The sequence below is a fragment of the Vulpes vulpes genome, chromosome 6, assembly GCF_048418805.1.
Source record: "Vulpes vulpes isolate BD-2025 chromosome 6, VulVul3, whole genome shotgun sequence".
In the NCBI taxonomy this organism is placed as follows: domain Eukaryota; kingdom Metazoa; phylum Chordata; class Mammalia; order Carnivora; family Canidae; genus Vulpes; species Vulpes vulpes.
In genome coordinates this window covers 103687646-103830357 of record NC_132785.1, presented here as the reverse complement: position 1 = coordinate 103830357, position 142712 = coordinate 103687646, and the positions used below count along the sequence as shown (strand labels likewise).

At 44.7% G+C, this 142712-nt stretch overlaps 4 protein-coding genes and 1 long non-coding RNA gene across 11 annotated transcripts in view; 3 read left to right on the top strand and 2 right to left on the bottom strand.

Annotated features, from left to right (window-relative positions):
* Window positions 1-7693, top strand: part of CCDC177 (coiled-coil domain containing 177) — a 9596-nt gene extending 1903 nt beyond the window's left edge. The window contains exon 2 of the mRNA XM_072761817.1: window positions 1-7693. This exon is cut by the window's left edge and continues 605 nt beyond it. Within this exon, the coding sequence (XP_072617918.1) occupies window positions 1-1541 (1541 nt within the window). The 3' untranslated portion in view covers window positions 1542-7693.
* A 20612-nt stretch (window positions 7694-28305) lies between these two features.
* On the bottom strand, window positions 28306-57212 carry PLEKHD1 (pleckstrin homology and coiled-coil domain containing D1). 4 transcript variants are annotated; one of them, XM_072761819.1, is made up of 13 exons: window positions 56750-57212; window positions 45627-45720; window positions 45195-45284; window positions 44889-44965; window positions 43939-44030; window positions 42841-42893; window positions 35155-35249; window positions 33627-33720; window positions 32184-32362; window positions 31515-31647; window positions 31025-31169; window positions 30557-30706; window positions 28306-30340 (listed from the first exon to the last, which is right to left on the bottom strand). In XM_072761819.1, exons 1-13 carry the CDS (start codon window positions 56896-56898, stop codon window positions 30171-30173), a joined length of 1521 nt encoding a protein of 506 aa, XP_072617920.1. In that variant the 5' UTR covers window positions 56899-57212; the 3' UTR covers window positions 28306-30170. The 4 variants fall into 4 exon arrangements, with proteins under 4 accessions (XP_072617920.1, XP_072617923.1, XP_072617919.1 ...); XM_072761822.1 differs by having other exon boundaries at window positions 44889-44993; window positions 56728-56978; XM_072761818.1 differs by having other exon boundaries at window positions 44889-45007; window positions 56750-56974.
* A 256-nt stretch (window positions 57213-57468) lies between these two features.
* Window positions 57469-67633, top strand: LOC140599390 (uncharacterized). Of its 2 annotated transcripts, XR_012002216.1 has the most exons (4): window positions 57469-57696; window positions 59815-59903; window positions 60001-60112; window positions 66328-67633. It is a non-coding gene; the product is annotated as an uncharacterized lncRNA (long non-coding RNA). The 2 variants fall into 2 exon arrangements; XR_012002215.1 differs by lacking the exon at window positions 57469-57696 and having other exon boundaries at window positions 57836-59903.
* A 336-nt stretch (window positions 67634-67969) lies between these two features.
* SLC39A9 (solute carrier family 39 member 9) lies at window positions 67970-121808 on the bottom strand. Of its 3 annotated transcripts, XM_072761815.1 has the most exons (10): window positions 121355-121771; window positions 121005-121152; window positions 101363-101471; window positions 83343-83540; window positions 75457-75525; window positions 74327-74412; window positions 73651-73785; window positions 71820-71921; window positions 70910-71033; window positions 67970-70523 (listed from the first exon to the last, which is right to left on the bottom strand). In XM_072761815.1, exons 2-10 carry the CDS (start codon window positions 121098-121100, stop codon window positions 70504-70506), a joined length of 939 nt encoding a protein of 312 aa, XP_072617916.1. In that variant the 5' UTR covers window positions 121101-121152; window positions 121355-121771; the 3' UTR covers window positions 67970-70503. The 3 variants fall into 3 exon arrangements, with proteins under 3 accessions (XP_072617916.1, XP_025864256.1, XP_025864255.1); XM_026008471.2 differs by having other exon boundaries at window positions 121005-121808; XM_026008470.2 differs by having other exon boundaries at window positions 67970-71033; window positions 121005-121808.
* A 350-nt stretch (window positions 121809-122158) lies between these two features.
* Window positions 122159-135279, top strand: ERH (ERH mRNA splicing and mitosis factor). Its single transcript, XM_072761816.1, has 4 exons — window positions 122159-122261; window positions 124822-124909; window positions 131032-131152; window positions 134780-135279. The coding sequence occupies exons 1-4, from the start codon at window positions 122259-122261 to the stop codon at window positions 134880-134882; spliced, it is 315 nt and encodes a 104-aa protein (XP_072617917.1). The 5' UTR covers window positions 122159-122258; the 3' UTR covers window positions 134883-135279.
* The last annotated feature ends 7433 nt before the right edge of the window (window positions 135280-142712 follow it).

Here is a 142712-nt window from a genome sequence, read left to right as displayed (position 1 = left end):
GTCTCCCGGCCTCGCCCGCGCCGCGTGCCACCCGCAAGGCATCCTCCAGCCCGTCCCCCGCCCGGACGCAACCTCCGCCCGCCGCTCCGCGGGCCGGCAGGAAGAGCCACTCGCTGGACTCGCTGTCCCGCCGGCGCGAGGGCGCCCTCAGCTCCGAGTCCGGCGCGTCGTCCTCGTCCTTCAGCGGGGAGAGCCTGCGGGAGCTGCGCTGGCCTCCGCGGGCCTTGGCCCGGAACAGCTGCCCTGCGGGCTCCGCGTCCTCCGCCCCCAACCCGCTGGGCCGCCCTTCCGCCCTGGCCCTGGCGCCGCTCACGGGCCGCAGCTTCAGCCTGGGCGACCTGAGCCACTCCCCGCAGACCGCCCAGCACGTGGAGCGCATCGTGCGCCAAGTGCGCGCCGAGCGAGGCCTGCGTGGGGTGCCGGACCGCGACCGAAAGATCGCGGCGCTGATGCTGGCGCGCCACCAGGAGGAGCGCCTGCTGCTGGAGCAGCGCGCCGCCGCCCACGGCCAGTGGGAGCAGCAGCGCGTGCGGGCGGAGCAGCGGCGGGAGCGCGAGGAGCGGGAGAAGCAGCGCGCGCTGGAGCAGGGCCGCCGGGCCTGGGCCGCGCAGGTGGAGGAGCGGCGCGGCCGCCGGGGCCGCGAAGAGCGCGAAGAGGCGCGGCGGCGACAGCGGCAGTGCGAGCGCAGCGAGGAGCGGCGGCGGGAGCTGGCCGAACGCCAGGGCCTGCTGCGGCGGGAACGCGTGGAGCGCGCGGCCCGGGAGGATCGGCTGCGCAAGCTGCAGCAGGAGCAGAACCTGAAGCAGCGGGAGGAGGGCCTGCAGGAGGGGCGCGAGCGCGCCGAGCTGGCCCGCAGGGAGCGCGCCCAGCGCGCGGCCCGCACCAAGCAGCGGCAGGAGGGCCAGCTGCAGCGGGAGAAGCGGGAGCTGAGCCGGGCGGAGCGGGCGCGCCACGAGGCTCTGCTGCAAGGCCGGGCTCGGCAGGAGCGCGCGGAGCGCGAGGGCTTGCGGAGCTCCCTGGAGGCCAGCTTGGGCCGCGCGCAGGAGAACTACGAGCAGTTGGTGGAGCAGCGCGCCCGCGAGCTGCGGGAGCGGGCCCGGCGGGAGGAGCTGCAGGGCCGGCGGGCCAAGGAGGTGGCCGAGCGCAGAGAGCGCGAACACCAGGCGCACCTGGAGGCGCTGGCCCGCGCGGGGGAGCGGCGGCTGCAGCACGCCATGCAGGCTGCCGAGGAAGCGGTGCAGCAGAAGGCGCGGCGCGTGGGCCAGAGCAGGCTGGAGAAGGAACGGGCCCAGCGCGCCAATAAGGAGAAGGTGGAGAGGGACGAAGACTGCCGCCGGCGGGAGCTGCTGCAGGCCATCGGGCGCAAGCTGGAGCGCAGCGAGCAGCTGTCCCGGGAGCGACGGAGCGCGCTGGAGAGCGCCCGGTCCACGGCCCGGGCCTCCTTCCACGTGCGCGAGAAGGTTCGCGAGGAGACCAACACGCGCTCCTTCGACCGCATGGTGCGGGACGCCCAGCTGCACGCCAGCCTCGACCGCAAATGACCGCCGCCCAGAGCTGGCCAGGCTGCCACCCTCAGCCCTTCGGGGCCTCCCTTGGCCTTTTTGACCAGACTGTGGAAGTCTCTAGTGGAGGCCCAGCCCCGCGGCCTCGCCAGGCTCCCTACCAATGAGGCAATGAGGGGACAGATTTGAGACCTGCCAGCTCACCGCCTTTTTAAAAACTCACTTCATTTGGAAATGACATAGCACAATCTCTGACCACATCCATCCTCCGTGGCTCCCGCAGCGGCCCTCACCAAGGGTTGGAATAGAAAAAGAGCTGGGAGAGGGGAGCTGAGTCGGGACTGGGGGAGGACCCCTGTAGGAGAAGGTGCAGAGGTGGCGGCTCCCTTGGGCAGCAGTCAGCCCAGGCACCTGTCGCCTATTGGTGTCTGGGGTGACATTGGTTACTGCAGCTGAGGCGGTGTCTCCTTGGCTCACCTCCATCCTTTTAAATAATGGCAAGTTGCACAAAGCTTGGCGGCCTCGCAGAAAAGCACAGCTGTTCCAAGGTGTTAGGCCACACCAAGTGACCCCAAAAGCGATTGATTTTTGTATGCTTGAAGTTTAATCTGCCACTTGAGCAAATTCTGGGCTTAGTTCTGATACTTTTTTGGTTGATTCCCCTAGGCTTTCCAGTTAGACAATCATCCTGCAAATAATGATCAATTTGTGTCTTTTTCCCCTCTCTCTCCTTATTCTCCCAAGTGACACAAGAAATCGGCTGGTGTACTGATGCTGTTCACTTTAGTGGAAGCCCCTAGCCCCTGGGGAGATGAGTTCCCTAGGCAGCAGTGTTCCGCCCGATTCTGCTTTCTTGCAGGGTAGCTTCAGGGGAGGCAGTGTCTGATGCCCACCTCCCAGTGTGGAGCCCACTCCTCGAAAGACAGCAGCCATGCCTTAAGAAGCAGAGCTACCTTATGTGCCTGCCCAGGCCAATCCTGCCTAAATCTCCAGCCCTGGATGCAGTCCCAAGGGTGGTGGGCCCAGTGAGCCTGGAGCTAGGATTCCCTTTGTGAAGGATCCATCCTGGCTGCTCTGAGGGTAATTTCCTGTGATGGCAAGCATTGCCACTTTGCTGTTGTGAGTTGTGGTCGCTACTGTTGGTAGTATATCTTCCCCTCCTCCACCCTCTGCTCCCCACCCCCGTCGCCCCCCCATGAGGAAAAAAGAATGTCCCCCTTAAGTTCCTGGTTCCCTCTCACCTTTGCCAAAAGTGTTGAATCTGTCTCTCCATTGCCTCACTTTTCCTACTGGCCAAATGGGGCCATCAGTACTCTTCTGGTACCTCAAGGTCTTCTGGATCCAAAGCACCGCCTCAGTATTATTTGTTGGTCTTATTTGTGCCTTTCTTGACTTGGAGTTGGGAGGCAGGAAGGCTGCTATTGGCCTAGTTTGTTTCTGGGAATATGGATTCCTGGCGTTGGAAGGGGCAGTGCGTCACACCAGATGATCATTCAGCTTCTGGGGGGGGCGGGGTGGAGTACTCGCAAGACCAGGCCAGTTGTCCTCAGGCAACTTTAATACTTCCTTCCCATGAAGCCTAAATCAGCCCCCAGCCATATCCACCCACTGACTCCGCCTTCATCACAGAAAACATTACATTTTACATTAAATCAGGAGCAGGAAATAAAAGTTACCAAAAAATAAAATAAAAAAAGAATCAGGGTAGAGAACTACTGTATTAGACATGTTTCATGTGTATTCTTCGGGGCAGAATTGTCCCCAAAATGTCTGGTATTACACACACACACACACACACACACACACACACACACACACATATATACACACTCCCATCTGTACCCCCTTCCCCAATTGCATGCCAGCAGGTACAAAAGCATTGTGTAGAAGGGACCAATACTTAGGTGTTACACAGGAGCTGTGCCAAGGTTCATTTCTTGAATGGGTGAATTGTTCCCTCTAATTTTCTTCTTGTCGGTATCCTGGTAATCAGTGAGCTAGCTGTAATAATTGGTATTGTCTGAGTCAGGGGCATCTAACTAAAAGGTTAATTTGGGACTTACTGGTTCTTACTTTGTGGCTCCTGGTTTCCTAGAGAACTTTTGAGACCTTAATAGAAAACACATAAAACTACTTTCTTCCAAAGTACATGCATTCATTTGAGAAGGATGCAATCAGGTTTTCTTTTTTTTTTTTTTTAAGATGTTATTTATTTATTCATGAGAGACACACACAGAGAGAGGCAGAGACATAGGCAGAGGGAGAAGCAGGCTCCATGCAGGGAGCCCGATGTGGGACTTGATCCCAAGACTCCAGGATCACACCCTGAGCCGAAGGCAGAGCCTTAACCGCTGAGCCACCCAGGCGTCCCACAATCAGGTTTTCTGGATAAGGCACTGAAAGGTACACAGGTGATCTTACCTTGCCCTTTGTTCAGTTTTTTTTCTGACTTACTGAGTGACTTTGGGTAGATCACCTCTCTGTGCTTTGGTTTCCCCACCTGTGGAATGGGGATGGTGACTTTGGCCCTCCTCTACATTGTGAAGATGAATCAGAATCAAAATGGTTTCTCAGTTCTATGACTTTAGAACTGCAGGTGCAATTGCCATAAACAGAAAGGATCATGTGACTGTACTATGCCCAGAGAGTAGTAATGTACTGTCTTGATCTAGTGCAGAAAGCAATGGTCTGAAAAAGCACATTGCAGCTAATTAGACTTAAATAAAAGTTAAAAAAAAAAAAAAAAGAGTCCTCCAAGGGGGGAAAAAACATATTGCAGATCATAGCGTCACATGTGATGCAAAGGCCCAGGTCTGAGTCTGAATGTCACCAAATTAGAGGTTTGCACTTAGAGAAAAGCATTAAGTGCAAACATACCACAACGCAGTTTGTAAAGGAAAAGATTTTGGATTCTAAAAAAAGAAAAGAGAAGAAATCCATATAGCTAAGTAAAATTAAAGCAAAAACAGAAGTCAAACCTAGTAATCATAAAGAATGGTTCTAAATTTCAGACCATCCTCTAGAATAGAGACCTAACTCTATATCCTAGGATAAATGGCCACGTTGCCCTTTGAGGAGGTGCAATTTCCAGAATCCTTTGTTAGGCCTTTCCTTTGTATTCTTCTCTTTGAAGTGATACCAGAGAGAAGTGGTTCTTATTCTGAACAGCAAGGGACAATAAAAGGGTTGGGGGCAGTGGGGATGGTAGGTGGAGAGAGGCGAACTTCTGCTATAAGCATTCTAGCATGGGCCTTAGAGCACCTTGCTGGAAGTTTTCTTACCATCCAGGAAATTGCAGCGCTGAAGTGGCCTCAGAACTTCCCATTTGCCCTCTTGGAGCATCCCCTGGCTCCAAAAAGAGAGAACATGAAGTGAAGTAAGGAAAGGTGGGAAGGGTTGGAAGAAGCTTTGATTCATTACCAAGGAAACAAGCAGGATGAAACTGTTTCAAATGAAGTCCTCAGTAGAGGTAGCCTTGCACCCAGCATCCTGCTCAGGTAATGACCCATGCCTACACCACGCCTGGACAGGAAGATGGACGTTTCCCTTCAGAAGCACCCGGGCTGAATCATCAAGGGATTTGCCAAAGGTGAAGAGTGGATGGAGTAATGAAGGCATACCAGCATGCAGTTTGTGTTCAGGCTACTCTGTAAAGTCCACCAGTTATCATTTCTTCTCCTTTAAAAGTCCAATGAAACGGAGGGGTGCCTGACTTTGCATACAGGGTTATATATTGTTTACTCTCAAATCCCTTATAGCTCATGGTTTAGCACCTCACGGTAGGCACGTAAATTCTAGATGGAGGGAAGGGTAAGGTAGAGAGTGGACAGATAATGGACAAATGAGGTGATCTGAGGAAATCTGTGAAGAATAGATGGGATGGGCAGGCCTCCATTCATTTGACAAATTTGTATTGAATATCTGCTGTGTGCCAGGCACTGCTTTTGATGCTGAGAAGACAAAGTCTGATCACTGACCCTGGGAACCACTTATGCTTCATTGTCATGAGCAGATATCTGTATGTCCCCACTGGGCTTAACTACCTTCCCACCCTGGTATCCATCCACAGGCAGGCCTGATGGTCCTTCAGGCACAAACTTCAAGCCTTTTCCGTTTCCTGGGGACACACCATCTGCCAACCAGCTATCACACAGTCTCTGTTGTTCTTTTTCCCTTGGTTAACCAGGAGCCATGATTAATCAGGTCAAATTCATAAGGTCATGTACTTAATCAGCTTTAAATTACAGTAAAAGAGAGAGAGTGATCTTAATCACCTTCAAGAATGTTATTTGTCACGACATTAACAAAAACAGCACAATGATCATCCAAAAAGAAAAAAAAAAAGTAATGATCATCAACCTAGAGAATGAGCCTCAGGCCATGCAGAGTCCCAGATCACTAAAACAGGGAGGGTACTAGTTTCATCATCCAACTGTTCTTGCGCTGAGACAAGGAACTTAACATTTCAGAAGCATTTCCAGTTTAAAAGTTCCGACAAAAAGAGACTTCTGATCAATACTACATTGATGAGGAAGGTTAGTGAAGCAAATATTCTTAAGGCGTCCAGGTGATTGAGGTTGCCCCGTAGGTTACCATGTAGATTTGCCTTTTCTCTACCATATGACTGCCATCTCCACCCTGCGTGTCCCAGGGAAGCATTTGGCAGATGAATACAAGGAAACCTGGCATTTCTTGACATGACCTGGAAAGCGGCTTTCAGGGACCAAGTAGATAACTTTCAGTTCTAGAATGTTGCTTAGGCCTTATATGTGATATGTGATACATTTGGCTTCGGCCATCTGATGCAGCACAGTTTTGCTGTATTATGATCAATCACATGCTTTGATTACATGACTGTATAGAAGAACACCTGGTCTGCTCACCTATGTATGCTATACCATGGAGCTCTGGTGCTTTCTCTATATGCATCTCCTCCCAGCCCCAACCATCCCTTCACATGTCCCGTCAGACTGGGCCCTGGTGCTGTTTTGGCTTCCCATAAGTCAAGGTGGGGACAGAGAGTGGACTTTGTAGCAGATGTTAGGATATAGAAGGGGAGGGTGTTTTCCATTTGAGGAACAGGGTGATCGTTGTTTGCACTGTTGTTACTTCCTAATATATCAAAGGTTGTCATGTCCCACATGAGTGTAGACTTAGTCCAAAGTGATTTTTAAATTAGCTTCCATTTTGAAGTGTTCATGCCTTTCTTCCTCTCCATTAGTACAGTATTGGTGGCATGTTTTTGTGTCAGAAACTTGCACAATTCATAAGACTGTCAAGAAGACAGTAAATCCACATCTACTCCTGTGTTTGAATATATGTGTGAGCACACACATACACACACACACCTACCAATTCCAGCATCAGTGTTCTTTCAGAGGGAGGGAAATTGCAGTTGTATTCCTCCAGGGAAGGGTAAGCTCTGGGGAAACTGAGCTGCCACTCGGGATGGGTCCATTGATTCCACCTACCTCCAGCTCCAGAGCTGCTTCAGGCTCTGGCCCGTAAGCCTAGTGTCCATATTTCACAAACCCAGCAATGAGCCATGTGGGTGACAGAGGGTTTTCATACTGCCACTATGCTTCTCCTTTCCCCTACTTAGTGTGACAGACTGGCTGGGAAATGGAATTTGGATGCCAAAATGTTGACATTCGGAACATCTCAGCATGATGGAATGACTAATATCTACAAAGTTCTGAACATCCAGTCCATGTGGCAGCCATACCTTCAAGGCAAAGAGTTTGGCAAAGAAGCAAGTGTCTTGATTTATTCAGACTATTACCTGCTATTCCACGGGCCCTTCTTGTCATCTATGAAAGGAAGGCAATAGATCCTACATGGTAGGGAGTTGTTAAATGAGTTAATGCTTGGAAAGCAACATAGCCCCCCTGGGAAATAGCACTCAATTCATGGATATTGTTATTCTGAACTTGGGCAGAAAAGGAAGGAATGAGGTAGGTTGAATGTCAGCCAGCTGGTCCTGGTGGACACCAGGCTTTGATGGTAGCCCTTTGTGCTTGTCTGGATCCCCTGCTGTGCAGCAATTCCCCCAACCAATCCAAAGGAAGGGACTCTGGAATAATGCTCCCCCACCCCAGTAATGTGCTGTAACCTGGGGTTGGGGAAGGAGGGATTACCTTGTTTACCAAATTTTTGGCAATAAAATTGACATCTGGTGACTTTTCTCAAAATTTTATTTTAAGACTTCCTAAATGATGGCTAAGATGAAGGAATGTTTTAAAATATGTACACCTTTCTTGGGGAAAAGGATGTTTCAGCCGTGGTGCCAAATTCTACAGTAGTATCTTTAGCAGAACCACGGAGAAGAGGTTATGGGAGGCACACTAGTACTGCAGGATGTGATACCTGGCAGAAAATTCTGGGGTATACTGCTGTCTCTGCTATGGCCACACGGAAATGAGAAACAGGGTCTGGGGCTAGCTCAGCCTGGGAAAGTGCTGATGGCTCATTGTAGGAACAGATGTGGGAGCAGACGGAGGGAGGTGGGTGTGTATTAGCATTGCCTCATCCCCAACAAATGACTTTTCCTAAGAAGGCTCAGAAAATGCTATCCTTTCCTGCCCCACTGGCCCTGCAGACAGCTGCCTAGAGGACGGCTGCAGAACTGGGCTTGTTGAAGTTGAGTCCTCATTCTGGATGTATAAAAGTGCATGGCCGAGTGCCCAATGGCAGCTCTCACTTGCACTTGAGGAGGTGAAGTGCCCTCCTGCTGCGTTACCTTCCTTCTGCCCTTGGACACCCTAGAGGGAGGCCCCCACTGGACCTTAGAGGCCTCCTGAGCCCTCAGCAAAATAGTAGAGTAGGTGAGACATGACTCCCAGGAACATCTGCTTTTTGAAGAGAACCTGCAGGGTGAGCAAAACGCATAGCCAAAGTGAACAGTTTGTAGACACTGGGATTGTGGGTAATGATAACTAACGCATATATTGAGTACTTACTCTGTGCAGCTGTTTTAAACACCTAATCCTCACTAGGTCTCTATGAGGTAGATGATATTATTATTATTATTCCAATTTTACAGATGAGAAAACCGAGGCACTAAGTTTAGGTGACTTGCCCAAAGTCACATGACTTGTAATGAGCATAATTGGGCTTGGACTTAGTTAATCTGGCTGTATAGCAAGTGCTTGTAACTAGTATGTTCTGTGACTTCTTGGGAATCAGTGAGAAATATATTGTTTAAAAGTGGGCCCTCCTGGAGCTTTCCAATGCCAGCCATTTGAATCACCATCCACCATGCCCATGCATAAGGCCTGCAAGGAGAAAGCTCAGGCCTCATCTGGACCTGGCGGGTTGTGCTGGCACTTAAGGTGATATTGAGGCTCACTGCCTGGAGAAAAGATGAAAGACTCTCATGCTGACCTTGAAGCTTACCACAGCTGGGATGGTACATGTTCTAGAGCAGAGATTCTCAAGGGTTGTCCTAGGCCAGCAGGATTGGCATCAGCTCTTCTGGGGGTGGGGGGGACCTTGCAGTCTGTGTTTTAACAAGCCTTGGAATGATTCCAATGTGCGCCTATGTTTGAGAACCACTGCTCTGAGACCTGTGCTTTCCAATTCAGGAGTCACTAACCACATCTGCCTGTTTCAATTTAAATTAGTCAAATTTAAATGAAACTAAAATTCAGCTTCTCAATCACACTAGGTACCTTTCAAGTGTTCAGTAGCCACATGTGCCTGATAGCCACCCTCTTGGACAGCATAGGTATAGAATATGTCCATCATTGCAGTAAGTTCCATTGGGCTGCACTGCTCTAGAACCTTGCTGCTACTCCAGACCATGGTCCACAGACTGTCAGCATTGGCATCACCTAGGAGTTGGTTAGAAATGAAGGGCTCCATCCCAGATCTTCTGATTCAGAGTCTGCTTTTTTGCAAGATCCCCAGTTAATTTGTGCTGCTCTTTAAAATTTGAAAGTCACTACTCTGGAAGTCAAGCCCAAATCAAGTTCATTTTGCATGTGTGATTAACTCCCATTGGTAAATTCTTCCTACTACCTTGCCTCCTTGTTTCTAGGCAACTCTTTCCTTCTTGACAAACTTGTGTCAATTTGGGCTAGGCTTCTACTTCCTGGGCCACTAGATCATATTTCAAAACTCAAAGGGAAATTAGACACCATCCATCCCTCTCTCCATTTGAATGATATGAATCAGTCCCCTGCCCTGGCCAGACATTATGCTGGGGGTTCCCAGCATAATCTCTGGGCTGCCAGCTGCATATCTTACTTTCTGGGTGTTGCCTCTACCGAGTAGTCCCAGTTATAATTGGCTACACCTTCACGCAGAGGCAAGTGCTTGTTTTTACTATCTCACAAAGCCAGGTGTTTGAGTGCTAAAGTCCAGTGGTTTACCTGCCTCCTTCCTGCAAACGGGAACCCAGTAGAGTGAGCTTCATCTCACCTGATACATCAATTATCATTAATCAGACCAGCCCTTCCTGCGTCTTGAGATTCACAACAAAAGGATATTAGGAGTGAAGCCATTTCATTATTTGGTATGGGCCCAGCCAAAATCTGGCCTTACTTTTCATGGTGTGCCTCCGTTGCCATCTGGGGGTCGAGAATTCTGCATAGGCTCCTGTTTCCTGCAGCCACTAAAAGAAACAAAAACAAGTAACAAGGAAGGAAGAGAGTGAGCTGCTTTGGAAGGGGAAAAGGCTGATATAGGAAAGATTATTAAAATCAGTAAAAGCATCACTCTGTTCAAGAAAGGAGAACATGCAGTGGGAGCACAGCAATAAAAGACAGGGACAAAAAGAAGGGAGGAGAGGCTGAAATACATGAGGTTGAAGCCATAGATAGAAAAATGCAGGCGGATATCTATCTTGTGACTCTGAGCATGGCTAAATAAGTCAATGTTTCAATAGAGGGGTAAGAAACCCCTCACCAGCACCATCTTAAGGCAGCAGAAATAAGACCCAGGGAGGAGAAGGGAGAGAACAGGTGCCTTAGACAGTGATGGTTTGCTGTTTGGGTCCCAATTCAAAACGTGTTAATAGTTCATACATGTCAGGTCTACATAGATAACGGTAGGCAAGCGGACCCTAAAGGGTTTTCCAAAAGTCGCCGAAACTCCTAGTGAAAAGGCTGTACAAGTAATGAAAACATGTATAGTTTCTTCTGCCAGTGATCAAAGCAGTTAAAAGATCCTTGGAATCCAATCAAAGGTACTTTTGGAATCTTTTCTCTAGTTGGCATTAGAATGGATCTAGTTTCTACCTCAAGGAGCAGAAGAAAAAGTATACAGAGCCCAAGGGAAAGCCAGTATGCCTTGTAACTTTGAGGGCATGTTTGCTAGCAGGTGCATCATTTGGAAGGTGAAGACTTGAGATGCACACAAAATGCTAGAATTTAGAATGATTTAGAAAGTAATAGATTGTATTTTGGGGGCAAGAGAAAATCTACTACTGATTTTTTTTACCGTCCTTATTGTCTAATCCTGACAACAGGGACCAGATTGCCCTGAAGCTTTTCAATTTGGCTAAATGATAAGAAATTGCTGATACACAACTGTTTTTTTTTTTTTTTTTTTTTTTTGACCTACAAAGCAGCAAACAGCAAGGTGACTGGTGCCCTTAATGAGCTTTCAGAAGCCCCTCAGGAACTGGGTGTGGAGGTAGGAGGGAGATGCCCAGATGGCTGGGCTGTCCAGGTCTCATGCAAAAAATAGATGGCCCTAAAGGAGCTGTCCCAGACAGGCCAAGGGCAGCCTGCTGGTGTGCACAGCTTCTCTGCCTGCACGAAGTAGAAATTCACATCGGTGTGTCTAAACGGGAGCTCACTCCGCCTCCCCCACTGCAACAGTGGACTGCACAGCAGTTCATTTTCTTAGAATCTGCAAACTTTTCTGCAGAGTCTGTGGCCTTCTGTTTGATGCGCGCTCCCAGGAGTCCTGTAGAAGCAAGTTGAGCAGCATGCACCGCCTGCCCGGAATACCAAACAGCGAACAGCAGCGCAGGCCCCTGTCCCTCGGCCACAGCCAGCTACACCGGCTCCAGCTCCGCCCCCCAAGAGCCCCCCTCCCTCCCTCCCTGCACTGTGGCTCTTCTACAAACCCACTTGTTTCCAGGTGGCAGAAATACGCCCGCAATCCAACAATATGTTTCTAAAACCTTCTCCATGACAACGCAGGGCCACAAGCAGGCTGCCAGCTTAGAGCCAGCCAGAGAAAGGCCCTAGGGGCAGATGGCATAGAGACAGCACGGGGCAGCGGAGGGGGGGAAGGGTGCCAAAAGTCCGCCTGAGCAGCACTGCATTCTGGGAGTTAATGCCCCAAACTCTGGGAAAGGGGTTTGGGGAAGTAGTGAGCAAATGTCTCTGGATGCCCAGCAATGATCATTCATAAACCTTGACTTTAGCACCGAAGCCAAATAGTTCAGGGTAGCTTGGACTTCCTCCCTGTTACAGCTAAACGAGAGGAAAGAAATTGTGAAAATCTGGCAAAGAAGGACCTGTTGTTTATTTAATTTTTTTTAAAACATTTTTTAAAAGATTTTATTTATTTATTCATGAGAGACAGAGAGAGAGAGAGGCAGAGAGACACAGGCAGAGGGAGAAGCAGGCTCCATGCAAGGAGCCTGATGTGGGACTCGATCCCAGGTCTCCAGGATCACACCCTGGGCTGCAGGTGGCACTAAACCACTGCGCCACCAGGGCTGCCCGGACCTGTTGTTTAAAATGGGCTGCCAGTGCTTGTGATTAGACAAATTCTTTATGAATCTCAAGTGTTGTCCAAATGGTGTGTCTCACAGATGTTGCCTCCCCCAACTGGCCCATTCACCCTTACCCCCCGCCAATGGCATGGTGGCCAGAGCCTAAGAACCAGGATCTCCGCTTCCCCTCCCTAATATTTAATGAGAGCATTAACCTTAGGGCAGGATGCTGGGCACAGCAAGGATGGCTTCTCAAGACCCAGCATCTACAGAGAAGCTTTCTAGGAAGCAAGCTTAATGTTGGCAATGTGTAGGGGCATCTAGAAAAATCATAAACAAGTGAGAAAGCCAAATGAGCAAGGTGGGGGTGTATCTGTGAGCTGGAAACAGGGGTGAAGACAGGAGCTAAACCAGATGGCCTCAATTCCCCTTCTCAACTCTGCCCTTCAGTTTTGGCTTCACTATGACTAAGCCAGAGGCAGGGCTTCAGGACCTCTAGACACCCTTTGGCAGGGAGCCAGTTACTGCCCCCACCATGTGCCTACTACACTCCACCCCAGCCTCACCCCACCTGTTTAAACAGAGCCTTTCCAATGGTGTGGTTGTTCAGTGGCTGGGCTTCAAAACAGGAGGTACCAAAGGCTCCCAACTCCAACTGGAAATCAGAAGGACATATTCATGTCAGAAGCATTAAAATCAGACCACTTGTCATCAGTCAAGGAGGGCATCAGACAAACCCAAACTCAAGGAACCCAGAGCTCTCTTTCCCCATTCTCCTGGGATTTTCAAATAGGCTCAGGGGTCCCTCTCTCTCAATTCCCTTCTACTCTTCTGATGGGGTCAGCGCTGAGCTCCTGTTCTGCCATCAACACCAGCTCTTTTTTTTTTTTTTAAGATTATTTATTTATTTATTTATTTATTCATGAGAGACACACAGAGAGAGGCAGAAGAGACATAAGCAGAGGGAGAAGCAGGCTCTCTGTGGGGAGCCTGACGCAGGACTCAATCCAAGGACCCCGGGATCACAATCTGAGTCAAAAGCGGACACTCAACCACTGAGCCACCCAGGTGCCACTCAACACCAGCTCTTGCTACACGGTGGAGGAGTGGACATTTCCTTTGTGTGGCTTCCTGTGGTCACTTACTCGCCACACAAAGAGGGAATTGACAAAGGAGTATCGAAGGCATGCCAGCTTTGGCTACGGGGCAGTTCATGGCCACATCTACTTGATGTCAAAATACATCTCTTTTATCTCCTGGATGACAGGGCTGGCTGCATAACTTACACTGCCCAGGGCAAAGTGAAAATGTATACCTCTCATTTAAATATTATCAACAGAGATCCCCGAGTGGCTCAGTGGGCTTAGTGCCTGCCTTCGGCCTGGGGCATGATCCGGGAGTCCCAGGATCAAGTCCTGTGTCAGGCTCCCTGCATGGAGCCTGCTTCTCCCTCTGCCTGTGTTTCTGCCTCTCTCACTCTCTCTCTCTCTGTGTCTCTCATAAATAAATAAAATCTTTTTAAAAATGTTATCAACAATTTTAAGATAGCTACAGTAGAGCACTGAACCCCGCACAAGCCTCTTGTGACCACATGAGTTGTGACCACATGAGTTGCACCCCCATGATACTGGCTCTGTCAAATTGTTATACCTTACAGAAGAGGCTGTAACCAAACACTAGGAGATAAAATTTCTGAAGTCTTTAACTTTGAGGGATTTAGAACGTTTAGAGTTGCAAAACCAGACTTGTGTTAGACAAAAGACAGAAATTCAGACACCTTATTTTGTTGTCTTTTTAAATTTAATTCCCGTTCAGATCCTTCCCTACAATGGAGTGCAAGGATCAGGAGTGTTTTTCTAGGACCATCAGATGTGGGGGTAGCACATAGCCTTTCCCATAGTGGAAGAACCTGATTTCTGCTCATATCATTGAGAACCAGCCCTCTTACAAAATTGTGTAATGATTAAAACTGTAGAGTCAGGCCTTTGGATCACCTTAGGCAAATTATACCATTTCTCTGAGCCTCAGTTTCTTTGTCTGTAAAGTGGGGACAATAATGATAAGTACCTCACAGTTTGTCCTGAAAATGAGATAAAGTATGAAGAAAAAATAGCATCATGCTTGGCATGTAGCATGAGCTCAATAGATAGCTTTTATTGTTAATCTCATCATTTTTTAAAAAATCGGTGCTTCTAAAAAAAGCACTGTTGGCTGTATGATTTCTCTTAACTTCACCCGGAGAAAACGTGCTGGGAGGCATGCAGAGAGGCTGGCTGGAGGTGCCCATGCTCCATCCAAATCACAGACCCTAACAGTCAGTTAGGGTGGGGCCACTGACCCTCAACTGAGCTCCTGAGGTTACCCCCACCAAAGCCGAATAAAGGCAGTTTTTGTCCCAATTCATAGACAAAATTAAGTCAAAATATAGAACTGTCTTAATTTTAGATTAGCCCCAGTGATGTTTTTCTTAAGACCTTGGTGCATGCTTCTGGATATCTACATGAGAATGTAGTATAAATGAGTGACTATTTAAAACCAACACATATTGAGTATTTTAAAGCTTAAGATTGCAAAGATCCATGACTTCCACATTTTATGACACCTGAACACGTTTAAGTAAGGTGAACACAAACTTTGGGATGGTGACCTTGTATTAACTAATGTGAACCCATGAGGGGTGTGCCCAGGGCATTAATGATGCCAGAGGACTCCCTTCTTTGATGGCTTTTTTGAGGGTGGCCTCCCCTCTGCCCCCACTTCACCCCATGCTCCACTAGGGAAGAAATGTGAATACAATCCATCAGAGTCTGTGCCCTAGGGAGCTCAGCCTTTTATATCTCTCCACAAATGTGTGGGATTCTAGCTCAAATGCTTGGGAGTAAACCACTATAATCTCCTTGTCATGGTAAAGGACATGCCTGAAGCAGATGTGGGGTCTGATGCCCCCTTCTGAGGCGCTCTCCTTCTCAGAAGTACCATTCTTATTCCTTTTTGGCTCAAGGATACATTCCTCTGCTCTGGGGCAAATTCAATCCCTAACAACCTGCTCATACCCCAGGCTGAAGGTCACTAGACCCACTGAGCCCTTGGAAAACTGACACTATTTCTGAGCCTTCTGGGCAGCAGAATCACAAGTGTGCATATTTGAAGATTTGTTTGGGAATGTGATGATATTGTGCATTTGGTCCCCAAAACTGAGGTTGATGGGGGGTGAGGCAGGCAGACTGTGCTCTTCTGAACCCTCAGGTCACAATGAAGGTTGCTGTCTGTACAAAGAACTCCAAAGAATGGTTTGAGGAAGGAAGGAAGGAAGGAAGGAAGGAAGGAAGGAAGGAAGAGAGAGAGGGAGAGAGGGATGGAGAGGGAGGGAGGGAGGGAAGAAAAGAAGGAAGGCAGGCAAGCATTAATAAAAACAGCAGCATCTTAGTGTTGCCAAGGTCAATGCTCTTGGGAAGTATCTTCAAGGAAAGGCTGGCTGGAGGCCAGAGGCCCATCTTTCAGAGCAGCTGCCAAAGCCTTGGGATGTTGGATAGTGTGTGGTTCCATCTACATAGTGACCAGAGAAATATACCAGGGCTGCCCCACCCCAGATTTGTAAATAGACCTTCATAGTTGTAGGTAAACTGAAAACAAATCATAAAAGAATCTGCACACCTTTTCCAATTAAATGTGATGCATAGATTTCCACCACACCCACCCCTTTTACCCAGGTTTTCAAGGCAAAGATAATCAAGGAAGGGTAACTCCTGCTATACCTCACGGACCTGATCAAAACACCACCAGGCCTTACATTTGGGTGAAGCTCATCTGATAACAGAAGTCACAGACTGGGGTCTAGCACTGAGCTGCACTTTGGCCATAGTCAACTATCACCCTTGGGAAGCACTCCTTCATGGGGCCTGGCCTAGCTGACTGGACATGGAAGAAAGTCCTGGGTGTGTTTGTAGGAAGACAGAGAAGAATGGAAATTGGTCTTTAGTTTTTGCTTGGGGTTAAGCATGAGGAAGTGCTTAAAATCCCTGTAGGTGAGAACCAAGGCACAATGCAGATGTATGGCACTACCATTGATCTAGTCAACATTTAGTAAGTGCCTGTAGCCTGAGAAAAAGGAGCAGGTAAGATTGTGGTCCCTGCCTCAAAGCATTCCCAGGCTGGGCCAGGTACAGTGTGTGTGTGCATGTGTGTATGTGTGTGTGTGTGTGTGTTGCAAACATGCCAACAAGTCTTTATAGGATTCTCTGATGTGCGCTCCAGTGAAGGCATAGGTGAAAGCTCCCAGGAAGTGCTGGTCCAGGGAAGGTCAAAGAGAGCTTCCTAGGAAAGTGATACCTAAGCCAAAGCTTTAGGAATGAGTACAAGACTGAGAAGAGGCTTATTTTTCTCTTATGTTCTAGTGCATGGGCAAGCAAGTGGTCCAGGATGGGTAGACGGTCCCATGGTACTAGTTGTCCAGGGCCTAGCTTCCTTCTATCTCACTTTGTCATCTTCTAGGGTGTTTTCTTCATTTGTGTGATCAAAGTTAACTCACCAGCACCACCTCCACGTTCCAGGAAAAAAGAAGACATAGCAGGCAAACAATTTCCTCCCATAGATGTTGCTTATGTCACTTTTGCTTCTACCTCACTGGCCACTTCGTCATATGGCCACTCCTGACTGCAAGGGAAGCTGGACAATATAGGCTCTGACTAAGTAGTCATCTCTCAAGCTAAAACTAAGAGGAAAAAGAAGAGAATGGACCACTGGTGGACAATCAGAAGTTTCTGTCACACCAGGGAGAGAATGGTCTATGTATATACCACAGTCAGGGCAAGAGGCAAAAGAGGATATGGTACAATGGACTTGGGATGAGCTTGGGGAAGGCTGTGCTATGTTGGGCGTGGTCAACAATCCTTTCACACGGAGGCACAGAGCTTCAACCTTGAATAAAAGTCACTCTGAAATCTGCAGTAGATTTAGTCTATGAATAATTCAGCATGGCTTTCAACTAGGGAAGTATTTGTTTTCTGATGCTTTTTAACCTACAGGAGACAATAGATCGTATGCTTCAGGGATGCATCTGCTTAAATTTGAGTGAGGAGATGGGAGGAGAGAGGGAGGGAAGGAAGGATAAAAGGAAGGTGGACAGGGACGGAGGGGGAAGGAAAGTTAGGTATAGAACAAATTGCCTCCTTCAAGCAATCTCAGAACGAGGACTTTAGCTCATACCAGTATCAGGCTCTGGAGAAAGAACCAAAAGCTGCGGGAGCTCTCTGGGTGACGTGCACCCTGCTTCCCAGGGCACCTGCAGGAATGTGATGACTGAATGTGGAGCTCATCCATCATGGACTGGTGACCCCAGCAGGAACCCAGAACCAATGTGCACAGCTCCTCCTGGAATGCCCAAGGCTGCTGGACCATTTGGCTTGGCATTGTCTCAAGACTAGAAGGGGTAGAAGGGAAGAGATGGGGACTTGGCTCCAAAGGCTGAGCTCCAGCTCAGTTCTACCTTTCATAGCAGTGGGACCTTGGGCAGATCTCTAGTGTGTGATGTGACAGAATAACAGGATCTAGCCAGAGACTTCACATCCTCCAGCCCTACCCCATCCGGAGACAGATGAAACGCAAGCTCTTTATTACTGATGTGTATCTGCCCTGGTAGATGAGGCTGCCCTATAAAAGACCCCTAAATGTAGGCTGAAGGCTCATGTAGGGAGTCAGTTTTTTGTTTCTCCTGAATCCCAGAATGACTTAACACTCCTATAGTAAAGAAAGGTGCATCCCACAAAAAGCATGCCGAGGAAAAGTGAGCAAGAATTTTTGTCCAAGATTTATGCAAAGCAGGTTCATTCTATATCCTTCATGCTTACTCAGGGAGGGAAGTCCCTGGACATGAGAAAGAGTCCAAGGGGAACCCTTCCCATCACAGAGGCCTAGAGCATTGCCCCCTGCCCCAGGTACTCAATCAGGCCTGGCCTCATCCTATCCCTTAGGGATGGGAGAGGAGGGTGGACAGGGCTAGGCAGAGTGGGGTTTCAAGTTTCTCTTGAGGCCAGGATTCTCTGACCACTGTTTCTTCATCTTTCAAATGAAAATTGTAAAAGCACCAGCCCTGTTTCCTCCTAGGATGACCGGAGGGAAAGCTGAACCAATGGAGATAAAAGCCAAAGGCCAGGAGCCTCACCATGTAGGTGACCTTTGTTGGGGCGGCCAGTGTCCACTTCAGCAAGCCCTGGCTGGACTGGAGGCGGAACAGTAGGCTCGCTGGAGGGGCATGTTGTGTATGAAAGCAGTCCCTGCCTGTGAGCTGCCTAAGTGTTTGTTGGGAACAAAGCATGCTCTTGTGATACCTTGAGGAACAATACTCCATGGTAGACAATAGGGCACAGGTTCAGGTAGGTGGTTGCATGCGGTTCCCACGATTGCTTTAGAAGAGTCCTGTGGCCACCTCCTTCATCTCAGGGAGGGAAACTCAAACTGGACTCCATCTGTACCATCGCCAACCGCTCAACGCAGACTGAAATGACCCAAGAAGCTGGGCTTTGTCTTCCTTTGGCTCTTAGCAAGAGACAGGCTCATTTATAGGCAAATACTCAAAACATTCCAGCTTCAGTCTTTTCCTTAAGATCCTCCCATCAAGGCTGTTGCCATGACAACTGTTGCTGACCCGCCTCCAAGAAGCCGCTAGAGCCCAGGGAGGATGTGATCCTGCTGCTGCTGCTGCTGCTGCTCCTCAACATTGCTCACCCCCCCACCCCCCCGTGATGCCACAGTCTTGACAGGTCGCACCACATACACATGTACGCACGCGTGTGTGCACACGCGCCGCCGCAACTACCCTCTGCCTATATTCTTCCCATCCCTCTCTGTAGGGTGGATTGCCTGGGGAAGTCCAGAGGCTTTCTCCTCACCTACACCAGTGATTCAACTAAGCCGTGGGCACATGACCTGAGCCATGGGTCCTGTCCCTTCCCTGGGGTGAATATAGGCAGCCTCAAGGAAAGGGTTCGTTTTTTTCCCCTGGCCAAGCTGGGGCTGCAAGCGGCTAGGTCTTCTCCCAGATGTTTGCAGTGAGGGAGAGCAAGATCAACACACAAAGAGAAGCAAAGAGGAGCAGAGAGAGAACCTAAGATCCTGGTGTCAGGGTCTCCAGTTCTAAGTCCTGAGGCCTGGTCCCTGTGGCTAATACTTTGATTCAGAGACATTTCCAGCCTCATGAGCCAATATGTTCTGTCATGGCAACCACAAGTATCCTGATGGGCCCTCCCTCTTCCCAAGTGAATTCTTCTCAGTTGCCTCTTCTCCTCCTCTCCCACCCCATCTGAACAAATTCCTTTCCCTCTCTGTCTCGATTTGTATAGCTCTATAGTGGAGAGAATGCATCTTGTTTCCAACCTCTGTTCACCTAGGAAATGTTAGAGAAGCAAGAGGAGCCAGTGCAGCTTAAAAGGCCTAGGAACAGCAAGACATCTGGGCTATTTCCCTGGTTTGGTTATTGTGGACACTGCTGCTATAAACATTGAGGTGCTGGTGCCCCTTCAGATCACTATGTTTGTATCTTTGGAGTAAAGACCCAAAGACTACTGACCCAGTAGTACAATTGCTGGGTCATAGTGTAGCTCTATTTTCAACTTTTTGAGGAACCTGTATACTTTCCAGAGTGGCTGTACCAGTTTGCATTCCCAACAGTGTAACAGGTTTCCCCTTTTTCCACATCCCTGCCAACATCTGTCCTTTCCTGACTTGCTAATTTTAGCCATTATGACCAGAGTGAGGTGGTGGTATATCATTGTGGTTTTAATTTGTTTCCCTGTTGCCGAGTGATGTTGAGCATTTTCTCATGTTTCTATTGGCCATTTGTATATCTTCTTGGAGAAATGTCTGTTCATGCCTTCTACCCATCTCTTGATTAGATTATTTGTTCTTGGGCAGCCCGGGTGGCTCAGCGGTTTAGTGCCGCCTACAGCTCAGGGCGTGATCCTGGAGACCCGGGATCGAGTCCCACGTCGGGCTCCCTGCGTGGAGCCTGCTTCTCCCTCTGCCTCTCTCTCTCTCCTCTCTGTGTATTCTCATGAATAAATAAATAAATAATCTTAAAAAAAAGATTATTTGTTCTTTGGGTGTTGAATTTAGTAAGTTTTTTATAGATTTTTGGACACTAGCCCTTTATCTGACATGTCATTTGCAAATATCTACTCTCATTTGCAACAACGTGGATGTAACTATGCTAAGTGAAATAAGTCAATCAGAGAAAGATAATTATCATATGATCTCACTCATACGTGGAATTTAAGAAACAAAACAGAGGATCATAGGGGAAGAGAGGGAAAAAATAAAAAAGATGAAATCAGAAAGGGAGAAAAACATATTAAACTCTTAATGAAAGGAAACAAACTGGGAATTGCCGGAGGGGTGGGGGTGGGGAGGATGGGGTAACTGGGTGATGGGCATTAGGAGGACACATGATATAATGAGCACTGGGTGTTATATAAGACTGATGAGTCACTGACCTCTACCTCTGAAACCAATAATACATTGTATGTTAACTAATGGAATTTAAATGAAAAAAAAAAAAAAAAAACCCTCTAAAAAAAAAAGAAAGGCCCAGGAACTCAAGAATACGTCACAGAACTCAGAGAATGACAGAAACGGTTCACACTGAAGAAAGGTAGAGAGATAGAAAGGAGCCAGAAATTCCTTTCCCTCTCTCTTGATTTGTATAGTTCTAAAGTGGAGAGAATGGTTCTTGCTTCCAACCTCTGTTCATCTAGGAAATGTTAGAGGAGCAAGAGGAGCCAGTGCAGCTTAAAAGGCCTAGGAACAGCGAGACATCTGGGCTCTTTCCCTGGTTTGGCTATTGTGGACATTGCTGGCCAGAGAGGGGAGACAAAGTTGTGTGCTGTGCCAAACTGGGCATATGGGCTCCTCCTGGTACTCACAGCAACCCCAGGCTGCTGCCAACGAAAAATGTGTTCAGTTCCCACTCAGGTGAGAGGCAGCCATGGCCCCAGCTTCCCTCCGTTTCCTGAGGATTTCCCACTAATATTAGGCCTCAGTTCCTCAGCCCTGACTTATAGGCTTTACCCTGAATACCAAATAGAACAAGCTCTGTGTGTGTGTGTGTGTGTGTGTGTGTGTGTGTGTCTAGAAGGAGAAGGAGAGGCTTTTCAACCAAGTGGCTTAGAAATGTCCCATCAGACAGATGGAGTATGAGCAAGACCACCATCACTCAAGGAAATTTCACACAGTGCAGACCTGCACTCTCTTTGTCAACATAATATAGTGTTTGCATGAAGCTTTACAATTCACAGAGCTCTCTCCCTACCCCAGCTCTCTGGATCCTCTCAACAACCTGTGAAGTGGTAAGGGCAGGCATTGCTGCAACATTTACACTTGAGGACTACACCTTTACAGCTGAGAGATCCAATGCCCAGAAACGTTAACTAATTTGCCCAAGTCACACAGCATGTAATTGGTGAAACCTGAACTCCTCTGCACCAGTGCTCTGTTCTGTACCCTGAAGGCTGGAGCCCTGTGTTCCTAGTCACCAGCACATAGTCTATTGAGCAAATAAGCCAGTCCCCACCAGCCCCCCTGAACAGGCAGAGAGGCGGAATTGGCAGTGCTAAGTGATGGGACTTTACAGGCATTCCTGAAAAATCTCTTCTGCCCAAAAATATCTCAAGTAGAAATTCATGGTTTAGGATAAGCACCACAAACTCCTTTAATCCTCTTAGCCCCCATGGGTAACCAAGGCTATCAAAAACTGGTTACCAATGGGGCTAATATTCTGAGTCACGAACATCTATTCAGTGATGTGCCTGATGTTCAGATCAGCAGCCACCAAGACACAACGGCAGGACAGGCAAGTTGGTGTTTTTGTTTTCTTCAGGGAGGCTCTGGGCTGCTGGGACGCTCCTCCATTTCCACAGTGTTGCTTATAGTGTACAGCAAGACTGCTGGCTGCTCGTTAGCATCCGTAGTCACCATTTACCTTGGGTGCTAGGCCAGACCACATTTTCCAGACTCTCCTGCAGGGGATGAGGCCATGTGACTGAGTTCCCATCAATTAAATGAGAACAGAGGTGCTCTAGGCTACTTCAAGGCACAATGGAAAAGGGCAACCTTGGAAGCGAGAGTTGATGAATGAAAAGTGGTTGTCGTACAGGTCCCTGAGTGACATCTAAAGGACTCTCCGAAACCAAGCTGAACAAACAACCAGGCTTTTGATTCTTGTTCACTCCCTGGCACCAGGACAGAGCTTGGCACAAAGAATAACATTATCTAATTTAAGACATCCTTGAGTATGAGGCATAGCATTATTTTACATACTACTGAGAGACTTAAAATGCTGACAATTAAACTATGACACTCTGACACTATGCGTGCACTCAGAATTTTTATTTTATAATTACTGAAAGAGTTCTTTTAGATTTGATGAGTCATAGATTTTCATCGTAAATCACTCTTGTGCATAATAATACAGGAAATAGAGGTGAAATAATGGACTAAGGTATTTCTAGAACTCCTCATTCCAAATCTGATTCCTCTCTCTTTGACTGAGATTCACAATGTCCATCTTCTTTTCACATGCTGGCATCCTCTGAGGCATCAAGAGTCTTGATGATACAGCACTTCTCAAAAGAATCCATAAAAGAAGTTAAGTGTCATATGTGCTGGGCTCTGCAGCCAGCTTTACGATTCTGTGGATCTAGATGTATCATATTGCAAGTGAGCCCAGAAATGTCTGATTCACCACCTCCTCAGCAACCATGTGACTCTTATGAAGAGCATGCTCTGTGAGTATTTTAGGATTTTTTTTCGCCAAACTATTGACAGTCTACACATTTTGACGTTAGGATGCTGATGTCTGCAAAGGCAATGACAACCTCACTGATATTGCCATGTTTGCTTGATTTCAGCTCAGGCCATGATCTTGGGGTCCTGGGATAGAGTCCAACATGGGGCTCTGTGCTCAGCATGGAGCCTGGAGAGATTTTTCTCTCCATCTCCCTTTGCTCCTCACCCCCCAGGTTGTGCGCCCTCTCTCTAAAATAAATAAATTAATTTAAAAAAAAAAACACTTAAGATATATCCTGATTTTAGAGATTTTGAGTTGTGAGGGGTGTATGTCTAGAATTTTTTAAAATATGATTTGGGGCTCTCAATAGATATTTGTTGACTGAATGAGTAGATGAATTCTAGTTCCCATCCTATAACTGAAAATGTTGTGATTTCCTTAGGACAAGGTCTCTCAGTCTTTGGGGTTCACACAACAACTCTGAAAAAGCTAAGGTGACTATCAATTGGGCAACTCTTCTTTGAAAAGAAGAGAAAAAAGCAATCAAAAAGGCCTCCACAATATGGAAAGATCAATCAGATCCCATAACAAGTAGTCCTGAGATAGGGCAGATCTAGTACTGCAGAACTTTGTGACAGATCAGTAAGGACCAAGTCTCCTTGTCATGTTTTCAGACACAGCTGCTGTCATGGTCACAAGTTGGCTACCTTCTTTCTAGGTGTCATATCCAGACATGCAGTGTCCAGTGGGCAAAAAAGGGATCATATCTTCCCTATGACTCTAAAGGTGAAAAGCCTGTATCAGAAGTCCTCCAGCAAACTTCTCATCTCTCAATTTTTTTTTTAAAGATTTTATTTATTTACTCATGAGAGACACACAGAGAGAGAGAGAGGCAGAGACACAGGCAGAGGGAAAAGCAGGCTCCACGTAGGGAGCCTGACATGGGACTTGATCAGGATCACACCCTGGGCTGAAGGCGGCGCTAAACCGCTGAGCCACCTGCGCTGCCCACAAACTTCGAATCTCATGGGCCATCATGGTCCCATGCCCACCCCTCAGGCAATCCCCAGTAGAGAAGTGTGATGACCAGAATTACTCAAGGTTTTGAAACCATCTAAATCCATACCCTCATTGTACAAAGGGGAGATGGAATGGCTTGCCACTCTCTCAGGATCAATCACTGGCTCTATAGGACCACCCAGACCTCTTAGATTCCCATCAGGTGCTGCCCATTGGCTACCTCCTCCTAGAGAGGATGCTTCTGTTCCAGAGGACACTGACTGGGAAGTTTTGGGGAGGGTAGATGAGGGAGAAGTGGAAGAGACCGCCAGCCTCAAAGTGGTTGGAGGCAGCAAGAAGAGGCCTGGTTGCTTTACAAAGTTCTTAGGATGAGAAGCTCTGACCCTCAGGGCCTGCTATGCTAGACTAGCCAGACTCTTTAGAATGGAAGAATTCTTGGAAAACTCTTAGTTACCAAGCAACTGAGTCAATCCCTTAAGAACCCATAGTAGGTGGGACACCTGGGTGGCTCAGTGGCTGAGCATCTACTTGTGGCTCAGGTCGTGATCCCGGGGTCCTGGGATTGAGTCCAGCATCAGGCTTCCCGCAGGGAGCCTGCTTCTCCTTCTGCCTATGTCTCTCTACCCCTCTCTCTGTGTCTCTTGTGAATAAATAAACAAATCTTAAAAAAAAAAAAAAGAACCCATAATAGAAAAGATCTGAGCACAGACTCTGGTGCCTAGAACATAGAGGAACTCAATATCTTTTTATTTGCTGGAGGTAAGAAGGCAGGAAGAAAGAAATGAAGGGAAGAAGGGAGAAAGAAAAGAAACCCACTAAAAAATTTTTACACAGGCAGCCCGGGTGGCTCAGCGGTTTAGTGCTGCCTTCAGCCCAGGGTGTGATCCTGGAAACCGGGGATCGAGTCCCATGTCAGGCTCCTCGCATGGAGCCTGCTTCTTCCTCTGCCTCTCTCTCTCTCAGTGTCTCTCATGAATAAATAAAATCTTTTAAAAAAATTTCACATGGAATTATTTACATATAATATTTTACATATGCTGGTAGGAACACTGGCCTTGAACTCAAATATCTGAACCTCCACTTAGAAGCTGTGTGACCTTGGGCAAAGCTTCCTTAACCTCTGTGGCTTCAAGGGGAGGGAATCTTGTAAGGATAAAAAGAAGAAATTGGTGTGAAAGCACATGATGTATAACAGACTTAATAGATGATGGCTGAAGCGGAGACTTTTGTTTCATATCTGAAAGGGGAGAACAACTGGGCGATTCTTCCCCAATAATGCAGAACCTGAGCAGAGTCCCAAAGCCCTCCCCCTTCTCCCTCCGGGAGCCTTAGCTCACTTTGCCACCAGATTTTGCAGACCCGGTGCAGAGCATGCTGCCATCTGCCGGGAAGAGGGAGGAAGTGAACTCCAAAGCATCCCTTCACACCAGGCCATTATGAGGAGCAACCTGGAAAAAAGAGAAGCATCTGGGCCCAATTTCCCTTCCTCTCTGCTGTGATTCTCTTATCCCTTAAGACAGGAAGGGCTCTCATCATTGGTCAACAACTTATGGCAAAATAAGATTTAAGTTTTTCTTTTTGAAAGGGGTATGATATTATTCAGCCTTAAAAAGGAAGAACATTCTGACACATGTTACAATGTGAACGAAACTTGAGGACAGTTCACTTAACGTTAAATGAGGTAAGCCAGTCACAAAAAGACACATACCATATGATGCCATTTTTACGAGGTATCTAAAGGAGTCAAATTCATAGAAATAGAAAGTAGAATGGTAGTTGGCAGGGGCTGGGGAGGAGGAACCAGGGAGTTGTTTAATGCATAGCATTCCAGTTTTGCCAGATGAAAAAGTTCTGGAGGAGACACCTGGGTGGCTCAGCAGTTGAGCGCCTGCCTTCAGCTCAGGGCATGATCCTAGGGTCTGGGATTGAATCCTGCATCCTTCTCCCTGTGAGGAGCCCGGAACTCTTCCTATGTCTCTGATTCTCTCTGTGTCTCTCATAAATAAACTAAATAAAATATTTTAGAAAATCCCTAAAAGTTCTGGAGATGGTTGCACAACTAGATCCTAGGATCGAGCCCTGAATTGGGCTCCCTGCTCCGTGGGGAGTCTGCTTCTCTTCTTCTCAAATAAATAAATAAAACCTTTTGAAAAATGGTCAAAATGGTGACTTTTTATGTTAGGTATATTTTACCACAGTGAAAAAAATAACAGTAAGTGATAGAGATAATAAGCACATGGTAGGCACTTGACTTCGTGCAATGGAATCCCAATAAACATTTGTGGATGAAGATGGAAAGAAGTGATGCTGACAGACGGTCTCAGACATCAGGGTGAACACGAGAATGGACATCTTTCCTTCCCCCCAGGATGGCCTTCCAAGCAGTGAAATTAGTCACAACTGCCTTCTCTTTGAGGTGATAAATTAGTTTTCCTGTTCTCATCTAAACACTAAAATTTGGGATCCCTGGGTGGCACAGCAATTTGGCGCCTGCCTTTGGCCCAGGGTGTGATCCTGGAGACCCGGGATCGAATCCCACATCGGGCTCCCGGTGCATGGAGCCTGCTTCTCCCTCTGCCTGTGTCTCTGCCTCTCTCTCTCTCTCTCTCTCTCTCTGTGACTACCATAAAAAATAAAAAAATAATAAAATAAAATTCAGAAAAAAAATAATAAAAATAAACACTAAAATTTATAAATAAATAAATACACACTAAAATTTTCTGGCAATAGCATGGCCTCAAGTTCAACCTGAGCCAGAGCATCCTTCCTCCCTGAGAACTGTATTTCTGTGATCAGCGCTGGCAGTGGCGGCCACGTTTTGTTCATCCCAGGGCTGGAGGGTCCCATTTTATAGAACTTGAGAACTATAAAGGCACTGAGCAGCCTCATGAGATTTAAGAGATTTATCTCCTACCTAATAAAAATACATACATATAAAAAATATTTTAAATAGTGACTTATTAAAAGTTGCAGAGCTGAGACCTGAACTTTCACCATCAGAGACACTCCCACCTCACCCTCACAGCAGCAAGCAGCATGTGGGACAAGTTCCTTCCCTTTTCTCGTGACAGGGTTACTGCTCTGCTAGAGAAAAGGTTCTCCTGTGGTCAGTGACATCCCAAGGCCCATGAGCCACAGTTTTTGCTTGGGTAACAGGACAGGTTGAGTCTGTTCTAGGCAGGACCCTCAGCCTAGAGGCAGGGATCAGATCCTGCAGGAGAAGCAAGTCAGGGTGCAGCAGGTGAGCCCCCAAATGCACTGTCAGCTAGCTCTGGCTTTGCAATCTCCTGGAGCCCCTGAGGTGGGGCCTCCTGACTTTGAACAGCCCTGTCTCAACCCAACTTCTCTGCCTGGTCAGAGTCTCACCCAGAAGCAAAGCCAGAACACTCCTTGCTCACCAGGGGTATGTGAAGTAAAAGAAGTAACTGCCTCCCAAGTCCAAGCCATAAGGTTTCTAGCTTTGGAAAGTCCTTGCAGCAGCCTTGGAGTCGGAGCATCACCATCCTGGCTCCTCACAGAAGCACCAGATTCCCCAGGGGCTGCTGGCCTTTATCTGAGGGCTTCGGAGCAGCCCCTTTTGTCTGGTGGTTTTAATGACTACCTTCCATTTAGACCAACTCTGACACAGACTGCTTCTCTGTGACTCAAGCAAGTCTCTGCTGCTCCACCATCATCATTCACTGGGGGCTCCAAATTTTACTCAGATGGTACTTGACCACCCGCAGGCCGCTGCGTGGGATAGGATGGGGGAAGGGGGTGGCAGTGACATCCCTCCAGAGATAAATACAGTCAGTGGATCCTTCCCAGGAGCTGGCAGCTGGGCAGTGGGTCAGCTCCTGAGTGTTTTACGGATCTCTGACCTCACCCATTAACATACTGTTGGGGAACAGCATTACAACCATCCGGTCATTACCATTTCTTACTCTCTCTTATGGGATTACAAAACAAAAAGCATACACTTCTCCTCAGCAGAGAAGGCATGCTGTCAACTTCCAGTGGGAATACTGAAGCCAGCCAGCCATAAAACTAGATGTCCTTTGCTTCCCTGAGGCTATTCCCACTCATGAAGTCTGCTCCCTTTGGTCAGTGCTCAAATCAGAATAAAATCAAGCTGATAGTGCTGTTACATGGGGCTGACCAGGATCTCAGGGTGGGAACACAGACGTTTTGGTTAATTATTAGGAAGCCTCTCCCAGGAGTTGCAGCAACCAGAGTATTTCTTCACACTTAGAGAAACACACCTGCTTATTAAGACCACATGCAAGTGATTGTACAATTCCACATTTGGCCTGCAGGGGGAAACATCTCTCTAGCAATGATCACACCGCCAGCGGTACTGCAGGAAACCCATTTAATTGGCCAAGGAGTATGGGTTCTGGTTTTTGTTTTTTTTTTTTTAAATCAGATCAATACATTTCCAATAAGTAATTTCCAGTGTGATATACTTTCATATAGAGATATTGCTCTTTTACTATTTACAGTGTTAGGTACATAGTGAGCTTTCAACAAATAAATACTTATGGACTGATCAGTTGTTTGGAAATAACCCAGACTTGCCCGAGGCATAGAAAGTAGGGGGGAAATGGGAGGAAAGGAACTAGGGATTGGTGAATGTTCACGGAAAAGCACTTCTTTTCAGGTTAATAGCTTGTCTGGGGGAAAAAATGCATTTGAAAATTTCCAAAAGACCTTTCTCCAAGAACAAACCATTATCAACCTAATTCTTTAAAAACAAAACCAAAAAATGGTAATCTTGATTTTATACATCTTTCTCCTAATTTCAAAGTCCATCCTATATACATGTTAGATAAGTGAGTTCCAAGTTTATGCAGGTTTCTCCGTGTTTAAAGTTTTTACATTTAGACTTATCTTTTTTCAAATGTATCGATTCTAAATGCCTCTGCCCTGGACCACCCCCCCCACTTCCCAATCGGAGCCCACCCAGGACTCTAGCTGAGGCCCCCTTAGCTTCACCAGGCAGCCCTGAGCACAGAGCAGGGCACCACAAGCCTGGCCTGGGCTAGCTGTCCAGTAGACATGCATGTGTTTTGAGGGGAGGCCAGCACCTTGCTGGGGCTTGCCCTGCAGTCATCTGTGTGCCGCTCAGACTGGGCTCCTGGCTCTGTTTGCCAAGCAGCAGAGGATCAGCACCTTTAATACCACCAGTGACCATGAGCAGCCTGATCCCAGGCAGATCCAACGTTCAGGCCCTGCATCTTCCAGGATCACATTGCTTCACTGGGTAAAGCCTCCGCAGTGAGAGGAGACAGCAAGGTGACCAAGCAGGGGCAGCTCAGAGGGAGACCTCTGCGATCCCACAGACCCACAGCACCACCACTGCCAGAAGCAGCTGCCTCCCTACTCAACCAGGAGTAAACAGTGCAGGAGGCAGGGCCTCCTTGTTCCACTTCTTAGGCTTACTACCGTCCTCTGGGAGAGCGCTCAGCATCACTGCTGGCCCCAGATGTCAGCCAGGGTGCTGGGCCCTCAGTACACAGTAGGAAGAATGTGGGGGTTAAGGGGCAGGGTCACATTCCCTCCAAGCCAGCTGAAGCTACAGGTGGATGATCTCACCTGAGGATGGAAGTGAGTGGGTAGCCTCTCAGCCAGGGCCCAACCTCAGGAAAGGAGGCACCATAGCATGTGTGGTATGCCACAAACCCAAAAGTCACTGTGTTAGGTCCCTCTCTTCCCTTCCCTACAATGTGGTAAAAGTGAGGGGCCTTGGCTGAGGGATGTGTATGGGCCTCAGAAGCAAAGAAAGGGTTAGAAACCTGGGGTGGGGGTGGGGGGGAAGCAGGTGTCAAGGTGGGGAGGGGTGGCCTTTATACATGAAGACAAGGAAGCAGCATCACAGAGAGATGGGCACAACGGCTCTGGGCCCTGCCCACCCCATTCCCCAACCAAAATGTCTCCAAGCGCAGCCAGGCCCCTCCTGACCTCACCAGGTGAGCACCAGGTGAGCACCAGGTAACAACCAGGCAGCACCCAGCTTGGGCCTGATGGGCCCCGATATAAACCCAAGGATAGGGGCCGGGGTGGAGGTGAGGGAAGTGCCACCCCTGTCCTTTGAGGGTGAGGTGCAGCTCTGGCCCAGAGGGGAGCAGAGGGGTGCCAGGGGGAGTTAGATCCCCCCCTGGCACCCCTTCCCCCACCCAGCCACTAAGGAAAGACCTGGGGGGCAGGGGAGGAGCACCCATCACTTTCCACCCCGGGGAACCACGGAGGGGGCTCCTGGCTGGTTTGCCATGATGTGGTAGATGGATTCTCGGAAGCGCTGGTCCCGGCTGAGCCTCTTGGCCACCTCCTTCAGCTCCTCCATGTTGTTGGCATCCAGCTGGGAGGTCATGAAAGACTGGGACGGCTTCACTGGGGAGAGGGTGGCCGTGAGCGGCCCCTGGCTCACCAAGGCTCGGCCGGTCCCCACGCCACGGGCTGCCGGGCTGCCGCAGCCAGTCCCAGGCCGCCCCGCCCAGCCTCGGCGCTGGATCCGCGCGCCCCGCGCCCCGCGCCCCCCGCCCCGGCCCCGCCTGGGCGCCCCCTCGGGCCGGGCGCGCCGCCAGCCGCAGCCGCAGCCGCACTCACTGTCGTTCCAGGAGGTGCTGGACCGGCGCCGGTGGAAGCGGCAGCTCTTGATGCGGCGAGTGGCCGCCTTGTGGATGTACACGGAGTTCTTCATGATGACCGGCATCTTGGCCTCCAGCTCGGCGTTCCGGATGCACTCCTCGAAGAACCCTGCGGCCGCAGGTGCGCGCTCTGCTCCCGCCGGCCGCGCGCCCCGCCCCGCCCCGCCCCGCCCCGCGCCCCGCGCCCCGCGGAGCAGCCCCGAGGGGCTCCAGCAGGGAGCGCGCCCACCCGCCCTGCAGGTTCCAGTTCGAGAGCCGGGAGGAAGCCGCGCCCCGGCCGCGCCCGCCGCGGGAGCCCCGAGGGGAACCTCCCCGCGCAGCGCGGCCCACCTGCTGCGCACCCCGCCCCGGGCCGGGCGCTCGGGGGCTGGCCTCGGGCGGGGGCGGGGGCTGGCCCCCGGGCGGGGGGGCGGGGGGCAGGGCTTACTTTTCAGATGGCTCACGTCAGCGCGCATCCTCTCCTCCTTCTCCTTGTTCCGCACCTTGGAGTTGAGCCCTTGTTCCAGGCTTCTCAAGGCCCCCTCTGCCTCCCGCAGACGCCTCTCCAGGTCCATGCGGACCTTCACCTCGGCCTGAGGGCACCGGGAAGAGCCGCGAGTGGGCTCCTGGGGCGCCGTTGCCGTCTCCCCCCGAAGCCTTCCCTGATGGTGCCCCGCCTCAGGCCGGCTGGCTCGCCTCTGGGCTTGGATGGAAGTTACCACATCCTGCCTCGGTCCCCGCCCCCGACCACACGGCCTGGACTCAGCCCCTGCGTCTGGCAGGGGGCTCCCAATGCTGCCCCGCCCAAGCAGCACCCTCACTGCTTCCCCAAGCGGCGGCTCCATCAGGCTGGCAGCGGTAATTCAGGTAGTTGCAGGTAAGGAATGTGAGGGAAGGTTCCCGAACACAGGCCGCTGCCAGCAGGCCCAAGCCAGCACCTTGAGCTCCCGCTCGGCCTGCTGCTTCTCTGCGGTCAGCTCCTGCAGCGAGTTCTGCAAGGCCTGGGACTGGCTGGAGTAGAACTCCCGCTCTTCCTCCAGGGCCCGGGAGCGCTCCTCGTTCTCCTTCATCCTGCCGGGTGGGCGTGGAAGAGGTGTGCTCACTCACCCAGGGGGCTTTCCAGTGGGAGGCAGCCCCTCCTAGACACCCGGCTGGAGAAACCCTGAGACCCAGGCTTCTTGAGCCTCAGAACTTTCTGGGTTCTGTCACCCAGGGGATGAGAGGGGGTGCTGTGGTCCGAAGTTAGAAGACTGGAGTCTTGGGTCCAGGTCTTCCTAGTTCTGTGACCTTAGGAAGGTCCTATCAACCCTCTGAGGTTGATTCCTCCTTTGTACAAAGGAGCTATGAGGTCCTGCCCAGCCTGCCACAAAGCATCATTAGATGGACCTACTGCCTGTCCGTATGGTTCACACCAGTGCAAGGAGATAATGATCAAGTCAGCTACGGGTAGTGCAAGTTTTCTTCCCATTTGCCCCATGGAGAAACTGAGTCCCAGGCAAAAGGAAGTAAGTGATCTATCTGGTCAATGCCAGCTAGAGCCTAAGAATCCGGGTATGCAGTTCAAGGAAAGTTATCAAACTAGATTCAGGGGTTGAAGGGCCTCTCACCGCTTCTCAGCCAGGAGCTTCTCTTCCAAGAGCTGCTGCATCTTCTCCTCTATCTGCCTCAAGTTGCTATGGAGACCCCCACTGGGAGGGGGCTGCTCACTCTGATTGGCCAGTGTCTGCAACTGGTTCTCATTCTCCTCCAGCATTGCCAGGGTTTTCTTCTTCTCTATGGAGAGTTCCTGGCATGGAAGGACAGAAGGAAGAGAAAGAACCTAATTTAGATTCTCTAACATGGCTGCCCTCACCTGCCTTTCAATTTCAGGAAAGGGTGCCCTCCTTACTCAATGTTCTAGAGACACCCGAAATATCTTCCTTCTTCCCTGAAGGTAAAAGGACAACCAAGATCTCCTTCTTTACAAAGAGGCAAGGTTACTCCTCCATTGAGGAACTTTGGGAGGCACCCAGTGCAGCTTACAGTGGAGGTAGCACCTACTTCAACTGGGGCACAAGGGCTCCATGACCTTTGGGGGTCTTTGTTCCTCCAGGGGTGAGTGACGGAGTGTGTTGGGCTCATATGAAAAACATCCAAGAGGAGCAAGCCCTAGAATAGATTTAGACATCCTCCCCTTTATCAGGCTGGGGTCTTGTGCTACCCCAAAATTCTGGAGTTGAAACGCTCCATGAGAACCATCTCTCATGGTGTGAAAATGAAAGATAAACAAATAAAAGCACCACAAAGCCCCACTCAGTGGAGAGAGAATAGAAACCCTGCAGCCTTAGGGTCCTAAAGCTCAGGGCAAACCCTTGCCTGGAAGAGTCAGGGAAGCTTGGCTGTGTTGATGTTGGGGTTGAGTCTTAGAAGGATGGATGAGTCCTCAAGGCAGAGAAGAAGAGGAAGGACATTCTGTGTGAAAGGAACAGCATGGGGAAAGGTGTGGAGTCTGAAAGAGCTTGGCTTCCTCAGGGCACATGAGCTCAGTGGTTTGGAGTAAGGGTCAGAGTGTCTTTGTGCAGGGTGTGGAGGGGCAACCAAGGGAGAGTTGGGGAGGAGGGGCTGTGGATAGTTTGCACTTGGTCCTTGACACCTACCACCTCCTCCCTCCCTTTTACAGCTTCTGTGTATCAAATGGAGGTAACATGGCAGTTAATTTCCCTTCTTGCTCAGTTTCACCCAGGAGCAGCTAAGTCAATGAGCCACAAGAAGGAAGAAATGGGGAGTCCCACCACCCACCTAAATCAATCCTCCATCTGGTATAAAAATAGAAACACCAAAGAAGGTGTCACAGTCAGAGCAGGACAAACTTGAGTTTGCCCCTCTGGATCCTGCTTCTGGCCTCCCATGCTCACTGGCTCACCTGGTGAGGTCAGTCCACAGAGAAGAGACCCTTGAGATCAACTCCATCCTGCCCTGTTCTCCTTGCAGAGAACCCTCTGGGGAAATGCTGTATCATATGGCCCAAACAACCTGCTTCTGGGTCAGCCAGCCCACCAGGGGCCCCTCACCTCCAGCGTCTGCTGCAAGGACTCCGTGAGGTGCCTCAGCTCCTTCTTCTCTTGCTCCACACCCTTGAGACACCTTGCAGTTAGCTCTAGCTCCCTGCAGGGACAGAGGGCTGGGTATGGCAGTGCCCACCCCTCCCAATCCCCTCTGCACACAGAAATGCTTCGGCTTCACCTCCCCGATATGGCTCAGAGGGGTCCTTGCAAGGCCAGCCCCTCTCTGTGTGGCAGGGTCCTGATAGCAGCTGTAGGGACCTGGGGCTGAAAGAAGGAGATCCCAGCCAAGTGGGGTGGAAGTCACTTGCTCCAGGTACGTATGCATCTGTCAGATGAACACAGGACCACCCCACAGGTAGAGAAACACTAGAGAAACCAAGGGGGTCCTGGCCCCACCTCCTATCTTTCCCAGACAGAGCCTGCTAGAACCCCTACTCACTCTGACTTGGGATATGGCTGAGGCCCTTCTCTGGCATGCCAATCCCCTTGCTGCTTTCTTAACAAGCCTGGTTCCCCTCACACGTTTACCTTTCTCCTCCTTGAAATGCCTTTATCTTTCCTCCTGCCCAATTTCCTAAATACTACCCATTCTTCAAGGCCCAGCTCAATCAAACCTCTCTTAGTGCCCACAAGGATCACACATATGCCTTAATTCCTATGACCCAGGGAGTCTGCACTATGCCGGATTATATGAGTGTGCTGATGTTTTCTGGGTGTGAGAATGGTTTTCCCAAACAGACTGTAAGATCCTGCATTGTAAGATAAGAGGGCTTATCTTCTATTCCAGTATCTGGTGCAATTCTGGGGATAAGCAGATGCTTGGCCATTTACTTGGTCAGATCCTCTGAGCTTCTCCCTCCTCAAAGTACTTGTCTAACTGACTTTGTTTTATAAGGTTGTTGCAAGAAAAGCCTTTCTGGGCTAACACTGATTATCAGTAGTGATGAGGAGGAGGAGAAGGGGGAGGAGGAAGACAGCGACAATCACCACCACCAACAGTACCCAGAGCCTTAGTCTCCAAATTCCTGGATAGGCTGACTCAGAGTGACCTGGAAAGCTTTTGTAAAATATAGATCTCTGGGCTCTACCTTCTAGAGATTCTCATTCTGGTCTATGGTCATAGTGTGCAACTGGGTTTGCAAACCATACACAGATTAAAGATCCCAAGGGTCATCATTAGCCAGAATGTGAAGGGACAGTGCAGGGCATGTTGGGGGTCTTGACTAGAGACCTCTAGGCTGGCTCTTTCCTGTCCACCTCTTGGTACAGAAGGCTTGACAGGGGCAAGAGGGCCTCGTTGCTTGGGGGATGCTTGTTTGCACCTGCCCGTGCCTTGTGTCCAGTTTGTGTGGGGTCTACAGCTCCTTCTGGGCTGCCCCGAGGCCCGAAGCACTGGGAAGACAGACCCAAACCAAGTAATCAAGTGGTGAGGCTCTCCTGGGAGGCATCTCCCCAGGCCTGATGGGAGACCTGGATTCTAATGCCCTGCCCACGGCGCACCTTCCTCCCACCCTCTCCTGGGCACCACCACCACCTTTTGATCTGCTCCTGTTCCATTTTCAGCTCCTGCACCACTTCCTCAAACTGCTGCTTCTCGGCCTCCAGCACCTGGTTAAGGCGTTCAAGCTCCTGAAGAAAACCAGAGGGGAAGAGAAGAGTCATGGGCAGCCAAGTGCCCCTGAGGTCAGGAACCAGAACTCTAGTCCAGGGGCCACTCTCGGATTGCAGTACGGGGCTGGGGCATATGCAGGGGCAGACTCGGGGTTAAGACCTGGGGAGCCCTTGTCCCACCCAGCAACACTGTTTCAACAGACCCAAAATCCATGATGGGCCTGGCCTTATCAAACACACCAAGCATGCTGCAGCTAGGCTTTAGAAAGAATCCCAGCATTGTTCCCTGTGAGTGGAGGTGATGATAATTCTAGATGTCTACTCTACATCCTCAGGCATGTTGGCTGGCTCTCAAGCCCTGGAGAGAAAAGTGGTGAGTGTATATTTCCATTAAAGATCCCTGGAGTGACATCCATTAAGGGTGGCAAAGAAAAGTCATTCCCAACCCGAAAGTCAGAAAATCAGGACTCTTCTTTTTCCCCTCAAGATATCTAGGAAGTAACCAGCCCAGGTGGCTGCAGCTTTTCCTGCGCTTGGCCAGAAGGGAACAGGAGAGCCAGAAAGCGCAGGGCAGGCCCCCAGGGCCAGACTAGGCCTGTCAGGAATGCCAGCAAGCACTCACTGTATTTTTTCAGCAAGTATGTGCCCTTCAAGAGTCCCGTTTTCCTGGGCTTTACTGGCAGGTGGGGCTGCAGGGTACACTTCAAGTGAAGCTTAGCTGGAAGCAGTTTCGTGACAACTGCTTTGTCCTTCACATTTCACCCCGAGGGAGGATATTATTTCTAGCACCTCAGAGGCCAGCAGGCCCTTGCTAGGCCTCCAAGAACCAGAGAGCGAAACAGATGCTCCTGAAGATAACAGGGCAGAGCAATCATTTGATTTTTCTTACCCCTCCTTCCTGCGTTGGTCCCAGGCCTATGTGAGAAAATGCTTTTCCCCTCTAAGTCAATAACCGTGGGCCCAGGCCATACTTAGCGCTGTGCGACAGTCAGAGAAATGGGCCCTCATGAAGCAGAGCCCGTTATGGTCAAAGGCACTTGAAAGGCGCTTCGGTCTTCATCAGATACTAGAATCCGGGGATCAGTTTTCCAGCCAAGAGATGGCCTGGGCTCTGCTTGAATGGCTCTCGTGACAGGGAAGTCAGTCCCTCTTAAGACAGCTTATTTCACCCCAGAATGACCTGCTCAAAGCTCTTCCTTCTGGATTCAACCTCAGCAGGGGCCCTGCCTGAAAGCTACAAAATCAGAAGCACTGAGGAAGGACCAAAGACTTTGCTGAAAGTTTTGAGGGGCTCACATGAGAGGGCTGAATGTCATTTATGGAGCGAAACTGCCCTCCAACCCCCTCGCCAGCCACCGCTGTCCTTTGACTAGACTCCCCCGTCAGCAGCGGCCTCCCTGCCAGGGAACCTGCCGCCCTCAGCTACTGGCTCCCCTGTAGCCCTCCTTCTCAGCCATGAGGCCTGAATATGCCAGCCAGCAAAGGAAGAGCCAGTGAGCAGCTCTTTAGCCAAACAGAAGACTGACAGAGCCCAAGACATATCCAACTTCCGGACACCCTGAGTCCCTCAGGGACATACCTAAGAGAGGGGGCAGCCAGTTTCATCCCCCAGTTCCATCTGAGCCCAAATCTGCCTCCTCATAACTTCCAGCAGTGGGTCCGCCTTCTCCCCTTGGAGCCATAGAACAAGACTGATCCATTTTCCCTTTAAGTGTTGGGGACAACTATTCTGTCCCCAAGTCTCCTCTCTTCCAAGCCAAATAATCCCTGTTCACCATGCTTCACTGCATTATTTCTAAATCCCCCATAAAAGTAATTATGCTTTTGAAAAGAATGCAGGTCCCTGATTGGGAAGATTACAATAAAGGTTCTTCCCAGTTAATTGACAGGCTCAGTGCAATTCCAGTAAAAATCCCAATGAGATTTTTTTTTTTATAGGTTCATTCATTCATGCCACACATATTTATTGAGTGCTTAATATGTGCCAAGCATCTGGCAGACTCTGCATTGAGGATGTGAAGATGAGCAAACCCAGACATGCCTCAGTTCTCACAGAGCTTACAGTTCAGTGCATGAATCAGAAGCTAATAAAATAAGTATTGATGTGAGAATATGGTTACAAACCAAGGCACGTGATGTGCAGGACAGGGACATAGTTCTATGTAAAGCTGCCTTGGACAAGGAGGAGGGAATGATTGATGGGGTGGGGGGGAGCAGGAGATTCTTGAGCCAATAGGTGGCAGGTGGATAAATAAGAGGAAAGAGCATTCCGGGAGGATCAGTATGGGCAAAGGCCCTTCGGAAACCTGCTGCCCATAGCAAACTGCTGCCCTGAAAGAACCAAGATAGGTCCATACAGCTGGGCCCAGAATGAGAGTGAACAGGGTGCAAAGGAGGCTAGACTGCACAGGGCCTTGGGCTATGCTGGGGATTTTGGTCTTTTTTACCTAAACAAAAACAAGCAATGAGGGTTTTGAGCAGGGAATAGGGGAAGAAGGTGGGCAACATAACCCGATTTCCACTGTAAACAATGACTCTGGCTACAGCATGGAGGAAAGGGATGAAGAGGGACCCAAAAGAACCCAGGTGGGAGGCCACTGCATTAGTCCGTCAAGACCTAACTAATACTGTGAACCAGAGCAGGGCAGTGAGATGGAAAGAAGTGGCTAGGCAGGTTCTAGAGCATGTGGGGGCAGTGCCATCAGAACTCAGGGGTAGAGTGGGATAGGGGATGGATGGGGAGGACAGGGTGAGGCATGACTCCTGAGTCTCCAGTCTGCACAAAAAGGGATGGTGGTGAATTCCCTGAGATAGAGAGCACTAGAAGAGGAGCACTAGCTGTGCTGGAGAAGATCATGAATGGTCTCGGAAACGCTGAGTTTGCAGTATTTTTGAGAACTCTGGCTGGAGATGTGACATCAAGAGTTGGATATTAAAGAGCTGTAGCTCAGCAGAGAAAAAGGATTGCATCTGTCAGTGGGGAGTCATTTGCACACACACAGTAAATGAAGCCGGAGTTGTGGTCTAGATTGCCTTTAGATCTAGTGCAGAGAGAAGAGAGGAGGGTATTCTCTGAGATGGGCAGTACTACTTTGTAGTTTTCATGGGAGGATAACGTGAGCTAATCCATGCAAATTGTCTGCAACACAGTGCTTAATAAATGACAGATAGTATTATAAACTGAAACTGTGGTATCTGTTCAAGGATGGACAGCAATTTAAAGGAATGGAAAAGAGAATTCTGAAACAGATCTTGTATATGATAATGACAATGATGGATAACATTCTCTGTGAGCTTACTCTTCTCAGTACTATACATGTATTAACTCATTTAATCCTCATAACAACTCTGAAAGCAGACAATATTTTTATCCTCAGCTTACAAATGAGAAAAGCAGAGGTACATAAAAGTCAAGTAACTTGTTCAAAGTCACGCATCTCTTCGTCCCTTTCCCCACACTACAGCCAGTCAATGTTGAAGGAAGGACTCAAATGTGGGCAGTAGGGTAGAGCAAGATGGAACTGTCCATACACTGCTGGTGAGAGTGAAAACTGGTACAAACTTTCTAGAAAGCAATTTGTCAATATGCATCAGGAGTCTTAAAAGTTCTTGCCCAGACTCAGTGATTTCACCCGTTGGAATCTCTCCTCAATGACTAGACAGTAGACCAAGATTTATGTGTACAGAAATGTTCACAATTTATAATAGTGAAAACAGGCTAGATGTCCAAAAACAGAAGAATGGTTAAAGGGAACATCACATAGGATGAATCAGTACATGGTCATTAAAACTGATGTTTGCAAGGAATGCAAAATGACATTAAAAATTGCTAAAGGTATAGTGGTCATGAAGGTATAATGAAAAAGTGGGCCATAAAACTGAATATCTGCTATGATCCTATTACATTGAAAAATATATAAGAATAATAAGAATTATATACACGTTAATATGTATATGATGATATACATATTTTTAAAATATTTTATTTATTTTGAGAGAGAGTGTGTGTGCACACAGGCAGGGGGAGGGCAGAGTAGAGGGAGAGAATGAATCTCAACTATGCTCCATGCTAAGTGCAGAGCCCGACATGGGGCTCGATCTCATGACTCTGAGATCATGACCTGGGCTGAAACCACAAGTTGGACGCTTAACTAACAAAGCCACCCAGGTGCCTCTAGAATAATGTATATTTTTTTTAAAGACTGAAGAAAAATAATAAAATGTTGGCAGCAGTTGTCTGTCAACTGTGGGATTGAGGACAAAGTTTGTTCTACAAAGAGTATGATTTCTACTGTTAATAAAAAAGCTACATATTAATAAGGACAAAGAAAGAGAATCTTCTTTCTGGTTGCTCACTTCTTTTCCTTTCATTTCACCTGTGTGACTCTTAAACTGATGTCCAGGTGTAGCCTGAGACCAATGACAGCAGAATGTATCAACCTGGAACAGCTAGAACCTTCTGTTCCTGCAGGCAAGATGATCTGAGCGTTTGTAGCAACCCTGCCACATAGGTTGAGGTCAGCTGAGACCTGCTGCAGCTAAAGACTCTGTCCACTACCTAGTGCGTGTTCTTCTGATTCCTGGGCCTGGTTAAGTTGTAGGAGTACAAGGTTAGAAAGAAGTCACCTGAAGGCAAATTCTAGCTCAATAAAAGGAAGAGATTTCAAACCACAGAGAAATAAGGCCAAGAATAGCTCCAGAGGCTGTGAGCTGCCCATCATAGGATCAGGATATCATCCATCAGGGAGGTGAGCAAAGAGCCTCATCTTGAAGTGGGAGGTTCTTTCCAACACCCAGAGTCTGTGTTCTAACCAGAAGCAGCCTGGGTGGCCAGATGCCTGCCTACTGGGCCCTGGACATTTCTAATTTCCCAGGCCAATGCTGAGCTCTCAGAGTTGGAAAGCCAGAAAAGGAAAGGTAGGCAGGCTGCCCTCCTCCAGGGGATGAGAGAGATGAGATCACAGGGAGCCAGGGACATTTGAGGAACCTGCGCCCAAAGAAGGGCATGGCTTTCCGGCCACAGGGCATTCTCTGCTCACGTGTCAAGAGTCCCAGGCCCTCTCTTCCACGTGGAGGATGTTGTGGCCACACCACCATACAGCTCACATCGGCGTGGGCCTTGCACTCTGTTGCCTTCTATGTCGTTGGGCCTCACAGCAACCCGAGAGCTAGGTGGGCATAGCCACTAACTCTTACCAGAGCATCACAGATAGAGAAACTGAGGCCCGGAGAGGTTAACTTGCCCAAGGCCACACAAACTCCAACCTCAGTCTCCTAGTTCCAGACCCTGAGCCTGCCTTTAGGCCAGGCTGCCCCTTAAAAACCAGAGAATCTTCGTCATATCACTAGGCTCTCCTGCCCGATGCTTCCCTAAGTGGCCCAAGGCACGCCCAGACAACCTGTGCCTTGCAGTGGAGATGGGAGAGGCAGGGGACAGGTAGACCAATGGCATGGATGAGCAAGTTAGGGCAGGCCTGATTCTCTTCCTGCTCCAGAGCGCAGCTGACAGGGGCATCCGAACCTGGCCACAGAGCTTTCCCTCGCGCCTGCCCACAGCAGCCTTCACCGTGGGAATCAGCTGGGCCCATGCGCGTCTCATTCACATCCTGAAACACACAATCAGCGAGTTTACAGCTGACAGGCCTTGCTCCTCCGACATGCTATGGCTTTAAGTGAGGCCTGTGAGTGGTGGGTCTCTGCTGTCCTCATTCTCTGGCTAAAGACCTAGATAGAGTGTCTAAATTTTCCTCCGGCTGACTGCTGCCCCAGATTTAGCCTCTCTGATGGATAAGGCTGTCTCTCTCCCTGCTGCTGGCCGTGTCCGTCACTCCATCCCTTCCTCTGGCTTCCTCAATTATCTGCCTTTAGGTTGCTGACCACGCACCGAAAGTCTCACTTCTCAAAATGACAGAACTATGTGAAGTAAACGCCGAGGCACTCAGGCAGGACCTGGATGACAGTATGGAGACAAGGAGGCCCAAACACCGCTGGGTGGGAGAAGGCTCGGTGCTGTCATGAAGCCAATCCTCAAATCCATGCAATCCTAATACAAATCCTCAATGGCTTTTGGGTTTTGTTTTTTTTTGTTTGTTTGGTTTGGTTTGGTTTTTCCTATTGTTGTTAATGATGGACAAAATGAATAAGTGGGCAAGAATATCAGATAAGATTTTGGAAGAAGAAAAATGAGGATAAATTGTCCTACTGGATGAAAATCAAGATGGGAAATTACAAGAATTGGAAATATTCATTCATGGAGTCATCCTACATTTATCAAGCACTCATCCTAGGCCATGTGCTGTGCCGGGCCACCCCATGTTTGGGGTGCTATAGGGACATGATACTTCTTGACCAGAGGACCTGTCTCAGAGCCCAGTGAGGGGTGGTTGGGAAAGGTGGTTAGACAAAAGTCACAGAGGTGGGCTTTGAGCCAAGGCTGATGGGCCCAGCCTTATAAGGACAAGGAAAAGCAACTGGGAAAAGAGAAATGGACTGAATCAGGTTCTCCTGTGGGCAAGCCACTTTGCAGCTTCAGATCTCAGGCAGCTCACGTGCAGGATGGGCCCATAATTAATAGTAACCTGATCATGATACTAACAAACATTCAGCACATCCTATGTGCCAAGCACTTTATTTTTTAAGATCTTACTTATTTCAGAGAGAGCAAGTACATGAGCAGGGGGGAAGGGCAGAGGGAGAGTGGAAAGCAGACTCCCCGCTGAGCAGTGGGGCTCTACCCCAGGACCCCAGGATCATGACCTGAGCTGAAGGCAGATTCTTAACTAACCGATCCACCCAGGCATCCCTGCCAAGTACTTTATATGTAACATCTCACTTAATCTTCACAGCATCCTATTAAGATGGGTTCCATTATCTCTATTTTTCATGTAAGAATATTGATGTTCAGAGAGTTTAGGTAACTTGTCCAAGGTTACACAGCTAGAAGTGGTGAAGGTCAAACACAAACATAGGCAGCCTGGCTCCAAGTCTCTGTACTGCTATCACTACCTGACTCTGCCCTTCAGGGGTGCTGATGTCCCTTCAGGACAGGCAAGGACCAATGTCACACAGAGATTCCAAATGAGGCAGACCTCAGTGGCTCACTATCCTCAAATGAAGCAAGAGTCTGCTTTTCCCTACAGGCTGCCCCAGGCTAATGCTTGGCCTTTTCAGAACTTACATTGTGTCACTTAGAGGATGAAGGAACCCCTGCAAGCATCCAACTTACTCACCCCAATAGTGCAGAAGCCCCTCTCTAGGTAACAGAAGATCACCAGTGACAAGCAGCTCATTACCTACTGATGTATACAATTTGGGGATTGCTTTCTCTAGAACTTGGTTACCTACACTTTTTACTTGCGTCCCTGGGGACTGGCAAGAAGAAATCCACTTCTGACAAGAAGCCAGAACAAGTCCTAAGCACTGTCACCTCGTGGCTTCACCTGTCTGATGCCACCTGTGTGATTTTTCAGTGAGTTCTCTGGGTGTCTTGCTCCCCTACATGCTTCTTGAATCCCAGAAACACAGATCAGTACACCTTGGCTGTTAAGGGGCACCCCCAAGTGGGAGACGGGGGATCGGCAGCAGTTCCTAGTACCCTCCGTGTGCCTACCTCTCTCTGCTCCCTCTGAAGACAGAGTTCTTCGGTTTCCTCCATCAGTTTGTCTGCAAAGCAAGCATGCACCCTCACAGAGAGTTCACTCCAGCGCTGGCCTGGAGGGGGCCAGTGCCTTCCAGTGACCTCCCTCACTCCCAGGATCGCCCAGGAAAACGGTCAGCCTTGCCATGCCCAGGCCACTGGAGGGCAGAGCCAGCTCCAGGGGATAGAAGCTGCTGCACTGCCCTCAGCTGCTACCCTTTCTGGTCACTGTCCCTGCTTTGTGTGCTCACAGGACAAGGACGGCCTCATCTTCAGAAGTTCAGGTGGGTGTCTGCAGCCCCCTAGAAGTGCTCTTCTTTGTGCTGCCCCCCAGACCACCTCCCCTCTGCACTAGTGTCTGGCGGGTAGGGGAGGGTAGGTCCTGGGGGAGGCAGGGGTGTCTGCCCCAGGCAGAGGGGAATCAGTACTGAAGCCCCAAGTGTCTAAGAAAGGGGCAGGGGAGAGGATCCCAGGCAAAGCATTAAACCCCCAGTCTTCACCTTCTTTTTTCCCAAACAGAGCATGCTTGCCAGCCAGTTAGGGGCACAGGGGCCTGGAACCCTGTGGTCAGGTTTAAAGTGGGCTGGCAGGTGGGAGTTATTAGGGGCAGATCCAGAAACCTGGGGACCCCAGGCAGGATAACATCAACTCCATTTATGGGGCCCCTCCTGTGTGCCTGATGCAAGTGCTGACAGCCATGTTCTCATTTCCCCTGACCACCCCGCCCCCACCACCTCTAAAGCGAGGGACTATTCTTGTCTACATTTTAAAGATGAGGACATTGAGGCTTACAGAGGCTACACTGCCACAGCTAACAGACAACTGGCAAAGCTGGTCCAGAGCCCAAGCTCCTGGCCACCAGGTTCTCCTGCCTCCTGTCACGCCAGCCAAAAGGACACAGGTTACACGGTGAAAGCCTCTAGGCTCCGGGCTGGCCCGTGGCTCCCTGTAGCCTGCTAAGCCCTGCCCCAGATTCCCCTTCCTGGGTCCTCCACCAAGCCCCGGCTATCCCCCTCGTCCCTGAAGAGCTGCCTAGGGAGCCTCAGCTTCCGGTCCTTCCCTCTAGCCAACCTAAATACTCCTGCTTCTCCTTGGCCAACTGCAGCCCCTGAGCTTCCAGGCTTTTGATCATGGCTTCTCCCAGCTGGGCATTCTTCCAAGTCCTGGGGAGGGAGGGCAGATGGGACAGAGGAGAGAAGAAGAAGAGACACAAAATCGTTACAACAGAAGGCTAGAGAAGGAGACTGGGCATGGTTTGTACCCGCCCATCCTGTCTCCTCCAGAATCCCAGCCCCATTCACTCCTGGCACCCGTGGCTCTGGGCATGCCACCAGCATCGATCAGTTACAGTCCCTGGGGGCTGGCCGAGGCTGCAAAGTGGGCCACCGTGGGCCAGGCCAGCAGCACTTTCAGAGCAGGGAAGAGATTGCTTCCTGGGCTGCTCTCTCCACCATCGCATGCCACTACCTGGCACAAGGCCTGGCATGGGGCACACTCAGGGTTATTTGTTGGACTAAAAGCATGCCCCAGCTCGAATAGGCAGGTGCCAGGACAGGGGTCTACATGCAAATGAACCGTGTTGGGCTGGAGGTTTCTATGATCTGGACTCTGATTCACAAAGCACTAGGTCCAGTCTGTGCTAAGATTCACGGTGGGCCTGGGGAGGTGAGATGGGTGTCAGGAGGCAGCCAAATCCTCCTAGTGATGCTGGATGCTCCCAAGAATTGGAGACAAGTGGTGTCCACCTGTGACTCCAGACAAGCAAAGCTCACTGTGCTCAAAGCCCACTCAGCAGACCCCTCACAGATGCTCTAACCCTGGCCTGTCCTTTCTTCCCCCAAACTAACCAACTTTCACAGCCCTGTTTGCAAGGAGGCCCAGACAGTTTTTCACCCCACTCTACTCTTTTCAGGGGTCCTCAGTGGCCCCCAGGATCCCAGCAGAGAGGCAAGGAGATCAGGGTAAATCTAGCCCATAATCGTTCCATTTCTGGACCTGCTCCCCTGCCTATGGGCACTTACACCTTCCCGGACTCCTGTAGCATCTCCAGCCACTGGGTCTGCTCAAACTCGGACTCAGCAGCCAGCAAGATGTTCCCCTGCCAGGAAGAGGAGCCACAGGTGTACCTGAGAGGAGGCCACTGCCAGGATGTCAGAGGCTGCCCACAGGGCTCCACAGGCCCTGCTCTGCCCCTCCATCATACACCCCTAGGACACTGACACTCTCCCAGACCAGGCCACTGGAGGGGTTCCCCCAGGAGGTCTGGAGGTCCCCAGAGAAGCTGGTCTGTCCTGCTGAGTCCAGGCTGAGGGGAGAGCTTTACTCACATGGAAGTCCTGGTGCGAGATTTTCATGGCATAGGGCATGCTGGGTTCTTCCTTGGCCTCCACCAGGCAGCCTCCCAGGGGGATGACACCCTGGGAAAGAACCAGAACAGGGAACCCCCACCCGCCCATGTCACTCAAGGCCTCTTGGAGCTCTCAGCCAAAGCCAGGTCCTACCAAGGGCCCTAGGCTGGGAGCTAGACCAGAACTAACTCTCAGAAGGAAGAGGAAGGGTGGGAGTGGGCTCTGGGGCACAGGAGGGTTGGGGGGCAGCCCAGGAGAGGGAGGGAGTCTTGGGCCCCAAGAAGGATTTGTTCTCCAGACTCTGCTAGACTACAGTGAGAAAAGAGCCGGTCTTCTGCCCTCATGGGATGCCCTCCCCCCATTGCCTCTCGGGGCCCCTCCCCACTGTGGCCCTGTGGGGGGGTGCCTCACCTTAGGATGTATATTGAAGTATTTATTGGTTTCAAAGTTCTTTTTTTCGCTCTCAGAGTAGTAAAGAAGAAAGCTCTCTTTGATGATGAAGAACCTAGAGTGGGTAGTGGGGAAGAAGGGGCAACCAGGAGGGAAGGGGTGAGGTTTCTTGGGGCAGTAAGAAGGCCTTGGAGGTACTGCACGCACATGGAGAGCCTCTGGGGGCACCAGCTCCGACTCACCCTCACTGACTCATTTTCCCCATCTGGGCAAAGGCTTCAGCTGGCCAGCTGCCCGGCACCATAGGCAGCCTGGCCCTTGCACAGGTGAGCCGCTGACGTGGGGAGCCCACAGCTGGCCTCCAGGTCTGGCCACCTCCATCCCGCCCCACTAGCACCCTTGGCACAGGGGGGCTCCTATGGTCCTTCCTCTCTGCTATCTTCAACCCCTTGAGTCATTATTTCCAGTCCCTTAGGGTCTACCACAGGAGAAGGGGGAGGAGGGAAAGAAGAAAACTTTCCCACCATTTCTGCCTTTCAGCCTCTCTGCTCTAGGAGAACACAGAGCCTGGTGAGGCCTCCCTCCTCACTAAGACATTGTACAAGATTCCAAGATGGGTCCTCTGACAAGTAATCATGAAACCGGCCATTGAACAGAACGTTGGTACCAGGCTGGCCAGGCCAGGCCTGCCATCTACATGAGACCCTTGCATCCTCTTCTGTCTGAGTGCTCCATGGCCTCCTTTGGGACTCATGTCTAACTTAGGGTTTCTGGGACCTTGGTGCTTTCTGATTGTCATAGAGGCAACTGCCTGAGGCCAACATGTGGAGCACTTAGACCCACCCTGTGGACTCTCTAGGACTAATGACTGGAGCTGACCACAATAAGACACCAAGTACCCTCTGAGACAAGATCCAACCAGGCCTCAAAGCCCCGAGGCTCAGGGACATCCAGAGTGGCTGGCTTCTTGCTCTCAGGGCCCCTGGGAATGTCACTGGCATGGTGGCAGGATCAGAGGAGCTAGAAGCAGAGGGTGCTGGAGCCAGCTCAGATAGGCTGAGGACAGCTGGCCCTGTGACTCTCCCCCTGCCCCCCACCCCGCCCCTGCTCTGCATTCAGTAAGATGGTGTGGGTAGCTGGGTATTAGTCACAGTGGGAGCACTTACACCATGAAAACCATCAAATGCTACAAATGGGGCTCCACCCAGCGCCTCCAACCCCCCCCCACCTCCCACCACTGAGAGAGCCCCTTGTTAGCCATTTACCAGCACACTACTCGTTGGAAATCCCCTGTTGTGAAGGGTCCAAAAAATTGCCGGGGGCATCACAAAGTCAGTGAGTCTCTGAAGGGCCACCAGCCATGTGATCTTTCCTGAGGCCACAGCTGCTGGGGGAGTGTCCCCGGAACTGCCCACAGCTGCCACCTCACCTCCTCCAGGAAAGAAACTCAGCTTTGTCCTTGGGTGTGAGCCTCACGCCAACCCTTGTTATTTATTTGCAGTGACCCCCTTGTTCCCGCCAGATGCCAAATGGAGCTGCAGACATCTCGCTGATGCCCTCCTCCCCCCAGGCCTCTCTGCCCCTGCGGGAGAAAGGACACATAAACGCCACCCTCTGCCGAGGTGCAGGGACCCCCAGCACCTGACCCCCACCTGTCCTCAGCTTTCCTGCCGCTTCTGCCCTGCAGCCCCTCTGTTCTGGGCCCACACTGAGCTCACCACCGCCCACATCACTACATTTTGCACCATCCTATAAAGGGGATTGTGCCGAACTCCCTAGAAAGCCCTCCTTTCTGCTTTTCATCTGGCTGAGCCCTTCCTTGGTGACCAGCCCAGCCCAGAGCCATCTGAGGCTCCTCCTGCATTTGCTGACTGGGCTGTGCACTTGGTACTTAGCCCCAATATACCCATGTACCCCATCTTGTCCTGAGGGGATGCTGGGCTCCTGGGGGGCAGGCCTGTGCCCCCTCTGATCCATAGGCCAAGGAAGATGCTCCTTGTCTGTTTCAAAGAAACTCCACACAGAGTTAAGAACACAGGTTTTGGCATCAGACAGACCTGCCATTTCCCAGCTGGGGGACCTTAGGCAAGTAAGCTCATCTCGCTGAGCGTCAGTTTATTTACCTGTAGAATGGAGATGATAACACTCACCTCAGAACAGTTTACCAGTTAAGAGGCTATTTACCCCGTCTCTGGTATTCTGTTATGGGAGCCTAACAAAGACAAATCCCCTCTTGCCTTCCCGGCACTTCTGAAGTTCCCTCTGCACTGAGGGTAAAGCATTGTGCCAGGGACTCGGTTGGGAAGGAGGGGTAACAGGTGGACAATCACTGGACCCATGGGCAGGGAGACAACAGGGGCTCTGGAGTCAGACAATCCCCATCCCTCACACCATGGTCTCAGGCAAGCTCCCAGCCTTGCTGAGCCTCCCTTTCAAAGCTTCTCTATGAAACAAGGGGTCAGGATTCATTGCTGAGCTCCTATTGTGTGCCAGGCACTGTTCTCGGTGCTAGAGATAGAATTGTGGGCAAGGGAGACACAAATTCCTGTCCCCAGAGAGCTTACACTTGAGAGTGAATATATGTAGTGGGGAGGTGGACAGTAAATAAATAAGAGAGAGAGTCCATGTACCAGTGCTAATAAATGCCATGGAGGAAAATAAGGCAGGATAAGTAATGGGGTGAGGGGTGGGTGGAGGAGGTTATAATATTAAACACAGTGGTCAGGGAAAGCCTGATAATGAAGGTGACATTTGAGAAGAATAGATGCTCCAGGTAGAGGAGCCAATGGTGCAAAGGCCCTGGGGCAGTAGTGCGCTGGGCTCTGGGAGGAGCTGTGAGGCTTATAGCACACCTATGGCCAGGCAGAAAGCAGCAGGACCAGATCACGGTAGCGATGGGCCCACACACCGTGTGTGCCCTTCCCAGCCTAGTTCCAGCTATGCTCAGCTTGGTTTGGGTGGGAGTGAGGGTCAAGGGAGAGCAGCTGGCATGAACCTGGGGGAGCAGTGCAGCTCCCCAGCTGGAAGGGAGGAATATCACCCAACAAAGGGCACATTTGGAAAGCACGCCTCCAGGTCCTATAGAGCCACCGTGACTCAGAAACCTGTCTCAGCGACAGCCTGCTACCCCAGCTGGTGATGCTCCCTCTCAGTGGGTGAGGGCCCAGGACCTGACTGCCCCTGCACAGAAGGACACTTCTTCCTGTCCCTTTGCTCCCAGACACTCTCATTCAGACTGCTAGCCAGGGGCCATCTCCTGTTGTGCCCTGCAGAGTTGGTGCTCGGCCAGGGCTGGAGGCACTCCCCATATGTGCTGGCTCCCCTGCTCAGTGTTTTACACGTACTCAAGTATTTGATCTATGCCACAATCCTGGAAGGAAGGGTTGTGCCCATTTTACAGATGAGGAAACTGAGGCCGAGAGGGGGCATAGTAACATGTGCAAGGTCACACAGCTAGGGCAGAGGTGGGGCTGCGATTGGCACCCTGCAGACCACAGTCCTTGCTCCCATTTTCCACACCCCACCACATGTGGGGCCGCTTCCGTTCATGCCAGCACCGAGGCAGGAAACCCCTGGGCCAGAGGCAGGAGGTACCGAGGCTGGGGCAGCCAGGGCTCAGAGCCCTGCCACTTACCAGCTGTATGGTCAGGGCAAGTTATCTGATCTCTCCAGGCCTCAGGTCCAAGTGTGATTGAGGACAAACATAGCAGCTAAATCTCTTAGTGTTGTTGGGATCAGTAAACGAGTTTGTTCCCATAAAGACAGCATATTGTGACACATGGTAAATCAATAAACATTTACTTTTATTACTGCTGTTATTGTGCATTATGATTAGGTTCAGGGTCTCTGCAGCCCTGCCCTGGCCTCGGTTCCCATTAGCTCTCCCCTGGCTCCTCCTGGCAGCAGCCCAGCTGGCCAGCACCCTGTCCTCCAAGTACCAGGCACTTCCCTGCATCTGCTGCTCCCTCCTGTCTGCAGCCCACCCTTCAATCCAGGGCCAACTTCAGGCCTGGGCAGACCTTTGTCTGTAACCCTAGGCCTCCCCCACCCCTAGCAGCCCCACTAGGCAAGACAGAGTACAGCCCAGATCCTGTGAGTGAGAGGAGAGCTCCCTCACTAACCCTAACCCTCCCCTCTCCAGCCCTAAAGAATGGTATTTGCATGTCCAGTTGCCCAGTCGAAGGAGTAGGAGCATTTGTAAGACACTCACTTTGGTGTTCCATTGGCATTCTCTTTTTAAATCTCTCACAGCGACTCTAAGAGATGGAGGTATTTGTGTTTCTGGATCCTGGTGAGTTAACGAGGCACAGGGAAATTAAGCAGCCAGTGAGTGGCAGACTTGAAGTCGGCTTGGTCCACTGACCCAGCCCCTGTTCCCCACTGCTGTGTTCTTTGATGCCTGGTCCCCCTCATCACTACGCCTGACCCTTCTGGTCACTCATGACCTGCAACTGCTGTTTGCCATCCTAGAACTCATCTCTGTAGAGTGGCAGCGAGCTCCCAGTCAGCTCAGGTCAGGGAGCATTAATGAATCCCCCGGGGACCGAGGCCAAGTCCTAAGCTGGGCTGGGGCTTGAGGATTGCCTGCCTTCGAGGAGCTTAGAGTCAAATGCAGGGGAGCCAGTGTAGAAATGAATAATTCAAAAAACAGCTAATGTTTATTGAGCTTCTCTTTCTGTGCCAGGCACTGTTCTGGTAACATCATTATGTGTGTTAACTCATTCGCTCCTCACATGAGCTAGGGATGGTAACTGGAGCACAGAGAAGTTAAGTAATATGCCCTAGATCACACAGCAGGTAAGTGGGGGAACCAGGATGATTATAAAGCAATGGCGTGCACTGCATTGCACCAACATTGCAAAGCACTAGCATACCCCTCCTCACTGTGAAGCACCAGAGTACACTGACACTGTCAAGCACGCAGATACACGCTGACATTGCAAGTTTGTATGAGGCACAAGAAGGTGCAGACCAGGGAGGAATGATGGTTTAGGTGTGAGCCAAGGGAATGCTCCCGGAGGAGGTGACAACTGAGCAGGGTTTTGAAGAGTGAATAGGAATACCTCAAGAATCTGGGAGGAAGCCAAAGGGGGAGATACATTCCAGACAGAAGGAACAGCATATGGAAAGAATCGTGTGTTCAAGGTTCTCAAAACATGTCTGGTATGACTGGCAGATAGGCACAAAAAGGGTAGGCTGCGGTGTGGGGGAGGGCCAGTGAGGGGTGAATGAAGGTCAAGGAGACATGCAGGGACAGAGCAGGGTGGGGCTGCTTCTTGCTAATGAGGGTAACTGCCAGCTTAGGTGACAGGGTGGACGCAGGTGCCATCCAACACAAACAAGGAAACTTGGGGAGGATTTCCTAAGCCTGGTCTCCACCTTTTACTCCCCTCCTCGGCACTCTGAATGCAACAAGGACTCAGCCAGAGCCTGATGGTCAACACTGGCCTCACGATCAATCCAGCTGGAGGTGAGAGGACATGCTGCTTAGACCCACAGATGCCTTCAAAGTTGGGCAGGTCCTGTTTAAGAGAGGGATCTACTCTGCTGCGCTCCTTAATCTTTGGAGAGATAATAGGCAAGTTTGGGAGTAGGGGTTGGAAAGGGCCTTGGAGCACAAAGCGAGAGAAAGTTGGAGTCAGGGGAAATCCCGTAGGGCCGTGGGGAAGAGGGTTGATAGGAGAGTGCAGAGGAGTGCAGAGGAGAGAGGACCCATAGAAGATATGGGAGCTGGGTCCTACAGTGTCAAGAGACAGTGGTGAACAATCCCATCTCTGGCGATGGCATGATGGGGTGTCTGGAAGGCTTGTGAAAACAAGGTGCCAGCACTCAATGAGACAGTGTTCACACTTCTGTGATTTAAATGCCTCTTCCGCCGTTTTCATTGCCAACTCTTCTCTTCTGCATAGCCTACTAGACTCACAGATCCCTTGTGTGAGAAGCGGATGTGCCCACGAGGTGGTGGGGAAGGGTAGGGAGATGGTGGGATGGGCTGAGTTCTTACCACAGGGACCACCCACGGTGGATAGCACGTCAATCCATAAACAAGGAAACAAGAGTTTAGAGCCTCTTGAGGATTAGCAGAAGCCTTGGTGCAGGTTTGGATTTCCTTAGGATGCGGGGTGAGACCTTGGGCCAAAGTGAACTCACTCTCAAGAGGGCAGCGAGAGCCTAGTAGACATGTGAGCCACCCATGGGTGACCTTTCACAGGAAGGTGGGTGGGTATCCAGCCTGGCTGCCCCTTCTTCCCCAGGCACAGACTTGCCGAATAGGACCAGCACCCCGTCTCCCTTATCCCTGAGCCTCTCAGGCACTGAGAACAGTTGTATGAGGTTTGGAGCCAGGTAAATCCTAGAGCTGGGGAGGGACAACTTAGCAGAAGTGTCCTTTTCAGGAGTGATAGAGGAAGATAGAAATGACAGCCCCGAGCATGTGTCCCTTTTCGTTCATGCTGCATGACCTGGTACACTCAGGGAATGCTCATGCTGACCTTTGCCACTTGTGTGACATTAGCTCTGAAGTGGTAGGACAGTAGGAATCATACCTGTGAAGGACACGAGTGATGACAAGTTAGAATTGATGCAGACATCATCAAGTCCAAGGGAGTTTTTAAAACCGTTAGTGCAGGGCAGCCCAGGTGGCTCAGAGGTTTAGCGCCACCTTCAGCCCAGGGCGTGATCCTGGAGACCTGGGATCGAGTCCCACATCAGGCTCCCTGCATGGAGCCTGCTTCTCCCTCTGCCTGTGTCTCTGCCTCTCTCTCTGTGTGTCTCTCTCTCTGTATCTCTCATGAATAAATAAATAAATAATCTTTAATAAAATAAAAACGTTAGTGCAATTCTTCAAACAATACAGTACAGATGGGGCACCTGGCTGGCTCAGTGGTTGAGAGTCTCTGCCTTTGGCTCAGGGCATGATCCCGGGGTCCTGGGATCAGACTCCCCTGCATGGAGCCTGCTTGTGTCTGCCTCTTTCTCTGTGTCTCTCATGAATAAATAGATAAAATCTTTTTTAAAACACAGTAAAGACAAGGTGAATATGTAAAACAGACAACAGTGCAGAGGCACTGGGTGAAGTGGGTAGAGCCTTAGAGCCCCACCCCCTGCTCCCCACTCCCTTGTGGTATAGTCAAGGAATCTCTAGAGTCATCGATGGAACACGGTTGAAAAACCACCATGCGAACTACCTCCATTTTGCAGAAGAGACACCACGGGCCAGTGAGGTGAGATGCTGCTGGGCCTCGGCCGGGCTCATACAGCCGGTCACACACAGCCGGCCACTGGCAGAACCTGCTTCTAAGCCTAGGGTCACTTTCCAGCACAGCCAGAGCCTCTTTCAAAGGAAGCTGCTTTGTTATTTCCAAGTCCTGGACATAAGGAAGCTGAACTGCCTGCATATGTCCTGCATGAGGTCTGACCGCTATTCACGGGTGAGACTCATTTTCAAACATGACATCAGCAGCCACTAGGGACAGCTCCTGGGGGTGGGGGTGTGAGGAAAGTATGGCTTGTTTGCATTGTTAACTCACTTAACTTCACAAGGCTTAGTCCCAGTGAATCATCATATGTCTGCAGTGCAGCCTGAATTAATGAGTGTTGTATCATTGTTTAGCTGTGACATTATGCCCATCTCCTTAACCTAAGGACTCAGGGGAACCTTGGTGCCACCACCTCAAAAGCAGTAGGGGTAATGGATAGAAGGGTCTGGGGAGATCCCACCAAGCTGTCGCACTGGAAGAAGTTTGAAGAACACAAGTTTATTACAAAAAGAGGAGCCTGCAGGCACCTTGCAGCTGTGATAAAACAAGCAGTAATGCCACAGCTGTGCTCATGAGGCACTTCACACAGCCAGCTGTGCAGAATTCTATGTAAGCCAGAAAGCGAGACCAAATCCCAGGGTCACTAGAGGCTGAGCCTGGTGCGTGGAGGTGACATGCTAGGCTCTTCCCTTCGGGACAGCTTGGTATTGCCACGTCATCTCTATGAAACAGTGCTCAGGGTCACAGATGAAACTCCCAGACCCAAAGCCCTGTGGGAAGAAAGCCTCCCCAGATCTTTCTGGTATGGTGGCCCCAGATGATCTTTCCACACCTGGGCAGGTTATGACCTGAGATTTGGGAAGTGAGGCCAGCATCTCATGGTTCCCCTGGTGTTTAGCGGACACTGAATGTGCTACGAGTGAGACCTGCTGCTAGGCTGAGCTGGGGGCCCACTGGCCACCTTCCGTGGGGGGAAGGGGAAACAGGGCCCAGCATAGAGGGCCCTGCAGCAGGAACTGGCTGGGCCCTCCCCGTCGGGGGGGCTCTGGGCTCTGGCGTCGGTATTTGTTCAGAAGGGTTTGGGAGAGGGACCAGAGGCCCCAGGAGAGTATTAAACCCTGGGAGAGCCGGCCTGCCTGCAAGACCAGCCCTGCTGCGAGCTGACACTGGCTGAAGCTGGGCTACCCGGTCTCTGCCAACAGCCTCTGCATCTCCGCTGCTCCCAGGCTGGGGAGGACTGAGTCATCAACCTTACCCTCTAGACACCGATCCCAGTTCTCTTATCTCTTCTAAGTCATGGTTTGATTGCTTTCCCCTTTTGTTGACTAGAGGGGAGAAAGCCGAGCCTTTCACTCAAAGCAGCCCAGGAAGGGCAGGGCTGTTTGGGCCATGAGGTTTGAAGGCACACGCCCTGAGACCTGAGACAGGTCCTGAGCGGAAGAGGCTTTACAGAACCCAGCCTGCCACAGACGTTCCATCTTGCCCATCCGTTATTTATGCGGCTGCAGGAGCCTTTCCAGGCCCCTTCCCCTTAGCGGCCCCAGCGAGAGCATTGATCGCCCTAATGGCAAGGCTCTGCAGTGGCGGGCCTGGGCTGCCCCCTCCCCAAGCCTTCCTGTGGCCGCTAATTAGCTGAGGTCCAGAGACTCCATTTCACAAATGGGGAACTGGGGCCCAGGGGGCCCTGCTGGGAAGCAAGAAGGGACTAAGCTTAGCATCATGACCCTCACCCCAAAGGGCAGGTGGGCTCTTAGTTATTTCCTGAACCCCAGGGGAGGAGGACTCTTTGTAAGGTGGTGGCTTGAGAATTCCTATAAAAGAAGGGAACAGAGGTGACAATCTCCCCTTAAGGAGGCTGGAGGACTTGACCTGAAGCTGTATCTGCAGAGCATGTACACTGTTCTCAGTTAGACTGGATGGTTTTCAGAGCGGCTGTGGGGACTGCTGATGGTGTATGCGGTTGGGGGTGGGGAGCTAAAGCCTCCCAAGCCTCCCTTGGCTCCACCATTGTGCTTTGAGCTAGGAGCCTTTGCCCCTGACACCTCCCAGCCCTGAAATTGACTGTGGGTACAGGGCCCAGGTCCCCACCACTGTAGGTGAGAGGGGCTAAGAGATATGCCACAGGGTTCAGAGGCCCCCAGTATTTACTAGGGATGTGATCAGGTGTAAGCGACTGGCAAGAAGAGTCTTGGAGGACAAGACCCAGACTCAATACCGAGGACAGCAGCCAGACCCAATGGGGAGAGAGCAGTGGCTGCCTACAGCAGCTAAGGCAGAAGAGAGGGGAGTGGGGGGCATGCGCTATCTGTACCTCTATTTACAAGCGGCCTTCCCACCCCACTCCCTACCAGGGTGCCCTGGTAGAGAAGAGGCTGTGCCTGGTGCTCAGGAACTGCATCTAAGACAGTACAACCCTGGAAGCCCCTCATAAGATCCCCTCCACACTGCCCCAGGCCTCTATTTAGGGGATGCAAGAGAAGTCTAACTTTGGAGGAATGCAAGAAACCCATATCCCACTAAATCCCAGAGAGAAAACTGGCAGAACCAAGAAAGGTATGTGAAACCAGCTACATAAAACGTGAAACACCCTCCACAGATCCTTTTGTTCTATGGCCTTGTAGAAATATTAAATTATTCATCAAAATAGAACATCAGAACCAACCACTGCCATATCTCTGTGATCTGTGGTCCTAGAAATATCTGAGGCCCTGCTCCAAGACAGACTCATAGTGGGATGGGAAAGAGCATCTAGACACCTCCTAGTTTCCTGGCAGAGTCAACCTTGAGGGAGAGGCTGGATCAGGGTCTGATTTCTCTAGACCATCCTAATAGCAAATCTCAGAACTGAGATTGGCTTGAGGTTGGAAACCGTCCAGAAGATGGCCCGTTGCTTCTGCGACCAGCGTGGGGAGCTTCCTGCAAGCTCAGGGCCATGAGCCATTCCTCTGATTCCTTCTTCTAGTAAGAAGCACACCCTCCTCCAGTACCTTCCAGGCCCATTTATACATAGAAAGTGGCCACTGGCTGACATCTGGGAAGTCCCTTCTGAGTTGGGGACTGGGACGCTGGCACTGTAAGCCAGTGCTGGGGCTGCTCTGATCCTCTCCACTGCCCCTTCCAAGAGACCCATCCCTGGGACAGCCCAATCTGTCCCCTCCCTTGCCCTAATCTGTCTCTGCTCAGGTCCACCCCAGCTCAGTCCCTCCTTTTGGGCTTCTGTGCCAGAAGCACTGGAGACTCTCTTCCCTAGGCTCAGATTTTTAAAAATTAGTTCAAGGGACAATTGGAGGGGTTGCCAACGTTGTCCCACCAGGGGTGGGCACAGACCCTTCCCGACCCTTCCTCTCTCTCCTGGCCAGAGTCTCTCAGAGGGGCCATGGTGGAGCTAGCGCAGGGTGTGCTGGTGGGTCATAGGTGAAGCAGGGGAGAGGGGGAGGACACAGGAGCCCCATCTCCAAGCCCGACCTTGATGCCTGGGGCGTGGGGGACAGCGCTTAGGGAGATGCCAGTGGGGATCCCAGGAGGGTGTCTTTGGCTGGAGATGGGGCTATTCTTTCCGGGCCAGAGTCTGTCCCAACGTGACCCAGATGGGTGCCTACCACAGCCATGAATTCTACGCCCCCCCCCAACCCCCCGGGCTTAGATGCACTCGCTAGGGAACTGCCCATCGCCCCCAGGCCAGTGGTCCCACCCAGCTCCCAGCGCTGCGAGGAGAGGGCTGAGATGCACGTCTTCCAGGGAGAGCCAGGAGAGAGTGAAACAGGACGAGGACAAGGTCACAGAGGAAGTCAGAGGCAGGACAGCAATACAGGGCTCGGCACGGGGGTCCGCGGCCCTGGGCTCCCTCCCCCGGCGGTCCTCACCCTGCGCGGGAGGCGCACTCACCGCCGCGACCATTTGGCCGACGGCCTCCCGAAGGGCCGCTTCCACAGCACGCCGTAGAGCTGCACTTTGGTGCTGATGTCCAGCGCGTCCGACTCAGCCTGCTCCAGCGACGGCGACGGCGACACCGAGTTGGACTTGGACGCGAACATCCTGCCTCGGCGGGGCCGCCCCGGGCCCGGCCCACCCACTGCCCGGAGCCGGCCCGACGCGGGGCTCCGGGCCGAAGGATGCGGTGGCGGGGGGGCGGGGGGGGCCGGGCCGAAGGATGCGGTGGCGGGGAGCCGGGCCGAAGGATGCGGTGGCGGGGGGGGGGGGGCCGGGCCGAAGGATGCGGTGGCGGGGGGGGGCCGGGCCGAAGGATGCGGTGGCGGGGGGCGCCGGGCGCCGTCGGGGCGCGTCCCGTCCGCAGAGGCGCGGGGCTGCGGGGGGCGCGGGGCGCGGGAACTCGGCGGGGAGGGCGGCTCAGCCTGCAGCCCGCAGCATCTCCCCCGGCTCCCCGCGACAGCCCCAATTCTGGTGGCCCCGATTGGCTGGGAGGGGCAGGTGAGCTGGCTGGAGGCCGGCCGCGAGCGCCAATCAGGGCGGGCGCCGGCTCGGAGGGCCGGGCTCCGCGCGCCCGGAAGGTCCCGGCGGGTCGCTCGGCCCGGGATGCGCCGCAGCCTTTCCCCACCCCCACCGCTCGCGGCCCGCCCCCCGCGGTCCTCCCCCAGCCCCCGCCGTCCCTCCCGCAGGCGGGCAGGGCCCACACCGAAACGGAGCTCGTGCGCCTGGGGATGGCCTTGGAGTCCCTCGTGCAGACACCTGCTCCGTCCGGATAGAGCAGAGCAAGCAGCAAGGGCTTGGAACCCCAGCCCAGCCCTCGCGCGGCTCGCAGCAGCTGCGGGGAGCCTTGCTTCTCCCACCTGCGAGGCGGAGCTGCCCGAGCCTCCGCGGGCGGGCGCGGCCAGGTGAGCCTCGGGTAAGCGCCCGGAGCGCCCGCCCGGGGAGCCGGCTGCCTGCCCCCCACCCCGCCGCCCCGCGCCCCCAGCGGGCTTCCCTCGCACGGCCGCCGCCCGGACCACCTTCCTCCTCCCGGAACTTGGCTGTCCGCCCCGGCGCTTGGCGCTCGGCGCTCGGCGCAGCTGGCGCCCGAGGTTTCTGTGCGCGCCCGGCGGGGGCTCCCGGGGCCCGCGGCCCGTCCACTGCCGCCGCTCCCGCCGCGGCTCCGGGTTACCCCGCGGGGCCGCCCGCAGCGCTCCGAAGGCCGCGGAGGGAGTTTGCGCAGGAAGACGCCGCCGGCCGGACCCCGCCGCAGTCCGCGCGCCCCGGGCCGAGGAGCCACCTCTGTGCCCTGGAGAAAGCCGCTTCCCCGCTCAGGGGCCCGATTCCTCCTGCGTAAGACGGAGGAGCCGGGCCGGAACAGAAGTTTGCAAACGGGGGGCCTGAGGGCCAAACCGGTTTGTAGATACACTTGATTAATTTGCCCAAGGAAAAAACTGAGGTTTAATTAATATAGGGGTAAAATGCGCACATCTTATTTATCTGACGAAGTTTGTTACCTGGATACGCAGAGGAACCACCACCCAAAGCAAGATGCAGAACATTTGCATCACCCCAGAAAGATCCGAGCCGCGCCTGTCTAGTCAATTGTCATCCGCTACCCCCTCCCAAGCAACTGCTTTCTCTTACCAACATTTGCACACCTTTTAAAAGCTTTTTAAATTCTACTGCCTGAAATGGCATTTTCCACAGACTCACAATCCCCTATTGTCCTTCGCTTGGCTTGCTATGCTCATTTATTACCTGCCTGGCTCCTCCCTGGAGGCATTTGAGTGTGTGATCCTCACTAGGTGCTCCCCAAGGCCTTCCCAGTGAGTATAGCTAAGAAGGGACCTCCTAAAGGGTTCCCACACCCTTCACCTAATGAACTCTGGAGTTCCCAAGCCTGGGTAGCATCCCCTGGTGCTTACTCGGAAGGGGCCTACCTAAATTCTCTCTGCCCCTCCTGACTCACGGCTCCCCCGCAGAGGCAGGTCAGGTCTAGCCTTAACGCAGGGCCTAGGGCCCAGGTCCACCAGGTGGGAAGAGACAGCACTAGGAAGATGACGGGAGCCCATGGATAGAGTGCAAAGTGGACATTGCACATGCTTTTTTAAAATTTTATTTTATTTTAAAAGATTTTATTTATTTATTCATGAGAGACAGAGAGAGAGAGAGAGAGAGAGAGAGAGAGAGGCAGAGACACAGGCAGAAGAAGCAGGCTCCATGCAGGGAGCCCGATGCCAGACTCTATCCGGGTCTCCAGGATCACGCCCTGGGCTGAAGGCGGTGCTAAACCGCTGAGCCACTCAGGCTGCCCTGCACACACTTTTTAGGACTCTTTTGGACACAATTTCTGAAGCACAGAAAATTTCCCGCTTTAGTTCTGCTTTTCCCAAATGGAAGTTAGAAAACTTGTGTTAGAAGCCTGTGGTGTGGAGTTCATGGGTCAGGGGTACTAAGGCAGGACTTTGAGATGCAGGTGACAAACGTGAAGAAAAAGCCTGCACAGGTATCAGCATCTCCAGGGAAGGTGGTGCCAGGCAAAGTGATACCACTTTGCAGGCCACCGGCAGCTGCAAGGTCGCGTCCCCCAGGCGGCAAGCAGGGCCCACAGTGGCTGTAGTGACTGTCCCCGGCAGGGGGGCACCCAGACAGCAGCATCAAGTGTTCTGTGGCAGCAGCTTGGTCATCAGCTGGCTTCCTCAGCATAGTTTTGGGCAGCATTCCTGGGAGCTTTGCCTCTGGTCAGGCCTAGTTCTGTAGTCATGCCAATATCCTTTTAATATATTAATTCCTTTTCTGCTTAACCAGGTCAGGACCAGCTTTGGCTGCTTGTGAAGGACTAGTGCTGAGCTCATGAGCCGCAGGAGGGAGAGAGGCAGGATACCTGGAATCATCCTTAAGGAAACCCTTCCCAAGGAGCAGGGCAGAATGAGTCCCGATGGTTCCTGGGAAGGGTTCAGTGTCTTTAATGAAAGAAATAGAGCACAAGTCTCTTTAGTGGTGAAGAGAAACCAATCTTTGCCCATTCCCTCTACACACAGGACACTTGAACAGACCTTAGCCAATGGCGGTTGAGGTGGGGTGGAAAGACCAGAGGCAAACAGCAGGAGTTTGATGGACTGCTAGATACGTAAGTGGCTTCTGCTTCCCTCAGCTAAGCAGCCCGGATAATACCAAGTGAGCCTTGGGAGAAGCCGTTTCTGCTTCCATTGTGTTCTCTGTCCTAGCTGGTGGCAGATAGTTCTGAGGAAGACTATCTGAAGACCATAATAAGCTGGGGATGATCCAGTGCCCAGCGCAGAGTGTGAGCCGGTACTGCTCAATCTTAACAGGAACTAGGTAAGACCAGTCAAGGGCAGATGCCCAGGGTCTTGAACGAATGCCTTGCACGCTCAGACCTAGAGCTGATGTTCTAAGGAGATTGTTTACATTCTGGCCATTTCACTTAATTTTTGAAACAGTCTCAGTGACGTACGTATTATTTTTCATTTTCTAAGTGAGTAAATGAAGTTCAAAAAGGTTGTCTACCTAAGGTTACTCTCCTAGTCATTTCTGGAGCCTGCTAGGCCCTTCTCGGTTATGTGTAGAATGAGAGAAGTGACAGGACCAAGATACTTGATTGAGTCTGAATCCTAAGCCCGTACCAGTCACCCTGCAGGACACCACCATGTTAAATGTGGTCTGGAAAAATGGTAGACCTCCTTTTCAGCCTTTCCCCGTTTTCCCTAGTGATTTCTCTCAATTGCTAACTCACATAAAGCTCAAAGTTCTTCTTTAAAAAAAAAAAAAAAAAAAGATTTTATTTATTTATTTATGAGAGACACAGAGAAAGAGGCTGAGACACAGGTGGAGGGAGAAGCAGGCTCCATGCAGGGAGCCCGACGTGGGACTTGATCCAGGGTCCCCAGTGCTAAACCACTGAGCCACCCAGGGATCCCCCAAGCTCAAAGTTCCTGCAGAAATGAAGACACAATGTAAAATTCCAGCCTCTCATCTGTGTTCAGGGACAGGCCCTAAATAATGAACATACATTTTCTTTTTCTTTTGGCCTTTATTTCTTTTTTGCTCAGCTTTGTTGAGGTATGACTGACATAGATAGATTGTACATGATTTTTAAAAGGTGTATAACATCATTTAATCCATGTACATATATCCCAGGGAAATGCTCACCAGAATCAAGTTAATATATTCATCACCTCACATAGTTATTTTGTGTGTGTGCCTGTGTATGATAACATTTAAGATCTACTCTCTTAGCAAATCTTGTTCAAGTATATAATACAGTATTAACTATAGTCACCATGCTGTACACTAGATCTCCAGAACTTACTTATTTTATAACTGAAAGTTTGTACTCTTTGACCAGTATCTCCCCATTTCCCCCACCCCCAGTCCCTGATAACCATAATTCTACTCTCTGGTTGTATGAATTTGACTTTTTAAGATTCTTTTTTTCTTTTTTAAATATTTTATTTATTCATGAGACACAGAGAGAGAGAGAGAAAGAGAGAGAGAGAGAGAGAGAGAGAGAGAGAGAGAGATGCAGAGACACAGGCAGAGGGAGAAGCAGGCTCCATGCAGGGAGCCTGATGTGTGGGACTCAACCCGGGTCTCCAGGATCACGCCCTGGGCTGAAGGCAGATGCTAAATCGCTGAGCCACCCGGGCTGCCCCAACTTTTTAAGATTCTACACATAAGCAAAGTCAGAGGGCATTTGTCTTTCTGTGTTTGGCTTTATTTCACCTACCATTAGGTTCTCCAAGTTCATCCACATTGTTGCAAACGGCAGAAAGTAAGTCCTTCTTTTTACAGTGAAAAATATCTCATTGTAGGGATCCCTGGGTGGCTCAGTGGTTTAGCACCTGCCTTCAGCCCAGGGCGTGATTCTGGAGTCCCGGGATCGAGTCTCACGTCAGGCTCCCTGCATGGAGCCTGCTTCTCCCTCTGCCTGTGTCTCTATTCTCTCTCTCTCTATCTCTCACGAATAAATAAATAAAAACTTAAATATCTCGTGTATATATGTACCACATTTACTTCAGTTATTCATTCATCTACACTTACGTTGTTGCTATATCTTGGCTGTTTTGAATAATGCTGCAATGAACACGGGAATGCAGACATCTCTTCAGGATACTTATTTCCTTTGGATATCCAGAAGTGATATTGTTGGATCATAGGGTAGTTCAATTTTTAATTTTCTGAGGAATCTCCATGCTGTCTTCCATAGTGGCTGCACCAATTTACATTCCCACCATCGGTACTCGAGAGTTCCCTTTCTTCCACACCCTCACCAACACTTGTTATCTCCTTTTTGATAACAGCTATGCAAACAGCTATGCAAAGGTGTGAAATGATATTTCATTGTGGTTTTCCTGATTAGTGATGCTGGACACACTTTTCACGTACCTGTTAGCTATTTGTATGTCTACTTCAGAAAAATATCTATTCAGTTCCTTTGCCCACTTTTAATTGGATTTATTTTGTTTTGGGATATTGTGTTCTTTGGATATATATTTTTTTAAGATTTCATTTATTTATTCATGAGAGACACACACAGAGAGAAGCAGAGACATAGGCAGAGGGAGAAGCAGGCTCCCGGCAGGAAGCCTGATGGGGGATCCAATCCCAAGACTCAGGGATCATGACCTGAGCCAAAGGCAGACGCTCAACCACTGAGCCACTCAGGCGCCCTAGTTCTTTGGATATTAGCCCCTTATCAGATCAGTGATTTACAAATATCTTCTCCCATTCCACAGGCTGCCTTTTCATTTTGTTGTTGGTTTACTGTGCAGATTTTTGGTTCGATATAGTCTCACCTGCTTATTTCTGCTTTTGTGGCCTTTGCTTGTGGTGTCTTTTGGTAAATCTTCATTCAGTAACAACACGGTAGTGAATTGGTCCTCATGAGCCAACACACCACCCCTGGCTTAGGCATTTCCCCTGGAGGGATATTTTTGCCCCTTAAAATCATGAGAGGGTGTGTTTATATTGTACATAAGCATCAGGGTTGGCACCCATACTAACAGCCCTACCTCAGTACTACTAGGTCTCTTCCAGTCCTTTTGCCCATTTTCTGATCAGCTTATACTGAGTTATATGAGTCCCTTATTATATTTTTGATATTAGCTCTTATCAGGTAGATGGTTTGCAAATATTTCCCTCCATTCCTTAGGTGCCAGTTCATCTTGATAATTTCCTTTGCTGTATGACAGAACACACATGGTCATAATGTGCTTTTATCCAGAGTCTGCAGGCTCATTGACAGTCACCATTGTTCCATGCAACAGGTTTTAGCATGGCCATTACACATGACTAGCCCATGGTAAGGAAACATGTGAATCTTGACTGACTGGGATCCAGCTCACTGATCTTACGTTTCAGGTAGGGTGAGCCAGACAGTCTTCCTTAACTCACTTCAGTCAGGAACAAGCAGGGAGACTCCAGGGGACTTTCCTTGGAATCACACCCTGATCGGACCTCAAAAAGCCCCAGCAACCTGGACAATAGCAGATCCTTCCATAGTGTCACCTCCTCAGCTCCCAGCCCTTTGTGTCCTGATCCCACTCTCAGGCAGGCGGGCCAGACTGGTGCCAAGTGAAGGACCTAAGAATGCTCCTGTTTTTGGTTCCCTGGGCTGCCCTGGCACCTGTGTCAGACTACTGGCTGGATCCAGCACAAGTATCCCTATGGGGCCAAGAAGCAGAAGAGGCGGAAAAGATCTGGGCTCCAGGCCAGGCCCTCCTGTAGCATCAAATCTTTCTCCTGGAACCTCTTTCCCTCCAACTCTAATTCCATCAATGGGGCTCCTGTCCTGGATTCCACAGCATGTGACACGAATTCAGCTGAAACTACCCCTTCATCACTCAGGTTATCTTTGCTTGGTTCCCATGGACCTTTGCCCCTCCTCCCATTCTAGGATGTCCGGGTCTGTCTGTGTGTGTTTGGGGGTTTTCCTCCATGTGTTTATGTCCCTTCCAGACTGTGAGCTCCTTGAGGACCAGAGTCCAGGGCTGTAGTAGGTGCTCAACAAATGCTTACTGAATTGACTTGTCTTCCCATGGCCCCATTCGGGTGCTGTGATGTCTTGTTTGCACACCAAATGGAGCCTGATCCCTCAGGGCCTCAGCTTTTCCTTGTGAGAATAAAACAATCTGTAGCATGGTTGAGAACGTATGAGAAAGCAATCTTCAGAAGGCTGACTTGTTGCCTGCTTTTAGTGCTAAGATGGGTTTAAATCCAGGCTCTGCCATCCGTCATGTGAATGGAGGACAATCACTGGGCATCTCTGGGCATCAGTGTTCTCTCAGCCCCACCTGATCTCCATTCCTTCATCCCAACCTGTTGTTGGAGCTCCCCACTCTCCCCCACACTCTGCCCCAGCCATGCTGGGTCTGATATTCCGGGAAGCCACCAAACTTTCATGGCTTCTTTTTATTTGCTGTTCCCTCCACCCACAGTGCTTTTCAACTCCCCAAAAATCCTACTTCAAGTTTCAGCTCAGATGACTCCTCTTTTGTGATGCCACACCTTCCTCCCCTTTTTACTGAATTGTATTACACTTTGCATTGTTGAAGGCCAGGCATGGGTCTTAGGCTCCTTTACTAGCACAGGGCATGGCTCCCCCCCAGGAGGGAGGAAGTGGGTACAGGGCACTGCATGCACGGTTGAAGCCAGTAGGCCAAGTTAGGGGGGCAGGAAGCCAAAGGAGAGTATGTGCACAGACCACCTGCCCTGTCTCTGTCAAGTCCTCCCCAGGCTGGGAGATTCTTGTGTTAGACGAGACAGTTATGTTCTCCTCAGCAGGGTCAGCCTCTTGCTAGGCTTCTGCCCTCTCTGGTTGACAACTGCTCACATCCAAGGCTGCCAGAGTAGAAGTCTTTCTGGGAGTGGCCCAAGGACCTTTCTGCCTGCCAGGCTGCCAGCTGCTTCACAGCACTAACACGGTCCATTGGCATCCAAGGGCACCGCCGTGGGCAGCACACTGCTTAGAAACATTGAAGGTATTCTGGGCTCCCCCTCGTGGGTGATGTGGGTGAAAATGTATACATTAATTTGGCTTCTAAGAGCAAGTACATTTCACTGGGGAAGAGGGATGTGTTCAGTTTGGCCAATAGGCCCAAAGCCATTTATTGTTACAACCTCACACACTCTCCAGAACATCTGAGGAAGAGCCAGGCTGCTGGTTTTTCATCTGGAACAGAATTAGCGATTCACTGGATCAGGTGCCAGGAGCTCAGGCCCCCCTGTGTTAGCTCCACCTTTACTTGATTAAAGACTTTGGGCAAGTTACTCTGAAACCTTCATGGCTTCATATATCAAAAAGGGGCCCTGCCAACTCTCAGCATCGCGCCAACCTGGGAATGTTTTCTCCAGCTCCAAGAGCAGATGTTCCCTTTTGGTTTCTCCAAATATCCAGCAGGGCAAAATTAGGGGCTGCAGAGAATGGGAGGGAGGGTCTACTCACATTCCTGCCCCTCCTGCTCCCACCTCAGCCTCTGGGCCAGGGGAGACCCTGTTCTCACAGGGCCTGGAGGGCTGGAGAGGTGGAGGGTGAAGGAAGACTAGTGAGACAGTGACGACAGAGGTTCCATGTTCCACAAGTCCCCTTCAGTAAACCTGGGTACAGGGGGCATCGGAGTTTTGGGGAGGGAGAACCAAATGATGGAAGGAAGATTGAGCTCCCACCTGGCCCTCTATACGTAGCTGCAGCTGACAGAGATGTTCAGAAAAAGGATGGGAGGGGTGTTTGGGCCCCCAGCCAGGAAGTAGAGGATAAGCAGGGATGAGGGAGGAAAAGTCACCAAGCTCCATCTTGAGGTGCCAGAGGAGCCTCTGGAGCACAGGGATCTTGGGACTACCACATCCACGAATCACCTGAGTGATGATGGGAACTCAAGAGGCCAGCCGGGTGGTGCCTGGGAAGGCTGGAGGTGAGGCAGGAATCACAAAGCCCTGGCTAGGCCCAATTACCAGTGGACTTTTACATCTGGAAGTACAGACGTCACCTAGGGAATGGACACATCACGTGCACTACCTGTCATTGCCTCCCCTCACCTTTAGCCAGTCAGTGGCACCTTCTGTGCAGAGTTGTCCTCCTGCTCAGGGATTCGTTCCCAACTGCTTAACAGCTCATTCTGTTCCATCTTGGAGTTCAGCGCAGGGCTCATCTCCCTCTGGATGTCATCCCTGAAGCCTCACTCTGGGCTCCTTGCCCCCATGTGTTCTCTTAGTTCCCTGTGCCTGTCTCCTGTTACTATTGGCAATTGTTTTCTTGTTTGTTTGTTTGTTTTTTTAATTTTTATTTATTTATGATAGTCACAGAGAGAGAGATAGAGACAGAGGCAGAGTCACAGGCAGAGGGAGAAGCAGGCTCCATGCACCGGGAGCCTGACGTGGGATTCGATCCTGGGTCTCCAGGATCGTGCCCTGGGCCAAAGGCAGGCGCCAAACCGCTGCGCCACCCAGGGATCCCTGTTTTCTTGTTTGAATCCCTCTCTGAACCCACAAGCTCCTTAAGGACTGGAAATGACGCCTACTCCCTTTTGAACACTTAGCACCTACAGGTGCCCGGTCTGTAGGAAGGACTCAGTGCTGAGTTAACGCCACTGAAAGAAGAGGTAAGTGGAGAAGAGGTAAGGCTCAGCTTAAGTCCCATTCCACCTTCTGGATAAAACAGGATATATGTTTTCTTACACTTGACAGCCCTTGAAGTATCTGATGGTGGTCAAGTTCTGTCCCTAAGAACATTCTAGATGAAGGAAAACATCCAGCTCCTTTGACACCTCCTCAGACGCCCTGGTTTCTCATCCTGTCTCCACTGAGCTCCCTCCTCTGATGGCTCTTGTATGTTTCAGGATTCCTCTATAAATAAGACAGTTGGAATGTGATACATCTTCTCTCACATTCCTACCCAAGTTAATAAAACTGAGTGATGGCTAACATTGCAACAGAAATCAAAAGCCGAGCCAGAAAGGGGATCCAGAAGTTTGGGTCCCTCCAACAGTACCTTACTAACACTAGCTGGGCATGGATTAGGAACCCAAACCTAGTTAAGTTCCCACCTGTACACTCAGCCCTATGTGCGGACTCCTCACCTCTTGGCTAATCCCCAAGCCCTCACCTCAGCGTGAGCAAGGGCAGAGCTACATGTAAGGCCAGCAGCTTGTTCTGCGGATGACTGGGGCTGTGCTACAGATTAGTGCCACACGGCCACAGATTAGAAAGTGCTCCCTTGGAGCACAGCAATTCATTTAACAACGTGTATTTATTGAGAACCTAGCTTCCCGGAGCTTACAGTTTAGTAGGGAAGGTCAAAGTAAGGATGTATTTATTGTTATAAAGCAGATTAAAAGGACCAGTGCTACAGAAAAAGAAAGAACAAGGTAAGAAGCACTTGGTCGAGGTGTGGCAGATTAGTTTTAAATAAAGTGGTCACAGGAGGCCTAACTAAAGGAGACTAGATCAAGACTAGAAGGTGAGGGAACTGGGGAAGGGCATTTTAGACATAGGGATGGGACACAAGGTTGCTTATTTCTGACATTATAAAAACTACACTATAGGATGCTGCCCTAATTTATAGGAATTAGAAACAGACTTACAAAGTGCACTTCTATTAAGATCTCTATTTCCAGGGTCAGGTGTCTACAGCCTCTATAAACTGCTAGAGCAACTCTGCCTTTTGACATGAACCCACTACAATCAAGATCTGTTGCCTGGGGGATCCCTGGGTGGCTCAGCGGTGTAGCGCCTGCCTTCGGCCCTGGTCGTGCTCCTGGTGACCCAGGATCGAGTCCCATGTCAGGCTCCCTGCATGGAGCCTGCTTCTCCCTCTGCCTGTGTCTCTGCCTCTCTCTCTCTCTCTATCTCATGAATAAATAAATAAAATCTTAAAAAAAAAAAAAAGATCTGTTGCCTGCTTCTCTTTTCTAGGAGTAGACAGCTACCTTCTTAAGTATTTAACAATGATGGCAAAGCAAAATAAAGTCAATGAATTAGTATCTTTTGGGACATATGGTGTATTGTGTCCTTCACCTCCCATACCTCCTTCCCTAAAGGATCTGCACAGAGTGGGTACATCTTTCCCATGCCCTGGAAAGCTTTTCATTACCTATTGTGATGTTCGAATATGGGTCAAGTCTAGTTGTCAGAAAGAAAAAGTGGACTGCTAAGAGATTAATGAGCCACTCACATAAGGTATGCACTAATAAAAATTTAATATCATAAAACAAATCAGAAACAGCAAAAAAAAATTTTTTTTAACCATTCACAATTAATGTGGAAAGACAAAATTATAAGGCAGCCATCCATGGAATGATTTCATGTTTACAAAGGATCCAGAAAAGGGGACATTTAAAATCACTGTTCAAGCTACTGAACCAGGGGAACTGCAGTTTTATCCCATGAGACTTCCAACTTGCTAGAAATGCTATCAGAAAAAAAGATCAAAGCCAAATTCCTTGCGTTAGGCTGAGCATATCTGGAGAACTCCCAATGGTTGTCTAGTCCTTTCCTTCAAGTCACAAATTTCCCTCAAGTCTCCTGGGGTGAATCTAGATGTCTCAGGTAAAAGGAGGGGGGCTCCATCATTGATAGCATCTCCAATAGTGCTCTTGGGATCGTTGTTTTGAGTAGAGATTTTCTAATGCAAGGATAGTTTTCCTGTAGATCACTTTCCACTGTAGCAGTTTAAGAATCTGGCCAATATTTTCAAGCTCCCAAGGGGCACAGGGGCCCTATAGACAAGAGCATTTTCTAAGGGCTTGTGTTGTTGGTAGACAGCTCCCTGTTTAGTACCTAGCTACCACAGGTCTGAGGGGTATAATACTCCAAAGCTGGTGGGTCCCCCTAGTTCTAATCCTTGAAAAAGAGAAAAACCAAGGCAGTGACACAAGTAGGCTGGTAAAAAACATAATTTCATTGCCTACTCTCTACCAAGAACTGACCCCTCAAAATGACCATCTTTGACCTTTCTCTAATGATTCAAAATACAGAACAGGGCTGACTCAACTGTTTTGAATAGGGAAAAAAGGTGACAGGGGAAGAGAAAACACATAGCCTTTGTAGATGGCAACTGTTTCCAACCATCTACACTCCACGGTGCAGAGCCTGTGCCTAAAACAAATCTAACTACAGTGTGTACAGGAAAGCCACAAGACCTAGAACAGCGCTGCTTCGGGGAAATGGGGTCTGATATGCAATTGGCTGGAGAAAAAGGGAGGGGAGTGGACCAGTAGTGTTTTTCACCTTCATTTGCCATTTAAGAGTGCGTTCGGAATCTGAAGAAATCTGTCCCTACCAAGGAAATGGGAGTCAAATTGTAATAAAGACTAGCTCAGGCTATGAGGAAGGAAGGGCCATGCTCTTCATCATCAGCTGCATCTCTTTGGTAGCCAGTAATTTCATCTGTAATCACAGCAGCAACTTAGGAATTGCCAATGCTGCCCAATGTGTGAGAGCATTAAGGCGTCTCCATCTAAGGAGGCAGAAGATACAAGAGGAAAACAGAACAGTAACTGGCAACTGCTGTGCCCTCTGCTGGGACACTGCCCGCCATGGGCAAGTTCTTTCTGCAATAAAGAAGGCCTCTGTCATGCTGCTCGGCCCCTTGCTGCCTGAAGCTGCATTTGAGCCCTCTAAGGTTAGTATGGCTATTTCTGCCCAATGACCAGGAGAGAAAGGAGCTCCTGAGGCAGAAACTTTAAAAACTGGGAAAGCCTGTAGCTTCTGAGAGCTGAGAGGCCTTACAAGGTTTGCCTGTCAATGCAAGGTCCAGAGGGGAAGGTGAATTTGGAAATTTGATGGTTCAATCCTCCTCACCAGAGTGTAAGCCCAGCGGCCCCAACCCCCAGCAAGATATTCTAGACAAACTTTTAATAATGGCAAGGCACTGCTGAAACAGGCTTTGGCCGGCAGAACAAATTTCTCACTGTTGCACACAACAATATGAGAGAAAGTGCTGCTACCCACACCAAACCAGACACTAGGATGTACTGTTTATTTAACAAAGTACATTTCCAGGGAGAATCAAGGCAACCAACCATGACATCTTAAAGGATCAGACAAAGCCCCATGATTCCTCAGAGTTGTTATCAGGAAAGTCACTCAGACTTTCCCGACTGTACCTTTGTTGGTTTTAATATCATATGCAATGGTTGCCAGCCACTATACAAAACCAGATCCTATTTATGCTACTTTGGTCTACAGCCAGCAGAGGGCTCGCAAGTTCTATTTCCATAGCTGCTGACCCAGTGACAAATCTAGGAAGGAAATAAAGAAATTAAAGGCATGCTGGCATATACGCTATATAAAACATTTTACGAACTCCTAAACCCACTGCCCTGAAGAAAATAGTCTTGGTTCCCTCTTTATATAATGTTTTGAAATGGTACAGAAAATCAAAATAAATTAATGACACAGTATTATACACTTAGTTGATAACACAAAGTTTACAGGGATTTTGGCAAATATGGAAAAATCATCCCAGTTTGTTAAACACTTTTACTATCTCAACTGTTCAAATGACCAGAATATTAGTGATTGTGTCATCTCACATATGAGGAAGTGATATTTTAAGGGCTTAACAAAGTTGCATTTGACACAAAGGTAACTTCATTGAAGGAATAAAGAACAGAGACAATGTTATCTTCATCATCACAGTTCAAGAAGTGGTTGTCCTGATGAGAATTCAGTTCACACAGATACTAACATCACCACCAGCAGTAAGCAGCAAATTATAGATAAGGAGGAGGGGCTGGGGGAGGGAAGACAGGAGGAGAGCATGGAAAAGATGAAGAGACAAGAGACATGATTTCAATAAGCTTTAAATCAAGAGGCAAACACTTCCCACTTGTCATACATCTTGACTTTCTTCACTGGTACAGGGATTTATATGACACTGGCCTAGCACTCCCCAAGGGACACCAAGGATTTGCCAGAGGGACTGCTAGTTTGCTGAGATAAATACTTACAAAGAAAAATAGGGACAACATAGGTTTTGGTAATCTTACTTTTAAAAAGATTACTACAAAGATGTCAGTTACTATCCAAATTCACTTAAAATTAAAACCCCTTCATTTCAAAAGACACTTTGGGATCTGACTGTTCTTGAAAGGAAAGCCTGAGTGGGCCTGAACCTACCAGAACTTGGCTCCTCTGCATTGGAGGCAGATACTCTGCAAAGGAGAACTTGAGAAGAAATACTAGTCGCCTCCTTCGACGCTAGTCCATCTCTGCTGCTCCATTTGATGGAATGGCAGGCTCTCTTTAAAGAGGCAGATGTGAAAGGAGGTGTTAAGTCTCTCCAGACATCCTCTTGTCAATGGACAGTTCTCAGTAAAAAGTCAGCTTTTCACGCGTCTTGCTGTCATTTTCCTGACTCTTGTCCCAAATAAACTACAATTACCTTTAGCATCTAAGACAGTGGGCATTATGACCTTTATCAAGGCATGTGGCATAGATGCTAAAGCACCAGTCTGACACGGTGAGGACCATGTTAAAAATCAATGGATAAAGTAAGTGGCAGCGCCTCTAAACTAAGAAAGAGATTTAGCTTAATTACAGAACACTGTACTTTCATAATTACTATTTCATGGTGAGTTCATGAAGTTCTCCACTTTTCCTTAAAATGAAATTCCACCTTCCCTGAGAATAGGGTTAAGAGAAACATCAAAACTCAAAATGCCTAGGGCCCTTTAAAAAAAACAACACAACGGAATGTCTATATCCAGTCGCAGTGTGTTGTTTCTACTCTAAAAGCTTTCCATTTCTCCAGGTTTGAATCTCACCTCCCTCTGGACTCTAGGAATACAGGTGGAGACGGGCAAGGTGAGACAAGAGACTGAGGAAGTGAGCAGCTGTCACGTGCTGGCTGTTCTCATGGGACGGCAAAGAGCTGTGGCCTGAGGCCAGAACCCGACGTTTAATGCTGGTGTCCTACTGACAGGATGAGTGGGATGAGGCAACCCAGAACCAGGGCGGCCACCTCTAGGCGGCTGAGGCCCCTCCCGCCATTGGAATCGGGTTTGTGGCTGTGCCCCATTCCGCCCACCTCAGGGAGGACATGTACTGTGGCAACATAAAGAAATGTCCCAGCAGAGAAAAGCATGGCCACTCCAGTGGCATTGACCTCTGAAAGGGCTTCTTTACTGCTCTGTGAAGAGAAAGACAGGGAGAGAGAGAAAGAAGAAAAATTAAGTAAAATTCAGGGTCAAGAAGAAATCCTGATTTAAAAAAAAAAAAAACAGTATTCACAACTGGTGCAACAGGGACATCTTGAGATCAGAGCAATTTTGTTATTGATGAGAAGCTTCCAAATAAGAGTTTAAAGACTACTGATGATGTACACAATTGCTTTTTCAAACAAACTTCAAGTCTGGTTAAAGAGATCTGGCATGTATTATTCTTACAATGGAATCAACAGCATTATTAATGCAGGTATTAAATTTTGTACATTCATTCATTTATTCTACTAATATTTAACGAACATCCCTATACATATATCAGGCTCTAGGCTGGTGCTTGAGATACAGTGGTAATCAAGTTGCAGCACCTGCCCTCACAGAGATTAAAAACATCTTCTAAACTAATCTTGACACAATTAACTTTACCTTTTTCTATTAAAAAAGTGGACCTATGGACTATGACAATTAATTAAAAATTTAAGAAGAGAACACACTATAATGTAACAGGTAACCCCATACCTCCAGAATTATACCTTCTTATCAGAAGTTCTAAAGACTTGCACTGGTCAGTGAAGTGATAAAGAGGATAATTATATACTGCTTATGGACTGAAAGAAGAAAAGGCTCTTCAAATGATCAGAGGGGGTTTTTATAACACCTCATTTGTTAGTAATTCAGATCAATAAACCTAACTGCTGCGCCACCCAGGGATCCCTCATATGTTCTTTTTGATACGAGTTTTACTCTATTAGCTACGAATGGAATGACACTTTGAAGAATCAATGACCCTGACAGAGAGTATAGGGGAAAGCAGTTTGTATACACTAGCCCTGAGTCAGTTTGGTTCTCAGATTTTTCTCTTGTTGCTAATCAGTTCACACTGAAGTACAGCAGGGAGGACCTGCAGCCCCAGGGGACAGAACTGGAAGGTAGGGAAAGATCCAGCGTGAACAGGGTAGAATGCCCAGGCTTGGAACTGACAAGTGACACATGTTACTTCAGGTCTGACGTTATGCTCAGTGCAATGATAAAGAATTGGAGGGACGCCTGGGTGGCTCAGGGGTTGAGTGACAGTCTTTCAGCTCAGGGCATGATCCCGGGGTCCTGGGATCAAGTCCTACCTTGGGCTCCCTGCATGGAGCCTATTTCTCCTCCCTCTGCCTATGTCTCTGCCTCTCTCTCTCTCTGTGTCTCTCTGAATAAATAAAATCTTAAAAAAAACACACACACACAACTGGATATTTTATATGTGGTGATAGGAGAACAAAGACATCACTCTACTACCTACTTTCCTCAAAGCTGCTGTTTGCCTGTCCCTCACACTTCATGTGCCTGCATTAAATGAATTAAATACATAACATTAAATATGTACTGTTGTGACTTCTATATCTGTCAAACAAAACCAGTGTCTGGTTAGGCTTGAGTTATGCTATTTACAGATCATTTGTCTGTGCAAATGTTTTCAGAACTGATGGAAAAGAAATTTTCAAATTAATTGAATAGGAAAATGTTCAAAATTTATGAAGAGAATGCCTTGCAATTAAGATTTTTACCTTGTACTGGCTTTTACTCCTAATTTCATCTTTAGTTTGAGGGGGTAACTTAATTGACAAATTCAACATAAGAGACCGTAAGTTCTGGTAAGTCACAAAAGAATTAGATACTTGTCTAGATAAGCTATGAATGAATCAGACTTACCTTACTTAGTCCTAAGTATGTCACCATGGACATAACTGGTGCTGCCAGTGCAAAAACCAGTAAGTGTTTTCTGATTCTATTCCGTTCTAGGCCAGCATGCATTAAGAAGGAAACTAGTCCAAAAGCAGCTGGTGCCTGGAAAAGAAAAAGTATTCCTGATTACTCTTAAAAGTATGGATCACTGCTGTATTATGAAGTACATGTCATTTGACTGAATTCTCATAAAAAAAAAAAAAACCAGGCATGGTACACCAAAATTGAGTTCTGCCTTTTAGGAATTAATGTTCTAGGCTAAGAAAATATCCTACACTTCTGTGTATGTGTGTGTGTGTGTGTGTGTGTTTCTTAGTAGTAAAAGAGAAATAGTCAAGAAAAGATAATAAGAAAGCAAAAATATTTATGAACAAAAATTAAATACAGAAATATTTAAAATACAGAAATCTGTAGAGAATTTAAGAGTTTATATATATGACCATAAAAAAGTCCCTTCAAATGAAAGTTTAAGAAAATAGTAGCAAAAAATCCTAGCTATGAATAGAGCTAGTCAACTGTCTCAAATGAATGGCAATTAAGAAAACTAAAACATTTTCCCATTCCAAAAAAATGTTAATGACCAAAGAGAAATTTTAATTATGAATATATTCAATATCAAATCTTTCACTAAAGTTCTGCTTACCTTATGTAGCATTATTGCCACAAACACAATTAATTGGACGCTAGTCTGTGAAGTAGAGGCTGCTGCTCCTAAGGCAACACCGTCCGCTAAATTTGGAAAAAATAAAACATAAGACACTATAACAACAACAACTATAATAGTGTAGTGGGCTTTAGAATCAGGTAGAGCTGCATGTGACTGTGTTACGGTTCCTTAACCTTTTCTGAACCTTAGCCATCTTATCTCTAAAATGGACTCAAGGAAGTATATATATTCCTAGGATTTTCATGAAGGTTAAATGAGGTAACACATGTAAACAGCTTAGCACCTGGCCCCAAATATTCAGTATGTCAGCTCTTATAACAGAAATTGCAAAGACTGCAAAGTAAGCATCTCTGTATCTTGTAGGAAAAACATAAATATTGTACACAGATGGTTAATACTTAAGTATTAGCTGGCTAAATGAATTTTTGTCAGATAAGCATGTTATATTCGAAGGGTCCAGGTGACAGTGTGCCATCTTCCACGTGCCTTTGTCAGTCTCAGACTCCTACTATGGGGATTGGTCTTCAGTTGTGACTCTAAGGCATGCCCAGTCAGTGATGCCGTGCCTTCTGCATTCTACAGCCCACCTCCACCTCACTGGTATATACTGAGCAAAACAAGGCTATTCAGTACAAAAATGTCAAAGCTCTTTTCTAGATGAGGCTCTAGGGCAAAGGTCAGCATATTTTTTTTCTTGAGGGCCAGACAGGAAATACTTCAGGTTTTGCAAATCATTTGCTCCCTTACAGTCACTGCATTCTGCCATTACTGTGCAAAGGCAGCCATAGATAATATGTAAACAAATGGGCATGATTGTGTTCCAAAAACTCTTTATTTACAGGTGATGGAATTTGAATTTCATATAATTTTCCTGTGCCACAAAATATTTTTCCTCTATTAAAAAAATAGAAAAACTGTTGTTAGCTTGCAAATCCCTGACACTGAGTACACCCGGGCTTGTACTTGTGTTGGAGGACTTCACTGAGCAACCTTCAACCCGAGGGCCAGCCCAAGAGGACTTCATGGGGACGCTCCCTGGGATGTACACGCTAAGCCTCCCACACTGAGCCAGGAGAGAAGGGGGTCTCATGGCCTTCCAATCCTACCTGCAGCATGGACGACCAGACCCAGTGTGGTGGTGATTTTGGAATTGCTGGGCCTTGCTGTTTCTGGATCTGAAGTAAAAATAAGTAAGTCAGCTATGAAGCAATGTGAAATAGAAACTGTTAGAACACTGACCAGGAGGTGGAAGAGTTCTTTGAAAGCTGTTAGATTATATTTTCCTCAAGACTATCTTTTCTTTTTGGCTTCAAACACTTAGAAGTTTCCTCTGTCCTGAAAGGTGGGCAGGAACCCTTCATTTGCCCCAGCCTTCCCCGAACAGATAATATGTAACCCTTACCTGCCTCAAGTGCACCCCTTACCCCTCCAGCTCTCCCTAGAAAAGTGCTCTGTGGCCCCTCAGTGCTTCTCTGCAGACCGATCTCACCACCACTGCCTACCTGCCCCTCTTCGCCAGCCTCCTACAACTTTCTCTTTATTTCAACACCAAAATGTCTGTCATGTTTGCCCTTCTCTATTTTAATGCCACCATCCTAACCTAAATTTGCATCAACCTGAGCCTGAATGAGCAACAGGCTCCCAGCTGGTCTTCTGCTCTCATTTCTCCCTAATCCTACTCATATATATATCCTTGTTGGATTTATCTCTGAATCACCCTGCTCTTCTGACATGCCACTTATCTACTGCTTTTCAGATTCAGCCCAAACTGCTCTATTAAGTGGGTTCTTAAGATCTTTATCAACTGGTATCATCTTATTTCTCACTATTCAGCCCAGTTAAACCACTTGTTTTTTTTTTTTTTTTTTTTTTAAAACACCTTCTAATGAAACATTCTCATTGTCCTTTCCCCAAATCTCTCATCCTTAATTCTTGGCATGAACTTAAACTTCTCAGCTCATCAATTTGAAACCTAGCCACTGTTCAAAGACTAATTCTAGGACCACTTCCCTCAAAAAAGAATCAAAGATTAATTCCAGCTCAAAAGGGCCCCCCTTGCTTAGAAACCAAGAGCTTTATGTGCAGACTCGACATGCTACTTCAAAGCTTTTCCTACATCACCACCTGAGATATATACAATTATTTTCACTCAAATAGGTCTTATAGCTCCAGATTGACTGTAAACTACATAAAAGTGAATTTTCCATTTCTTTTCCACGTGTCTTACAGAATGTAGCACAGTACTGGAAACCCAATAGCTGCTTTAAAAATCCTTATTGGATAGGGGAAAAAATATTTCTCTGTATCATGAATATTTCTACTATAACAGAAATTTACAAGCAAGTAGTAATGTCCAAACAATATAAAATTAAAAGATGGGGACATCAAAATGCCAGAGGAAATGACAGATGGACATTAGTCAAATAAATTCCAAGGGATTTAATCTTCTGGGGAAACCCAGCACACAGAAGGAATGGTTTACACTGGAAAAAACATATACAAATAACATGTTATCTTTGTACTAAAAGTAATCTTCTAAGACACTGCAAGGAACAGAAGCTAAAGCTCCTAATTGGTTGGAGACAATATATACTATATATATATATGTCATATATGTCAAACTATATATGACAGTTTCAATGTCACCCCAAACTGTTAAGAATATCATATTATATTGTGTGACAAGCTTGTTCTGACTTTTTTTTAATAGTCTTGTGGTCTAGCTTTAAATAGCTTCTTAAAAAAAAATTAGAGGTTTTAAAACTGAAACACAGTTTTTATAAATCTATAGGAAAAGGCTGTACTTCAGCATAAATTTAATAAATGAATGTTTACTGATATTTAATAATACATAAAACCCTGTAGATAATAGGTAAAACCAGATTATCAGATACATGAGAATGAGCAAAAATAGTGACTTCAGAGATAAAACAAGAGGAAGAATAAAGGAATACATGCTATTTTTAATTCTTTGTATAGGATTATAGGGCTCTAATGCACCTTTAAATGCATTTAAAAATTGAAACCGACAAGAATCAAAAAAATGTCATAGAGGTCACCGTGAGGAACTGTGTAATGCAGCTGGAATCAGATACTATCCCACCAGAGGGTGCTTCTCATTTGCTATTTGTTAAAAGCACACGAATAAAACCATTTACTCCTAAATCAATTTATCAATACATGTAAGGCTGCTAAAATAAAGGGTATAGGGAAAAATACTGAAAAGAAATAGTATATGCATGGAGATTAACAAAAAAAATATCCTTAGACTGAAAAGGTTAATTAAATTAAGTTCAATGAATTTTGGGGGAAAAAAACCCCTTTTACTTGGAAATAATTTCAAATCTTTCAAAAAATCTTTGAAATAATAATTTGAAAAAAATCTTTCAACTCTTCAAAAAAGTTTCAAGAATGTTCAAAAAACATTCACTTTCTCAGAATTACCTAATATCTAACATTTGACCCCATTTGCTTCATTATCTGTGCTCATACTTTCTCCACCCACACACACAACACATACACACATACACACACACATATTTTTTTTCTGTACCATTTCAAACTAAGTTGCATGTATCATACCTCTACCCCCAGATATTTCAAAATGTACTTCTTAAGAGAAAGGATACTTTCTTATATAATCACAGTACAGTTATTAACTTAGTAAATTTAATATTGATACTTTTCTTTCTAATCTCTCTTGCATATTCTAATTTTGTTAACTGCCTACGAAAGTCTTTCAGAGCATTTTTCCCTCCCAGGAAGGATCCTGTCTGGGATCATATATGCACTTAGTCGTATCTCTTTAATCACCTTAAATCTGGAGCATTTTCTCTGTCTTTGACTTTTACGACATTGATTATCTTTGAAGAATAAATGTTCCTTTCTGAACCTCTCTTGTTTTTAAATAGAATGATCCCTTCCTTTTGGGTTTGTCTGGTGTGGCCTTAGATCACACATTCTTAGATGGAATACTACACAGGTGCTGCTTCTCAGGGTGTCATGACTAGAGGCACAGAATGTACACCTATCTGCTGTCTGCTAGTAGAGTGAATTCTGGATTATATCCTGGACATTGTGAATGTTATCTTGTGGGTACTCTGGATTTTATTATAGGCCTCCAAAGAGTGTCGATCTTGTGTTTTGCTTTAAGTCACTTCGTTTGGTTTAAATTGCCATGTCTGTCTTTTGGGCAGCTGCTCAAATCCCAGTTCAGTTCTTTCATCTTTAGCAGAGTCTGCCTGTAAAAGAATGGTTCAGGGCTCAGCCAGACTTGGGTTGAATTTATACATAAAATCTGAGGCTGTTTCTCTGTCTCTCTCCTTTCTAAGATTCTCCCCTCACTTTCTAGTGGCTGTAGTTACCCTGACCTCTGTCCTAGTTCCTTAGGCCAGAGAGACCTAGTTTTTGGAGTTTTAGCTACTCCACTGGGCTCTAATTGCTTAAAAGCAGTAAAAACAGAAACTCACTCTATTCCAAGGGATAACTCCCCTCCAGAATCTTCCTGCTTTAGGTTACTCTGGTGACTTTAGGTAGTAGTTTTTAAAAATTTGCCCAGAGTTTATAATTATCTGTGAGGAGGCTGGTCTGATAGGTACTTCTTTTCCCACTCTGAAAACAGACACCAATGACATCAACTTTGATCAAGTCAAGGTACTATTGTATTTCTTCATTTTGTTACTCCTTTTCCCTTGCAACTAATAAACAAATCAAAATTTACCCCCTAGATTTAACATCCGTTGATGATTCAGGCCTGAGTCAATTTTTACTATGAAGCTTGCAAAACTGATTTCCTCCTGCCGGCGTCTTGCCACACTTACAAGCTGGCGTTCAGCAATCCACAGTAAGCAAGTGTTCTTCCTCCTCTCTCTCACATGGGTGTGCTCAGGGCTTCCCGTTTTTTCAATTTTTTCAATGGTTTATGCTTCGTTACTGTTCATAATTAATTATTTTGGCGCTCAAACTGTCTTAGGTCTGGCCAGTAGGAACCCCTTCAAGTTAGTTCTGTACTCTGTAACAAGTTTTCATTTCCTTCCTTCCTTCCTAGGTTTTTTTTTTTTTTTTTTTTTTTGAGCACTAGATGTTCCAAGCTCATTTTGTACTTACCCTGCCCCTGTCCTCGAATCAGCCATTTCTCTGAAGAGCCCTGGTATGCTCATTGCTAGTGGGGTGTCTTTACTTCTAGGCCCTCTCTGCAGACAGAGCTAGGACATACATACATGTATACATAAACACACACGTATATATGTACACATATACACACATATACACATATACATTTTAGAAATAATGAGTCCAATAGCTCCAATTTCAGTCCATCCCTATAGGGCTTCTTTCTTGCCTTCCCCCATTCCATATTTGTACATCCCCTCTTCCACAGTGAAAACTCTGGTTCCACCAACAGCAACACACTTACTCAGATGAGAGTAACACCTCCTCAATCCTAGAATACACCTAAAACAGTTTCAGAATTGTTTTCACCTGTGCCATCACAAAAAGCAAAAGCCTACTAAAAACAGTTTGGTAATTGTTTTTGCTTCTCCAACTCCATTCAAAACTAAAAATATATAGTCAAATACTATATTCATAAGTCACCTGAATGAGTTTTTAAAAAAATCCCTTTCAGTGTGATTGTGTTATTCATTTGAATTATAGTTCACCTGCTTCAGCTGGCTTCCCCTAACCTGTTGATTTCATTTTATTTTTTGAATATGGAAAATATCAGCAGGTTCCCAAAAGTCAAAACTTTATCCAAGATGCACACCCAGCAAAAAGCCATGCCCTCCTGAAACTCTTCTACCCTACTCTATCCTGGCCCCAACTCTTATAGGTAACTCTTGTCTAGTTGAGCTTTCATGTTCCCTTTTTGTAAAAATAAGGAGACATATGTGTTTTATTCCCCCTCTTTCTTACACAAAATGTAGTATATGATATATACTAATTTATATTTCAGTTTTCCCCACTTAAAAATATCCGCTAGAAATCTCTCCCTATCCAGAGATCTGACACCTCATTTCTTTTCCTAACAACCCAGAACTCCATTATATGCACACATCACATTTCATTCAACCAATTTCCATGACTGGGCATTTAAATGGTTTTACAGTGATAAATAATGCTGCACCGAATAATCTTGTGCGTGTGTATTTTCATATTGGAGCTGCATTATCAGAATAAATTCCTAGAAGTGGGATTTGGGGGTTAAAGGAAAAATACAAAGGTGGTTTTGTCTGATATGGCCAAATTCCCCTCTGCAGGGGCTATATAATTAATTTTGTATTCCCACAGCAATAGATGAGGGTGTGTTTCACTGTAACTTTGATAACAAAGTGTATTGTCAAGCTTTTGAATTTTTTGCTTAACAGGTGAGAAATGGCATCTCAGCAGTTTTGATTTGCATTCTTAAGTGAAATTGAACATCTTTTCATATGTTTAAGGACCATTTTAATTATGTTTTTATTAACTATCTGTTCATGTCTTTTGCCTGCTTTTCCACAGATTGTTTTGTAGGCCATAGATTCTTAACCTGGGGTCCATGGAGGTGGAATATAGGAGGTACCTATGACCCTAACTTGGAAAAAAAAAACCCCACATTTTAATTTTTACTAACCTCTAAATGAAATCCATCATTTCCTTTGATTATGAATATAGATCATAAACTACAAACACTGGCACTACCTATACTTTACTGCTAGTAGGAATCAGATGATTTCATTTTATTTTACAGTTGTAGACATCTTTGTATCATTGCTCTCACTCATCACTACTTTAAGGGTATATAAACTGGCATCACATCACACTGCATGATTATGGTCTTTGTAGATGTTCATATGACAAAGCTGGGCAACTGTCAGGCAACTTTGTACCTACAGTCATTCAGCCACTAAATAGCAAAAGTCATGGAATCTCTCACTGGGGAACCAAGACATCTATGCGGTCGCTAGCAGTTCCTATCTGCAAAGTTCTCTGCCAGTGGTTTCTTTCTTTCTTTTTTTAAGATTTATTTATTTATTCATAAGAGACACAGAGAGAGAGGCAGAGACATAGGCAGAAGGAGAAGCAGGGTCCATGCAAGGAACCCAATGTGGGACTCAATCCCGGGACTCCGAGATCATGCCCTGAGCTGAAGGCAGATGCTCAACCGCTGAGCCACCCAGGCATCCCTCTGCCAGTGTATTTGAAAAGAGGTATCTATAAACCCTATATCACCAAACCCTAGGAGTCTGATGCACCTCTTCCAAATTTATTCTATCACGGTGGCATTAAAGTTGTATCATGGATCAGAATCTCTTATTTAATATAAACCATATCAAAGATGTTGACCTAGCCAAAGTTGAATTCATTGATCTTTTTTTAAAAATTTATTTAAATTCATTTAACATACTGTGTATTATTAGTTTCAGGGGTAGAATTTAGTGATTCATCAAATGCATATAACACCCAGTGCTCATGCCACCCAGTGCCCTCCTTAATGCCCATCATCCTGTTAATCCTTCCCCCCACCCTGTCCCCTCCAGTGACCCTTAGTTTGTTTCCTATGGTTAAAAGACTCTTATGGTTTGCCTCCCTCTCTGCTTTTTATGTTATTTTCCTACCCTTCCCCTATGTTCATCTGCTTTGTTTCTTAATGAATTCATTTATCTTGGGCAGCCCCGGTGGCGCAGCGGTTTAGCGCCGCCTGCAGCCTGGGGTGTGATCCTGGAGACCCGGGATAGAGTCCCACATCGGGCTCCCTGCATGGAACCTGCTTCTCCCTCTGCCTGTGTCTCTGCCTCTCTGTCTGCCTCTCTCTCTCTCTCTCTCTCTCTCTCTCTGCCTCTGAATAGATTAAAAAAAAATGAATTCATTGATCTTAAGACAAAAAAGTTACTATATCTGGGGGCACCTGGCTGGCTCAGTTGGTAGAGCATGCAATTCTTAATCTTGGGGTCATGGGTTTGAGCCCCATGTTGGGGGTAGAGTTTACTCTTAATAAATAAATAAATAATTAATTTAAAAAAGGTTTTTAAGTTACTATGCCTGGAGTTAAATCTAAAGTCTTAGAGAGGGATCCCTGGGTGGCGCAGTGGTTTGGCGCTTGCCTTTGGCCCAGGGCGCAATCCTGGAGACCCGGGATCGAATCCCACATCGGGCTCCCGGTGCATGGAGCCTGTTTCTCTCTCTGCCTATGTCTCTGCCTCTCTCTCTGTCTCTCTGTGACTATCATAAAAAAAAAAAAAAAAAAAAAAAAATTAAAAAAAAAAATAAAGTCTTAGAGAACTGCAGTTGTAGTTGAGGAAGTATATCTTTCCTGGGAAAGCAAGCTATGAATGTGTTTAAGTATATTTTTAAGAAAATATCTTTGTGAATCAGGAATTTCTATACTTGTAGCCATTAAAACAAAAAAAAAATCAATTGGATGTTTAATTTGACATTGTTGCCTTGTTGAAGCCCATCCCACAATTTAATATTTTTCACTAAGCTAAACAATAAAAACTGTCATGCTGATGTCCTAAAAATAAAATTTAACTCCACCTTGCGTATGAGTTAAATATATTATCTAGTTAATTAAATCAATAAAGAAGATATACATTACTGTATCACAAATTGACTTCAATGTTTTGGAACTATATTACAATATAATTGGGTTTTCTCTGTAATCCTATGCATTATGGTTTACATATAAAAATATGATTCCAATTAAAAGTCCACAGACTTCAGAATGCCCAGGGCTCCATGGCACAAAAAGGGTTAAGAATTTCTGCCCTAGACTACCAACCAAATGAGATAGCTCTAAGGTAAGTATGATAATAACCCAACAAGCACTCTCTTGTGCAACATGTCACAACTCACCAGCTCCCTCAACTAAATAAAATGTTCACTAGAACACAAGAAAGGTTAAGAGTTTTTGGCATTAAATAAGGCCATTGATACCTACTGAATTATTCAATCATCTGTTACTTTCTAAACTGTAAATTTACTGCATTACCCAGAAAGTCCTGGAGCCACTTACCATCAGTAGAATGCACATGGGAGCTGCCAATCTGATCTACCAGCAACATGAAAACGAAGCCCAGCACAAGGGAAACGCCAATGTAGGCATGCAGCTGTGTGTGGTCATGGCTGTGCTCATGTTCATGGGCAACTGGTATTTCTGCTGCTTTGTCTGATGCAATCACATTCTGTGTTTCACTCACTTGGTGGTGTTTACCTAGAGCAGAAAGAACCATGAAGAGAAAATGTTTTCTTCCCTGAAACATTTTCATATAGAGGCTTCCATTCTTCTGTATTTCAAGCTCTACTTACATTACTGCAAAGACATCTACCTCCTATACTACAATCCAGCCAATCATAAACTTCTTTTGGCATGCAGATCTTTTTTTTTTTAATTTTTCTTATATATTTGACAGAGAGAGGGCACAACAAAGGGGAGCAGCAGAGGGAGCTGCAGAAGGAGAGGGGGAAGCAGGCTCCCCACTGAGCAGGGAGCCTGATGCAAGGCTCGATCCTAGGTCCTGGGATCATGACCTGAGCTGAAGGCAGACACTTAACCAACTGAGCCACCCAGGTACAGATCTTTTAACTGCCTACTGTTCTGAAAACCTCAAGTGAAAGCAAATCACCACGTAAGAAAGCAGTCATATTCGCAAGTGATATCATCCTCAGATCCTCCTTTCTGGCTGAGAAATTCATGCCAATATCATGAGAAATTACAGTGAGTTTTATTCTGATGAAGATAGGTGAGTGAAGAGCAGTAGTAATGAAAATATTTTAACCAAATTCATCTAGTTTTACATCTAGGTTGATATAGGAACTGCAAATAAACAAACTGAGTATAAAACTTTAAGCTTTAAAGAATATCAGTAGGGGGAGTGCCTGGGTGGCTCAGATGGTTAACCATCTGCCTTTGGCTGAGGTCATTGATCTCTGTCTGGGTCCTATGATAGACCACCCTGCCCCCACCTCCTGGCTCAGCAAGGAGTCTTACTTCTCCCTCTGCCTCTCCTTTCTGCTCCTGCACTCACTCTCTCTCTTAAATGAATAAAATCTTAATATATATATATATATTCCTATATATATATTTCAGGCAGGAGGCAATCACTAACTAGAAGCCAAAAGGGCAGAGCAGTTTAAGGGACACAGCCTTCCATCTAAATTCAGTTCTAGAAATACAATTACCAGGATACTCCAAATTACAGGCAGTGATATTTGGCCAAATAATACTTTGTTTATATTCACATATAACACTCAAAGCATAAATGCTTTAGGCCAGAATCCTGATCTTTGCTGTGTTTAATGAAGAGTGGCTAACATATTAGACATTTCTTATTTATAATTAGATTAAACATTTTTATCTTTGATCAAAGAAATTACACAAGCTTGTTGTACTATTTTAGACCCTGCCTTAATTCTTTAAAAGATATTTTTAAGGGGCATAGAGCACATGCCATGTGAAAAAAATTTTAAAAACCTATATATTCTTCTAATTGCTGACAGATTTTTTTGGTTTGTTTTCTTTCTTCTTCTTCTTCTTTTTTTTTTTTTTTTTGGTTTGTTTTCATAGCCATTTTCTTTTTTAAACTTTTAAAAAATGTGATAAAATATCATAAAATCTACTTACCATCTTAACCATTTTTAAGTGTAGAGTTTGATAGCATTAAATACATTCATACTGTCCTGCAACCATCATCATCACCTATCTTCAGAACTTTTTCATCATCCCAAAAGAACCTGGAGAGTTTGTTTTTTAACCTGGAGAGTGATTTCATCTACTTGTTTTTGAATTAAATGTTAAATCTCTCTTTTAAAAAACTTTATTGAAGTATAATTAACATTCGATAAGACACAATGAATTTTCACAATGCAAAAATTCTAGTAACTATCACCAAGGAAAAGATACAGAATATTTTAAAATCCCAGAAAAGTTCTCTTATGTTCCTCTTAAGTCAATATATCACTCCTGGTCCCAAGCAAGGACTGGTGTGCTTTTTTGTCCCCAGAAAGTTTTTTTTTTCCCCTAAGATTTCATATAAATAGAATCATACAATACATAACTTTCTTGTGTAAGGATTCTTTTGCTTATAGCCTGATGTTTCGATATTTATCTATGCTTTGCAAGTATCAGTTGTTTGTTCCTCTTTTTTGATGAATAATGTTCCACTGCATGGACATATCACAATTTGTTTACCTATTCACCTACTGATGGGCATTTGGGTTATTTCCGATTTTGGTCTATTATAAATAAAGCTGCTGTGAGCATTCAGGTACAAGTCTTTCTGTGGATACATGTTTTCTTTTTCCTTGGATACATATGTGTGCCTAGAATTGATGCATTGTGTGTAGGTTTAACTATAAAAAACTGTTTTCCACAGTGGTTATACCATATTACACACCCAACAACAGGGTATGAGAGTACTAGTTGCTCTATATCATTGTCAACATTTGATACTGTGAGGCTTTAAAACTTTAACCATTTTACATACATGATCACGTTATCTAATTTTACTTCTTTCCAATCTTTATGCCTTTCTTTCTTTTTCTGGCTAGGATCCCAAATACAATGTTAGCATTAGTGGTTGGGAGGAGATGGTCTTGCTTTGCTCTAACTGCTATAGATGTCTTAGCCATAGGGTTTCCATATACTCTTTCTTAGTAAGAAAGCTCTTTCCTAGTTTGCTGTAATTTTTGTTATAAGGGAGAGTTTAATTTTGTCAAATGCTTTTCTGTACCTGTTAAGGATGATCAAATGGTTTTTCTACTTTATTCCATTAATATAATGAACTGATTTTTGAATATTACTCCAACCCCTACTTTGTGTTTCTGGGATAAACTCCAATTGATGAAGATGTGTTATCATTTTTCTATATTGCTGGATTCAATTTGCTACATTTGATAAAAGACTGTTCAAGAGGGATATCTGCCTGTATGTAACCCTTTTCCTATAACATCTTTAAGTCACACTGGATCTTAAAATGAGATGGAGTATTTCTCCAAGAGATTGATAGAAAAGACCTCCTACAGCCAAGACATTTCCATTTTATTTAAACAAAGTCTATGACTATCAACTGTTTTTCTGATGTTAATGTTAAATAGTATTTCTAAGTTACTAAATGAGATCTATGACCTTTTTTTGAAATTTTTAAGACCATGACCTGGAGTAAAAATAAATTTTATATATATATGAAAAACTAAATACAAAGCTTCACAAAACAGTGAAGCTTATAATGATTAAAATGCACTTTTCCATTTCTTTCTCTTTCCCTCTTTCTTTGTCCCTCCACCAGGCTCTTTTTAAATACTGGTCCCAAGTCCAACTCACTAAATTTATTTAAAGGCCCACTGAGTTGCTACCTTCAGTTTGAAAACACTACTGTAGGTGTAAAGATTCAGGGGGGAAATGGATGATTTTGGAATAAGGGGCATCTTCTGGAAGCTAGAAGCCTGGTCTGTAGTGGTCAACTGAAGAGAGGTGAATGCTAGGTTGTAGGCGCCCACTTGGTTTCTTACACAAAATAAATCGTTAGCAGCAAGTATATTACAAAGAACTGACTAAAAGCTCAGAGATGAAAAATAATTTTTAAAGCTTTAATTAATTAATTAATTTTAAGATTTTACTTTTATTTATTCATGAGAGACACACACAGAGTGAGAGAGAGAGAGAGAGAGAGAGAGAGAGACAGGCAGAGACACAGGCATAGACACAGGCAGAGGGAGAAGCAGGCTCCACGCAGGGAGCCCAATGTGGGACTCAATCCCTGGTCTCCAGGATCACACCCTGGACTGATGGCTGTGCTAAACTGCTAAGCCATCCGGGCTGCCCGAGATGAAAAATAATTAAGTTTGAAAACTACAGTCCAAGAATCTTGAGTTAGTAATGTTGGACAATTAAAATGCAGCCTCATGGTAACAAGACTGTATTAAGTTTGTGAAAATCACTGAGCTGTACCCTGCCAATATGTGTATTTTCTTTGTGCTTTTTCATATGTAATATTTAGTAAAAATTAATAAACTCAAAATGTAGTATTCTGGTGCCCAATACCGAGATGGCTACACCCATCATTTTTCAAATAGGTCTTCTTTGTGAGCTGAGGGTCTAGTTTAGCATGGCCCCAACAATGTGAAATAAATGAACTAAGACATCTGATATTCTCTAAAGACAAGGCAATTTGGGGGTATGTTTCCATTTTAATATATAAAACCATGATTTAATTCTTCATATTTATAGATGTTAAGATGTTAAGATTTATAGACATCCCATATGTGGGATGTCTGGCTGGCTCAGTCAGTGGAGCATGAGACTCTTGATCTGGTTGCCCCACAATAGATATAGAGATTACTTAAAAATAAAATCTTAAAAAAAAAAAAAAAAAAAAAGAAAAAAAAGCTACTCATGTAAAGTAAATCACAGAATTTTGGTAGCTACAATTTCCAATGTTATTTAGAAAGATGCTACTGGAGAGTATATGAATGATTGTATTTCATAAAGTACCTACTTAACAGTTAACTGGGCTCCCATCTCTCTCTTTGCCTATACTTTGCATGAGTAATGAATCCACAGGCCCTCCATGCTGCTGCTTCTGGGGATAACATCTTGTCTCTAAAGACTCAGCTCCTAAGTCCCCTCTTCCTTGAGATTCTTGTGTCCTCTTCTCCTCATACATTCACAGCAACTGCACACTGCATGTCTGTCTACTACAGGTCTTACACCTTACTATATCATAATTCAGACATCAGTAAATTACAATACAGGGCTGGTGCCTATTTTTGTAAATAAAAATTGCATTGGAACACAGCCACGTTCATTTGTTCACAGATTATCTATGGCTGCTTTCATGTTATGACACCAAGGTTGAATAATGCAACAGAAACCATATGGCCCACAAAGCCTAAATATTTGCTATCTGGCCCTTTCAGAACAAGCAAGCCAACCCCTGCTGTCATTGATTGCTATTCATTTTGCACTAGCTGTGAATTCTTGAAGGCTGGGGATATATCTTAGATCTCTGAAATGCTAAAAATGAATAGAGGTCCAGAAATCTAGCAAATACTCGACAAATAAATGTTAAAGGCAAAAAACGACCTTTGCTTCTATAATTTTTTAATGTGGCATTTCATTTCAAGTTATAGCAATTAATTATTTTTCTAGACAAAAAGATTTTTTAAGAGAGAGAAAGAGTGGGCAGCCGCAGTGGCCCAGCGGTTTAGCGCCGCCTGCGGCCCAGGGCGTGATCCTGGAGACCCTGGATCGAGTCCCACGTCGGGCTCTCTGCATGGAGCCTGCTTTTCCCTCTGCCTGTGTCTCTGCCTCTCTCTCTCTCTCTCTCTCTCTCTCTCTCTCTGTATCTCTATGAATAAAAATAAAATCTTTAAAAAAAAGAGAGAGAGAGAGAGAAAGAGTATGAGCAAGTGGGGTTGGGGAATGGAGATAGAGGGAGAAAAAAATCTCAAGAAGGTTCTTTTTTTTTTCAAGAAGGTTCTATGCCCAGTGCAGAGTCCAATGTGGGACTCAATCTCAGGACCCTGAGATTGTGACCTGAGCTGAAATCAAGAATCAGACACCTAGCCAACTGAGCTACCCAGCCACCCTGACAAATAGATTTTTTTAAAAAAAGATTTTAATTTATTTGAGAGACAGCAAGAGAGAGCATGAGTGGGGTGAGGAGCAGAGGGAGAAGCAGACTCCCCACTGAGCCCAAAGTGGGGCTCAACCCTGGGACTCCAGTATCATGACCTGAGCCAAAGGCAGATACTTAACCAACTGAGCCACCCAGGAGCCCCCTCCCCCTTTTAAAAGGTTTTATTTATTTATAATATAAAAAGATTATTTAATGGAAATAAATTATAATCTTTTAGTCTTCTAAGATAATTATGCACATGCTTCTTTAAAAATTCATCCACAAAAAAAAAATTCATCCATAATAAGTAACAGATATATATACTAAATTAGGTGAAAGATTATGCTAAGAGTTTTGGTAAGAGCATGGGTTAACGCCGTATTAAAGGGTGTTAGTCATACTCTTTGTGAGCAGTGGCATAATAATTTTTAAAGGCAATTACTTTTGGGGTGTCCATAGCACTGAAACTAAACGTTAAGCCTAATTGCAACTTTCAAAGGATAGCCAACATCATTTTACTTTATGGGGTATTAACTATGTCAGAATTTTAATGTAGGTGAGTATAGGATCCTTCCATATCTTATCCCAGCAATGCTTTTTTTTTTTTTTTTTTTAAAGATTTTATTTATTTATGAGAGACACAGAGAGAGAAAGAGAGAGAGAGAGGCAGAGACACAGGCAGAGGGAGAAGCAGGCTCCATGCAGGGAGCCTGACATGGGACTCGATCCCAGGACTCAAGGATCATGCCCTGGGCCAAAGGCAAGCACCAAACTGTGGAGCCACCCAGGGAGCCCCCTAGCAATGCTTTCTAAAAAAGATTGAATTAAAAAAAAAAAAAAAGACTGAATATAACACACAATGGTATATTAGTTTCAGATGTATAATATACTGATCTAACAATTCTATATATTACTTAGTGCTGACTGTGGTTAAGTAAAATTACCATCTGTCATCATACAACATTGTTATATTATTATTTACTAAACTCTCTATGTCATACTTTTCATCTCTGTGACTTATTTTATAACTGGAAGCTTGTACCTCTAAATCCCCTAACCTATTCCATGCATCACTTTAGCCACCTTCTCTCTGGCAACCACCAATTTGTTCTCTGCATTTAAGAGTCTGGTTTTCTCTCTCTCTCTAATAAATAAATAAAATCATTTTTTAAAATAAAAAGTCTTTTTTTTTTCATAAGAGACTCTTAATCAGAGGAAACAAAGTGAGGGTTGCTGGAGGGGAGATGGTGGGGGAGATGGGGTAACTAGGTGATGGACATTGAGGAAGGCATGTGATGTAATGAGCACTAGATATTGTATGACTGATGAATCACTGACCTCTACCTCTGAAACTAATAATACATATGTTAATTGAATTTAAATACACATTTTTAAAAAAGAGTCTGGCTTTTTTTTCCCCGTAAGATTTACTTATTTATTTTAAAGAGAGAGAAAGTACAAGCAGGGGCAGGGGCAGAGGGGACAAAGAATCTCAAGCGGACACTGCACTAAGCATGGAACTGATCTCATGACCCTGAGATCATGATATAAGCTGAAACCAAGAGTCAGACGCTTAACTGACCAAGCAGAGGCATCCCAAAAGCCTGGAGTTTTTTGTTTTTTTAGATTCTACATATAAGTGAAATCACATTGTATTTTCTGATATATTCACTTAGTATAATACTTTCCAGATTCATCATGTTTTTGTAGATGGCAAGATCTCATTCTTTTTTATGGTTGAGTAATATTCATATGTATAATTACACACACACACACACACACACACACACACACACACACACACACATACTTCTCTATCAATAGACAACTTGGGTTGCTTCCGTATCTTGGCTATTGTAAATAATGCCATGATAAACATTAGAGGGGTATATATCTTTTTGAATTAGATTTCCATTTTCTTTAGGTCAATACCAAATAGTGGAATTACTAGATCAAACAGTATTTCTATTTTTAATTTTTTGAGGAACCTCCAGACACAGTGCCTACACTAATTTACATTCCTACCAGCAGTGCATGAGGGTTCCCCTTTGTCTACATCCTTGCCAACACTGTCTTTTGATTGTCTTGATTCTAGTCATTCTGACAGGTGTAAGGTGCCAACAATGCTTTTCTTTAAATAACTTTTCTTTTGGTACTGCTTAAAAGTCAAGTTTATGAATCATAATAAAACTGTCATTACTTCATAGTATCACCTGCTTTTGAGATAAAAATAGTATTGAATAAACTGATCAGCTATCTTATTATGCAGACTGGCATTGAACAAATCTTATATCTCCCCAAACCAAAACCATGTTCAAGAAGAAACCTGCTGCCACTGATGATATTCACCTAAATGTGCTACATACTCTGACGATAAAGAATAATTTCCAACATTTTTTTAAAAGATTTTATTTATTTATTCATGAGAGACACACACAGAGAGAGAGGCAGAGACACAGGCAGAGGGAGCAGCAGGCTCCTCGCAGGGAGCCTAATGTGGGACTCAATCCTCAGATCGAGATCACACCCTGAGCCAAAGGTAGATGATCAACTGCTGAGCCACCCAGGCATCCCCGGTAAGCTTTGATTTTATTTGCAAATATGAATCAAAAAACAAACATAAACCCTTTTGAAAGTGAGCAATAATCACCTTGATGGTACATACACAAATTAGTAATTGAATCTAGATACTGAAAATTAATATACTTATCCTCCCTTCTACTCTGGACATGAAACTGAAACTAGCAAAAACTGGGATTTCAAAAACCAGCTATAAAATCAAAATATATTAAGTTGTATATATATATGTATATATATATATATGTTATTCATTCATGAATGAGCTTTCAGGTTACTATGTCTGATTACTCAGGACACTGGATGGTAATTCATTAGCCAAGACATGTTCCACATCATACTCCCTGCTGCAAAGGACACAAATCAATGGTGTCATCACTGGATACTGTACATCAGACATATATTTCGCATGCCACTAAGATGCTGTTCAGCAAATCATTATGGGCTCACTTCTTTCCCTAGATATTTATATAGAAATATTTCCAGGGCAGCCCCGGTGGCGCAGCGGTTTAGCGCCACCTGCAGCCCAGGGCGTGATCCTGGAGACCCCGGATCGAGTCCCACGTCAGGCTCTCTGTATGATGCCTGCTACTCCCTCTGCCTGTGTCTCTGCCTCTCTCTCTGTCCCTATGAATAAATAAATAAAATCTTTAAAAATATATATTTCCAGTAACTTCCATCAATATGGTATGTAGTTGTCCTTTGTCACAGATATATGTTACATTAAAGGTAACAGACTTGGGCAGCCTGGGTGGCTCAGTGGTTTAGCACCGCCTTCAACCCAGGGCATCAGGCTCTCAGCATGGAGCCTGCTTCTCCCTCTGCCTGTATCTCTACCTCTCTGTTTCTAATGAATAAATAAATAAAATCTTGAAAAAAAAAAAAAGGTAACAGCCTCAATTTACCCTTTGAAGAGATTTATTGAAGCTCCTCCTTCAGATTAACATGTACTTTTCTATAAGAAAAAAAAAAAAACATTCAAGTAATCTGGCCTTTTTTTTTTTTAAGTGATCTCCAGTTTTGATTTTTATATTTTTGACCTTTGCTGATTCTTTTTAATTTTTTTTTTAAAGATTTTTATTTATTTATTTATTCATGAGAGACACAGAGACACAGGCAGAGGGAGAAGCAGGCTCCACGCAGGTAGTCTGACATGGGACTCAATCCCTGGTCTCCAGGATCATTACCTGGGCTGAAGGCGGCGCTAAACCGCTGAGCCACCCCGGCTGCCCTCTTTAATTTCTTAACTTCTACTCATACCTTACAATTTTTATAGCTATTATTATTTTTTTTTCTGACAAATAGTTCATTACACATGACATGTATTTTCAGTCGTAAGGGCAGAATAGCTTCTACTTAATGATGATGTATTCTGTTTTTCATATAAAAGAGAAAACCTTTGATCACAGTCCAAAACTAAAGCTGACATTTTATTAACACACCGAGCAGAGAGCCCAATGGGGAGTTCAATCCCGGGACCCTGTGATCATGACCTAAACTGAAGGCAGACACTTAACTGACTGAGCCACCCAGGTGCCCCTAAAACTGACATTTTAAAAGGAGGTTAATTAATGAATTTTTGATCAAAAATTACTGTTTTTATTTTTTAAAAAATTTATTTGAGAGAGAGACTATGTGAACACAATTGAGCAGGGGGAGGGGCAGAGGAAGAGACTCTTCAAACAGACTCCCTGCTGAGTGTGGAGGTGGACGCCAGTTGGAATCTGGGCTTGATGTCCCAACCTATGAGATCATGACCTGGCCAAAACCAAGAGTAGGACACTTACCTGACTGAGCCACCCTGGTGTCTCAGTTTTATTTTTTTTAAAGATTATTTATTTTAGAGAAAGTAAAAGCATGCATGCATATGCAGGGGGCAGAGGGTAGAGGGGCAGAAAGGGAGGGAGAGAGGATCTCAAGCAGAATGACAGGCCAAGAGTTAGTTAATATATAACAGATTTAACCTTCTCGTATTTAAATGTAGAATAAAATGAAAAAGCCATAAAATTACTGTACTTCTCTAAAAATCTGGTATGTGGCATTCTTGGAGAAATTTAGTGAAATAATCTATATTGAACCATTCCTGATAACAGTTCCAGTGACTATCCTAACAATTATGAATAAGATATAGGTTTCTATTTAGGTCTTTGACTCCACAGCCTGCCTTTCAACATACCAATTCTGATGTTCCAAAGAATTATGTTGGTTTCAAATTTAGCCCCACAATAAACAAGCAGTGCAGTCCTCAAAAGACTTTATATATTCTTAAAACTTGTTTCTGTAGGGGCACTTGGGTGGCTCAATTGGTTAAGCACTGCTTTCAGCTCAGGTCATGATCCCAGGATCCTGGGATCAAGCCCACATCGGGCTCTCGGCTCAGCTGGGATGCTTCTCCCACTCCCTCTGTCTGTTGCTTTGCCTACTTGTGCTCTGTGTGTCAAATAAATAAATAAATATTAAAAAAAAAAACAACCAAAAAACTTGTTTCTGTAAAAAAGATAGTCTTCTCACAAATGCTGATCTAATTCCAGTGATTTTAGAGCTATAATTACAGAAAAGTATGTGAGAGGTTCCTTTTTATGTTAATTGGTATTTAATAATGCTTTATTAAAGCGCCAGAGCACTCGGTTAACATGATATATTGAGCTCTTAAGAAATATGTTAATTATCATAATTATAAGGTCATCAGAAGAACTAAACTATAGGCTGTAATAAACATGTACACAAACTACTTTCTTGAAGCTGAGAGAAAAGCTAGTTGGATCTACAATAAAGAAAAGGAGGGAAAGAGTGGGGGGAGAAAAAGATAAAGAAGCAGAAATGAAAGTGATGTGACTAAGCTCACCAGTGTAGAGACAGATGTGGAAAATGTGGAGACAGCTTACAGTTAATATGATGGTTAAGCTAGTTAAGATTTTTTTTCACAGAGTGGCATATTAATATTTTACTTTTTAAAAAGGATGATGGGGACTTCTAGAGCTGGCTCAGATGGAATAAACCTTGTGCTGCCTGATCACACAATAATTACTACAAAAACTCTGGACAAAACGCACAAAGACCAACTACCTAAGGACTACAAAATGTAAAGGACAGCAAAAGGAGAGAAGGCAGCAAAAACTGCAAAAGGAACCTCATCTTTCTGGCCAGAGGACCAGGGAAAGGGGGCTGCTGGGAGGTGTCCAAATGTAGGGAAACCATCCCTCTTTTTTCTTTCCCAGCCCTTCCTTGAAGGCAGTCCCAGTTGGGGAACTCCATGGCAACAACATAGGCAGTGAAACCCCCAGAAAAACCCCATCTTTCTGGCCAGAGTGGTCTGAAGAGCGCACAGGGCAGGGTGGAGGTGGGGCATCTGGTTATTCTGTTCCCTTTTTTCCTGCCACTTTGCCCTAAGGCACCCCAAGTTACACAAAACAGCACAGTGACAGCACAGGCAGCTAGGATTCCTATAAAAACTCCATCCTTCTGGCCAGAGGACTAGGTAAAGGATCCCCTGGCAGACAAGGAGTGTGAAAGGAATACTAGAAACAGCTATGGAGGGTTCCCCTAACAGTGTGTATAAATGGCACAAGTCTCAGACTTATCTCTGAATTCTGCAGGGATAGGACATACCCAAAGCAGCATTACTAAGGCTTTGAAAACGGAACTAAAATTAAAACCATCACCCAAAAAGGCACCACAGAACTGGCAGTCTGAAACCAACAGGCTAAATGATTGCTAAAATAAAAGAAATAAATATTCTCTAGAGGATTTTTGAAAGGACCCAAAGTTCCAAAATATACGATAAAAAATGTATAGGATACAACCCAAATTGCTTGACATAGAAAGAAACAGAAACATTTCTCCAATTATGAGGAGAATAACAATCAACCCAATCCCAAGACAACTCAGATATTGAAATACTCAAGACTTTAAAGCAGCTATTATAACTATGTGCTCTGGAGTAAAGGTAAAAACACAAACAAATGAATGTCATTTGAAAAAATAGAAACTATAAAAAAAAAACAAGTAGAAATAAAAAAAAATACCCATTTATTCATGAGAGACACAGAAAGAGAGGCAGAGACTTAGGCGGAGGGAAAAGCAGGATCCCTGCGGGGGCCTGATGTGGGACTCAATCCCAGGACCCCAGGATCACAACCTGAGCTGAACACAGACATTCAACCACTGAGCCACCCAGTGCCCCCCAAGTAGAAATTTTAAAAATGAAAAACATAACATCTGAAACAGTAAGTTTACTGGATGGCTCAACAGAAGGCTGATGATCACAAAGAAAAGAATCAGGGATGCCTGGGTGGCTCAGTGGTTGAGCATCTCCCTTCAGCCCAGGGTGTGATCCTGGAGTCCCAGAATCTAGTCCCACATCAGGCTCCCTTCATGGAGCCTGCTTCTCCCTCTGCCTGTGTCTCTGCCTCTCTGTGTCTCATGAATAAGAAATAAAATTAAAAAAAAAAAATCAAACCAAAAAATAAAGGAAAGAATCAGTACCCTTGGTTACAATGACAGAACTGAATAGTATCAAGAGCCTACAAGGCTCACAAAGTCTGAAGTATTTACTTTCTGACCTGTTACAGAAAAAGTTTTCTGATAACCTCTGGTCTAAATACACCAACTTGAAGACAGACTATCAAACTGGATTTTAAAAATATGATTCTACTATATGGTGTTTACAAGAAATCCAATTTAAATATAGTGAATGACATGGGTTAAAAGTAAAAGGATGAAAAAAGACATATCATGTAAACACTGATCAAAAGGAAACTGGTTTGGCTATGTTAATATCAAATAAAATAAACTTGAGAACAAGAAATATTACCAGGAATAAATAGGGACATTACATAATAATGAAAAAGGTCAACTCAGAGACAAAGCAACCCTAAATGTGTAGGCACTTGACCAAAGAGCTTTAATATGGATAAAGCAAAACAAAAATCAATAAAATACAAAGCAAGAAAAAAATGAAATAAAAAATGGTTCTCTGGGAAAAAAATTTTTAAAAGACATTACTGCAGACATTAAAAGGATAATAAAAGATTCCTGTGAACAACTCTTACTATGAATAATTCTTCAACTTAGAAGAAGCAGAGAACTTGAATAGTCTATTAAAGAAATTGAGTTCATAGCTAAAAACCTTCCAACATAGAAAACTCCAGATGGTTTCTTTTTTTAAAAAAATATTTTATTTATTTATTCATAAGAGACACAGAGAGAGGGCAGCCCCGGTGGCGCAGCGGTTTAGCGCCGCCTGCAGCCTGGGGTGTGATCCTGGGGACCCGGGATCGAGTCCCACGTCAGGCTGCCTGCATGGAGCCTGCTTCTCCCTCTGCCTGTGTCTCTGCCTCTCTCTCTCTCTCTCTGAATAAATAAATCTTAAAAAAAAAAAGAGAGACAGAGAGAGAGAGAGAGAGAGAGGCAGAGACACAGGCAGAGGGAGAAGCAGGCTCCCTGCAGGGAGCCCACTGTGGGACTCGATCCCAGGTCTCCACTATCATGCCCTGGGCAGAAGTTGATGCAAAACCACTGAGCCACCGGAGCTGCTCCAGAGGGTTTCACAGGTAAATTCCAGCAAACATTTAAGGAAGAAATATTTTTGATTCTATATAGTCTCTTTCAGAATGTAAAAGAGGGAACACTTTGCAACCCTAAGAGGCCAGCACTATTCTGAGGACACAACCATAAAAAGACATTGTAAGAAAGGAAAATCCGGGACCCTTGAGTGGCTCAGCAGTTGAGCGCCTGCATTCAGCCCAGGGCGTGATCCTGGAGTCCCAGGATTGAGTCTCACATCAGGCTCCCGGCATGGAGCCTGCTTCTCTTTCTGCCTATGTCTCTGTCTCTCTCTTTGTGTCTCTCACGAATAAATAAATAAAATCTTAAAAAAAAAAAAAGAAAAGAAAGGAAAATCCAGGCCAATATTCCTCATGAACCAGGGATACAAATATCCTCAACGAGATTTTAACAAATCAAATACATTGATGATAATCCCTACAATCAAGGTTGCATATGTGGCATATGCAAGTCCAGTTCAACATTTGAGTATCACTGTAATTCACCACACTAACAGGCTAGATAAAAAACTCTCAGCAAACTAGGAATAAAAGAGAACTTCCTTAACACGAAGAGGGAATCTTTAAAAAATAACCTATAGCTCAGGACACCTGGGTGGCTCAGCAGTTAAGCGTCTGCCTTCAGCCCAGGACGTGATCCCGTAGTGCCGGGATCGAGTCCCACATCGGGCTCCCTGCATGGAGCCTGCTTCTCTCTGCCTGTGTCTCTGCTTCTCTCTCTCTCTGTGTGTCTCTCATGAATAAGTAAATAAAATCTTAAAAAAAAATCTATAGGGATCCCTGGGTGGCGCAGCGGTTTGGCGCCTGCCTTTGGCCCAGGGCGCGATCCTGGAGACCCGGGATCGAATCCCACGTCGGGTTCCCGGTGTGTGGAGCCTGCTTCTCCCTCTGCCTGTGTCTCTGCCTCTCTCCCTCTCTCTCTGTGTGACTATCATAAATAAAGAAAAATAAAAAAAAATAAAAAAAAAATCTATAGCTAACATTATACCTAATAGTGAAAGACTGAGAGAATAAGGCAACGCTAACTACTTTCATTCCTAATCAACCTCATACAAGATGGTCCAGCCAATGCAATAAGGAAAGGAACAGGAAATTAAAGGCATATGGGAAAACACTAAAGTTTCTCTGGAAAGGAAATCATTAAACTGTCTATATTCACGGATGATATGATTATGTAGCAAATCACAAGGAATCTAAAAAAAGCTCCTATAACCAGTGAGTTTAGCAAATTTCTACATACTAGGATAGTGGAAATTGGAATATTTTTTAAAGATCATTTATAATTGCACTAAAAATAAGAAATATTTAGGTATATATTAACAGAATACCTGCAAAACTGTATGCTAAAAACTACAACCCTAGGGGTGCCTGGCTGGCTTAGCTGGTGGAGCATGTGACTCTTGATCTCAGGGCTGTGAGTCTGAGCCCCACATTGGATACATAAGTTAATTTAAAAAATTTAAAAATTAAAAAACTACAACACTGATAAAAGAAAACAAACATCTAAAAAATGGAAATATAGGGATGCCTGTGTGGCTCATTGGTTGAGCATCTGCCTTTGGCTCAGGTAGTGATTCCAGGGTCCTAGGATCTAGTCCCACATCAGGCTTCCCACAGGGAGCCTGCTTCTTTATATGTCTCTCTGTGTCTCTCATGAATAAATAAATAAAATCTTTAAAAATATATATATTTTCCTTAACTGAAATGGTGTTTTTAGGGCTGGAGACTGATCCACAATGAAAGGCTAAAGAGACCAGAATGCTTATTTTTTTAGAAAAGCAGGTTTAAAAAGCACAGTGTATCTGTTTTCAAATGAATCCACAAAAGTATTTTGGGCCCCAAATCAAGAACACTGAAAACAAAGGAATGCAATGCAACAACATGATAGCTAAATTTAAGCTTAAAACCATACCTGAAATATCATATGTGAATTGTATCTTAACAAAACTGCTATTAGAAAAACAAAAACAAAAACTATACCTGAAACACTTTTTTCCTTTCCCCTAGCATTTCCCAAACTTGTCTATTTAAGAATCAGGTAACAAGGCAGCCTGGGTGGCTGAGCAGTTTAGTGCCACCTTCAGCCCAGGGCATGATCCTGGAGACCGGGGATCGAGTCCCACATCGGGCTCCCTGCATGGAGCCTGCTTCTCCCCCTCTGCCTCTGTCTCTGCCTCTCTCTCTCTCTCTCATGAATAAAGAAATAAAATCTTAAAAAAAAAAAAAATCATGTGACAACCTATTTAAAAAAACATATTCCCAGGGCCCTTCTCCAGAGACTGATTTTGTAGTCTAGGTTAGGGACCAGAAACTTTTAAACCGCACTCCTAAAAAAAAAAAAAAAAAAAAAAAAAAAAATTAAGGTAAACAACTGCTACCCATAATTCTTTCTTAGCTGCAAAGTCAAGCAAAAAAGATAAATAAATAAATAAATAAATAAATAAATAAATAAATAAATAAATTTAATTCTCTATTTGGTCATGATCTGAAAGTTTTCTAGTACACCAGGATAGTGATCTTACACTGAAATAATCACACCTCAGAAAAATTTAAGATGATCTACTGGGATACAAAAGAAAATACAGATGACTCTTGAACAATGTGAAAGTTAGAGTGCTGACTCCCTGCACAATTGAAAATCTGCATAACTTTTGACTCCTCAAAAAGTTAACTACTAATAGACTACCACTGACCTTATTGACAACAAAAAGTCTGTTAACACATATTTTGTATGGTCTATGTTTTATATACTGTATTTTTACAATAAAGTAAGCTAGAGAAAAGATAATAAGAAAATCTCGAGGGAGAGGAAACACATTTACAGTACTGTATTGAAAAAGGGTCAACTATTAGCGGAACTGCATAGCTCAAACCTGAGCTGTTCAAGGGTCAACTGTACTGGTCTTTTTTTTTTTTTTTTTTTTTTTTTTTTTTTATTTATTTATTTATGATAGTCACAGAGAGAGAGAGAGAGGCAGAGACACAGGCGGAGGGAGAAGCAGGCTCCATGCACCGGGAGCCTGATGTGGGATTCGATCCCGGGTCTCCAGGATCGCGCCCTGGGCCAAAGGCAGGCGCCAAACCGCTGCGCCACCCAGGGATCCCCTGTACTGGTCTTCTATATACATTTCCTTTAAATCTTATGCTTCAAAATTTTCTCTTTTAGGTTTGTGTTTTATAATGTACACAATAGATCAGTGCAGTTGTGCATGTTTATCTCCCTACCCCCTAATAGGAGATATGATCAGAAAAGAGTAGAAACCACTGGTTCTGGGACTCCTGATTTAGTATCTTCCCCCTAAATCTGGCTAGTCCTCATCCTCTCTATTTTGCAATAAGACCCTCACAATCCTCATAGATAACATTTGCCACCATTCTCTGCCTACCTGATACCATTCATTAGGGTTAGGGCTAGGGCTATAGTCATACACCAGGGATGAGAGCGTCATCACTCTGGATAAAGGACAGTTTTTCCCCTGAAATCTGAAAAGCTGCTTACTATATTGTATCTAGTATGAAATCTGGAAAGTGCCTACCTTTCTATATTACTCTTAAAGTCCAGTTGACTCCTGGCACTTGAAGATTCCACTTGCCAATTTATTTTATTTTATTTTTTTTTCCACTTGCCAATTTAACAGTTGTGATTTCAATCCTTCACAGATGTCTCTGAAGTTTCGTGGCAAGCAGTAATCTGTTTTGCCGAGTCACAAATCTAAATCAAGTATGTTTCAAGCTGGTGTTGAGGACCAAACCATCTAGCAGGTGAGTATTTACTCTCACATGTCTATATTATTTGTCCTCTGCTCACTGTTATTAGGGTCAGGAAAGATTCTTTCATTGTTTTACTTCTCCTTTACTGCAGAGGTCCTCACCAATTACCTACAAGTTTTCCCTAAAGACTCCTTGAATCCAAATATGTACAGTCTATATATTTTTTCAAGTAACAAACACTAAAAATAAAATTGCTGTCATATAGAATTTGGGAAGTTTTTAGGTAGGCTTTAAAAAAGGGCTGTCAGACTGGAATTCATACATTACTGCAAATATAGCTTAAGTGGTATTCATGAATTGGGGATTCAATTCACAAACTGCTAAGGATGTGTTCAATGCCAAAGATGTCAGAAGATAGGTTTTAAGAACTCTTCCCAGGGCAGAATTCTATGGCAAATAGGAAATATGTTCAGGGGAAAAAACAAAACAAAACAAACCACTCGACTTCTCCTTTCAACACTCCAAGTCAACATCTCTCAAAGAAGACCCTCTTCTCTCTCTCTTACCTTCAAGAATATCTTCATAAAGTGCATGTACTCCTTCAGGCACGATGACTGCCAGTGCAGTTCCACAGAGAAGGCCAGCACCCAAAACAGTCACCAGCTTTAGTCGTTCCTGGAAAGAAAACATAAGAAACTGCTGAAAATTGATGAATCAATGAGAAAAAGTTTCTGAAGTATTTGTAATCAAGACTGTGAGTGGGGCACTTGGGTGGTGCAGTCAGTTAAGCATCTGACTCTTGGTTTCAGCTCAGATCAAGCCCCGCCTCCAACTCCATGCTCAGTGTGGAGTCTGCTTGAGATTCTGTCTCTCTCTATAAATAAATAAAATCTTAAAAAAAAAAAAAAAAAAGATTGTGAGCTGCTCATTTGTGAGATTTGTGAGCCCAAAATCTAGTATGGCCAGTGAACATGAAACTGGGGGAGTTTCATAAATAACTAATGCCAATTAAAACAGGGAGATGCTGGGGCAGCTGGGTAGTTCAGTAGCTGAGTGCATTTGACTCAGGTCACGACCCTGGGGTCCTGGGATTGAGTCCCGCATCAGCCTCCCCACAGGATGCCTGCTTCTCCCTCTGCCTAAGTCTCTGCCTCTATGTATCTCATGAATAAATCAATTATTAAAAAACAAAAACAAAGAAACCAGGGAGATGCCATTTACAAATTTACCAGATTCACAATGATGTGGGAAAACTTGTCTACAACTCATGATGGGGAAAAAGCACATTTGTCTGACACTGGGAGAAATGTAAATAGCTATAACCTATCTGGACCACTATTTGGCAATTTCAATTTAAGGCTTCAAAAATGTGAATTCTTTGCTCTAGCAATTTCTTTTTTATTTTTTTTTTATTTATGATAGTTACAGAGAGAGAGAGAGAGAGAGAGGCAGAGACACAGGCAGAGGGAGAAGCAGGCTCCATGGACCGGGAGCCCGACGTGGGATTTGATCCCGGGTCTCCAGGATCGCGCCCTGGGCCAAAGACAGGTGCCAAACCGCTGCGCCACCCAGGGATCCCTGCTCTAGCAATTTCAATTCTAGAAATTCCTCCTAAGAAAGAACTATTCAAAGACGATCATGGCACGGACAGTGAAAACCTGAAAATATCCTAAATGTTCAAAAAAGGAGATTGATTAAAAAACCACAATACATCACAGTACCACAGCACTCAGCCATTAAACATTATGATTCAGGTCTATTTATGGATATATGCACTGCTATGAGGAAAAAGCTGGTGGCAAACCAGCTTTTTATATGCACTGATAAGCTCATATTTGTAATAAAAAGTATACATATAAGTAGAACAAATGTAAATCAAACTAACAAATTTTTAACTTTATAATTTATAAACCTAATACATAATACACGATTTTTAAAACATTGCAATTGAGCTACAATGAACATGTTACTTATACAATGAAAAAATAAAGCTTACTTAATTCAGTATTAAAATGTTCTACATGTCTTTAAAAGCTGCTTTATTGAAGTTATGACTAAAATACCAAAAGCTGTAGATATTTAATGTATACAACTTGATGTATATGAAGGTAAGTATATATCTGTTAAATCATCATCATAATCAATGCCATAAATGATCTATGGTTTTAATCCAACCTAATCTCAACTTTTTTCTTCCTACTCAAATTTATTTGAGAGACTGCCTCTTGACACTCAAAATATAAAAGATTATATTTCAAAATTTCTTGAAGCAGTGGTGTACCATGTATGGCTTTCTGGAGCCTTAGCAGTATGAAAAATGACCTTAAAAACTAAAAGGGGGAAATTATGTACATTGCTTATGAAAAAGTTTTAATAATTAATGTACTTCACTTTTCTGTTTTAGTTTCCTTTACGAGGTTAGCAAAAATAACAGTGGCTGTATCATTTCTGACATACTACTGAACTTGTGACTCTGAGGTTAGGGAAATAAATACATAATATACACATACATACATATACTGTTTCTATGGAAAAATGGGTTCTCAGATGAAAGGCTCATTGAAGGATTAGAGTCCCCTCCTTGTTTGGGAAGAAGGAAGGAATCTATCTCATTGTGTCTCTAATGAATATGGGGAAACTACAATTACAATGTCCACACCAACTAATACTTGCTATAAAGCAAGAGGGGAATCCCCCGCTCCTTAGCATATAGGCCAGGTTGGTCCTTCATACATTCTGGATGGCCATTATTAGTTACTTATAAATAGAGCATTCTGAATGCATCCAGTAGTTGGGGGCACTGGCCTGGGAGGCAGAGCTGGCTTCATGTCCAAACTGGTTAATAATATTTAGTACATCAGATTCTCTTCTGTAAAATATTTTTACATGTCTTATATAGGAGGCGACAGGAGAAAGTGATTGAAGCATTTCAGAAAAATGACACCAAACAACTGGTGTTACTTTTTAATATTTAATACTGAGCTATTCTAAGAGCTTTTATCTTCTACAAGTTACTAAACTCATCAAAGCACTGCTAATCACAGCATTCATTTGAGACAAACTGCCAGAGCATGGAGAACACAAGATGTGTGAAAAACAGCTCTATTCTGTATAAGGGGACATGGTACATGAGTTAGTCTACTTGTCATTTTCTCTAATGAACTCATAAAAGTCACCTTTATTTTTAAAAAATTCATGAATGTAAAGTTTCACTCCTAAGAAAGGACAGAAATAATGGTAAGCTGAACTGGACTTAGCATACCATGTCATTTTAGGGACTTGGTTTCAGAATGCCACAATTCAAACTAATGAATAAATTGCTAGGGAAGAAAATTGTCCTGTCAGCATTTTGACTCTGATTATGCTCTACTCTGGGAAATGGAAATGAAAGATGCCTCTGCCTTATAAATTGAGGGAAGATGAGAAGTGATGAAAGTGATGTACTTAAAAAAGAAAGAGCTAAGCACCCTCCAGAATTACTTGGGTGGAGGCACCTGGGTGGCTCAATTGATTGAACATCTGTCTTTGGTTTGGATCATGATCCTAGGGTCCTGAGGTCAAGCTGCACATCGGGCTCCCTGCTCAGAGGGGAGTCTATTTCTCTCTCTCCCTCTGTCACCCCCCAACACTCATGCTCTCTCTCTCCCAAGTAAATACATAAAGTATATATTTTTTTAAAAAGAGTTACTTAGGTGGCAGCTTATATCATATACATAAGTTAATTCTTGATGGATTATACTTTATAAAATCTAGAACTCAGGATGCCTGGGTGGCTCAGAGGTTGGGGATCTGCCCTCAGCTCAGGGCATGATCCTGGGTCTGAGATCGGGTCCCACATTGGGTTCCCTGCAAAAAGCCTGCTTCTCCCTCTGTTCTATGTCTCTGCCTCTCCATGTCGCTCATGAATAAATGAATAAATACAATCTTTAATAAATAAATAAATAAAATCTAGAACTCAGAAACTTCTAGAAGGAAGAGTAGCTTTGTAATCTTGGTGTTGGCAAAATTTCTCAGCAAGGACACAAAAAGATTCTGCATCACAATTTAAAACATCTGCTGATCCACTCAGAAAATAAACAGACAAGCTACATACTGGAAGAAAATATCCGTAACACACATATCTGTAGTGAATGCTGTGGTGACACTGCCCACATCAACCTCCTCCAGGCTGAAGACACCTGTTCCCCTAGCTGCTGGGAGTGCTGCCTACTGAAGGCTCACAGCTGAGTCCCTCTGATGAACTGACCTTGGGCCAAAGGGTACCAACTAACCTAAGGCTATATTCCCTCTGGCAGGTCAGTTCACATCCCATGCTAGTCCCTGGGTTGTATGGAGGGAGGTACAAAGCCAGGTCCTCTTGCCTCCATTCAGGATATCTCTGAAGGGCCATCCAGCTTCAGAGCCTGCTGTGAGATGAGCTGAGGCCTCTACTGTAACTGAATTACAGTTCAACTCCTCCTTCTGCTTAATCCTACTCATTCTTTCCCAGGTGTTATTCCCAAGAGCACTCCTCAATAAACTTCCTGTGTGCAAATCTTCTCAGAGTCTGTTTTCTGGGGAACCCAACCTAAGATATCAATAAAGGGCATGTGAAACATAAAAAACTTTCGCAACTCAGTAAGAGGCAAAAACACACACACAACAAAAAATGGGTAAAAACATTGAATAAATAACTTCACCAAAAATATATGAATACTTAATAAGCCCATGAAAAGATGCTCAGCATCTTTATTCAACAGGAAAATGTAAATCTAAATTAAAGACATCTACTTACACCTACCAGAATGGCTCAGATTAAATACTCGTGACACTAAATGACGGCAAAGATACAGAGCAACTGGAATCCTCATGTATTGCTGCTAGGACCATAAAACAGTACAATCACTTTGGAAAACTACTAGTCTCTTATCAAGTTATCCAGCAATTCTACTTTTGGTATTTTCCAAGAGAAATAAAAATGTATGTTCACAAAAACACTTGTATAAGAATGTTTATTATTGAGGTTTATCAATAATAGGCATAATCTGCTCAGATGTCCATCACTAGAAGAATGTATAAACAAAGTGTGGTATACTCATACAATGGAATACTACTCAGTAATGAAAAGGAATAAACTACTGCTACATACAGCAACCTGAATGAATTTCAAAAATATTATCCAAGGGCAGCTCTGGTTGCTCAGCGGTTTAGCACTACCTTCAGCCCAGGGTGTGATCCTGAAGACCCGGGATCAGGTCCCAAGTCGGGCTCCCTGCATGGAGCCTGCTTCTCCCTCTGCCTGTGTCTCTGCCTCTCTCTCTCTGTGTCTCTCATGAATAAATAAATAAATAAAATATTTAAAAAAATATTATCCAGATGTTTGAATAAAAGAAGTCTGACACAAAAGAGTTACTTACTATCTAAGTCTATTTATAGGAAGTTTAAAAGCAGGCCAAACTCATCCTTGGCAAAAGAAATCAGAACAGTGGCTGCCTCCAGCAGAAGTGTGAGAATACAATGGCTAGAGAGAATAACAGTAACTAGGAAATGGCACCAGGTTATTTATTTTTAGGATGATGGAAATATTCTAAATCCTGACTGGAATGTGAGGTACATTTGTATATACTTGTCAAAATTCATCAAATTGCATTAAGATAGTACTTTTTACTCTACAAAATTACGTAACTATAAAAAATTACCGGGCAGCCCGGGTGGCTCAGTGGTTTAACGCCGCCTTCAGCCCAGGGCGTAATCCTGGAGACCCGGGATCGGGTCCCACGTCGGGCTCCCTGCATGGAGCCTGCTTCTCCCCCTGCCTGTGTCTCTGCCTCTCTCTCTCTCTCTTTCTCTCTGTCTCTCATGAACGAATAAAAAAAAAATTACCTAGGTACTAATTTACTCAGCCAGGACCCCTGAAAGGATTCATTTTATTTTTTTTTAATTTTTATTTATTTATGATAGTCACACAGAAAGAGAGAGAGAGGCAGAGACATAGGCAGAGGGAGAAGCAGGCTCCATGCACCGGGAGCCTGACGTGGGATTTGATCCCGGGTCTCCAGGATCGCGCCCTTGGCCAAAGGCAGGCGCTAAACCACTGCGCCACCCAGGGATCCCAAGGATTCATTTTAGAACTATTCAATTTTAATAAACCTTCTTCATGGCAGCTCTTCTTTTTTTTTTCTTATTACTCTTTTTTATTTTGGTAATCAAGGAACTGCCTTAGGAAGCAGCAGCCTCCTTAGTATGGCAGCTCTTTGAAACCAAGCTCAGTCTACGTAGAATACTAAAAGGCACTTCAAAAATTTTCTTAAGTAATTCACCTGCCATTCAGACATTCCTTAAAAATCATTCCTCACATTTTATGTCAATGATTGCATGGAAAAATCAGTGGTATTCACAATTCTGGACCAACCCACAAATTCACTAGGCACTTACCAAGTGCTGTAAAATATTCTACATTGGCACCACGTGAAGTACTATACTGAGACAAGTTTTAAAAAGCAGGAGAAGTGAGTTCTTGAGGCTTACTACATACTACAAAATTAAGTTGCAGGTGAAGTGGCACAATTTAAGAAAACGGAGGGATATATGCCATCCAGAATAACTTAAACGCCTATGAGCATTAAAAAAAACTTTTGAACTCCAATAAAAAAATACATATATATATATGTATTTTAAAAATTTGTTTATGATGCTTGGTACTTCTGACACAAAAGAGTATATATGTATATATATTTAAAAAATTAAAAATGCAACTCATTCTTCTGGGGAAAAAAAAAAAACTTTCAATTGGGACGCCTGGGTGGCTCAGCATTTGAGCGTCTGACTTCGGCTCAGGACATGATCCTGGAGTTCCGGGATTGAGTCCCGCATTGGGTTCCTGCATGGAGCCTGCTTCTCTTCCCTCTGCCTATGTTTCTGCCTCTCACTGTATTTCTCATGAATAAATAAATAAGATATTTAAAAAAAAAAACCTTTCAAATTCATAAAGTAAAAAAATAAATCTCCTAAAATGCTGCTTGGCCCAAATTTTTAGAAAGAGAAAGTAAAATTATTTTTATTTATTAATCTTCAAACGTATACTTTAAAAAGAGGGATACCAGCTACCAAAGTTATCAAAACAGAATCTAAGTTTAAGAAACTGGAAGAAAATGTAAAAAAATATCCTCTCTTGATATACAGATGAAGAATCAAAGGCCACAGGTGAGAAATAACTTGCTCAAGATCGCATGGCTAGGCTAGTTAGTGGTAGGGGAACGATTAGATTTGACAATGCACTCTGTTGCCCTGTACATGCCAAGACAATGTCCATCACGTGACACAATACATACAATCTGTTATACGAAACTTACCTCCGATGATAGACAACATTGAGCCTCACCACCTCTTTAAACAGTGTGAGCAAACAGAATCCACATCAGGTGTCTGGGTGGCTCAGTCAGGTAAGCATCTGCCTTCAGCTCAGGTCATGATCCTGGGATCCGGAGATGGAGTTCTGCATGGGGCTCCTTGCTCTTTGGGGGCCTGCTTTTCCCTCTCCCCACCCCTAGCTTGTGCGCGCACACGCTCTCTCTCTCGAATAAATAAAATCTTAAAAAAAAAAGAATCCATAAACATCAAGAGGAAAACCAAAATTATAATTAGTTATGATTGTCTTCTACTGACAGTTTCTAAAGAAGGACAGGAAGTACCAAGCTTTTCCTAAGGTTTCATTTCTTCAATGTAGAAGACCATTCTTTATTCTGAGATTATGTCCTACCTACTTTTTGGTCTTAAAATGTGCTTTTAAAAAATGATGGTGACTATAGTTTTTTTTTTTAAGATTTTATTTATTTATTCATGAGACACACACACACACACACACACACACACACACACACACACACACACAGAGGCAGGGACACAGGCAGAGGAAGAAGCAGGCTCCATTCAGGGAGCCCGACATGGGACTCAATCCCGGGACTCCAGGATCACACCCTGAGCCAAAGGCAGCGCTAAACCACTGAGCCACCCAGGGATCCCGTGTTTTTATTTTTAGTGTCTTTACCTGGCAAAATTAAAAGCAGGGAATCCTGTGTCAAATTTCCCTTATTTGAAAAGTATTACTGGCCTGTGAAACCTAACTGTACATATAGCTGATGTACAGTGTAAACATGAGATCTGTATTATAACATCATAAACAAATTTAGAAACAAAGAATTTGAGAAAATGTATTCAATGTATCAAGGTAAATATGAGTATATCATCTAATTTTATAATACTTCCTTGGAGGTAAGACAGTGTAAAATTACTAAAGACAGAACTAAAATTACTGCACTATGTTCTAGTTCCTCTTGAAATTAAGAAAAGCACATTTATTTATCAAACGAAGTTAAACATCCAATGAACACTGTGTTTGTCCTTATACCAAAACTGTAAGTTCTATGAGGGAAGAGATTTTTGTTTTTAATTTGCTGCTCAATGCTCCGTAGCTTATAGAACAGAAACTGGCAGGTAACAAATTCTCCCTAAATATTTACTGAAAGAATGAATTAAATGCCCGTCACCATGCAAGGCACTAGGGACTTGGTACCCCCCATTTCACTGGCTCTAATAATCAAGACACACAAATGTAGTGCAGCCTCTTTAGGCATGGGAAATAGGCCTACCATATTCCGTACAAGTGTAACCATATGAAGAATTTTCAATGGTTAGTTGCTTTGGAATTTATGCTTTGGCTCAAGGGTTATTCAAGTACATATAACAAAGAACCATAAAAGGATTCCATTAGAGTGAATGTGAAGCAATGCTGTCATTTGTCCCATTAATACAAATACGTTAAATGATATCTATTTTTTTTCCCCAAGGAGCTCAGAACCTTGTTCAGTCACCATTTCAATCTTCGACAAAGTAATACACAGATTATTCACCCTCCATAACTTTTATGAGCTAGGTAAATATCTACCAACCTTCTCAGGGTGACTAATACTACAGAGGTAACACCTGTAATGAAGAAGACTGAGTAGTCAAAAGATAAGCATCACTGCCATGGGTTGTAGTTTTCATTTTTTTATTTTCTAAAAATTTCTTAACTACCTAAATTATTTTATATGCAATCTGATTTATTTCAAGCACTAGACATGTGGCTCCATATTATTTGCACAGCTGTATTTTTTTCCACACAGCTTCACAACTTGGGACTCAATCTCAAAATTATGTATATGTCAAAGTTAAAATGCTGAGGTTCTCTCCTACGTTTATGGTAAGTCACTATAGGATGTATTTAAATGAAGAACTACAAAATCAAAGTGTGGTTCAAGATGAAAAGACAGTTCCCAAAGTAATAGTTTCTGTCAGAGAAACAACATATTTACTCAAGAGAGGCATGAACTATGCAATGCCATTGGCTTTATGTTATTTCATTTCATAGCCTCACAGCTGCAGTCTGACTGAGACAAAGGACTGACCAGATATCTTAATTAAAACAGCTGGCATTCAATGCCATTCACAATCAGTGTAAAGCTTTGAAATCAGTTTAATTTTCTTGGCAGACAAGAAAATGGTTTTTCTTTCCTTGCTCACAAAGTCAATAAATTGTTTTGATGAAATATAAACCAATAATTTAAAAGCCTGTAATATTTAAAACAATTTATTTCAATCCCTCTTTTATCATGCTCATTTTAGTACTGAAAGCATCAACTATACTTTTCTAAAAAAGTAAAGATGCATCTCTTATTATAAGACTACTTCAGGGATGCCTAAGTAGCTCAGTCAGTTAAGCGTCTGCCTTCGGCTCAGGTCCTGGTCTCAGGGTCCTGAGATGGAGCCCCACATCGGGCTTCTGGCTCAATGGGGAGTCCGTTTCTCCCTCTCCCCCCACTCATGCTCTCTCTCATTCTCTCATTTAAATAAATAAAATATTTTTTAAAATATTTATTTATTTATTTATGATAGAGAGAGAGAGAGAGAGAGAGGCAGAGACATAGGAGGAGGGAGAAGCAGGCTCCATGCTGGGAGCCCGACGTGGGACTTGATCCTGGGACTCCAGGATCGTGCCCTGGGCCAAGCCAAAGGCAAGCGCTAAACCGCTGAGCCACCCAGGGATCCCAAATAAGTAAAATCTTAAAAATAAAAAGACTGCTCCCTTCAAAGCTCCAGCCACTGAAGAGATGAACTACCATAGGGTACAGAGTAACTCTTGTTCAAGCAACAAAGGCCATCTCCAGATTCTTACAAACATACCTACTTCAAAGTCAATTTAACTGCTACATAACCTGCTGTTAATTGACAGTAACAGGTAATGAAGAAAACTCAAATATGAACTTTGTTCTTCAAGTCCTGACAACTGAGACAAGATGCCCCCAAAGTCTCCAGCCTCTAAGTTGCAGCAGTGACCTTGAATAAATTCAGTGTCCTCCTCTGTAAGAAGGGGGCACAATGCTACTAGTATTATCATGCAAGAATATGACATGAGCACACTTAGCACAGAGCAACTGTCATTATTACTTATCTCCAACATCATTAACAGCAAGCAGATAGGGCTTCTAAGCCCCTTTTTCACAAGAATAGCAAATCAAACCCCAGATACTTGGATAAAAATTCAAGCAAATGATGCTCTGCTATTTGCCATTTTTCCAGTGGCATATGGGCTTCCCCTTTGACACAGAGGTAATAGCAAGCAAAATTTTATTAATGCCACTTCTTCCAATTTTGGAAAACAAGACTAATTTTCTTTTGGAGTAAGAGTCTTTTCAAACATAAAAGAACTAGTAAGCATAAATGGAAATCCCATAAGACGGTTCAATGTGACTACAAAAACAAACACAAACTCACTGGGAAAAAACCTGGGGAACTCCTGACAATATATATTATTAGTACGTAAGAAGTTTAATTGACCTGAGAAAATTTGAATAATAAAAATACATTTTCCTTGGGACTCCTGGGTGACTCTGTCAGTTAAGCACCCAACTCTTGATTTTGGCAGAGGTCATGATCTCAGGGTCGTGAGAATGAGTCCATGTCTGGCTCCTGTTGGGGATGGAATCCACTTAAGAGTCTCTCTCTCCCTTTCCCTCTCCATCCCCCCAAAATACATTTTCCTTTACCAAATTAGCAAAGTTTAAAAACTTAATAATGGTATTCAACGTTTCTAAGAATACAGTGTCATTTGCATTTGCTGGAAAAAAATGCATTTTAAAAAAACTCTGGGAATACAGATGGAGAACCTTCTTAAGAATATGCCCCTTAGGGGGCAGCCCAGGTGGCTGGGCAGGAAACCGCCTTCGGAACAGGGCGTGGTCCTGGAGACCCAGGATCGAGTCCCACATTGGGCTCCCTGCATAGAGCCTGCTTCTCTCTCTGCCTATGTCTCTGCCTCTCTCTCTCTCTCTGTGTCTCTCATGAATATGTGAATAAAATCTTTTTTTAAAAAAATAACTGAGTATAACAAAAACATTTAAAAAGGCCTAGAACACATTTTTAGTAATAAAGGAAAATGCTTGGTATACTACCAAGTAAAAGGAGAATGTAAAATTATACATAAGCCACATAATTAACCACATTAAAAATGCAGGCAAAAAAGAATGGAAAAAATAAAAAACGTTATTAGCAATTCTTACTGGACAATGGGATAATAGATGACTTTATTTTCCTTTTACAGATTATCCTGTTTTCTAAATTTTCACAAAGAGCCTCTATTATACAGCCAAGCTTTTTTTAAAACAAATTCTGTTCATTTATTTAGAGTGGCTTGAACTTAGTAAACTCAATTTGAGCTTAGTTTCCTCATCTATAAACAGGACAATAATTCTCCCCTTTCAAGGTTACTGTCAAAACCAACAAAACTTGACACATAAACCAACACTGTAGCTATTATTACTATTAATTATTGTACTGTGGTTGGATTAGAGTACAATTCCCATAATAACATGTACTTGGAGATGTTTTCCCCTTTACTGAGTGGTTCTAAACAACCACACTTCGATATTCTGTAAGAATCTGTAATGTTTTCCAGTCTCCCCTACTCTTGTCATGTTGTGATGTATTTCCTCTATTTGCTTTCCCCACCCCTTCTAGTCTGCTATTTCTGGTTTTCAAAGAGCTTAGAAATCAGTCCAGCCCAGAGGTTATAGAATGGCAACTCATAAACATCGGTTATTTGGCCCACAGTAATATAACAATATTTGATTTAGTAGCCAAAATGTAAAATTCGAAACATTTCACTTAAAAAGCCTCGTTTCCAGCTTCTGAAAAATAGGATGATTTAGCCACACCAAGGCTTAAGGTCGTCAAATAGCAGACAGTTGGATGACCATAGTTCTCATTACTCCCTAAGGACTCCTAGGCACTGCCACTCAAGGTGAGCTACCATGTACGGTGGCACTTGAACTGTTTTATCTTACTCCAGGCCTGATTCCCTGTTCACCTTAGCAGTTATTGATTTTTATGACCTAATACCTAGCTGAATTAGTCAGAGTCCAACCAAGAAAGAGAAACCATAAATTGAACAGAGGAAGTTTAGAACAGGGGACAGTAAAATGAGAAATTAACCAGTAAGACAGAACTGTAAAGGATATAAAAACAGCAAATAAAAGAAGTGCCTACTGTAGGACTGAGGTAAGAGTGGTCAAAGAAGAGGTCCCATGTGGGTAGAGATTCAAACCCTGCTGGAAAGGGCATGGCTGGGGCTCACTGAAGAACAGTAAAAGGTCCTGGGATCAATTCTGATACGTGTGCACATATGTGTTACAATGCTGGGACACCAGCTGGGTGTCCCATAGTCTAACTTAATTCTAACACTATCTGCCTGGAGACATTAGATCCCACAGATTAAGGGTTCAGTTTTACAAGACTGCCCCCACCTTCATGAAAGAGGACTTCGACTACCTCTACCTTGACCTCAACCTTTCTAACTGATCAAATTCTTCTTTCTGGCTTATCTCTTAACTCTGTCAAAAGACCCTGCAGGCAAAGCATCCCCTGAAGGGAATCACAACTACCACCTGCAGCAGTAAGGGATACCCTGAACCAGCAAGACCCTGTATAACTGACCCAGTGAGTGACTGACCTGTCTACTGCCCACCTGCATGTACCCACTGACCTTTGTCCCACATTTTCTTCATATGACCTGGAAATATCGCGAGCACTTTGAAGACAGTCTTTTGAGAAACTAGTCTGCAGTCTTCCCAGTGTTGGCCTCACTGAAATAAACTCCTTTCTCATTTCACCATGACTTGTCTCTTTGCCTTTAGATGTTGTCAGCAGCAAGTGGCTGAATCTGGCCTGTATGGGACCCCCACACTCCGGAGCCGGGTGCTCTCGCACTCCTGCACCCCAGCTATGTGCAAGTCCAGGTTGTCACCTGTGTTTCTGACTGACTGACCTCCTCTTCTTGGGTTTGATTAATCTGCTACAGTGGTTCACAGAACTCAAAGAAACATTTTACTTATGAGATTAATTGGTTTATTATAAAAAGATATCAGATAAAACCAGATGGAAGAGATGCACAGGGTCAGGTAAGGGGAAAGGATGCACAGCTTCTGTGCCCCCTCAAGGCATAAACTCTCCCAGCACCTCTATGTATTCATTAACCAAGAAGCTCTCTGAACCCTGTCTTTCCGGGTTTTTATGAAGGCTTCATTACATAGGCATGATTCATTAAATCATTGGCTGGCCACAGGCAATTGATTTAACCTTCAGCCTCTCTCCCTTCCAGGTTGGCAATGAAGGTCCCAACCTTTCAAGCACATGGTTGAGGCAATCAGCCACCAACCTTAGGTTACGAGGAACAATCTAAAAATCATCTCATTCACATGACAAAAAAACAACTGTATGGCTCTCTTCACTCTGGAAATTCCAAAGGTTTTAGGACCTCTGTGCCAAAAACAGGAAGACCAAAACTATACTGATTTTAAAGCACAATATTAGAGGTAGAGAAGTTTCTGTGGTGCCACACTGGTGGAGCTTGCTGGAAATCTGCACTCTTGGCTGTTGGAGAAAACTGTCAAGGGGAAGTGTCTTATTGAAGACATTCTCCTATTCTATAAAACTAACCAAGGCAGGGTGGTGCCAGTGAGAACTACTGACTGCTGGGTGCTGGAGAAGTATGTGTTCGGCAGGAGGCTGTGGCTTGAAAACCTGCCTGCAATGCAGGAGGTGGGCTCTGGAGAAGCCCAGCTGGAGGCCAGAGAAATCAAACGTGTGTGCTGCAGAAGCTTGCACTGGAGAAGCAGGGCACTGGGGAAGGTGGTTGCCTGTGCTATAGGAATTGTTGCCAGAGTAGTTGCCCAAGAGCAGGCATGGACCTAGAAAGAAAAAACCTTTCCTCTTACAATTTCTCTCCAGTATCCTTTATTGACAAAATGCAACAGTCTGCCAGCTGGCAAAGGAAAACTACTTAAAGGGCCCAGATCCATTTCTGTAGAGTAGTCAATGAAGAGTAAATTTAAAGCTGAGAGGCAATAAATTGATAACTGGCATACTAACCTACTAGAATTACAAAAAGAGATACACGGAAGCCAAGTGAAGCCAAGAACAGAAGAGAGCAAGTAAAATGCTTCCTCTTCAAGCTGCCTATTTAGCTATTCACAGACTTTTCTGGTGCTTTAGATTAATGAAGTTTCTGGATGAACAAGTTGTACACAAAGAGGTGCTACCAATATTCTCCTTCATCTATATTATATAATAACTATTAAGTACTGATTGTGCCAAGCACGTCCTATTATAATCACCTTACATACATTAATTCATTTAATCCTCACAACAATCCTATTCAAAAAAAAAAAAACAAAAAACATAAGGTAGAAGATATACTGTGGAAGGTAGAATGTGAATGATGTCAAAAGATAATTCTAATTTGGGGAACTAATGGAGATAATGTTAGTGGTGTTAAGACGTTCCTAATTTGTGAGCTAAGGTGCTACTTTTTCTTTCTTTCTTTTTTTTTTTTTTTAAAGATTTCATTTATTTATTCATGAGAGACACAGAGAGAGAGAGGCAGAGACACAGGCAGAGGGAGAAGCAGGCTCCATGAGGGGAGCCTGACGTGGGACTTGATCCTGGGTCTCCAGGATCATGTCCTGGACTGAAGGTGGCGCTAAACCGCTGAGCCACCGGGGCTGCCCAAGGTGCTAATTCTTCATTCCTTCTTTACAGTCTTCATCAGAAAAGGAAGTATTGTCTAATGGTCAAGTGCTTTGGACTGGTAATCAAACTGACTTAGTTTCAAATCCCATCTCTACCAGTGTCTACCATACTCTCTGAGCTAGAGTATGCACATTTGTAAAGTGAGGCTTAACAGGAGACCTCACAGTCTCCTCCTGAAGATTAAATGAGACAATGCACATTTAGTGCCTGGCACTACACAGAAGGAGCTCAATAAGCATTAACTATTATAAATATTATTAAGCAAATAAATGTCAATTAACATTTATCCATATAATATCCTACGGAAAAGAAAGTTTTTCAGGAAAATATTGAATCTAGATCTTATGTGATCCAAATACTTTTATCAGGGAAAGATGCTTATGAAACAATAACCTCATAAAACAATAATCTGAGGAAAGGCAAAGTTACTGATGCTTTCCAGATATGGGTAAATTAGAATGCAAAGTGTAAAATGTTTGAATTTAGAAATGAAATTCCAAACAGGCATAACATTAACATCTATTGCATTACCTGAGAAGAATAAAATGTTAATATACCAGACAATGGAAAAGCCCCGAAAAATGCAACTTTGTCACATCTATTTAAAAAAGAACCAATTGTTGGAGAAGAGCATACTGGACAAATTTCTTCTTCAGTCACAAACGTCTGATTTCTTGTAACTCAAAGCCCCAAAATATCTATTATTGAACAAGTCAGTTATTATAGTGAGACATAAAACTTTAAACACATGAAAAACAAAACAAGGCTTAAAATGAGAATTAATGAAGAAAGCTAAATACTAAGAAAAATACTGAGGCAGGTAGACTAGAGGAGAAGGCTTGGTCTCTCCAAATAGAACATTCATGGTGAATAGGAATGCCAACCCCCAAACACGACCTTTCAGATTCCAAACAAATTGCTGAGAAGTTTCTGGTAGTCAGAGAGGGGGAGAGAGGAGTTTACCCATTATTAGAAGTCTGTTCCAAAATAAAAATTTTTTAATTATAATTTAGAACAAAATTCTAAAAATGAAAACCTTAAAGAAGTTATTTATAATCAGTAAGGAGAACAATCCTCAACATTTTCTAAAGTTATTATGTTCTAGAATACAGCCTTGAACTTTTATTAATTCATTACATCCTCACAACAATCCTATAAGGTCATTTAAAAGACATTTTGATGTTAAATAGCTTGCTCAAATGGTAACACTGATTTTGGATTACTACCTGTCCCAGACAGTCCCTGGGAAATTAGTGCATTAGTAATACCTTGAATTCTTTATAAGAGCAGCATTACTTTCATCTGCGTACCTATGGATCCATACTCTTAACACGTGAAGAACATGGCATTATAATCCAAACTGGTCTGCAACAAGAAAAATATAAACTGAGACTAAGCCTTCAAAATATCTTATAGAATACGAATATTATAATTATAGGAGTAACAGACATACAGAAGTGTATCTATTAAACATAACACTACATTTGGGCTTATATTTTATATGTCTTTTTTTCCATTTCATTTTCTTAGTATTTAATTTATATTCAATATATATATATATATATATATATATATATATATATATATATATATATATAGGTCTGCAATGGAATGGAGATTAAACAAAAACAAAAACTAGTCATTTATCAGATCGTTGAAGGAGCACTGTCCTAGACCTCTGGTGCAAACAGCTTGCTCATGTTACCAGCTCTGTGGCAAAGAGGAGACATACTCAGGTAAGTAACAATCCTCAGATAATCAATCTAAAGTCCCATTTTGGTCATGGTTTATAGTTTAACTTCATTCATCAATCAGAGCACCTGCTAAGCGGGGTTAATTCTAGGTAACGTTAATTGTAGGCTCCCAACCTACTTACACAGCTTTTTCCTTTAGAGCCAAAGAGAGCTCGTTAACAACTGAATCTAACATTATAAGATAGTACTCAACCTAGAGGTTCCAACTCCTTCACCACACGGGACTTCCTTTATGTAAGGTATGCTTTGGCCTCCTTCATAAGTTTACTTTTTCTCCTTACCATATGCTTGAAGAAGAGAGCATCCTGAAAATCACTTACTCATTAAGTGCTTTCAAGAATCAGATATCTTTTCCTTTGTTTTAGAAATCATTTAGGCATAAAGGTAAAGTCGCCATGTCAGAAAGCAAGAAGTTAGAAAAGCATCATGAAAGTTAATTTGGGGGCAAGGAATGTTGAAGAAAGTGACAGAGATCAATGTCACATAAACCTCTTTTAGATGGTCAGATATAGCAGGTAGGCACTACTGCTACAGCAATTTCCAGGTTACTTAATTTTAGCTCATTTCTAAATACTAATCCTGCCATAATTAATGGTTTTTTGAACTTTTAATTCCAGATCTGAGAAATTCTGAGGAAAAAAAAAAAGTACTGAATGGCAGAATAGCAGATAAATTAAGAACATGAATAAATAGCATATCTTTTCATTTACATGAAAATGAACTGTAAAACAAATTAGATTTATTGGTCTCTTTATTTAAAATAACCCTAGTCCCTAAGAAAAGCCAGATTCCCTTAAAAAGTAGTTTAGCCAATGTAGGAACCTAGGGAGCTATTTTCTAAGAGTAGAAACTGTGCTTCCCTGCCCCCATGAATGAAGTTTATTTTTTACAAATTTATCATCTCACTAGTTTCATGATACATCAATCTACAATAGTATAATCTGTCTAGAAAAAAATGTTTAATTTCTAGAAGACAGAAAACAGTTGAATTCTAAAATGTCTAAGTTATATGTAACTTTCATTTTTATTCTAACAGCTCGATGCACTGTTCCTATTGCAATAATAAACAGACATTATGAATGTGATTTATAGCATTTTAAGACCTACAGTTGGAAAAGACCACTTGGCCATCAATTCAGATAGCCATAAATGACACATCATACTGATTATCTTTACTAATGCCTTGGTTAGTTACACCACACATGGACACATTTCGTTTCAGTGAAAAAGAAAATAGCAGATACCTGCATATCACAAAAATCAATCAAGACAGTTCAAGAAAATACTGATATTGGAAAAACTCTAACCATTTTATAGAAATAAAAAGTTTTACTGATTTATTTGAATTAACTATAATTTTTGATGTTACCTCAATCAGTTTTTAAATATATAAACCAACTTAAATCTCACAAATGTCAGTGCTAATAAGGTCAATTAAATTCTAATGCAGTTATTCGAAAATATGGTTCACGTCAGAATAAAGCAGGCTCACAAAGCCCCGGACAGGCGGCCCAAACGAGTGAAGTAGGCTTCACGGCCAAGGAGTGCTGTGACCATCTACTGATACTCAGCTCTAGCCAACTGCTGCCTTGAAGGAATAGACACAAATCAATAATAATAAAAATAAATACTCTGCTACTCTAACAAAAGTCTGTGGGGTAGGTTTGGTATGACTACCAGCTTGCTCTTTCACGAAGTTCTTTCAGGACTGGCAGTGAAACTGGGCCTATTTTACTGCTGAACCCAAAGATACTCATGAAATACTGTTCCCTCCGAATGTAGTAGTTTTTCTCGCTAACTCTTTTGAGCACTGTGCATGTTGTGAACTCTTTATGAAGAACTTACCTGCATTTTCACTGAACAATGGTTTCATCTTTCTTCCTCACTAATGTCTGGTCAAGTAATGACAAATTAACAAATTAACCCAAATGCTAAAACATATTAACAGAAAATTCATTTCTAAGCAGATCTGAAACCACTTCAAATATCCATTCTAGTGCCCTCTTTCTTTAAAAGGAAATGTGAGGGATCCCTGGGTGGCTCAGCGGTTTGGCGCCTGCCTTTGGCCCAGGGCATGATCCTGAAGTCCCAGGATTAAGTCCCACGTTGCGCTCCCTGCGTGGAGCCTGCTTCTACCTCTGCCTGTGTCTCCGCCTCTCTCTCTTTGTGTGTTCTCATGAATAAATAAATAAATCTTTAAAAATAAATAAATAAATAAATAAAAAGAAATGTGAGTTAAGAACAATCTGTTTTAGGGACGCCTGGGTGGTTCAGTGGTTGAGCGTCTGTCTGCCTTTGGCTCAGGTCCTGATCACAGGGTCCTGGGATCAAGTCTTGCAGGGGGCTCCTTGCAGGGGGCTCCCCATAGGGAGCCTGCTTCTCCCTCTGCCTGTGTCTTCGCCTCTCTCTGTGTGTCTCTCATGAATATATAAATAAAATCTTTTTAAAAATCTATTTTTCTCATCTTCATTCTAACACAAAAAAATTCAAAACGCCGGAAAACTTTTGGATTCTAATCCAAAAGACTACCTCCCCCCCCCCAAAAAAAACTATGCTTTATTTTCTCCAAATGAGGAGTTATACTGATTTCTATGTATATGGACAAATAATATTCTCCATTTACACTTCTTGAGAGCAACTGGAACCTTGATTCCTTGGAATCCCTGGGAATCAAAAGAACGTTATGGTGCTTCTTTCCAGGAAAATACACAGAGCCCTAAATTTTTGTATGCAATTTCACAAGATTCAGAGTACCCCAGGATCTCCAGGGGGTCTGCCCACCCCACGTTAAGGACTCCGGTGCTTAAAATGAGGTTCCTTTCTATTATGAAATTCTATGTATCCTTTTTATATTTTTAAAGATTTTATTTATTTATTTATTCATGAGAGACACACAGAGAGAGAGAAGCAGGCTCCATGCAAGGCGCCCCATGCAGGACTCAATCCCGGGGCCGCAGGATCCTGCCCTGGGCCAAAGCAGGTGCTAAACCGCTCAGTCACCCGGGGATCCCCTCTATGTATCTTTTTTTTTTTTTAAAGATTTATTTATTCATGATAGACAGAGAGAGAGAGAGAGAGAGAGGCAGAGACACAGGCAGAGGGAGAAGCAGGCTCCACACCAGGAGCCCGACGCGGGACTCGATCCCGGGACTCCAGGATCGCACCCTAGGCAGGCGCCAAACCGCTGAGCCACCCAGGGATCCCCCCTCTATGTATCTTTTTAAAAGATAGTCTTTCTTAGTAAGACCTTTAGCTCTGAGATAAGTTGGGGAAGCAGCTTCCCTTTCTTTACAACTGTCCCTACTTCCTACCAGCCATCCTGAAAGCTGACAGAAAATTGAGAATTTCTTACCTCAGAGAAATTAACAGCCAAGGGAACGATTCCAGCCACGTAACATCCCACCAACATAGCCAGAGACAGCAGGCTAATGGAGATGAAATCATCCATTCTGTCCTCCTTTATTTGCCCACCGCCACCAGAACTGCAAATTTTCAGGGGCCTCAAAGGGTCCTTAGGTTCTTAAACGCGTATAGTGATTCCAACAGAACAAGGGGACTTTCCAGGTCTTCCGTCCTCCCCACTAGATGTGTTCAGAAACCCCTTTCTCTGGAACGCGCCTGGAACTAGCCCCTTTTTGCTGATATTAGCACCAGAGAGAACTTTCAGCAATCTCAGGTCCCGGCCCCTGCGTTTTCAGATGCCAGTCACTGGATTCCCTGGGGTTTACGGTTAAAGGTATGCAAAAGAGCGATTTCTTCAATCGTCGGAGGGGTGGCACAATGGGCCCACTTCCTCCACGGACAACGTCCCAGATGGCAGCAAGAAAAAGGAAAACTCGAGCAGACTTGTTCGTTCTCCCGGCGCCCCTACGTCCCCGGGGCAGTCTTCCCCCAGGCTGGGACCAGCCCACCAGTCCCGGAAAACTCTCCTTCGAGTCTAGAATGGGCAAAGAGTCCCGCAGGTCTCTAACGATGGGCTTAGGGGTTCAGCAGGGAAGCTGATACAAAGCTGTCTCTGCCCTATACCCGGTGCTGCCCATATTACTCCACTCCGCTGGGCCTCGACCCGGAGCCACCGATACTACAGCTGCCATGGCCGCCAAGTGGCACCTCTTCATTACATCCACTTCCGGATTGCTTCACCGCCCCCTCCTTTAGAAGAGTACTTCCGGGTTACAACCGACCTATGGCCCGGGATTCTTAGGCTACCGCCATTTTTGAGTAGGGCTAATTAAAGAGGTCTGGTATCAGAGTCCATATATATCTGTGTTCACTCTAGCCGTGCGTCTAATGGCGAGAATATGGAAGACCGTGTCTCGAGAAGAAACGATTATTTTTTTTTTAGAAGAAACGATTATTTTTCCAGTTCTGGAGCAATTACCTGTATCTATCTCCTCGCCCTTATCCAAGATGGCTGAGCCAGAGTCGGTATCCGCTCTAGCTGCCGGAAATGTGTTCGCTTCTATGGTCCAAAAGGCTCTTTCGCGGTGCGTTTCTGACGACTTCCGGCGGCTCCTCTCGCGGGGATTGGCTGTTGGCGGCGTTGCGGCTAAGCTCGTGTGCGGCGGCGGTGTCGGCAGCGGCTGCGGCGAGAGAGTTTGGCGCGATGGTGAGAAAGGCCTCGGCGGCTCCCCGATCCCCCGGCCTCTGAGGCGATCCCAGCCGTGTACATCTTGTCCCCGTCCCATCCAGCGCGAGAGTGCAGCTCCCCGGCCCTCCAGCTTGTGGCGCGACCTCTCCCCTTCCCGCCGCGGGGCCGCGGGGCCGCTGGGCCTGGCGCTAGGCCCCGGAGCCCGGGTCCGCCCAGGTCCGCCCTGCGTTTGCGCGCCCGCGGCCGAGGTCCGGCGAGGCGTGCGGTGCGGAGGATGCGCTTCCTCCCGCTCGCTGCGTGCGGATGCTGCGCTTTTCCCCCCCAGACTCTGGCCCGATGTGGGAACAATGGCCGAGGGATGTCTGACAAACCTGCGCCTGCAGCTGACAGATGGGGTGTGCTGCGCCCAGCGTGTGGGCCGGGAGGGGTCGTCTTTGCTTTGTAGCGTGCTTTCTCGGGCATCCCCTTTTGTTTTGCTGGGCTCCGTCTTCAAACAGACATACAACGTTTTTTCCCCCTCTTTTCCGAGACCCCAGAGGCCTGATCTGGCGTTTCTCCCGGCCCTCGATCCTGTTCTTACTCATTCTCTCTGGGACTCAAAGCTGAAAAGAAGATGGGCTCAGCTGAGGGTCCAGGTTCCTTAGAATCGGATCGGGGTGGTAGTGCAGTGAGTGGCTATTTTGTTCGTGGGGTTTTTTTTTTATTTCATTTTTATTTATTATTATTATTTTTTAATTTCGTTCGGCCAAAAAGGAGATGATCCACAGGGATTATGAGGAATCGTGGTTATTCCACACTTCAACCTCCGTTTTCTGATCGCTGGGGTTAAACGTTAACAGCTTACGCAGCTGTTGTTAACAAGGAACTCTCTGAGGTTGCACCTTTCTGAATTGAGGTGTTTTTTAAGTGTTTGACCCAACGTGGTCTCCCAGAGACGACTGAGCAATCAGAAGACTGGGTCTCCAGTTCTTTCTTGTTTTGTCATAATTGCAGCGTGACTTTTGGAAGACTCTGTGTCTCTGAGTTTCCCTTCTTTCTCTGCCCTTTCTGTCACTCTTTGGTAGCGTGTTATAATGGTAAGATTAAAATCTAAGGAAGGGACAGCAGTTAATATCAACGAGCCGTTCTGGGTCGGCAAATATCAGTGATAATTCCTTCTCAGTCCAGGTAGCTTTAAGAGCTACGAATTTGTAGATAAAGCAAACAATTATTGGTTCAGTCGTCGTATGTACTTCTGCTTTATTAAAGACAAGCTTCAAGGGGTGGGGATTTTTTGTGGGGTTTTTTGGTAGTTTGGCAGAAGCATCTGAAGCTAATGACCTAGTCCTCCTGTGTATTGTAATATTTCTGTAGCAGAAGGATGACTCAGTTGATGTGTAAGAATTTTAAGAGTAGGACAGGATTAACTATTCATTAAAGTGGTTTATATCTGCTTGGTAATCAGAATAAGGATTTTATTAAAGTATATCTGTGTACCTTTTCCTGACTTAGGTTTTGCAACCTTATTTTTCTATTGTGAGAAGTATATATGTATTTGTTTACGTGTACTTGTATTTTGCATAGATATTTGTTTTTGTTTTTTTTTTTAATAAAACCAAATGGCTTTGAAAATAGCTCCAGTAAAAAGAAAGTGATCAAAACTGGTTTGGGAAGCTTTCTGATCTTAAAATGTTAAAAGCAAAATACTGCCACTTAAAAATAATACCCATTTCAGCTACAGTTTTGTAAATTTAGTCATTTTTTTCTTAGTTTTTAATCGTTGTCTTTGAGTACTAAGTATTGAAAATAGTGAGCTTTCTCAGAAGTTCACTTTAAGACTAGATGTAAAAAGTAGCGTATTGAATAGCCGTTTCCATATCATTACTTTTTTGAAGTAAATTAGTCCCTTAATTTTCATTAGAATGAGAACAAAATTAAATAGTAATGACTGATATGACTGCTGTGACTCCATTGTTGTGCTAAGGATAGAAAAAGAACATAGGTGGGATCCACTGCTTACAGTCATAAATAGTATTTCTCTTTTTCTCAGCCTACTTCTAAATTTTTATTAAGGCACTTAATAGGGGCACCTGGGTGGCTCAGTAGTTGAACGGCTGCCTTTGACTCAGGTTGTCGAAGTCCCACATCGGGCTCCCCACAGGGAGCCTGCTTCTCCCTCTGCCTATGTCTCTTCCTCTCTGTGTGTCTCATGAATGAATATTTTTTTTTTTTTAAGGCACTTAATAGGGGTGGAGATAGAAAGTGACCAGTGGAGATAGAAAACCTAAGTGGGTTTATAATCTAGTTGGGAAGAAAGGAAGAAAAAACAGTAGAACGTAACTCATGCTGAATGCTTAGAGGCAGTAAGTACAACAGTTGCAGAAAGCAGCCCTTAAGGACAGGGAGTCCTTACAGAGTTGTTAGACCATCATCTGACACCACACTTGAACAAAAGCATAAATGTAAGAAGAGCACCCTGATTAATAGTGGATTAATAACCAATGATCATTTGTGTCATGACTAGAGATTTTTATATCATACTATGAATTTCTCAAATATGAGTTAGAAACTTAAATTGAAATCACTTTTCCCTCTGCAGTCTCACACCATTTTGCTGGTACAGCCTACCAAGAGGCCAGAAGGCAGAACTTATGCTGACTATGAATCTGTGAATGAATGCATGGAAGGTGAGTTTAAGCACTAATGAAGAGTTTTTATTTTTGTTTCCTTGATCTTCACTATTAGAATATGTCTCATTTAGGAACTGGGCTTGTTTTTCCTCCAGATTTCTCAAGTTATTAATTTGAGCCAGGAAGGAAGAAGATACTAGGGACCATATTTGTTGAAAATTGAAACATTGATTATATGTATTGTCTTTCTGCTGCAAATATTTTTTTTAATCCAGCTCCCGTGATTACAGTGAATGGCTTTCTGAAGCCTCCCTTTGTTGATATTCCGTTATTCATTATGTAAATATCTTACAGTCCTTGTGTATTCTGGTTAGACTCAAACACTATAGAGTTGTTAAGACAGGCTCTAGGGATACCTTCAGAACCTATTAGTCTGCTGATTGAACAAATAAGCATTAAAAGCTTTTGAGGTCTGAGTACACTCCATCAGCGTTAGAAGATAAAAATTAGCTCAAAGAATAAAGGCAAATGGAACCAAATAAGTATAATTTATTGTGTACTTGGTAAGCTGACACCACCCTGAAGGGAACTATTAGCCCTTAATGCTTCTTTACTCAGTAAACCATTAGATGAGAGCACATAGATTGGATCATCACAAATTGGATTCATCCTTACATTTAATCATTATATCGAGTAAACCAGTTGTGCACATTCTGCACCCTTTTTAGCAAATTGTCCGTTCTTCACTTCTTTTTTTTTTTTTTTTTTTTTTTATGATAGTCGCAGAGGGAGAAGCAGGCTCCATGCACCGGGAGCCTGATGTGGGATTCTGTCCTGGGTTTCCAGGATCGCGCCCTGGGCCAAAGGCAGGCGCTAAACCGCTGTGCCACCCAGGGATCCCGGTTCTTCACTTCTTTCTATAAAGATTTTATAGTCACTGTTTTTGCAATTGGGCATGTCCTTGAATTTGTTGATTATCCAGAGCTAACTGGGTTAGCCTTAAAATCTGTCCTTGTAAAGCCAACAATGGGTAGATCTGTGGGGGAAAAAACGACTGGTAATAATTAGAGACAGCTTCTAGGTAATTGGTACCATGCCTTCCTAATTGTAGATTCTCTTAATTTTCAAAGAAGAGCAGCTCTTGTCCTTCCCTCATTTTAGGACCTTTCCTTTGCTGACCATTAAGGCAGACTCTGTGCACATTCTGCCTTAGCACATTATTGTCTTACCTGTATTGTGTTTGGTCTTTGATTTCACAATACTCTGCCAACCTTTGCTATTTTAATGAATCCTAACTTTCTCTTTTTCATTAATACACTTTATTTCTAGAGCAGTTCAAGGTTTACAGAAAAACTGAACAGAAAATACAGGGTTCCTAATGTACTCCCTTTCCTCACCTCCACAGTGTCCCCCATTAATAACACCTTAACAAAAATAATAATAACACCTTAACGTTGGTGTGGTACGTTTGTTGCAGTTGATGAAACCAGTATTTTTTTTTTAAGGATTATTTATTTGTGAGAGAGAGAGTGCCCATGCAAACAAGCGGGGAGGGGGCAGAGGGAGAAGCAGACACCCTGCTAAGCAGGGAACCCAGCTTGGGCTTGATCCCAGTACCCTAAGATCATGACCTGAGCCGCTGAAGGCAGATGCTTAACCAACTGAGCCACCCAGGTGCCCTGGTAAACCCAATATTGCAACATTATTATTATTAACTAAAGTCTACTGTTAACTAAAATCTGTTATTAACTAAAGCTTATATTGGGCTCTTCATGTTGTACAGTTATGTGGATTTTACTAGATGCATAACATATATTCATCGTTACAGTATCATACAGAATAATTTTCACTTACCTAAAAATCCCTGTGCTGCACTTGTTCATTAGTCCCTACTTCACCTTCTGCTGTCCTGGCAACTGTTGGTCTCCTTGCCACCTCCATAGTTTTCCCTTTTTCAGAATGTCAGAGTTGGACTGTCTTGTGTCATTTAGCAATATGCATTTAAGGTTCTTCCATGTCTTTTTAAATTAAGTTTTTTAGGATAGTTGTAGGCTTACAGGAAAATTGGTTCAAAGCACAGAGAATTCCATCACACCCCTTCTTCCCTACTCCCTCTTTTCAGTTTCCCTTACTTATATTCTATATTAGTGTGATACATTAGTTACAACTATAGAGCCAATACTGATACATTATTGACTAAAGGCCATAGTTTACTTTAGTGTTCAGTCTTTGCTTTGGAGATCTTACGGGTTTTGGTTTATTTATAATACAAGTATCTACCATTTACTGCCCTGAAAAATCTCTGGTGCTTTACCTGTTCCTCCCCCTAAATCTCTGGCAACCACTGGTCTTTTTAGTGTCTCCATAGTGTCAACCTTTTCCAAAATGTCCTGTAGTTGAAATTATGTAGTATATAGCTTTTTCAGGTTGGCTCTTTCACAAAACAGTGTTTTTTTTTTTTTTTGTTTTTTTTTTTTTTTTTTTTTTTTTTTAAGATTTTAATTTATGTATTAGAAGGGGCATAAGCAGGGGGAGGGGCAGAGAGAGAGAGAAAAACCAGCAGATTCCCCACTGAGTGGGGATCTCAGGGTCCTAAGATGGAGATTTGAGCTGAAGTCACATGCTTAACCAATTGAACCATGCAGATGTCCCAAAAGAGTGTCCTTTTAAGGTTCTTCCATATCTTCATGGCCTGGTAGCTAGCTCATTTCTTTTTATTTCTGAGTAATCCATCATTTGGATATACCACAGTTTGGTTATCCATTTACCCACCGAAGGACATCATAATTGCTTTCTGGTATTGGCAGTTACAATAAAACTGCTACAAACATTCATGCGCGCCTAAGTTTTCAACCCCTTTAGGTAAATGCTGAGGAATGTGATCATTGCATCATATGGTAAGATTGTGTTTAGCTTTGTAAAAAGCTGACACACTGTCTTCAGATGTGGCTGTGCCATTCTGTGTTCTCACCAGCAATGAATGAGAATTCCTATTGCTCCACATTCTTCTCAGCATTTGGTGCTGTCAGTGTTCTGGATTTCTGTGATTCTGATAGGTATATAGTGATATCTCATTTTAATTTGTAGTTTTCTAATGATATGTTGAGTATCTTTTTATAATACTTATTTGCCATTTGTATATTTTCCTTGGTGAGGTGTCTGTTCAGAACCCTAACCCACTTTTTAGATGAGGTGTTTATTTTTTTTATCGTTGAGTTTTATAAGTTCTTTGTATGTTTTGGATACTAATTCTTTATCAGATAATATGTTTTGTAGAGATTTCCTCCTAGTCTGTGTCTTGTCTTTTCACTTTCTCGATAGTGTCCTTGAAGCACCAAAGGTTTAAATTTTGATGAACTCCAATTTATATGTTTTTTTCTAATGTTCATAGTTTCGGTGCCATATCTGAGAAGCCATTGCCTTGTTCAGTCAGGAAAATTTGTGCTTGTGTTTTCTTCCAAATGTGTTATAGTTGGGCTCTTTCATTTAGGTCTCTGGGCCATTTTGATTATTTATATATGATGTGAAGTGTGGACCCAACTTTATTCTTTTGGCACCATTTGTTGAAAAGACTATTCTTTCTTCATCGAGTTATCTTTGTATTGGGACGCCTGGGTAGTTCAGTGGTTGGTCATCTGCCTCTGGCTCGGGGTGTGATCCCAGAGTTCGGGATTGAGTCCCACATCGGGCTCCCTGCATGGAGCCTGCTTCTCCCTTCACCTGTGTCTCTGCCTCTCTCTCTCTCTGTGTCTCTCATGAATAAATAAATAAAATCTTTAAAAAATTTTTATTTATAAGGGAGAAGCAGGTCCCCACAAGGAGCCTAATGTGGGACTTGATCCCGGAACTCCAGGATCACACCCTGAGCCAAAGGCAGACGCTCAACTGCTGAGCCACCCAGGTGTTCCCTAAATTAAATTTATTCTCAAGAATTTTATTTTTTGATGCTGTTGTAAATGGAGCCATTTTCTTAATTTCATCTTCAGATAGTTCATTATTGGAGTTTAGAAATAGAGTTGAATTTTGTATATTAACTTACATCCTGCAATTCTGTTGCATTCAATTGTTTGTCCTAATGGTTTTGTGTGTGTGTGTGTGTGTGTGTGTGTGTGTGTGTGGTTTCCTTAGGATGTTCTGCGTATAAGATTGTGTCCTCTGTGAAGAGAGAGAGTTGCACTTCCTTTTTTCCCCTGATCTGAATGTCTGTTGTTTCTTTTTCTTGTCAAATTACCCTGGCCAGAACCTCTAGTACAATGATGTTGACGATAAATAACAAGAGTAGATATTCTGGTGTGCTTCCTAATCTCAGTGGGAAAGTTTCCAGTCTTTCACCATTAAGTATGATTGTAGCAATGGGTCAGTGCCTTTTTAAGATAAATGGTGAATTTATTTTTCTGATTATTTCCTTTCCACTTTGACCTTTCTGTTTGATAACTCATGAGTGATACTCTTTGATCACAGTATGGGGAAAGTACCAGTCAGAAACCCTACGTCAGCTTTTCATAGATCTGTAGTTGAATATTACTTTCTATTGGGAAATTTATAAAATCAATTTAGAGGAACATGAAGGACCTGAGTGTAAAGGATAGGACATGTTTTCCCAGATGACATTTATTTGTTCATTCATCATAAGAGTATTAAAAACACTTGATAGTGAGAATGGACAGAAAAGGTTATGTTTCCATTTTGTGGGAACAAGAGATATGTCACTGAATAAAAAATAATATGCTCCTTAGATAATGAGGTTAAGATTAATGTGTGCTTGCTATCAATGATTTTGTTCATTTTATGACTTGTGTTTGAGTACTTCTGTGCTTTTACATGTGCTAATGCTTTTATATCATCATTTCATATAATCTTCCCCATAGCTCCATGAAGAATATTGTCCTTACCATTTGACAGGTAGGATTCTGGGGGTGGAGTTGTTAGTAAAGGACAGAGCTAGAATTCAACTCTCTGAATCCAGAGTCCAGCCTCTTGAGTAAAATACTTTTATGATAATCTCTTCCTCAGTGCCAGTTTTGTTTTCATTTGTTTTTGCATTGTATCAAAATTTGAAAGCAGAATGGAAAAGCTTCTTTGTCATCCATCTTTCCCAAGTGTGGTGTTTTTCTTTATTTACAGAGGCTTTAGGAATATTTGTTTATTGAAAAACCTGGGGGCTCCTGGGTTGCTCAGTTGGTTAATAAGCATCTGCCTTTGGCTTAGGCCATGATCCTTGGGTCCCGGGATCCAGCTCCACTTCAGGTTCCCTGCTCAGTAGGAAATCTGCTTCTCCCTCTGCTCCTCCCCCCACTCATGCTCTCCCCTCTTGCTCTTCTTTCTCTCTCAAATCAATAAATAAAATCTTTAAAAGGGGACGCCTAGGTGGCTCAGTGGTTTTGTGCCTGCCTTTGGCCCAAGGTGTGATCCTGGAGTCCCAGAATTGAGTCCCACCCACATCAGGCTCCCTGTCGCTGCCTCTCTGTCTCATGAATAAATAAATAAAATCTTTAAATAAGTAAATCTTTTTTAAAAAATCTTTAAAAGAAAAGGGAAAACCTGGTAAGACCTACAGTGTCATCACTTGTTTGAATTCTCATGTGACAGGCCTTTAAAGTTCTTTTAGACCTAATGACTTGAAGTAATCATTCTATTTTAAAGGCATAAAATACTTAACATTCTGGCAAATACAAAAAATTAAAAGATAATTGACTGTGACAAATATTAAAACAAAAGTGACCAACTTGTTATTTTCCCAGCCTGACTTTTAAAAATAAAACGTGAGGGTGCTTGGCTGGCTCAGTCAGTGGAGTATGCAACTCTTGATCGCAGGGTTGTAGGCTCAAGCCCCACATTAGGTGAAGAGATTACTTAAAAATAAAATCCTGGGCAGCCCTGGTGGCTCAGTGGTTTAGCGCTGCCTTCAGCCCCAGGTGTGATCCTGGAGACCCGGGATCAAGTCCCACATCGGGCTCCCTGCATGGAGCCTGCTTCTCCCTCTGCCTTGTGTCTCTGTGTCTCATGAATAAATAAAATTTTTAAAATAAAAATAAAATCCTTTAAAAAAATAAAAATGAAATATTATGGCATTGTTTTATATATATGTGTGCGTGTGTGTGTGTGTGTGTATAGTGTTACGTATGTGCTATTCATGTCTGAAGTTTATATAGTTGTAAGATCTTGATTTTTCTCCTTAGGCGTTTGTAAAATGTATGAAGAACATCTGAAGAGAATGAATCCCAACAGCCCCTCTATCACATATGATATCAGCCAGTTGTTTGATTTTATTGACGATCTGGCCGACCTCAGCTGCCTTGTGTAAGTATTAGCCACCGTCTCTCTTAAGGTGTATGTTTCTGTTCTTTATCCAGCTGTTGGAGGTGATTTGTGGTATTGCGAGTGTACTCTGTATCTGACCCTGATCTTTGCAGTTTGGCTACTATGCAGTAATATTTCATCTACATATGGCTCAAGTTAATTTGGCAACATAAAGCCAAAGGCACAGGAAAAGCTTAAGAATTTTGCTAATTGTTGGCGGTTAGTATACAGAGAAAATGCTAACTAAGAAGTTCAAAGTCCTGATTCTTGGTCTTTTTAAACCAGATAGTCTTAGGTGTTGTTTTGTTGTTCTGTTTTAGGTTTTTTCTCCTCAAAGTCATTGTCGATTTTTTTGTTTTTGTTTTTTAAGATTTCATGTATTTATTCATGAGAGACACGGCGGGGGTGTGTGTGGCAGAGACACAGGCAGAAGGAGAAGCAGGTCCCATGCTGGGAGCCCGATGTGGGACTCAATCCTGGGGTCTCCAGGATCACACCCCGAGCGGAAGGCAGTGCTACACCCAGGCTGCCCCATCATTGTTGTTTTAAAGCAGTTGACTTTGGATTAAAACTAAGATGATTCTGGGATCTCTGGGTGGCTCAGCGGTTTGGCTCCTGCCTTTGGCCCAGGGCGCAATCCTGGAGTCCCGGGATCGAGTCCCATGTCAGGCTTCTGGCATGGAGCCTGCTTCTCCTTCCTCCTGTGTCTCTGCCTCTCTCTTTCTCTCTATCATGAATAAATAAATAAGTAAATCTTTAAAAAAAAAAAAAAACTGAGATGATTGTTTTCATGATAAAGGAAAGTGAGAATACCTTATGATGTGTCATCAGGTGCTTGAATATTACATGCCAGATACTGTCCTAGAAGTAAATATGTTTTTGAAAAATATGTAATGTCCAACTCAGACATTTTCTCTGCTTCCTGGATTATGACTGGGATCAGGTCAGGACTTGGGATCCCACCAAAGATTCCTGTTGAAAACTTATATTTCCTTGGAATATTTGAGTTCTATTTTGATAATGTAAAACATTCCAGTGATTCAGATCTGGTCTTTAATGAAATGTGTTAATAAGAAAATTGTTTTGTTTTGTTTTTTATTTAAAAACAAAACAAAATGTTGTTTTGTTTTGGTTTTAAAGATTTTATTTATTTGAGAGTACCTGATTGGTGAGAGAGGGATAGGAGGGGGTCAAGCAGACACTCTGCTAAGTGTAGAGCCTGATGCAGAACTTGATCCCAGGACCCTGAGATCATGACCTGGACTGTCCGGGCACCCCAATATGAAAATTTTATTGGGGCACCTGGTGGCTCAGTCAGATAAGCCTCCAACTCTTGATTTCATCTCAGGGCATGATCTCAGAGTGTAACAATGGAGCCCTGCATTGGGCTCCACACTCAGTGCAGAGTCTGCTTGTCCCTCTCGCTGTGCGTTTTTTCTTTCTTTCAAATAAATGAAATTTTAAGTAAGTCTGTCTGACCCTGATATGGCTCTGAAAATTTTTGGTTTTTAAAAGAATATTTTATTCATTTGAGAGAGAGAGAGCAGACTGAGCAGGGGACATCCCCCCACACAGGGCTTGATCCCAGGACCCCAAGACCATGACCACAGTCAAAGGCAGATGCTTAACCATCTGAGCCACCCAGGCGCCCCAGTTCTTTTTTAAGTTCTTTTCCAACGTTGACGTAAATATTATAGTTCACCATATCTGAAGCAGACTAGACTAACCCTTGTTTAATTAAGCATGAATAACAAATATTCAAAGGAAATTATTTGACCTTTTTGAATATTTCTCATTATAACAAAAGGACATTTAAAAATTTTTTAAATCATTTATTTTGGTTAAGCATTTTGTAAAAGTAGAAAGTTTATGCATTTTTAATAAACCAGATTCTGCCCTTACTATTCAAGGGAAGAATATGATAATGGTATAAAACGTTCCTCCTTTGGAATTTGTCTGTCATGCCAAAAGTTGGAGCATAGGTTTCTGGTTTCTAGCTCAGTAGTGGAGTGAGGACTCTGGTCCAGGAGTGTTTTAAGCTTCTGCTACTTGCCCAGGTCACTTTAGCTAATAAGTTGCTGTTCTTTGACCTAATAAGTTGCTTGTTTTTTGATTTCCTCCTTTTTTAAAAAAAGTGGGGGTAATAGTATCTACTCTCAGGGTTGTAATAAGGATTGAGTGAGTGTATTTAGGTAAGTACTTAAAGTAATACCTAGCAGTTGGTAACTTAATCATTATTATCATTTGTGTATAATTTCTTTGCTGAGAAGTTAAATGAAACTTCTGGTTCAAATAAATAACTGATAAATTAGGTATTTTGTTTTTCTAAAATATCCCTAAGTTTGTTTGTTGGTTTTGGGAGGTTTTGGTGTTTTTGTTTTTTAATTTTTTTAGTCTAAGTCCATCTTTGTCTCTCTGGGGTGCCATGTAGTGTTTCGACCACATGGTGCACATGGCTTTGAAACACTGATACGGTTTGTATTTGTGCAATCTCTACTTGTCTGCTTTTTTTATACTCTAGCCTTAGTTTTTTACCTCAAAAATGATTTTATTAACCAACCTGGAATGTTTGTACTATTTGAGTCTTCTGAAGATACGAGTGGTTGGTTATTCAGTGATACCTTGGCCTTAGAACCCCTGGAGTCCCTATGGAGTCTCATTGTTAATGCTGCTGGTTGTTTCTCTTGACCCCCCTCTTCTGATTAGAGCCATTTTGAAGCTTGTTACATCTTCTAATAATTCTTTACCAGCCTCTAACACGATTTACTTTAAAAAGCAAATTCTGGGCCACTTGGGTGGCTCAGTTGTTTAAGTGTCTGCCTTCCGTCCATGTCATGATCTCAGGTCCTGACATCCAATCCCACATCAGTCTCCCTGCTCAGTGGGGAGTCTGCTTCTCCCTCCCTCTCTGCCCCTACCCCTGCTTTTGTACACATACATGTGCTCCCTCTCTCAAATAAACTTTAAAAAAAAAAAAATCCTGAAATATAGGTTAAAAGACTTCCTTAATACTTTACAGGGAAGAAATCTTTGTGGTAGTAACATGTTTTTTAAAGATTTTTAGTTCTAAATAAATTCAGCAAACTCAGGTTTGTACCATTATTTGGTTTTTGTTTTTTAATTACTAAAGAAACAGTAAACGTTGTAACTACGTAGGAGAAAGAACACACGTTTTCTGGTCATACTCTATCAAAAAGTAGGTATGTAACACATTGAGCATTTAACTTAAGATTTCTAGACTTTGGTTTCTTTTTCTGCTGTAAGCTCATACTTGATGGTCTAAAGTTCCTGTCGCTTAAAATTCAACAGTAATGTAAGCAGATCTTTTATCTATTTATTTTTTTAAAGATTTTATTTGAGAGAGAAAGAGATAGCAACAGATGCAGGCTCCCCACTGAGCAGCGAGCCCTATGTGATGCTCAATCCGAGGACCCTGGGATCACAACCTGAGCCAAAGGCAGATGCCTTACTGATGGAGCCACCCAGACACCCCAGATCTTTTGTTTTTATTAAGTTCATGTACAAACATGCACACCTGTGCCATCATTGAGCAGTTATAATTTAGAGTTTTAAAAACACAACAGTAATTGACCCTTATAACTTTGCTTTTACCTTTCTGTTCCTCAGTTACCGAGCTGATACCCAGACATACCAGCCATATAACAAAGACTGGATTAAAGAGAAGATCTACGTGCTCCTTCGTCGGCAGGCCCAACAGGCTGGGAAATAGTGGAGTTGGAAGCAGCAGGGGGATGGGGGTGGGCTTGGAACACAGGTGTGTACAGCGTGCTGTAGTGGAAGTTTTGTATTATAGTAATCCTGTTTCCATTTTGGTATACTCTAGTCAGGATTGAATGTATTAGATGAAATGTAAGGATCTTGTTCAATCTGAAACCCCCATCACCCCCATTCCCTCCCTTTTTTTTTTACTTAAACATTTTTATGATAATTTAGATGGAAGTTGTTTGTCAGTTAATGTTGGTTCCAGTCCTTCAAACTGTTCATATCTGCTTTATAACATTCATTGTACTAACCCTTCAGGTTGGGGTGGGGGGCTGGTGACAGTTTAGTTATGTCCTCAAGATAAAGTCTTAGTGAAAAAAATGAATAAATGTTCTTTAGTTATATTTTCCCCTTGAGTGATTTTTCTTTTTCTTTTTTATTTTTGGGGGGCGGGAGGGGTCTCTGAACATTGAATTTTCTCACAAAGCAGGGTGCCTGGGTAGTTCAGCAGTTGAGCGTCTGCCTTTGGATCCCTGGGTCCAGGATCAAGTCCCACATGGGCTCCTTGCTTCTCCCTCTGCCTGTGTCTCTGCCTCTGTCTGTCTCTGTGTCCCTCATGAATGAATGGTTGGAATCTTTAAAAAAAAAAAAAAAAAGAATTTTCTTACAAAGCATTATCTGTTTCAAAACCAGTAGGCTGCCACACAAAAGAATTTGAAGAAAGCTAATGTATGTGATGAATACATTTCACTGTGGTTTATGTGAAACTAACAAGCTGTTACCTTATTTTTCCAGCCTTTTATAAGTAAGTCTCAATTGTAGCTCCAATGTTTATGCTTGCTATTGATACAAACATTATGGAAGATTTTTCTGGTGACATATCTTGTCTACAGAAGTAGCCAGGTTAGTTTCTTAGTTTTGGTCACATACTCTTTCTGGGAGGTTCTTGTGTCCTTCTCATAGCCTTCAGTAGTTGAACACTGTTTACCACTCCAATATGAAAGCTGTAATGTAAGGGTGATGGAAAGACTACAGAAAAGGACAAGATAATCTTGCTTTTAATGTAAAGAGTGACATTGTGACTTGAACATACACTGTACTGTACCTCTAGTCATCAAGTATGCAAACATTCAGATACAATTCTGAATATCAAGATTCTGATATTGGGCTTGCGGAGGAAAATAGGATTTTCTAAGTGGAAAACATTGAGTCTTAGATGTTGGGTGATGAGAGCAAAGAGGAAGGGACCAGTATTATTTTTGTTTGTTTGTTTGTTGGGACCAGTATTTTGGATCATACTTCATAAGGCTTATGAAAGAAAAGGACTGGATCAAGGTGGAAATTCACATTTATGTCCAGCATTACACAGAAAGGAGAAGTAGCCTTTTGTCATTGAGGTGAAGTCTGATAAAATCTTCAGTGATTTGGCCAAACTATAGCCACTGTTCCCTGTTGTTAAAGAGTTGGTGTATTAATTGGTCTTTACCCAACCACAAGTAAAACAGGTTTGATTTCTGTTCATACAATGATATTTTACATTGCTACCTACAAGTGAGACCTACCAGACAAATTACAAAATTGATTCTCTTATCCATCTTACTTTATATACCTGAGCATTTCTTTTTTTTTTTTTTTTTTAAGATTTTATTTATTCATGAGAGAAGAGAGGCAGAGGGAGAAGCAGGCTCCATTCAGGGAGCCCAATGTGGGAATCGATCCCGGGTCTCCAGGATCACACCCTGGGCCGAAGGCGGCACTAAACCGCTGAGCCACCTGGGCTGCCCCTACCTGAGCATTTCTAAAATATTTGACAGTGCACCTCCTCTCTCAGCATTCACTCTAAGAGGTTACAGGAGTGTAAGGGGAATTTTAATTGTCTCACTTCACTGGTAGCTTTTGGCCTTAAAATACTTGAAGCACCTCACTAAATGCCTTGGGCGTTGTTTGGACAAGTTATATATCTTACTTCTGTTGTTTGCAGTAGGAAGGCTGGGGTCCTGTTTTCCAGCAACAAACCAGACAGGGTTAGAAAAAGGACAGGGCAGTTCTTAGTATGACATCAGCTTCATAGCAGTTCGGCCCTTTATCAAATTATTTTTACTAATTTTTCAAAGATCAGAATGAAAATCGGCAAAAAAAAACAGATAAATCAATGAATTCGTGAAATCAATAAATTTTATTACATTTGTATAGAAACATTTAGAAGAAAGACTTAATTTGTGTGTTGGTGTAAAGCTCCTAGCATTAAGTACCACTTAGGCATGACATTTCCTGCTTAGGAAATATTTACATTTATCTTATTTAATCCTCACAGCAGCCCTTTGTAGGTTGAAAATAATTGTTCCTCTATTAATGGTGAGAAAATAGGTTCAGATTGTTCAAGTCCTTTACCCAGATCACACAGCATAGCCACAAAGATTTTACTAGCTGAAAAAGATAATCTTAACCTCAGATCTTGAGAGGGGAGTAGGGAGCCCCCACAAAATGAAATAGCTAAATAATGGATCTCTGGTACCTATCGAAGCATTTTAGATTGACACCTGAATAAGTCACATTTGTCACAGTTTAATCAAAAGCATAGGGGATCCCTGGGTGGCTCAGCAGTTTAGCGCCTGCCTTTGGCCCGGGGCCCGATCCTGGAGTCCCGGGATCGAGTCCCAGGTCGGGCTCCTGGCGTGGAGCCTGCTTCTCCCTCCTTCTGTGTCTCTGCCCCTCTCTCTCTCTCTCTCTCTCTCTCTCTCTATCATAAATAAATAAATAAATAAATATTTAAAAAAGCATACAGGAGGGATGCTTGGGTGGCTCAGTGGTTGAGCATCTGCCTTCAGCTCAGGGTGTGATCCTGGAGTCCTGGGATCGAGTCCCACATCAAGCTCCCTGCATGGAGCCTATTTCTCCCTCTGCCTGTGTCTCTGCCTCTCTTTCTGTGTCTTTCTGAATAAAATCTTTAAAAAACAAAAAAACAACAACAAAAAAACATACAGAATACAAAACAGCTTGCCAGCCAAGTTTCTCTTCCATTGGAGTAGTCCTCATGCAGTTCACACAGTTATCCAAGAATTAGTCTGCACACACAGACAAATGATAGCTCAGGTGCAAGAGACAAGACTAGTAAGTGCAAGAGCTATTCTGGCCTAGAAGTCTTATATATATAGCAGGAGCCACCATCTCTTATAATAACTTCATAGACCTAGCTTCTAGGTCACTGAGCGACATGCCCCAGTTATAAGTCATTGCATTCAGAGAAGCACAAAGTTCTCTCTTCTGTCAGGAATTTGTAGTTTTCACCCACTCTAAGTATAAATTACCAACTAGAGGTCATTTTACTAATCAACAATCTTGTAACATATTCCACCATATTTTTTTTTTCCTTAGGAACAGAACTAGAAAGTTAACCCAAGGTCAAATTTGTCCATAGAGCAGCAGTTTTGCTAATCCTTCACATATATTTAAGAAGTGTGAGATGACACATCTAGCTTGCTTTCATGAGGGAGGTAACATTTGAGCTGGGCCTTGAAAGATGGCTAAACTTGGAAAGTAGGACAATGGGACAGGAGAATTAACAAAGTGGTGCAGCACTCTGATGTTTTGAGGAGCAGCAAGTAAGCCATCACAGCCAGAGTAAAATGAATATTTAGGTGAGTGGGGTGGGGTCAAGGCCAGGAAAGCTAGTAGTAGAATGCCTTGAAAATGAAGCTGCAGAGTTGAACTTCCTAGGCTTTGAATAATCTTTAAAGATTTTTAAGGCAAACCTGTCAAGTCTGCATTGGGAGTTGTATTTTTTTTAAGATTTTTATTTATTCATGAGAGACACACAGAGAGGCAGAAACAGGCAGAGAGAGCAGCAAACTCCATGCAGGGAGCTCGATGTGGGACTCCATCCCGGGACTCCAGGATTACGCCCTGGGCCGAAGGCAGGTGCTCAACCGCTGAGCCACCCAGGCGTCCCTGCATTGGGAGTTTTAAATTCACTGTTCTGTATAGACTAGATCGGAAAACTGGAGAATTTAATATCCCAGAAGCCAAGTTGAGAGTTTTTCAGTGAGACAAGATGAGATGAGGAACTGTAAAAAAGCTTTGGATTTGGAATTTAGGAAGTTTTTTCACAAGTGTAACACTAAAACAAATCAATTTGGAAGTGAAGAGCACAGGAAGTAGTGAAGAATAGGCATGGAAGGCAATGTTCACTGGAAACTTTAAAGAAAGAAGTGGTAGGGCAGCCCTGGTGGCGCAGCGGTTTAGCGCCGCCTGCAGCCCAGGGCGTGATCCTGGAGACCCTGGATGAGTCCCACGTTGGGCTCTCTGCATGGAGCCTGCTTCTCCCTCTGCCTGTGTCTCTGCCTCTCTCTCTCTCTCTCTCTCTCTCTCTCTCTGTGTCTCTATGAATAAATAAATAAAATCTTAAAAAAAAAAAGTGGTAATATGGAATGATGGACAGATTTATTTTTAATAAAGGCAGTTTGTCCTTCAATATAAGTAATGGAAGTAAAGGAAGGATCTAAGATTTTAAAATTTTATTATATATGTAATCATAGGTAGCAAGAATGATATGGAAAGGCTAACCTTGAAATTAATGTAACATTGTATGGCAATTAAACTTCAAAAAAAACAGCGAAGCTCCAGGCTACACAAAGGCATGTAAGGGATGAGCTAAGAGATAAGGGGCTGTGAGACTGAAATTGTGAAGACATTTGGGAGAGAAGTTAGAAGAAGCCAGATGATGGTCTGAGGGGAATTTCAGCAATAGGAACCCAAGGAGAGGATAATTGCTCAGTGATTCACTTCCTTGCCTCCTTCACTACCTAGTTCCACTTGGAGGCCTGATCTAAGAAAGATATCTTACCTTTGAAGACAGTAGTAGTCCTTTCAGCTACATTTAGAGATCCTATGTCAACTTATCTAACACTAACTTCTTTCTTTTTTACAATTATATGCTTTAACTAGATATTCAGTTTGAGACATACTGTGAAGAGATTGGCTTAAAAGCCTCTTCTGTGCCCAAGGTAATTTTCTTTATGCTTGCCAAGAGAGTGGGAAGAAGGCTAATGAGGACTGATTATATCACTTTACTGAGACAGGCCCTTTGTCTTTGTCAACAGATGTTTAAATTTAAGGTCTTTGGACTGTAAGAAAAATAGGATAGATCAGGGTTTTTTCCCTGGAAGCCTGAGGGTGGATGTGTTGCCATGGCAATGCTGACTCTAACTCACTTCCTGGCATTTGTGATAGGTTACTTACTCTGTTCCAGGACCTCCCAGACTTGCCAATTATACTGCCCCTCTAGCCTTTGAGAAAAAAAAGAGTATTTTTGAGTCTTTTAGTACCTGCTCCAAGGTGAACAATTTAAGGAGCATCTAAAATACCGGGCCCCTTCTCCCTAGTGGCCCTGGACATTCCAGAGATTGCTTTGTCCTTGACACGGATAGTGGGCCCAGAAGCATGTTGGAAACATGGTTACCCACTCCCTTTCCACCTGTGATGTCATTCCAGGAAGGATTACCAGTTGTTAAGCAAGTCCCAATAGGAGGCTGCAGTTGTGAGGGCGGGGAGTTAGCCTCATATTCCCTTCAGAAATGGTATGAAAGGATCTGAAGGTACAGGTACTGAAAGGCCACTGAGAAAAATTGCTCATTAGTATGAAGTTCTGATGCAGCTCCTAGGTATCTCTAAAAGTAGGAAGTCCTGATACTCCAGCTTCTCTGCACCAAGTCCTCTCTGGATCTGTTCAAGTAGTTAGATTAAGAAATTATACCTTTCCTTCATGTAAAAGGCTAATTTCTACTTAATAGAGTATTTGAGGCCTGTGTGACTCATATCTGAATGGGTGGTCGCTGAATATTGCCCAGTAATCCCTGCAATTCACCAATGTAGATATCGAGATTGTACAGTTTGTATAAAGGATTCTGTATCACCCTTTGAATGGACCACCCATCAGTGAGTCCGTGTTGGTGTTCAACATAGAGCATGCTGTCCTGAGAGTCCATGCATGGGAAAGATCACTCAGGCTCCCCCTCCCCCAACACAGAGAGCCTTCTCACCCCACCTGTACTCTGACAGCCTCCACCTGGCCACCTTCTGCATGGGCATCTCCCCTCCCTTAGCCTCTGACTTCCCATTCCATGCCACTCCCTGATGGGCCTTTCTCATCCTGCTTACCCATAAAGATGATTTCACACGGTAAACATTTATATGACTGGCTGCCCTAATAGTAGTTGTGTTATTTACATCTCATTTTCAGTGTTTATCTTAATCCTCAGGACAAATGTAAAGCTTTATTATTATTATTACTACTACTACTACTACTACTACAAAACAAAATTAAGAATTTTGTGCATATATACTTTAAATTTGTTCTTCAGAAATATTTAAACAATAGTACCAGAAAGAAGTCGAGAAAAATTCATGTTACCATGAAGTCTCCTTGTACCTTATTGAGGCCTGGGACCCTCTGGCAGTCCAGGTACCAGCTGGTGAGACAAAGCATTTTATTCACCTTCCAACACTTGTTGGCTCTCCAATGAGCTGTCCTATAGCCCTGGGAAACATCAGAAGGTCTGATAAAGGGAATCCCTGGGTGACTCAGCGGGTTTAGCTCCTGCCTTTGGCCCGAGGCGTGGTCCTGGAGTCCCAGGATCGAGTCCCACGTAGGGCTCCTTGCATGGAGCCTGCTTCTCTCTCTCTGCCTCCCTCCTCTCTGTGTCTCTCATGAATAAATAAATAAAATCTTAAAAAAAAAAAAAAAAAAGGCCTGATAGAAATGCAAGATTGCTGTTTTCTTTACTTCTTTATTAAGCTATTTCAAGAAATGTTTTAAAATTACTGAAGTTGCGGGGTGCCTGGCTGGCTCAGTCAGTAGGTAGAGCGTGCAAATTTTGATCTTAGGGCTGGGAGTTGGCGCCCCAGGTTGAGTATAGACATTACTTAAAAAAATAAAATGTAATCTTTAAAAATAAAAAAATAAGGTGAAAACAGAGGGAGAAATTTCATAAGAGACTTAACTGTAGAAAAGAAACCGCAGGGATCCCTGGGTGGCGCAGTGGTTTGGCGCCTGCCTTTGGCCCAGGGCGCGATCCTGGAGACCCGGGATCGAATCCCACATCAGGCTCCTGGTGCATGGAGCCTGCTTCTCCCTCTGCCTATGTCTCTGCCTCTCTCTCTGTGACTATCATAAATAAATAAAAATTAAAAAAAAAAATAAGGCTTATACATTATGTTTAAAAAAAAAAAAAGAAAAGAAACTGCATTGCTGGAGGGGAGATGGGTGGAGGGATGGAGTAACTGGGTGATGGGCATTAAGGAGGGCACTTGATGGAATGAGCACTGGCTGTTGCATGCAACTGATAAATCACTGAATTCGGGATCCCTGGGTGGCGCAACGGTTTGGCGCCTGCCTTTGGCCCAGGGCGCGATCCTGGAGACCCGGGATCGAATCCCACATCGGGCTCCCGGTGCATGGAGCCTGCTTCTCCCTCTGCCTGTGTCTCTGCCTCTCTCTCTCTCTCTCTGTGACTATCATAAATAAATAAAAAAAATTTAAAAAAAATCACTGAATTCTATCTCTGAAACTAGTAATACACGTATATTAATAAAATTGAATTTAAATAATTTTTTAAAATTTTTATTTATTTATGATAGTCACAGAGAGAGAGAGAGAGAGAGAGGCAGAGACACAGGCAGAGGGAGAAGCAGGCTCCATGCACCAGGAGCCCGACGTGGGACTCGATCCCGGGTCTCCAGGATCGCGCCCTGGGCCAAAGGCAGGCGCCAAACCGCTGCACCACCCAGGGATCCCTAAATAAATTTTAATAAATAAATACAGTTACTAAAGATGTGAAGA

Excerpts from the sequence above, each read along its gene's own strand:
- PLEKHD1 (XM_072761818.1), bottom strand. The coding sequence starts at position 56,898 with ATGTTCGCGTCCAAGTCCAACTCGGTGTCGCCGTCGCCGTCGCTGGAG. Across the intron at positions 31,648-32,183 it reads AAGCTCCTGGCTGAGAAGCG|GATGAAGGAGAACGAGGAGC; the intron begins GTGAGAGGCCCT and ends CCCACCCGGCAG. Across the intron at positions 31,170-31,514 it reads AGGCCGAGCGGGAGCTCAAG|GCCGAGGTGAAGGTCCGCAT; the intron begins GTGCTGGCTTGG and ends CGGTGCCCTCAG.
- SLC39A9 (XM_026008470.2), bottom strand. The coding sequence starts at position 121,100 with ATGGATGATTTCATCTCCATTAGCCTGCTGTCTCTGGCTATGTTGGTG. Across the intron at positions 74,413-75,456 it reads TCTGGTCGTCCATGCTGCAG|CGGACGGTGTTGCCTTAGGA; the intron begins GTAGGATTGGAA and ends TTCCAAATTTAG. Across the intron at positions 71,034-71,819 it reads CAGTACATGTCCTCCCTGAG|AGAGCCTGCCATTCCATCAA; the intron begins GTGGGCGGAATG and ends GCCTCTTTAAAG.
- ERH (XM_072761816.1), top strand. Across the intron at positions 124,910-131,031 it reads TGTGAATGAATGCATGGAAG|GCGTTTGTAAAATGTATGAA; the intron begins GTGAGTTTAAGC and ends TTTTCTCCTTAG. Across the intron at positions 131,153-134,779 it reads GCCGACCTCAGCTGCCTTGT|TTACCGAGCTGATACCCAGA; the intron begins GTAAGTATTAGC and ends TCTGTTCCTCAG.